This window comes from Diuraphis noxia, unplaced genomic scaffold (genome assembly GCF_037042655.1).
Source record: "Diuraphis noxia isolate RWA-SAM2 unplaced genomic scaffold, SU_Dnox_SAM2 contig0001, whole genome shotgun sequence".
NCBI lineage: Eukaryota > Metazoa > Arthropoda > Insecta > Hemiptera > Aphididae > Diuraphis > Diuraphis noxia.
The window spans coordinates 51,264,258-51,388,892 of record NW_028301711.1 but is presented as its reverse complement, the minus strand read 5'-3'; the positions used below and the strand labels follow the sequence as shown (position 1 = coordinate 51,388,892).

Below are 124,635 nucleotides of genomic sequence, written 5' to 3'. Positions count from 1 at the left end.
TATAACCTAACAGATTTTATTGCCCAAAAAATAACTTTCAAGTTTAATGGAAATCATACAATATTAATTGATTTATCAAATAACACTCATTATTTAAAAAAGTATTGACTTTTTCAAAATAATTTTTTACATAGTTTCCAGTTATTAAAAACCCAGCGTTTTTATTAAAAATCATATTTTTAACTATTTTTTATCCTTATTATTTTTCAAATTTTTTACTTTTTTGAATGACAACATAGAGTTTTAATTTCATATACCAAAGCAGAATATTTTTTTAAGTATTAAGATTCAAAAAAATCGAATTTAGGACAAGTAGTTTATGAGTTATAAGTATTTAAAGTTTAGATTGGTAGAGTGGAGTGGTACGGTGTTACCCCTCAAAATGTTTGTCCACTACTCCACTTGTCTATACTTTAAATACTTATAAGTTAGAGTTATAAGTTATAACTCATAAACTACTCGTCCTAAATTCAATTTTTATGAATCTTAATACTTAAAAAAATATTCTGCTTTGGTATATGAAATTAAAACTCTATGTTGTCATTCAAAAAAGTATAAAACTTGAAAAATAATAAGGATAAAAAATAGTTAAAAATATGATTTTTAATAAAAACGTTGGGTTTTTAATAACTGGAAGCTATGTAAAAAATTATTTTGAAAAAAGTCAATACTTTTTTAAATGATGAGTGTTGTTTGATAAAAGAATCACCCTGTATATTTTCTCAATAAAATCTAGGTAATTATTGTATACAATATTATATGACATCAAAGCTATCTTTTGTATATCTATATATTATAATATAATATATATTAATATTAATATATGTATTTCCCAATATTATTGGGGAATACATTTTAAATAATTTAAAATTTCATGATATTATGTATACTCTAGAGTCTAGACAGAAATTCACATTATTCCTCTTTGAATTATAATTTTTCTTAGGACGTCTATTTCCGACTTCCCTCTTATAATAAAAATTAATAGGACATATTTATCCATCTTTAATTTTTTGCGAAACAATATAACATATTTTGTATTAATGAATAAAATAATAATTTTATAGTGGTATTTTAATGGTTTTTTTTTTTTAAATAATGTACTTAACTACATAAAGTTTGTATGATTTTAATTTAAATAATTAGTAGTACATGACTGATTGATAATATACTTGAGTAGTATGCGAAAAAAAAGTTTGAAAACCGCTTATCTATATTTTTCACGATTAAAATATAATTTTTAATTATTATCTTCTCCCCAAATAGAAATTATTAATTTTCAACAAAATACTTCATAGCAAATGGACAAAACTACAATATCTACTAAAGATTTTTGGACAAAGCATGATTAAGATAGGTAAATGAACTGTAAAACACTGGCCATAAAATTAACTACCATGTTTACCATGGATGTGAAACTATGTTTTAAAAAAATAAACATTGTCCAAGATTAACCGATTATGATCTTGAAAATGCCACTTATCTCATTAAAGCTTTGAGAATAAATTTGTGTTGTTCTAAAGTTTTCAAATAAAAATTTGATGTTAAAAAATAAACATAATGTCAATAACAAAAAACAAGTCTTCAACAAAAGAAACCCTGAGATTGCAAAAATTATTTAAGGATAAATGATAATAGGTATTGTAATAACGCAAAAATAAAATAAAAGAATTTAAAATAATATGAATAAAATTCTAAAATGAATAATAATATAACTAAAATATTTAAGTTAATACGACTATTATATAACTAAGGCTCCTGCCAATAGTTATATATTACTAGTAGAAGATATGAGGATATTAGAAATAAAAATGGTGTTTGGTTGATTTATTGAGTTACACTAAAGGATCTGTATTGTTCTCTACTCTTATAAGAGCTGGATAATAAGCTACCAGATATAAATATTAAAATTGCGCTATTACCTTCCTCCTAATCGTCGGAGGGTTCTCGAGGTCGTGATTCGAGAACGATCAAGTACACCGTAGTAATAAAATATTAATTATTAAATTATAAAAATCTAATAAATATAATATAATATGTAAAATTATATAAATATATGAATATTGATGCGCATGCACCTTACCTTATTCGCAGCTGTCTTTGATATGCAGTTGACGTAATAAAATAAATAAAGGTTTTTTTATTAAACACTCAGATTAAAGAAAAACAACACTGTTAAATTTCGATTTTAAAAAAGAAACGGTCCAGCTCTCGCTCGCAATGTCTGGTGTTGAAAATTTTTTTAGGTGCTCCTGCACTCTTGAAGTTGTTTTGGTTTTGGATTGTGCTTGTGCACTGATGGAAGGAGACGACGTGGTCCAGCCAGCCAGGGTTGTAGGTGGCTCCATCAAAGGCCTCTGCGTTTCCAAAGACTTAGTATTGTCTTTGGCAACGGGGATCCTCATTGGACCATCCCCTGCTCTGGTGGCATACGAAATAGCTCACACGTGTTGTGCCAGATAGTCACAACTACGTATAAGTTCCCATGTGATTAAATAATACAAATCGTTCCTTTCATCGGTGGACAATGGTGTTTTTTTTTTTGTTGGATTTTAACTGTTATCTGCGTGCGATAACTTGACTGTTATTTATTTTATTGAATATTTAAACAACATACAATCATGATGTGTGAGCATATCATTACATCCACCCTTTTTTGTATTGTGCCCTCACAATACCACTCACAGGTGAGTGTCAGCGTGATACATCAAGTTTGACGTTGAGAAAGTTGAAAGCTGAAAGTTCTAAAAGTTTGAATACAATGTAACCGGGTAATTATTTTTTTTTTTTTATACAAAATTGAAGGGTCGACTGTAATATAATTTGAGCTTACATATAATATATGAATAGTATGTGTACACGACTGAAGATTGAGTCTTCTTCCACTCCTATTCCATTGTTGCTCTATTTGTATTAATATTACTATTTTATTTTTAAATTTAAGATTCCTAACTGGTGGATGATAATGATTACTTTACAATTTATTAAGTTTTAACATTTTTGTATGTAATGACATATTGTTTGCTTAGTTTCTAATTTTACATATTATTTCTTATTAACTATTAGCTAGAGTTGGTAATATTTGACTTATAACTACTTAATTGTATTTTGTACTTAATTAATTTTTTTATCTCTATAGGGTTTGTCTTATTTGAACTCCCTTTTTTTTATATATAGTATTTTATTATTTTATTTGTTGTTTATTTGTTTATTTTAGTGTTATTTATTTTTGACTTTTTTTGAATAAATATTTTATTTATTTATTTTTTATACTTATATTAACTTAACTTAGGTTATTTTTTTATGCAATAGTACACAGAGGATTATTATAAATTAAATTATATAAACTTCACTAAGGTTATAACTATATTTATTTTTGTATGTATATTGATTTAACAGCAAACGGGGTGGGGAAACGTACGTAACTTAGTTTATTGTTTTGTATACATTGGAAATTTTCTTATTTAGATTATGTTAGTTTTTCACATTTCTTTTTTTTTTTTTACTTGCTTTAACATTCATATTCTTACATATAGGTTTAGATTGGGTTAATTACTCTAGACATTTTATTACTTATTCTGTGCACTTATTTGCTTTAACATTTGTTGTCTTACGTATATAATTTAGTTATTTTTAACTTAAATTATTTTTACAGTATTTTTTTGTATTGTTGTACAAACAATTATGACTTATCGATTTTACTTAACTTATGTTTTTTTTTTGCATTGATGTACAGACATATTAATATATTAACTTAACTTTAATTATTTTTTTACAGTATATTTTTTTTTTTGTGTACATATACAGGGTGATTTTTTAAGCATGCTCGCCCCATTTTTATGCTTAAATTATGCATATATTCAAATTTTGATTTTTGGAATATTTAAGTGTAGTTAAAGGCGATATTTTTGAGTACTTAGATTTTTCACAACTTTTAAGGAGTATCCTGTAGCGATACCAACTTTGGTTTTTCAAATGAAAACCTATATGTTTTAAAGCAAAATGTGATTCAGATAATTTTTCTGAAAATTTTGACATATTGCAATCAAAATTCGAACGAAAACTTCCAGAGTTATTCTACTTGAAATACTAAGGAATAAGGATAAAAATCTAAGTCATACTTAAATGCCTACGTTGTAAATGGATACACGTACATATTTCGCATTTGTGCTATTATACACTATTGTTCGGTATTTTATTATAAGTAGGTATACCTATGCTATACAAATATTAACGTTGCCTATAAGGTATAGGTAACATGGATAAAGTAAAAAGGATATTATTTTATTCATATTTTCTTTTCTTTTGAAAATTGTCAGATGCAATATTTGGCCATTTAGTAATAAGAAGTGATTATTAACAAATATTTTATTTTTATATTGTATACCGAATTATAATTATCGTATCCATTTACAACATAGGCATTTAAGTATTAGACTTTTATCCTTATTCCTTAGTATTTCAAGTAGAATAACTCTGGAAGTTTTCGTTCGAATTTTGATTGCAATATGTCAAAATTTTCAGAAAAATTATCTGAATCACATTTTGTTTTAAAACATATAGGTTGTCATTTGAAAAACCAAAGTTGGTATCGCTACAGGATACTCCTTAAAAGTTGTGAAAAATCTAAGTACTCAAAAATATCGCCTTTAACTACACTTAAATATTCCAAAAATCAAAATTTGAATATAATATGCATAATTTAAGCATAAAAATGGGGCGAGCATGCTTAAAAAATCACTCTGTATATTAACATATTGACTTAACTTAAATTATTTTTTACAGTATTTTTTTTTTTTTTTGTACAGACATATTAGCACATTAACTTAACTTTCTAACTTAACCTTGGTTATTTATTTAGTTTTTTTTTTTTTTTTTTTTTAAGAGAAGTATAATTATCTGTGTCCTTTTTTTTTATACTGAGAGTCTTCTATTGTAAATAATTATTGGTGCTTTATTATTTTTGTTTTGTTTTTCCGATTCAATTATTTTATGTTCTGAATTTTTAGATTTGTATTGTTTATTATGTTTGTTATGCATCAGGTGGTGTGTAACGTTCGAGAATAACCTAGATTTTCTTTTTATGTTGGTGGGTACTTCTTCATTTTTTAATGCTTTTATTATATTGTTGCAAAATTGGTCATTTTTTTGTTGTATTTTTATGTCGTGTAAATTAGTCAATAAATCGATATTATCGTTAAATATATTTATGCTTTAAATATTGTTAATTGCATTTCGAGAAAGTGAATCAGCGACTTTATTTTCTTTACCCTTTTTATATATTATTTCAAAATCAAAATCTAATAATTTTAATGTTAATCTGGCTATCCTAGCGGAGGGTATTTTTAAACTGTTATAATATTGTAAACTTATATTGTCACAAAATACAGTAAATTTACGTCCCCATAAATATTCTCGAAAATACTGAATACCAAAACAAAATCCAAGTAATTCAAGAGTGGTGGAAGAATAAGTTTTTTCTGAGTCTAGGAGTTTTCTAGATGCATATCCTACGGGGTGTAGTGTATTCGTGTCGTCGGGTTGCTCAATACATGCGCCTAAACCCATTATAGACGCATCTATTGTCAAATATACGTGTTTATTATCATCAAAGTGTATTAGTAACGGTTCTGATATTAAACATTTTTTTAATTTATTAAATGATTCCTCGTGTTGGTCAAGCCATGTTGTTTTATTTGTTCCTGTTTTTATTAATTCACTAAGTGGGTGTGCAATTTTGGCAATGTCTTTGACATGTTTCCTATAGTACAAACACATGCCGATAAATGATCTAACGTCTTTTATTGTTTTAGGTCGTTTAAATTCAATAATTGCTTTAGTGTTTGTGTCTAAAGGTTGTATGCCAGTGGTTGATATTTTATGGCCTAATAGTTCTATTTTATCAAAAAAGAAATTACATTTTTTTGTTTTTAGAGAAAAATTCATTTTATCAATAATTTCAAATGCCTTGCGTAAATTAATTATTGCTTGTTCAAAATTATTGCCATAGGATACTAAATCATCAATGTAAATTATAATTGATTTGTATAATATATTTGAAAATGCCTTATTTAATTCTCTCTGAAATATTGCACTACTATTTTTAAAACCTTGTGGAAGTCTTGTGAAAGTTAATAATCCTAATGCGGAGGTGAACGCTAATTTAAATTGATCTTTTTCTGCAACTGAAATTTGAAAAAATCCACTGTTCAAGTCGAGAGAGCTAAAGTATTTTGATCCTTCTAAAGCTCTGAACAAGTCTGTAGTACGAGGTATTGGGTATTGATCACATTCTACTCTGTCATTAAGTTCTTTGTAAGATACTACTAAGCGATATGAGCCTATTTCTTTTTTCTTTACGAGGAATGCCGGTGCGGCAAATTTTGAACTTACTGGTTTTACTATGTTTGCTTTTATTAGTTTATTAATTTGAGTTTCTAATTCTTGTCTCTGCTGTGGTGATACTCTATGGGGTGCATTAAATTTTGGTTCTTTGTAATTTGGTTTCATTTTAATCTCGCAAGGTTTTACATTGGCAGCTTTTATATTAGAAGTATCCGTTGTGAAAATGTGTATGTATTCAGTTAACAGCTGAATAGTTTTGTTGTGTTCTATTATGCTTAATTTGTGTGAAATTGAGAAGGGTGTGCCTTCAGAATCTGATAGAAATTGTTTTGTGGTCTTGTTTATTAGATCTGTGGCTGTAATATTTTTTGTTTGGAAATGGGTTTCTTTATTATCAGTGATTTCTATTGATTCAGCGTGTGGTGGTACTTTTGTGTATAATAATGTATTGGGATGCGTTTGAATGTCGTTATCGTTACCGGATGCCATGTTTAGATGCTGCAAGGAACTCGTTTTTTTAGTGGTCATTTTTATTTCATTATTCTTTTTCATATAGTTTTCGTTTTGTATTAATTGTATATTATTAATTGTGTCTATGTCACCGTTTCTCGTGTCCTTGATATTTAAATTGTGTGTTTGTAAGTTAATTTTTGGTGTTTCTCGTATGTGAATAATGTAGCTAGGGATTTTATTTTATTTTGTTGTTGTAAGTGTGCCTGGGATCCAATGAGTATTTTTGTTTACATTATATAATACTATAGGCGATCTATTTCCGTCCCCGTATGTTATACCCGTATTATTGTTATCGTTATATATGTAAGTGTCATGGTTGTAATAATGTGCTATTGCGGCTAACTCTTCGTCAGACCACCAATAGTTTGGTAATTCGTTCAACCCTAACAATTCTAATAGCTCTAAAATTGAAGTTATTTTTTTTTTTTATTGTCATTTAATACATTACAAATGGCATAGAGCCCACAATTCCCATCGCTGAGAACGTTTTCTCCCGGTTTGTATTTAGAAAATATATTATAGGCTTGACTTTTGGTTATAATATGCTGTGTTTGTGTGTCAATTATTTTTATTTTGGTTTTATTATCATTATTGTTACAGTATGTATGGATGTTATTAATTATGTCAGTGAATTCTTTTGATTTGTGTGTTACGTTTTTTTTATCTTTATAATATATATGTATTTCAATATTGGTATTTTGAAATTCTGAATATCTTAGTTGTTTTACTAATGACCAGTTAAATTTGTGTGGTTCTGAATCAAAAGTGGGCATAGCAATTTTTAAAATAATTAATTTCATAGCTTGAAGTTTTAGGTTGTGGATAGAGGCTTTTAGATCTTCGTATTTAGGTCTATTATAATGTAATTCTTTTGTTATTAGATGAAATATAGTTTTATTATTATTATTTATGGGTATGGTGTTTCCTACATTTATTTTTTGTAATGAAAGTTGTGGTCTAGTATTACCATACACTTTGTATATTAGGTTTGTTATGCCTTTGTTCATTTTTAGGTCTGAAGATGTATAGTGAGCTATTGCAAAGTTGTCTGGGCAGTTAAATGTGCTACCTTTTATTTCCTTAATATTGTTTGTATTATTTATTTTTAGTTGGACATTTATATTATTGTTTAAGATAATGATGTTGTCTTTAAAATCAATTAGAGCATTGTTTTTTATTAGAAAATCATTCCCGAGTATAATTGTGCTAGATAAATTTTTTACTACATGGGTGTTTATATCGAAGTAATTATTTTCAATTTGGATTTTTATTTTACCTATACCCGTTACGCATAACGGTTTATTGTCTGGTCCTGATAGTTGTACTGTGGCAGGTGTTATATAAGTAGTATAATTATTAGGTAATAGTTATTGTCTAATACAGCATATGTTTGCGCCCGTGTCAATTGTTATTGGTAAGATAGTATTATTGAATTTAGCTTCAATAAAGAGTGCGTCGGGTGTAGAGTTAATTTTATTAACTTTTTGTATAGGTGATGCTGTAATGGAAGGTGAACAATTATCAGCTGTGTTTAACCTTATATTTAGTTTTTTTGGCTTGTTAACGTACAAATTACAATTATTGGCCGTGTGTCCGAATTTATTACAAATTTGACAAGTGGTTAAGCTTGATTTATTTTTGAAAAAGGATTTTTCTTCTGAATGATTAGTTTTAGAGCAAATCGAGCATTTTTTTCTTTGAGTATTAGGGACTTTATTTTTATATGCGGATTGATTTGTTTGTTGCATATTATTATTTATCAGATTTTGTGGAAAATATGGTTGGTTATAATGTGTTGGACCTGTGTTCCATTTGTTATATGGTGAGTTATAATTTTGCGACATTTGTGTCTGCCACTGTTGGTTGTTAAAGTCATTTTGATTTAATTGTTTATTAAGTTTATAGGGATCTTTTTGTTCTATATTATTCTGATGTATATCATTTTTATTATCTTTTAAGAGTTGGCTAAACATATCTTTCATGTCTTTTATTTCATCACGTAATTTGTCAATTTCATTTTCTTTACTATTTTTATTAGTGTTTATTTGTTGAATTTTTGATTTTATTATTTCTGTTTCGAAATCAAATGAAGATTTAGGTGTTTCACCTGCGATCATGAATTCGATCATTTCATATTTACGTACATTGTTTTTTAGTTCTGATAAATTTTGGTTGCCCATTATTCCTATATATCATGCTATGGAGGGGTTTAAGCCTTTCATGATATTACGAACCATCTCTTCCTGAGACATATTATTATCAATACGCCTACATAAAGATTCAGCTTTGTTAATATATGATACTGTAGGTTCATCCGGTAATTGTTTGCGTTTTTCCAACATTAGACGGAGCATGTCCGTTTGAGCTATTGATTCAAACTCTAATCTAAGTTTCTTTTCTAAGTCAGGCCATTTAATATCTTCTTCGCTATCTACAATATTGTCATAAAATGTAAGAGCGGAGCCTTCTAAGAATACAGGGATATATTGAATCTTTTCAGATTCAGACCAACCATTTATGATGGCTGCTCTGTTAAATTTTTTTAAAAACGAATCAATATTTTCTGAAATGGAACCTGAGAAATTTGTTGGTTTGAAATAGGGTTTTTTGTTGTCAGTCATATTGTTTTTTATTGTGTTATCGACGGAATTAGTAATTGGTTCTGAAATAAATTTTATGTAATCTATTTGTTTTTCGAAATCGTCAGGGGTAGATTCTTCTTTTAGATATTTATGGAGCCTACTTTTTAAGTCTGGAACTAGACCAGATGTTAATAATTGTCTTCTTGACAATTCTGTAGTTAATTTTTCTTTGTTAAGTTTGTTAATCCACCCTGTTGAGATGTTATTAAAATCTATGTCTGGGAATTTATTATTATTCTCTAACTAATTTTTTTCTAAATTTTGCATGTGTCAGTTTGTTTGTTTTTTTTTTTTTTTAATTTTATTATTATTATATTTTTTTGAAAATGTAAAAAAAAATTGTTGTGGATATATTGTGTTCTGCAATAATATTTAATCGTGACGAACAATTATTTTTTATATTTATTATGTTTGTTTTTTATCATTATTATTATTGAATATATAAATATATATATATATATATATATATATATATATATATATATATTTTATGTGGTAAAAGCAAAAACAGTAGTAAAGACAAACATGTATTACCTTAGAACTAAAGTAATTGCTGTTACTTTTATAATATATATAAATTATATGTGTATTATCAACGTAATATTCTAAATAATAATAGTATATATATTATCTGATATTCAGTAATTATTTCAATTATTAAATAATTAAAAATGTGTTAGAATATTCAGTATTAATATTATGTATTCTGGTTATAAAGTATATATATATATATACATATATACGCAAGCACATATAAATATCCTTGTTTTGATTTTTAATATTAATTGTGAATCCTCTAAGATTTACAAGAAAAATTTTCTTGTTTTATTTACGGGTTAAAATAAAGGATAAAATAAAATTTCCTTATAATTTAATTTAATTATATCCCGTTTTTAATTAGCAATATATTACTTATATATACTTTTTTTTTTTTTTACTTGTGTAAAGTAATATGATGTATAAAATAATACTGTTTATTTTCTATGAAGTGTACTTGATCAATTCTCAGTTTATTTAGATAAATAAACTGAACTTATGTTGGGCGCCACTTTGTAATAACGCAAAAATAAAAGAAAAGAAATTAATTATAATAAAAATAATACTCTAAAATAAGTAATAATATAACTAAAATATTTAAGTTAATACGACTATTATATAACTAAGGCTCCTGCCAATAGTTCTATATTACTAGTAGAAAATATGAGGATATTAGAAATAAAAATGGTGTTTGGTTGATTTATTGAGTTACACTAAAGGATCTGTGTTGTTCTCTACTCTTATAAGAGCTGGATAATAAGCTACCAGACATAAATATTAAAATTGCGCTATTACCTTCCTCCTAATCGTCGGAGGGTTCTCGAGGTCGTGATTCGAGAACAATCAAGTACACCGTAGTAATAAAATATTAATTATTAAATTATAAAAATCTAATAAATATAATATAATATGTAAAATTATATAAATATATGAATATTGATGCGCATGCACCTTACCTTATTCGCAGCTGTCTTTGATATGTAGTTGACGTAATAAAATAAATAAAGGTTTTTTTATTAAACACTCAGATTAAAGAAAAACAACACTGTTAAATTTCGATTTTAAAAAAGAAACGGTCCAGCTCTCGCTCGCAATGTCTGGTGTTGAAAATTTTTTTAGGTGCTCCTGCACTCTTGAAGTTGTTTTGGTTTTGGATTGTGCTCGTGCACTTGAGAGTGGTGCTCATGCACTGATGGAAGGAGACGACGTGGTCCAGCCAGCCAGGGTTGTAGGTGGCTCCACCAAAGGCCTCTGCGTTTCCAAAGACTTAGTATTGTCTTTGGCAACGGGGATCCTCATTGGACCATCCCCTGCTCTGGTGGCATACGAAATAGCTCACACGTGTTGTGCCAGATAGTCACAACTACGTATAAGTTCCCATGTGATTAAATAATACAAATCGTTCCTTTCATCAGTGGACAATGGTGTTTTTTTTTTTGTTGGATTTTAACTGTTATCTGCGTGCGATAACTTGACTGTTATTTATTTTATTGAATATTTAAACAACATACAATCATGATGTGTGAGCATATCATTACAGTATACTTAATAAAATAAAAACAAAACAATATCATTTAAGAAACATATATACAAAATGTAAGTTATGAAATACAAACATTTATACTTATCAAATAAACTATTGCCTATTAAAAATTCTAATTCTAATCAAAGATAAATATTAATTAACTTCACACAAAAATACTAAATTTAATTTCTGATTAAAAATTATTGAAAAAAAAATATTATTTACTAAACTTAATATTTATGTTTTCAACAAGAGAACTTGTGCGATAATATTTTCAAAATTATCCAAGGATAATACGTGCCCATAATTAAATCAAAACAAAACAATAAGATTACTTAAGAAATAAACTGAGTAATTATAATTTATAAAACACAAAAACGTATATTGACCATAGGCGCACATAGGGTGTGAATTTAGGGGGTGCTGAAATAATTTATAGTACACAGACCCGTGGGGAGCGAAGCCCCCCACTACACCACCCTAATACTATAATAATTGCATTGCAATAATTATAAATTTTATTAAAAATAAAAATAAATATTTTGTAATTATATTACAAGTTATAATAACATGCATGTAATCATTAATTATTAATGTTAGACAAGATTTAATTTTCTGTTTGATATTGCAAATGTTTGCAATATAATTTCTCCCTCTATTTTATTGGTAAGATCACTCTCAATGCTAAGCGTAGATAGCTTGGTAAATCTTTCTATCTTTCTTGGCCCATATTGGTGCGTAACCAGTTTTTCAATCTACGCATAGCTGAGAAGGAGCGTTCACACATTAACGAAGAAATTGGAATTGTTATTCCCAATAGCTTACAGACATTTGGAAACGAACTTTTATAACATTGATTTTTCATGCCTTCATATATAAAGCTGGCTGGTAGACTATTCATTAAAACCATCATTTCTACTGATAAACTAACTGTTGATATTTTCAAAATATCCTGATATACATAAACAGATTTATATAATAATATTTCAAAAGACTATGTAATAAATATTTCAAATAGTTTATGCGGTGCTAATTTTAAACCTGGGAGTGCTAAGCACCCCCAAGCACCCCCCTATGTGCGCCTATGATATTGACCTACTTTTTAAAGTATACTATATACATAATATAATATTGTATTCAAAAGCAAAATATTAATTCACAAACATATACAATCATTATTCATTAATATTTTATGAGTATATCAAAGTTTAAAAATCATAGTTCCAAAAATATTTTATTGCTTTAATACTGCATTCCTTTTTAGCATCCTTTTTTGATGATCCTATAAAATATAAATTAATAGCAATATAAAAAATTATATTAACATATTAAATACTTTTAAAATCAACCAATATTTGGTGTATATAGTTTTTATACATGAATAAACATTATTTTGACAATATTTAAGATAATAGGAAGGTTAGTCATCATACAAATATATTTATCAGTTATTAAGACACCTGATGTTGGCATCTAAGCTGTTAAATGAGATTAAATTAATTTTTGTCTTGTATAACCAAGTAATTTTATAAAAATCATATATCATAATATCTGAGTTACATTAAACAAACTTTAAAAATATATTAACAATTAAAAACTTATTTTAAAAATAAGTTCAACAAGTTAAATTATTAACACAAATTTCTTGCAAAGAGTTCATTCCAAATATTGTGAGGATATCTTCAATTTAAGTATTTTCCAATCAACAAAATGCATTTAACTTGGAACATGTTCTAATTAACTAAATATTTTTTTTTTTAAACCAAATAAATTAAATTGCATTTAATGAAATTCTCTAAAATACATTAATTTTGACATGAGGTTCATTAAACATAATTTTATAGAAGTTTCAATGTATATGTCATACAACTTTCTTAATATACAATTTGAACTAGGTAATAAACTCAATTTAGAATTTTTTTTTTGTGATCTATGAATTTTAATTTTAGGTCTTTTTAGCCTTTATTGATCAATATCAATATTTTTATTATAATATAAGTTTAGTAGCCAAGTATAATATATGTTTTATACTCATTTATTAAACAAATTTTAGTCACATTTTATGAATTTTTTTAAAAACATTTTCTTATAACTTTATGTTAATAGATAAATACAGTTCAAAATATAGTTTTTTTTTTAATACAGCTATATATAATATATATTGATTTGTATAAATTATTATAGTTATGGCTGAAATTAAATGCAGTTAAAATTCTTAAAATTAGATTTTAAAGTAAATTTTTTATATATAAATATATCGTTAAAATAATAAAAATTCAAAATATAAAACATTTAAAATCCTATCCAGCTGTATTAAAATAAAACTATATTTTGAACTGTATTTATCTATTAACAAAAAGTTATAAGAAAATGTTTTTAAAAAAATTCATAAAATGTGACTAAAATTTGTTTAATAAATGAGTATAAAACATATATTATACTTGGCTACTAAACTTATATTATAATAAAAAATATTGATATTGATCAATAAAGGCTAAAAAGGCCTAAAATTAAAATTCATAGATCACAAAAAAAAAAATCTAAATTGAGTTTATTACCTAATTCAAATTGTATATCAAGAAAGTTGTTTTACAATAAGCTAAATTAATGCTTCTTCATACAAATTCATAGCGTTCTACAACATTTATTTAGATCTTTAATTTATCAATAGAGATATCAAATATAATAGATGTTAGAAAAAGTCACTATGTATAAGGATTAAAAAGTTTCTCTCATGGTTTTGATTCTTCTAAAATTTATTGGATTCAATCACTCCTAATGTTTTTGCGTGATTTGTGTTTAAGAGTAAAACTATGATTATTATTACAAAAAGATTACCTTGTGCAATGAATGAAACTCCATCTATTTTACAACTCACATGGTGTACTGGTACTTGATCAATTGTATAACAAATATTTGTAAATTGTACATCAGGCCTCATAATGTTTAATAACTGCACTGGGTTGTAGTTAGCTGGGTTTTTGGGAAAACTTTTTATTCCGTGCTAAAATAAAGGTTATAAAATTATAATTTAGTGTCTTGTGTATTAACTTAAAAATCAAAAACAAATGGTAAAAATAACACATATTATGACCTTGAATTAGTGTTTAAATTGCTACTCTATTGTGTTTTATATTTTAATTTTCATCCTAAAAGTTTTAAAAAATGAATATAGTTACTGTTTCTTTATGATTGAATTATGTAATACATAAAATGGAAATAATGTTAAACATTTTTGTAAATGCATAATTAATTTTTATTCATTTATTGTCAAAATCAGTAATATTAACATTAAATGAAAGTAGCTATGTACACATAAGTAACTATGCGTTTAACAGCTATTGATTTGTAATATATTAGGTACCTATAACTGTTCTGAAGAGTCTATGCCATATTCAATTTACAATGTTTATTTATCTAGCTTATTCCTTTGTAGAAGTAGTAGTGCTAGAGATTTAGAGAAGCATATTATACATTAGTCAAGTCATAAAAATTAATGGAAAGATTATTATTTTTATTTTTTCCCATAAAATAGACAGTTAACATAAATAATAATAATTTAGGATTTGGCAAAAACCAAATTTTTTCACTTCAATGTTATATTATACTTAATGTATAACTGAAAAAGTTGTAAAAACTCTTAAAGTTTATAAAATATAAAAAATTATAAAACTAATGGTATAATTAACTAACTAATTAATTTTTCAGCAAGTTGTCTGAATAAAATTCCTAATTTAACATTCTACATATACATTTATATTCCAAAAAATCAAAAGTAATCAATTTGTAATATATACTATTAAATTATAAAGCATTGTAACTATTTAAGTTAAAAAACAATTTTTCACCCAATAATGATATTCATTTTGTGCATTAAAAAATATTGAAGCATCCGGGATTTTCCATTGATTTAATAATTTATGCATAGCTAATTTAGCATATTGATGCCATGGGAATTCTTGAAGCGATGAAAAGCTAGGTGTGTTATTTTCTTCATTTTTCATCTCTAGTTCTGTGAGAGATTTTTTGTTTTGTTCTAATTAAACATATGATAATAATTATATTCAAGTTATAAACATATATAAGCAGAGCCGGATTAAAGTGGTAGCAAGGGGGATAAGATTTTAAAGGCGCAAAGTTTTGAAATACTTGTAGGGTACCTACAGCCTAGTAACCTTTAGAGTAAAAAAAAACTATAAGCGATTACAATAGGGTTCTCGACGCGCAAACTCACATAAATATGAGTTTTGACAAATTTATCCATATATGAATTACAAATAACAACTACAGTCAGTGTCCACGCAATAATGATATTATTAATTGACTAAATTATTAAAATATAATGTACAGATATCATTTCCAACGACAACTGCAAACAATTATTACCCGATAAACGCGGTATGACTGAACAATTAAATACGTTTGTATCTCAACTGCTTTGAAATGTTTTGTTTGTGGCACACAAATCATAACATTTTTTGATCTACTAAAATGATCAATGTATTGATCAATTTGCTAACAGAAATCAAGAAAAATATTTTAATAAAAATATTATAAATAACAAAAATGTACTTACGTGCAAAACCTCAGTATTTAATATAATTAATTTAATTTTAATCATGTTTATAAAATTTTTATTTTAATAAATGTATTTACATTTTTAATTAACATTTATATATTGTGTATTACTTTATATAGCAATATTAAAGATTTTTAAGATATTATTTCATTATATTTCTTATTTATTTTAATGAAATGCGTGGTAATTAAAATACTATGTACTATACTTAATATTTAAAAAAGTTCTAAATTTTAGGTAGGTTTGTCTCAGGTGCAACATTTTTTAATCCAGCCTTGAATATTAAATGTTAACTAGTTTAACTAATTTTAACTTAATTAAAATTGATTTTAACTTACCAGATAGATGGCTTATTTTTTTAACCAATAGATTGCGCAAGACTTGTTCACACACATTTTCTCTGGCTACTGTCATAGAAATATCATTAGCAGTATATGTCTCGCCATGAATCTACATTTTTTTTAAAGTATAAATGGTTTATTATTAAATAGTTACACAGCAAATAAAATTGTTTTAAAATGTAATTAAATCCCAATATTTATCTTACCATAACTATAGCAGTATAACTCTCACAATTTAAATGATTTCCTGGGTGGTTTTGTATTTTGATTTTGACACCTGGGAAAAACTCATCAAACAACATAAACGCACTTTTGGGAGTTATTAAATGATATAATCGAGCATACATTAGATTTTTCTTTTCTTGTTTTTGGGATTCTAACATAAATGAAATTAATAAATTAAAAATAATCAATTAATAAATATGAAAATAACCTAATTTAAAAATAATTGGCATACTTGGCGTATGGCACTGAACTTCAGACTCATTTGTAATTGATCCTTCTTCTTCAAACTGTATCTGATTATTCTATATTGAAAATGAGATAATTAAATAATTTTTATAAATGTTGCAAAGAAGTATTTTCAATTTGTGCAAGACACATTTACTTTTCAGATAATGCATCAAGACAAGTTAAATAATAATAATAATTTTTTTTCTCTCTATTAACTATTGACTATTGTCAACATCATTATTATAATTTTAGAAGGACGGTGTTCAATTTGCTAAGGTCTATGTAGTTATCAAAAATCTATACACCAACCATCATAAATTTTGACAAAATACCATTTAAGTGGATTGTAGATAAACATAAGACTTGTTTGGATTTATAGAAACAAATGTCACAAGATATGATAAATTTGGCATAAAATTTATAGTAAACTTTATAAGTTGACAATCAAAATTGTGTAATAATTTAACTTAGATAATTGAATTATGAAATATAATTTATTCAACTATTGCTAGCCTAAAGAAACTAAAAATACTCAAATTATTCTTGCTTTCGAATAATCTAATGATATTAAATAATAGTATTAGTGATTTTATATTAATGTTTACATTATAAATATTATTAGCAAGGGCACATCAAACGTGTACCTATATATTAGTATGTGATCATTGTAATCGATAAAATGTTTGATTACTGTAGATGTAGAATATAATATATGTACCTCAAATTCATCTTCTGGAGACGACTGAACAGGTGAAATTGTTGGTTTTTGAGTATCAAATAGTGGTTCAGAAGATGCTGATTGTAATGATACACTATGAAATGGCATTTGTTGTTGTTGATTTTCCATTGAGCTAGTTATATCCTATAAATAAAAGCAAATAATATTAATATCATTATGATTTTTTATGAGGATAGAAAGCTAAAAAGTTATTTGCAATGGGAGAGTCGCTCGTGACATCGACTACACGATGGGAAGGTATATACAATCATATACAATTGATCATCATTAGATTACATCATAGTTGTTCGAAACGTTGACGAAGTGAACGATATACAATGTCGTCCTCAGGGTTAGATGAAGAACTCTGAATGGCAACCGCAGCTATCTGTTGCTTGTTAGTGGTCGAAAACGTGAAATATTGAAATTGTCTGAAATGTGTTTTTGTGATTTGATGAGGGTTTCTTCACGACTCGGCGTCTTTTGAAAGGTAGGGTGACCAACCACATAGCAGGGTGACCGACGGTGCGAATGTATTATAGCGGCTTATCTCAGAATATAATATCATTTTCCAAGCCAGCGTTTCCTAACCGATATCATCCCTTATTGATGCCATTGCACCCATTGCGGCAGTGTCATGATTATTATCAATACGTCGATAATAAGTAGAAATATTTTTAACGCTTCTCTTTTCGGAGTTTAATAGATTTGAATTATCTTTTGAATTCTTGATAAATAATAAATAGATATAGTGTAATAAAAATTATTTTTGTTCACTATTTTTAATTATTTTTTAGTAATTTATTGATATAAAACTAATTATAATGTTGTGTTAATAATTAATAATATTAAGAAAGCCTAATGCTTTAATATTAAAATGCATGTATTTGTATAGCGTGTAAACGATAATTGAGAACATTCAATATCAATGCGCAGTGCCTTGAAATTTGAATTTTGTTCTTAGTTAGTGATTATGACATAACAATACACATTTTTATGGACTTTGAATTTTTTTAACTTAATTAGATATGCGCATGCCACATGCGCAGTATTTACCTATTTTAACCACTAATTATTTTTTGCCTATTTTTTGACTGCATTGAAAATACTTGTAGGTACTATTGTACTAAGATTATTTAGGTTTGATATTTCCACCACTATTTATTTAGGTGACATTTTCACATCGTTATAATTTTAACAACTGTATAATTTTCATTTTAATCACTTTAATTTCTGTATAAATAATAGCAGAAAAAAGTAAATTGGTATGTTGTTTATTTCGTTACATTCAATAGATCTATCGGAATTTATTAAAAATACTTATTTACGTTTTTCTGTCATGATTTATACACAAATTAAAACGTTAATGAAAAAAAACTTTGATAAGTTATTTTCAGTGCAGTCGAAAAATTGAAAATTGCATGCATTTGCAGATTTTTTTTAGTTGTTGTAACTTACAAGACTGGGCAAGTTAATTATTTTTTTTAAAGTTAAGTTAATATAGAAAAATTTAAGTTAAATTTAAAGTTTTAAGTTACCTTTATTTTTTTAAACTTGTAAAAGTTATAAGTTCATTAAAAAATAAAAGTAACTTAACATATAATAATATACAGAAAAAAATCAGTTACTTTTTCATATAAAACTAATAATTATACATTTATACCTACCTATCTTTTTTAAAGCTAACAAATAATATAATAATTCAATAAATATATTACAATTTTTAAATAAATACATGTATTAAAATTAATTACTGCAGGTATTTATATCTTTAATCCAGCGTTTCTTAAACTTTTTTATCCGTGGAACCCTTTTTAATATCCACTTTTATCGTGAAACTCCTACTTCTTTTTAGCTTTTTAGTTTTTTAGTTTTTTTTAGGATTATTTGCAAATAAATTATAATATTAAGTGGACGTATAGATTATTGAATATATTGAGTTAGCTGATAGATTATTCCATATGGCTTATACATTATAATTTAATATACAAGTATTATTTTCCATAATGGATATTTTAAAGTAATTTTCTTGAACATTTAAAAAAAATTACTTAAGCTTCGCGGAACCCTGAAGTGATCTACGAGAAACCCCAAGGTTCCACGGAACACAGTTTAAGAAACGCTGCTTTAATCCAATGAAATCCAAAAAATATTTGAATAATTTTTATGTATTTGTTAAAGTAATGGCTCACAACTATACTAAATATTATAATAATGTAATTAACTATTACTTATTAGAATACAATTAATTAGTAATAACTAATAACTAATTGGTTACACATTAATAATATCAAAAATTATTCAATTAATAGTAAGAATAAAATATTTGATAGCTTATATAACTTGTTCATTTATTTAACTAGTAAAATAGTAAATACCATGAGTCCAGGAATGTCATGAACATTGCTACAACACGTCGCTACTACAAGTTTGCATTATTTACACCAACAGGTGATCGCTTTAATTTCAAGAATGAATACAAATACGATTATAGGTTATAACTTATAAATAATGATTAGGTACTAGAGTAATGACTAATTAGTAACAATTTTACAAACATGTATGGGATACTGAAAATAAATAGTTATATTTTTCTATTATTTATGACACAGTTACTCCTATACAATATCTGTTCATAATATTGGTGTGTATTACACTGTAATTATGTATATTCTGTGAATATGCAATATAATAATAATTATTATAGGTTCTTATTTATTAATTAATATATTTAATATTCTGGATTATTATTTTCATTTTCATATAACTTATTTTTATAAAATTGAAAATATTTTCATGTTTTTTAGGAATAAAATTAACTTAACTTGTGAATAAAATAAATTAAGTCATAAGTTACTGAAAAACATGAAACAACTTTAACTTGTTAAGTTAGAAGTTACTTTTTAAAAAGAGTAACTCGTTAATTGACTTAGTTAAAACTTAAAAGTAACTTAACTTTAACTTTTTAACTCATTAATACCCAGCCTTAGTAACTTGATCAATTTTGGACTTAGAAATATGGTTAAACTACTAAAATTCTATAAAAAAAATTGGAAAAACTAATAAATGATTAAAATATGTGGTTGACATTTAAGAAAAAAATTTGTAGGTTACGCAGATGTGCACATCTAATTAAGGTAAAAAATTCAAAGTCCATAAAAATATGTATTGTCATGTAATAACAACCAATTAAAAAAAAGAATTAAAATTTTAAGGCACTTCACTGCACAGAAGTGTCCTCCAATATTTTTACACATTAAACATTAATGAAACATCTGGTTATAAGTCAGTGCTAAGTGCACCATGTCTAAATATGGGTTAGGACAGTGAGATGTAGTGAGGAGAAAAAGTTGAGAAAACGATAGTCATGCGAATATAAGTTCCTCATGAGACCTAGCTAGTAAAAAAAATGTATATGTTAGTTTCTATTAAAATGTAAAAATGAAATGTATAAGTTCCTACATGAAAAATAAAAAAAGCTCTGTGTATATTTTCTACTCAACAGACAATTAAATTATGTTATTGATTGCTATCTTGAAGAATTAGTTAACACAACACAATTCTTGATGATTCTAATTAATGCTTTATTATTTAAAAACAGTTTAGTTACAAACGATTACATTAACAACAGTATAACACTTTACATTTAGCACAGGTTCCGTGTTCATACACTGTCTTTGGCTACTGACTAACTTAAACACTAATTTATAAACTATTAGAGGGGACAACCAGAATGACCACCTTACACATAAACAATATTAATTATTATATATCTATATTTAAAAAATTAATATTATATGAAAATAAATAGCATTTGTTTTTGTAACCAGTATAAGCCATATAAAAATTTTTTTTTTTTTTCAATAATGAATCATTTTAAAATGTATGAATATAGGAATTGAAGTATTATGATATAATTTGACATATTATTATTTTATTATGTAAAATATGGAAATAAATGAGAATGTATAATTTTATTTTTATTTTTCGTCATATTATAATTTTATATTACATATTATTATATTATAATACTAATAATTGTACTATTCTAGGCCAACAGACTTTGCACAGAATCATTTTCCGCACACAATTATTTTACATCATAAAATTCAAATTTAACAAAGTAACTCACTAGACACTTAATACAGCAGAGCGTTGTCCATTTCATTTTTTTTTTTATGTTTTTGAATAGTTGTAAAGAAAAATGTCTCATCTGATAACAAAAATTTTGTCAGTTCTCTGAAATTACATGATCCTCTCAAGATAAATACTAATGTACCTACATGATCAACCAATTGGCCCATACAATTCTCCTTTTCTAACCCAGAAATACTGTGTTTGCTGGGTTGCTGCAAAAAACTTTTACAAACGTCAATATAATACAAAAAGATAATTGTTAAAAATTTAAATACTGGAAATTATTACCACTTTGGTATTGAATCCGGTTTTCAATACTTTTATGTTTTATTCCAATAATGATAACAGTTATAGTGTAATGCCTGTATTTGGGATTAATGGGCTACCAATTAATTAAAGTTCTGGAAGATGTTTTTGACCCATACTGTGCTTTTTAAGACTTAATAATCATTGTATTTGCATTTGGAATATATTGAGGCCATAACAAACCAATTGATAGAATTTAGTTTTTATTAGACTTTTATGATGAAATGAGAATTAGAAAAAAAAAGCGGGTAAGTGGATGTCACTCTGTGGCACAGTAGAAAGTGGGGCACTTTTATGGATGGTATGAAACATATTTGAATTCACTGATATAATATCATTGTATACTACGAATAACGATTCTGAGCGGAGACAATTTGTCAGTCTCGAATATTTTAACTAATTAATTGTAAATTTTTAATTTAATCAATTTTGTCAAAATTTTAACTTTAAACGATTATAAAAAAACAGGACATTCATTTTTAATACTCCCCTACTGTCATTATATTAATTTTGATTTAGGGGACTGTGGACATACGGTATTTTAAGCTTAAAAAATGGAATCAAATAACTGAAATAACTAACGGAAATTAATATTAATTTCGTAACTATTTGTTGATTTGTTATCACTTTTTTTTTCGCTTATGTGACAATCAGTGATAACAGCATAATACTTATCTACCCCATAGATAATAAAGAAATTGATGGGCCATCCCTATACCTTATGGATTATACACGGAGCGTTCTGTGATCGAAGAGAACTTATGTTAGTCCACAGTGGTTAGATAGTGGTTGCCGGGTAGCAACATTTTAAAGCATGACGTCTCGGCGCTCGAAATTTTAAAATATATCAGCCCATTAATTACCATTCGACTATCAACAATCAGATAGTGCATAGAACCATAGATAATTAATAATTTTTAATGATGACAATAATATTGATATAATAAAATAATAATTGTTCGGTGTAAATACAAATTAAAATAAAATGGGTGATCTGCTATAAGGCACTATGTCAAAAACTTATAATAATATAATGTATAATAATATCACAGAATAGAATCTATTCAATAGATAAATAAATATGATATAACTAATATTAATAATGATAAATAATGATATTTTCAATTTTGTTATTGTCAATCATAGACTTAGATTAAGTCTAGCATGAGGTCTATGTCGTCATTTTGTCAATAGATAGTAATAAAGTACATGACAAATAAGAATTTATTTAATTTATTTTTCATGATTAAGTATAAACATAGGTTAAATAATAGGTTAATGAATAAGTTTAGTTACATTAAAATTAAAATTAAAAATCACATAAAAACATATTAAAGTTATTGGTTTTGAAATAAAACAAGTTTTGTGTATTTAGACCTAATTGTTATGGTATCATTTTCATTTTTTAATTCGTGATACATTCGTATATCTAAATATTTGTAGATAATTAAATTCGTCAATTGGTCCCTGTGAGTATCTAAAATGGATATGTTTTCGCTGCAATCGTTTTTATTAAAATATATGTTTATTTGATGCAAATTAGTACATCATTTTTAGTTGTAATTCACAATATTATAACTTAAGAGTTAAAACTTTAATTATTTGATTTCTCTATTCAAGACAAGATATGAATATAGTAATATAATGATTTATTATTATTTAATATTTATAGTGATAAACTGATAAAGCCTATGATACCAATATTCAGTAACCTGTGCTACATTTTGTAATCATATTGGTAACTTAAGTTCTCTTCCGTCACAGATGAGAACAATAGCATGGCCCATCCATTTCTTTATTATCTACGATCTACCCTAGACTAACTATTATCAGTATTATCCCACAGAGATCAGCTATATTATACTATACTCTATTCGCCGTAAGTTGACCCACTAGCTCGACGAAAACCGGTCGTAGCTGCGCAGGCCACCGCGTCTTCGGAGCGCTAGTGTTGATCGTTGCCACCGCACCTGGCGCATACGTAGTGATTTGATTATCTTCACGACGTATCGACACTATCTCCGCGAACGCGCGCTCTTATAATATTGATGTAATTCGTAACAATTATTTTGTATAACATTCTGTATGCACGGCGGCAACTGACTACTACGACGAACACCGCCGATTGCCGAACACCACTGGCCAATCACAAACCACCTGTCTCCGACGTGGGGGAGTATGAACGTTCTGGGCACTTCCGGCGGCTCAGTATGCATGCGCGCAAGTGGGTCAACTTACGGCGAATAGAGTATATATATTATATAATATAGATATCTGACATCTGTGTATTATCCGCTCATAATTACTGTAAGAACATAATATTAATATATTAAATATTTCAAGACGAAATTCTGTGAATGGAAAGCCAACATAATAAACAAATAAAAGGGCAGACTGTACTAATGTCCAATGATAACTTGAGGGAGGTGGGTTATAGTTTCTTTTATTGAACAGAAATGTTGCTCTTACTGCCTTGTAGAAAAAGGAATAGTAGGTTACCTAAGGGTAACTAAAGTTTTAAAAAGTCGTCCGAAACACCTACTTTCCGATGTATTCGAAAACTCTGCAATTTCGCATTAGGTTTTGTATAAACTAACAGCACCGTATATTGCAGGGATGGGCAACTCACAGTTACTATAGGGCCAATTTTTAGAAATTTAAAGTATAGCGGGCCAGAGCATAGAAAGCAAAAAAAAAAAAAAAGGTCATTCAAAATATACATTTTAAATAGCATTTATTTTGTTTATAATGAAATAGGACATAGGTAATACAAAAAGCGTTATTGAAAATAATTTAATTAAATATTTAAATATAAATAGTTATTTGCAGTTTAGTGAGAGTTTTGAGGATGTGTGGCTTCCAATGACAACGCGGCAAAATCGACCTAATGCAATTTGAAAATGTAGCGTGGGCCAGATAAAAAAGGCTCGCGGGCCGCCAGTTGCCCACCCCTGGTATATTGTATAACGCCGATCATATCAATAAAAATTATGACTACCTATGTTTTCGCCGATGCCAATCCTATGATTACGGCGGTTATCGGCAACGACTCGCGATTTGTATTTAGGACAGGAGCGGGAGGGGTTACCCACACAAGTGCAAAAAATATAAGATTTTGCGTATAAGGATATTACGGCCGGTGACCGTACGGTATATATTAATTATTAAATGATTATAATACAAAGCATAGGACACTTAATTATTATAATATGCGGGCGCCCATGACATTAACATAATGGAACATAAATATAATATAATATTGAGTAAAACGACCTCAATTGCCGTAATGTATAAAAAAATATATAGTAATAACAAAGTTGAATAATTGAACACTAAGGTCCCAATAACAAAATAATAATAATATTGACAGTTGCCAATTAGTTGGCCACTGACCACGAATGGACAATCTATAATATAATATGTATAATATGACCTGACCGCGACAGCAATAATGGACACGTTGACGTATGATGATCCCACGATGTAGAACGACGATGATATTATAGAAAAAAACTCGACTCAACCCGATCACAAGTTGACGTCAATCACACCTCGTCTTCACACGAGGTTCTTTTGCAACACGCAAAGACGGTGAACGAGCACGACGTTGTGCTCAGTTCGACCGTTGTCCGTTGGAAAATGACAAGAATACAAGCGGACGCCGGGCTGGCCATCGGCTGACGAATTGTCACCGGACAGTGGAGAGGAGAGCTTTGCCGGACATCTTATCTCCACCACACCTGTGTTATCCCGAGCAAACATAAATAGGTGGCCAAAAAAAAACCGTTCCGAACAACCTAGCTATTCACAAAAATCTAAATTGGACTTAATTTTTGCAAGGTCTCAAAATACACCTTTAAAATTAATTAGGTATTATTAAATATATTGATGAATTCATTATAATAATATGTATTATGTTTTTATTTATATCTTCAAAATTAATTATACGAATTTGATATTTTTGATAGAAATATTTAATGGTGAAATGGTTTTACGTCAGAATATTGACGGCAAAATTGTGTTAAAGCGATGACTACCAATTTCTCTGTGTTTGTAGATACTTACTAGATAGATTGCTAATGGATAACTGGTTCTCAAAAAGTGATATGTATTAAATTTTGTTGAGTCCTGAATTACTTAATCTACCACCACCGTGGATGATCTAATATTTAAATCAGTACTTACATGCTTGTACATGATTTTTTTTAAATTATTTAAATTAAAATTATCATTCAATTATATTATACAAGTAACTGGATATTATTGAATAGTTTAAATATATCTAATGGTCTACTTCGTTATAGCTAGTAGAGTAATCAATTATGATACATTAATTATATTTTTAATTTATTTTATTTTGTTACTTGTCTTGTCTAATTGTCTGAATACTACTAACTGGGTTTCACTCAATCGGTACAGCGACTTGATTGTTATTTAGTGCCTAAAATGTACCTATACAATTTTAAACAGATCAAATTTAGAGGTCTCCTAAATTGTTTAGACTATCTCTGATTTGAAAAAAATAGTGATTTTATTCTTTAATAGAGTATGTTAGATATCTACTCTTTAATACTAATAATACTTAATTATATTAAGTATTCTAATTCTATGGACTATTGTTTACTATATACAGCTTTAAAAAACAATTTCTTTTAGTAATATAAATAGCAAGTAGTACAATATTATGTTCATTCTAGTAACTGATAAATACTGACACTTGATACCTATGATGTGTCTCCACTCAGAGTGGTTTTTTCGTATTTAATGATTCAAAATTGGGTTCAAAGTTAATCCATCCATTTTCAACGACCATGTATACTTATGAAATCTTCAACCTATCATAAAAATTGTGACTTTGCTAGGTTAAAAAAATATGTATAGATATAGATACATAATATATTCTGTGGCTAGTCACCTAATTAAAAAGTAATGATACCAAGTACCAACTGTACAAATAAAGAGCACCTAATAAATTTAGCAATGCACAAACTATACGTCATACCGCATATTTACCAAATCGATATTTAATTGTTAAATTGAAATGTCGAAACCAATTAATGATATCTGTTAACATATTTTAAAGAACGAGAATGACGAAAACGCCGAGAATCCGAATCTTAAAATTAACACTATAGGTAGTTTATTATTTATAAGCAGTGTTTATGTAAGTTTATGCATTTGTATACCAATTATTTTAAGTCATATTTAATGTTAGATGACATAGAAATCCATTTCAAGGTAAAGGTACTAGGTATGGTTAAATAAATGAAATTTTATTTTTCATGTTTTGAGGTTTTTGCATTTTTGAAATATTTAGGTAGGTATCCGTTTTACCATTTTATTGAGCACGTTTGCACAATAGTGTATATTTGGCAAACATTTGATGAAAAATTCAATAATTTATATTTTTACAGTATATAAAATATCTGGGAAATGTCACAACGTAAAATTAATAAAAATAAAAGCTAATAGCCTGTGTCTTATAATGTAGTTGTGTACGCATTAAGCAATAATTAGGGAAATCATGTTATATATTATACGATTATACTCGTACTATTAATTTTTTTTAAGAGATAAAATAAGTATTATAATTAAACTATTTTATGATTGAAAATTCATAACGCTTTCAATTTTCGTACTCTAGGTTTAAAAATTCAATACAATATACCTCATATTTTCTTATAATTCTTCATAAAATTCGAGATTACGTCATACCATAGTCAAGATATAATAACCGTTTGAAATTAAAATGTCTATTCAATTATTTGTATTTAAACATTATGTATAATTTTAAGTACTTAAATATTGAATATGACCCAATTGTTTTAAAGTGGTTACCACAAACAGCTTTTTTGTTTTATTTTTATAAATATTTCATAATATTCATTGGTAGGTATACTATTAACTCGTTCAGTTGATTTTCACTTTCGGCTGATCTCACTGGTAACAGTTTATCAAAATCCATTAAAAAATCAATGTAGCCAAGTGCTATTAATGATATAAAATACCCAATTTTTAGTTATCAAATTTATATATATTTATGTTTTAAATTAACTTTACACAATAGTGTATCTTTAAAGTTTTTGTCACTCATACGCGACCTTTTTTTAGAACAAAATATGTCACTTGAAACACTAAATAATCGCTCTACAGAAGCACTGGTTATGAATTTTTATATTAAGAGGACGCTACACACATTATTTGTTACCTCCATCTTACAAGTGCGTAACAGACCGAATTTATGCTTAGTGGATCACGTTTAACTCCGTTAGTTTCAAAATTAGAGTAAATTGAGACCTATAAGGAAACTTTATGGAAAGAATATTATCTATATGTTTACATGTGGGTTTTTTACGATAAATTAGTTTTTAAGTGACGAGTTATGAGCATTTTTATTCATGCATAACTTGCAAAAAAATTGAACTATCGTATCCTCATACAAACACAGATAATGTTATTACCATCAAGTTTCATAGTAGGTAAATATTTACTCTAACTTTTAAACTAACGGATCTAAATGTGATCTTCTATAAGCGTAAATTCGGTATGTCACGCACTTATAAGACGGAGACAATAGATGTGTGTGTAGCACCCTCTTTTTCTTGTATTTCAACTTCATAAATTCAATAGGTACCTAGTTACCTACTCGCAACTAACGTTGTCATAATAGTAATCGGAAATGATGAAATCAGTCGTAATCCGTGTTTTCACTGAATTACATTTTTTATAGACGGTGTTTCATAGTATTTTTGTCCGTTATGAAATCGCCGGGCTAACTTGTGTCCGTAATAGAAAGAGTCCGTAGACAGGTTTAAATACATTAGAATGCTTATCTTTTTGCTGGAACCTGGTTATTTTGTTCGTCAAGAGAGTTGTCCGTTATATACAGGTGTCGTTAAGTTAGGGTTCACTGTACATAAAATTAACCAAGTTGATTGCGTTTATAACGCGATTCCGCAAATCGTGTAGATTTATATCGCTATTGATAAACATTCATGATTCTGCATAATTTTAAATGTAACGTAGCCATACAATTGTTTTCTCATATGATTTTTGAAAAATTAAATTTTTTCTTTAATTTTAGGCGTTTGGTTAATAAAAAAATCAAGTATTGGGATAAAATATAAAACATAATAATAATATAACTATATTAAATAGTTATAAGAGTTATTGAGAGTTATAAAAATGTATTAAATAATGAAAATTATTAGCTGATAGTTAATTACACAAATTATATGACATATAAAAATATTAAAATTATCAAAATAGAGAGTATAATTTATTCGCTATTTTGCTTATATTAGATTATGAGTCTGAGACGATAATTTTCACTGAATTTTTATACTGACATTTTCTATAGTTGATAACATTTTTAAAATATTTCAATTCTAAGTTATTTATAACATCTTTTTAGTTTTTTTTCATAAATTAAAATAAAATTTTATTCGTTGGGTAAAAAGCTTCAAAATTTAATAAAGGCGCCTAATACATTGTCACAATGGTAATTAGAAAAAAAATTAAAAATACATAGTCACAATATTTATTTTGAGTTAGAATTTCATAAAAATTTATCTTTTTAAATCTAAGATTTGAAAATTTAATACAAGATTTTACATGAGTTTGTCTACTTTTATCAAATAAAGAATGTCAACTGGAAAGTCAAATTAAATTGTTATGAGCATTTAAATTAAAACAATTGTTGTTATTCAAAAACGAATAACTGTAAGAACTTGAAATTTACACCATATTATGTTCATTTCATCAATTTCTATGTTTAAAACAATTTTCGAACTATTTAAACAATTTATATATTATTTATATGCAGTTTTCAATGTTTTGTTTATTTTTCTATAAATATCAATAAAATTTATTTATTGGGTTAATAAACTTGAAAATTTAATACAAGGTTCCACGTAACTACGTAATTACCTAGTTAATTCTGATGCAATAAAAATCTAAAAACTATACAAACACAGTTTTTTTTTTATAGTTATTTTAAGTAAAATATATAAGAAAATACATAGATATTAAATATCCAAGAATAACAATTTTAGTTAGGTACACTATTGCAATTTAAACATTTATTCAAGGGTACTTGAAATTTAGAGTATTTAATATACGTAGAATAATATACATTATATTGTAACTATAATAATGTATGTCGTTGTTAATGACTAATACTTTATAGGATATTTCATATACTTATTTATGAATGATGGAGTGAGTCGAGTAGGTAGGTACATTATGAATTTGTTTGATTAATTTGGAATTTATTTTATTGGTGCCTACATTTTTTTTTTAATGTACACTAAAATCATGTTTTCCTGAAAGTTTTTTATATTACCTATGTTAAAATAATATAATATATTTTGTTTTCAAAATGGCAATGTTGCGTTTAAAATGACGTAGAATCGTGTTTAATATAAATATATGAAAATTTACGAAATACTTCACTACCGATTCGTAGTGGCACCAAAGTGGGTTATATAAGAGGTCACCATAGTCACTAGTTGCGTCATTCATCGGAAAAACCAGCTATCGTTCACCTATTTAAGTTATAAATTAATTTTAAGTGGTCACAATTCTCAATTAATTGTATTTGTACACTGTGGCAAATACACCAGTCCGAATCGACCACTCCAGTCTCTATAAACTAAATTGTATCATTTTGTTTATTTCTTAATCAATTGATTCGTATTCTTATGCGTAGTTGTGTATTTAAAGTTGCATATCCAGGCTAAATCAACATGTATGTAATTTTGCTTGCCCACAAATTATGAGGCGAAACACTTTTCTCATTCATAAACCTAATCGGTTAATCTATTAATCTATCGGTTCTTTGGGTATTTCCTTCTCTTGCATGCATATACAATCAGTATAATATTATATTGTTCTCGAAGGTACTTCTTACCTCAATCAAAAAATATCAAAAATATGGACGTTTTTTAAAATATAATCTTTTACAAAATTTAAAAAAAAATAACGTAAATTATCTGATTATCTTATATTCGAAAATTCATAATACTATAATGTTCAATGATGCTATTTTTTTAATGAAAAGCTAGAGTGGATTATTATAATCAGAAATAACAAACAATTTACGTCGAACTATGAATATAACATTATGAATAACGATTTTTAATGTTGAAATATTCGTGTATTTAATAGCTGATTTAATATAAATGGCACTTAATAATAAACGTCTATAGAATACTTGATAATAAAAACAATTATTTTTAAATACAAAATTATGAAAACGTCTTAAATGTATTAAGTATGTATAACCAGTGCATTATTTTTTTATGATAAACAAAATTTCACGGGTTTAAGTATATTCAAAAGAAAATAAATAATAAAAAAAAACCATCGATGAATGATGTTTCACTTATTGAAACGAGAACAAATAATATTATAATAATTCAAAATATATAACAATAATAAATGGTTTCAGAAAAGTTATACAATGTCTGTACTTAATAATTATAGCTATTGTCGCTATTGAGATCACAATCTGTCGTGGAAACAATCAAATAAATATGATCCTATTGTTTGATACACGTGATTGCGAACGCTCACTAGACCATGCGATTCATCTGGATAAGTCTGTAAAAAAAAAAAATAATAATAATAATGTATTCATTGTATAACATTGTGTATTTAGTTAAATATTCATCTTCAATACGGGTTAATTATAATTAATTATTCGAAAAGCCTTTTTAAACTAAAAATAGTATAAAAATGTATGTTGAATAACTTGCATAATTTTACCCTAGATATATAACACATTGCTCTGTCCTAGGGTAATGTGCTACAAACTGTTTGGTTTTTTTTTCTGTTTTAAAGAAAATTCCAATTTACAAATATTTATTTTTAGTTATATCGATTATTGCATATTTATTTACTTAAAATTAAAAATCAACTTTTATTTTACTGCAGCAGTTTTGTGTAAAATATAAAAATACCAAAAGTAAAGCCGCTCAACTGTAAATTGTGTTACATTCTTAAATCACAATTATTTGAATAGATCTTACGTTTTTACATTTTTCGGTGTATAAATATATATATATATATTTATAAGTATAGTATAGTATAAGTACTAACGCATAGTAAATAGTCACAAATTTGCATATTAATGAATGAAAAAAATAATAAATTTGAAAATTATAATAGTCGTTTAAAATGGCAAAATTTTAGTGGAGGTCGAAGTTTTGTGGACAGACGCGATGTACCCTTTTTAAACCATATATTCGATAATCGATACAAATCCCATTTTTGTGGGAAGTATCGAGTACCTACTAGCCCGGTCTGGCCTTGGGTTATGGGGCCAGACGGAGCAATTTTGTGTGTGTAATGACTAAGAACTATTCACTCAGGTTTTAATATTGCCATACGGCTTTTACGGACGTATGTCGCACAACAGACCTCCACAAGTGAACTAACCAACAGGTCGTATATATACGAAGAAGTCGATCTACCACTGAATAAGGCAGAGTGGCGACCATCTATTCTGAGTTTAGAAATTGTTGGACTAAGTATATACGCAGAATGCTAGATGGCGCTATCATATCATGTTCGTGAATTTAGCTGAAGCCATCGTGCCTGGCTATGATTTCACAGTTTCGTGTGTGGTATAACACAGAATTATGTACAAAGTCATGGCTGTTAAAAGTAAACCATATATTCTAGGAGTCTCACAATGGTAAAAAATGGATAGATTTACTTTTGTAAATTTAAAAGTTGAAACCTGTGAATTTGGAGTATCAATAGTTATCTCAGTCATAATCTCCAGTAAATATCAAATTTGGTTGGCGTTGGTAATAGATTAGATACATTGTATCGGTGCTTGTCTGGTGTTTTTTGTGCAATTTAAAAAGTGCTAAACGAAATCTGAGATCGAGTATGTCTAGTTATTAGTATTCAGCGTAATACTCGTAATTAGGTTCATGGGAAAATCGATAAATTTTAATAAAACAATCAAAATATATGAGATTTGTATTATAATTGGGTATCATTAAATTATTAGCTAAAATCAATACCTAAAAAGTAATATTCTATAGGTAATAAGATTTAAGACTAGAGTATTTGTAAAACACGTTAATTATGTAACTGAATATTTAATTTTATGATAACGTATCATTTCACTCCAGTGTTGATATTTGTTTTTATCGTAAATTAAGTTTTCGATCACCTAATTCAAAATTAAGGATTTGAGATTTAGAACAGGTATCTTGAAATTGAATGAGTTACAAAATTTAAAATATTTAATGATCATTATAACATGTAAAAGGATGAAATAAGACAAAAAATAAATATTTATGATAGCATGGGTATCTACTCGTATTATCTACGACATTTAAAACGGAATTTTTAACTCTTACAAAAGTAGGATTCTAAACGAAGGTGACCTGTCAGCCTTTTATGTTATATGGTATTCTAATATTTAAATTATCTTTTGATATTGTTGCTATTAATTTGATATTGATTTTTATTGCTAGTAATTTATTTTATTATAAGTAAAACTGTTAGCAAGTTGAATTAATTTTGCTAAAAACATCATATACAGCAAATTATTTTCGATATTATGTGTATAAAGTACAGTAAATAGCAGATTATGGGGACTGATAGATTTCATGACTCTTCGTATAACATTTTTAAATTATAACAAAATAATCATAATTTTGTAATTATCTTTGTTCGAATATCTAATTTCGTCCTTAGTTGAACTTCTAAAAAAATTGTATTTATATATTTTAGATTTTTTAGTTACACTAATGAATTAGAAAGTTATTTAATATTTTCAATCTTCAACAGCAGTACTTACTTGTTGTCTGAAAAGTATAACTCTTCGTTCCAGTTCATAGGAAAGCATCATAGATTGTTGGTAATGAACGTTGTCGTCATACGTGCCGTGTATAACCATATATTTTTTGCCACGAAGTTTCTCAGCGTGTGTTAATAGACTGGCGTTTTTGTACCCACTCGTGTTGTCTTGAAGCAAGCCCATGTAACGTTCCGTGTATATCGAGTCTAAAAATGGACATTTATATTATATTTAATTTATTAATTACACGAATTCAAATATAATTTAAGCAATTGAATACACGTAGAACGTGACACAAAAACAAAATATCTAAATTAAATAATATACGTATTAATATATTATAATATGTTATATAATTATACCGTAGTATATCCAGTCAGTGACAGGAGCGACGGACAATCCGCATTTGAACACGTTTTTGTTATCTTTAGTCAAAGCCATAGCAGCCGTGTAACCACCATAACTCCAACCCCAAATTGCGGTTTTCGATTTGTCAATGAAAGAAAACCGTTCTTGAAGATAACTATCAAAAAATATAATTAAGTTTTTTAGAAATATATTACTCAACCATGCATTGTTTGAAAATTAAAAACAAACGTAACTCTATTATGGCACTGTTTTGTGCATCAGTTCACAACTCACATTTATTGACCGTAAATTAGTCGTACCTATTTGGGAATCAGTTATTATCGAAATTCAAATCAAATACCCTGCCATTGCCACAGCAGCTGTTAATATAACACTATATACTCATGTAATACATTCGGTTCTGTCTTTTAAAAGTTCGGCTGTGTATCGAGGACTAATGAGGTTATTCAATACAATTTGTCGATAGACTGCAAACGAACTCAAGTTGTTCAATAAAATTTCTCGAAAAGACTACGGACGCAATTTGGCTGTTCATTATAATTTGTGAATTAGACTTAACGACTAACGGGTGCACTTCGGCTGCGAAAAAGGTAAAAACTCTAAACAGGACGACCCTAGGATATCCTGAATATTGTATCTGCTGGTTTTTCAAGAAGAGTCACTTATTAAAATGTTATTCATAAATAATAATTATTGTTATTAATTTTATAGTAATTATTATATGAAAATTATTGTGTACCTCGTGACGAATATCTGGTCTTCGATTTCGTAGGTACCCAATTTTAGGTAGTTTGCAAACATGTTTCTATTACCCCTTCTTCCAGACCCACGACCGTCGATTTGAGCGACAATCACATTTTTGCTTGAACTAAAAAACATGTTCCATTCCAACGAAAACTTGTTGATAGCCAAATTTGATCCAGGACCAGCATAACTATGCATAATATATTAAGACAATGTATTTAGTTTTGTGATAACTATAGACAAAAGGTTTAAGATAAACGTGGGTAAATTAATTAAATACAAGTAGTGTAGTTAGAATTTAATAGTTAGTGGATAATGAATTATTAACTGATAGAGTTTAAAGTTAATACTTAATAATAGAAAAATACTAACTTAAAAGGTAACTTATGGGGATATATCATTATTAGACACAGGATATAAAGTATTTACATGATTGCTACTGCAACTAATAATAAACCCATATGCGACAGAGATCATTGGGGAATACCAGTTTAGAAAAAGAAAATCAACAATCGATCATAATATCCATACCATCAGACAAATAGCGGAGAAGCATTACGAATATAATAAGGACCTACACTTTGTATTCATAGACTTTAAGCAAGCCTACGATTCTATTAAGAGAAAAGAGTTATTGAAGGTCCTGAGATATCTAGGTATCCCTCAAAAATATATAAATTTAATCAAGATGTGTAATAGAAAAACTAATTTGAAAGTAAAATACCAACAGAAATTGTTAGAAAAGTTCGAAGTAAAATCCGGTCTTCGTCAAGGAGATGCATTGTCACAGATGCTATTCAACATTGTTCTGGAATGGGTAGTGAAAACAGTTAATGAAACTCGAAAAATGTAAGTATGTGAAATTGAAACCATCCTTGCTTATGCGGACGATATGATCATTCTGAGAAATTCTTGAAACGAAGTTTAGCAAACCAAAATAAAACCTTGGAAGCAGGCAAGATCATGGGGTTAGAAGTCAACCAGAAGAAAACAAAATAAATTGTTTTTAAATCAATTGAAAAAGGCTAAGCTATTTCAACAATAAGGCGTAGGTAAGTTAAACTAGGGTGGTATATTTAACTTTTAAAGTAAACTTATATTTTTTAACTAATTAATGGCCTCCTTTAGATATTATTATTGAGGCAAGATTTGATATCTATAATATTTTTCAATATTGAGCTTATAAGATTAGTGGATCCGTCACTTACGTGTTGACCAACAGAGGATACTTGATGTCCGAGCTTTCGTCGACGGCCGGTGGTAGTATTAGTCGGACGCGAGCCTTGAATTCATTACTGATGGGCACGTCGATGAACGACACTCGGGGAAGAGTGATTGGAGATATTAGTTCTTTGAGTTTTTCGTTCGTTTCCCACTCCAAAACCTTTTCACCAGTCTTAAAAAAACATGCATGGAACCATATTACTAAAGAGACGATCATATATTATTGAAAAAATCCAATTTTTAGTTAATTATTTTTATTAAATTAGTTAAATATGTTTACTATTTTATATAATATTAATAAGAGTAATTACTAGTAGAAAATTGGATAAATTGTCTACTTAATGAGAGAGAGTGGGAGGGGGGGGGGTAAAGAGTTAAACATTTTTAGTACTTTTCAAATTAATCAGGAAAAAAAATATGGAAAATTGCAATTTTTACGTAAAATCAGTTTTTGACAGAATTTATTTACGTTTTTGGTTATAATTAAAAACTATTAATTATAATATAGTGAGTTGAATTTTCATGAAATATTAATATTTTATCGATAAATATTTCAAAATATTCTTGCCTTTTTTTTTGAAACTTTGTCAAAATATTTAAGGTTATTTAATAATCTAATAATACTGAGATACATAACTATATATATATTTTTTGATTGGTTTAACCTTATTTAACGTTTCTTAGTAGTAATTTCTCTAAGTAATCTTAATATCTTCGTTGTTAGCTTTTATATATGTTATAATATTCCTTTATAATTATAATTGTTCATTATTTCATATTAATAGCTAAATCGTCATTATCCATCATGTTTTATAAACCTAGTTATGTCAGGCCCGGGAAAAGGATTTATTAATGGGAAGTGTTTTAAAAGTAAAAATTTATAAAATTGATACATCAATGATTTAACAGTACTTTTATATAGGTATTCATTTTAATTAAACAAATACATGAAATATGTTTATATGCATACTATAAAATACAAAATACAAATCGTTGTTGTAATAAATTTACAAGTGCCCACACAATTTATATTTTTTTTCAGAAATGGACCACCACCCCTCATACTTGAGTAGTTGTTGAGCAATGTCCAATTATAACCGTACTACCTACAGCATATGAAAAAAACACGTACCTAGGTACGTAAATCGTATAATAATAATTAACATGTGATAATATTTTAGTCATTGTTATTGGCATTATGACATATTAGTTATTACTAAGGCTCGGATTTATATTTATTAAAAATTATGAAATATTATGTTCTTAAAAATATACGTTTAATCACCAAATACGCAATAAAACATGCACAAAGAACTATGTTCTAAAAAAGAAAAAAATATGATTTTGATTTTAAATTTATATGAAATGGGTTACAACAATATTTAATTATTCATTGATTATAATTTATATTGCAAGGACGCAAGATAACAATTTAAAAAAATATAATAATACAAACATTGCAATAAACTGGCAGTCTTTGAATAAATTCTTATTCATATTTAGTAGGTACGTTGTTTTCTTTTAAGTTAAAAACAGCACAAAATACCAAATATTACTGTAAAATATGCTCTCTAAACAATTCGTATTTTTTATCACACTTTTATGAAACATATTTTGTGCTTACGTTTTAACAGTCAGTAAAATCAATTATTTAAAATATTCAAATGCATACCTACAAATCCAAGCCGATAATTAATAACAATTGTAATATAGTTATATAACTATAAAATAAAATATGGTAAAATATGTCCTCGAGTTAATATTTTGAATATCAATTATGTTTAATTTAAAAATTCATAGAATGCATAGTTATAGTTATAGGTATAAATATAGTTTTCAATCCTCTTTTGAACGTAAATGAATTATTACGAGAATTACCATTGACTGGAATTCTCAAAACATATTAAATTTTGCATTCAAATCATCATAGTCTTAATTATTACTACCGTGGTATTATAAGATATAAAATGCTACATCTGATTTGATATATTACCACGAAATATTAGTGTATCACTATTGGGTTTATATACCGTTTTGAATATTTTGACTTCTGGTATGTTTGGACCAGAGCATATGAGTGCATAATAATCGTTTTCCGCACTCATCTCCGCTTTGTGATTTTTACATTCCGTCTGGCATAATATACATTCTGGTGAATTTTGTTCTTTAACCAACACCCTATACAGGTACTTTTCTTCGGGATTTTCTTCCGTGTTGGCCAAATAGTAACTATAATAATAGACAAAACCAAAATGTATTATAATTGTTTTTACTGTGGATTGGTGTTACCACTGTTACCGGTGTCTACACTCAGTTTCGTACGCGGTTTGAGTGTACGCACCGGCCAGCGTTGCTAACTACCATCCAGAATTTATAGCAACAAAATACTTGCGCATATATAATACGTATTGTAGACCAATCATTTTCCCTACAAACACGTAATGGCTATATTTACCGGGCTTAATATTAATAATAACAATAATAATAAAAAAAAGGTTATTAATAATTATTACTGATAAACTCTTTGTTGCCTAGGCACCTAATATAGTATTATTATCAAATCTAATATATAAAAACTCAAATTTATGCTAACAAGAATAGAACCATCTACATAAAACATAATTATAGCCGCAAAATCTCCACAAGACTGATTTAAACTGGAGTAGGTACAGTGCTCCAGATATTTTATAGGCCCGTTGAAATTAATTTTTAATTTTTAAATTTCTATAAAAAATACTTATGAAACAATTATTTACGATATATAAGGTATTTCGATATTTTAAGGTATGGGTTAACCACTGTACATTGATTATATAGAAATTATTGTGTATGGCAATGTAATGGGTTGTGTTCAATTGACCATGTGCTGCATATTTATGTTTTTTATTTGAGGAGGAGGTGCAATTACAACTAAATTTATGGCCTAATTTAACTCGACAATATTGCAATTAATTTAATATTTATTTTTCTTGCTAAGCTTAGTTAAATAAAAATATTAATAAAAAAATGGCTACAGTAACAATTATTGTGTGGTTTTTTGTTTTTGAATCAAACATTTCGAAAAGTAGATTTAAAAATCCATCCACTAATTAACACAATAATCTGGAACCATTGCTATAAAATCGAAGTTTATTTACATGTAATTTGACTGGACATCCCATTTGAGCAGTTCGAGAACTTCGAACTTGCCACTTGTTATTGGAGTGAGTTTTCCATCGGGTTCCACCACGACCAAGTGCCTGAAATCATCTCCGTTTAATTGTCTCGTGGGAAAAATTATAGCCAGACGGTGTCCGTCACCAACCAATGGTATTTGTGTGAAGTCCGACCATCCCCCAGGTTGAGCAAAAGTCACTACCTGTAAGGAGAGATAATCACACGTTCGTGTTTAAAAATTATGCCAAGGGGTTAGTAAACATACTATAATTATTTTGAAGTACATAGCAATAAAATATAATAATGCCGCCGAGTCACTGAATTCATTTATTGGAATGGTTCAACACTTAAATTTAATTCGTTTTCATAAACTTAAGACAGTACTAGTTTGAGATAAATACATGTCATATTGTATTAAATGTTTGTTTACCAATACTGCCTTAATTAGTAACTATAATAATAATTGTATTTATTTCATTTTTTAATTTTTTTTTATATATATATATATATATGAGGTCAAGTATTATGGTTATATTAGATTTATTATACCTATGACTATTTTATTTATAACGTTTATAATATCATTAGGTATATATAAGCATATTGTACCAAATTTATTTTCTATAACAATAAAATATTTTCGAACTATTTAGACTAATTTTAAGCTATATTAACCGTGAGCAAAATAATTTTTAAATGTATCAGGAATAAAATACTTAAATGTTTTTAAATAATGACGTGTTATGATAAATAATATTTATATAATATGTAGGTATCTTACGTTATTATTACTACGTCTTTCTGCCATTCAAATATTTTTGTTTATCAGTATATAATAAATATAACATGTACTCGTATAACATAAAAAATATGTTTTCTTATTTTAAAAATGTGTTCAATAATAAAATATAATTTTTGCTTGAGTATTTACCCATACTGCAGTCTGTAGTTGTAGACCTGATTGCGAAATACCCTAGTTAATAAATGATTATAATATAATCAACTATTTATATTCTAATTTAAGGTCTTAACTTAATTAGTCAATACGTATACACTACTATACACATATATTATAATGTTTTACATTTGTATGATAATATAATATAATCTTATAGGTACTCTCTTGTGCACATTATCACAAAAAAAAACGCTATATTCATTAGGTATACTCTTTTGATAAAAACAAAAGTAATGATAATTAAATTGTTTTAGTTTGACAATATTAAGGTTCTGTGACTCTGTGTACATATGTTCATTCACGTATTTATTGATATTTCCCACAGATAAATTGTATATTATTATGTTTAAATAACATTGGATTAATTATTTTTGTGGTATTTTTAATTAGAATACTTTTATGATAATTTCTTTAAAATGTTTATCTTATGTTTTATTTGTATACATTATTATTAGGATAATAAATTACTTATTAAAATTCTATTAACCTTATTTTATTTTATTGTACGAATATTTTCAAAAATACATATTAAGTTAAATACCATTTATATATTATTTTATGAAACTTACGTTAATACTTTCTGCAGAATCGACCACAGAATAGTGAACTAAGTATGACTTGTTCTGTATACGGTTCATCCACATAGCAAATAAGTTTGTATCATCTGACCATACCACCGTATTTAGAATGATATTTCTAGTGACTGATCTGAAATTCAAACATAGAATACAATTTACCAAATGATTTATTTAATAATATAAATTGTTATTTTCTTTCCCTCATAAATTAATTATCTGAACAGTATTTCGAACTTTAAAGATTCGAAAACCAATTATTAAGTAGGAGCTATACATAATAATAATTTGGTAATCCACATAATATTGATATTTATAAAATAAAAAAATTGAAATGTCCAATGACAGACGAGACAGCAGCTGTTCGACTAGCTGCGATAGTATAATATAAGGTGCAGTAAAACATTCTTATTATAACGCTCCTCCTCCCCTTAGTTAGAATTTATTATTGTACCTACATTAATAAATTACTAAGATGGCCATATAGACATATAGTTATAATTACACACGTGTTTTAAATTGAACTGTTTAATGAAATGGCATTTTTTCACATTAAAGTTTTCACAAATACAATTCTCCTGCAGATTATTCATATATTCAACTTGCCAATGACAAGCTCTTATGAAAATAGTATAATTTGGTATTAATTATTTTTTAAATTATTTAAAAAATCAATGTGTAACACACATTTTTTTAGATGATTTTGTATTTTCAATTCAAAAGTTATTATTAATTATATTTTACCTTTAAGTTCATTACTAATATTGATTACAAAAATAATTTAAAAATATTTAATGATATTTATTACTTGAAAAACGAAAATAAAAATAAAATTTGTTTTAAATGATTCGATCTTCAGAGGAAACAAAATATTATATTCTTACTCCTAAGTTGTTGATCTCAATCAAAATGATATAAAAGAATAGTAAATTATCTGCCTTGGTAGTACTGCAGCTGCGTTTTATAAAGTTATAAAAATTTTCAGCTGTTTCACAGTTGATAATAAATTGTATCATGCTAATTATGTAGGTACCTACGATTTTATTTGGGTGTATAACCACTTAAGACGTAGTCGTCGCCGGGAACTGAATCGAGAATAGGAAACGAATTATTCGTACCTTGGTAAAATATGTCAAACAAGATATTATTTTGCACTGACGATTCACCTAAAACACATTTCTTATCAAAGCGATTAATTTATATTTGTGTGCGTTGCAAAATATGTAAATTCACACATCACACGTCCATATAAGAATTAGACGCAATCTAGTTCTGTTTTCATTAGGCGTCTTTTACGTTCATATAGGCACACATATACACAGGGTGATTCACCAAGTGCGCTCACCTCAATGTTTCCTTAAATTAAATATACTTTAAGACAATACTATTTTTAAGATGGTTTTCCCTAGGTACTACTAAGGAGTAATAATATATCCTGTGTAGCTGCTAATTTCTGTTTTTCTACTGTAAATTATTTATTGGATATTTTTTCTGAAAATGTTGACGTAGTTACCTAATTCAAAAATTGAACGAGTAGTTCCTTAGTTACTAAAATATTTATACTATAAATATAAATTTTAGTCTTTAAAATTGTTTTACAAAAATAAATTATGTAATTTTTGGATCTAGCATTATAATTATTATTCTGGCACCTTTTTTAAAATGATAAATGTCGAAACAATAAATAATTGATAGTGTTATTTACTAAAATTTTCAAATCGCTTAAATATTTTTCGCATATATTCGTGCACCCATTATCCTATTAGTACACGAAGTTGAATCATAAACTAAAAAACTGCATATTTAGATTTTTCAATACGTAAACACAAACAGAAATATAATCCACTAAATAATATTTTTAGTATAATGGTGGTAAGGTGATTTATTTGCAAAACACAAGCTTCAATATGCCACTTCATCATAATCATAGTAATTAATACAAAAAAAATTTAAGAATATGATCAACGATCTTTATCTATATTTAAATTTTCCAAAAGTGAGGTGAGCATGTTTGATGAATTACTCTGTATATGAGGTGTAACAGGACCTGATAAATGAAATCAATATCTTTGTTTTGATTTATACTTCAAAAGTTCAAAATAATTGTCTGGTATAATGTATAGAACTATAGAACTTTGCGCTATACTACGTACAATATCGTTTGGAGTACTTCCATAAAATAATTCGAAATGTAATAAAAAATTTTTTTTAAATATTTTTTTTTTGGAAATTTTCAGACACAATAGTAAATCACATTTTATTTACTATCCATTTGAAGATGAATTTCCATATTTTTTCATACTATTAACTAGTAGATTTAATTTTTCATTTCTTAAGTCTTTCTGTTACACCCTTTATATATATACTTTTAAAAAGCTTGTACCTAAAATAATTAGGTTTACGATTGTTTAAATACGCCGTCTGATTAATACTCGTATTAATTTACATATATACCTTTACGAAAGCATATGTATATAAATTATCAAGTCTATACTTTAGGTAACTATATTCGGTTGTGTGCGTGCTCATTTACCACTTTGTATACGCCAATTTATTACAATCATATCATCGCGCGCATGACAGGATAATATATTTAAGTGTAGGTATAATTTCAACTGTTGGAAAGAAAAAAATATCACTTACTGCCAGCGGACTACCATTACGATATTATTATTATATTAATACTTTCAGTGCTAATGTTATTTCATCCTCAAACATACACTCCACTACAAGAATTATAATAATCCAGCCTTTTTGAAGAATCAGAAAATTGTATTATTATTATTTTAATTAACAGAAGGAAAATATTCTACAGCCTGAATAGTAGCTGAATTTTTTTTTTTTTTTTTTTTTTTTTTTTATTAAACAACTATCCGCGGTGTCTATGGCCATTGGATGTAACAGTACATTATATATTAGTATATTTACATATTACATTAATATTTAAAAAGATATACAAAGTGATTTAGTATTTAAAACAAGACAAAGTAGTAGTAATTAGGAGTTAAGTGAATAGTATTATTTACAATTTACAGTTTGTTTATAAGATAGTAGCTGAATTTATTTAACATCAAAATGTATAGTAATAAGCATGTATTTAAAATAAATACGATTTTAAGCTTTTATCTTACGATTAATTTTACACACTGTTATTTGAAAACAAATAAAATCGGAGATCTCAGCGGGCTCCAGAAAGTCTCTTTCAGATGAAAAAAAATACAGTTATCAAAATTTTACGATTCTAAAAGATGAGATTTTTCTGAGAAGTCAATTTTGTTAATATTCAAACATTCCCTCTCCCATTTAAATAGGCGTCGGGCAGTAGAATAGTGGAAAAGTATTTTAAGGTGGAAATTTTAATAATATAAAGTAGGTATATCTAATTTCAACATTTTATAGAAACACAGAAAATTTAAATGCGGAAAATCTGTTTCATTAATATTATTACTCAGTCACCTGTAAAAAACGGAAACAAGAAAACTCTATTAAAAAAAAAAATTGTAGAAATGAGTGTTGTAAACTATTTTTAGCTAGTTACTTGTAAGCCCATTTCTAAAAACTTTAAAGACCTTAATATACAACATAATAATATTATTACTTATATTATATAATTTGCAGACAGAAGGTATATCTACTATAAAGTATACTTTGTAATCCGTGTCTATTTAATTATAATAAGTGGAAAAATATAAATGATTTGAATTTTTTTGTTAAAAGATTTCGATGAAGTTATGAAAAAAATGTTTGAATTCATTTTTTCTTTTAAACATAATTGGTTATATCATATGCTCAATAGTTTTCCAAATTGTATTCATCTTGTAACGTATTATTAATGTTTTTAAAAATGTTTGTTTTACATAATTTTAAATCATTAAAATAATTTACAAAACAAAAAATATTTGGATAAAACTATGTATCTTACTGTTTTTCATTTCATTTTTCTGTTTTTAATGTCAACATACATTTTAAATTTCATATCCTAAAGCAGAATATTATTCGGAGCATTTTGATCTTAAAAATGATATCTTGGATGATTAGGTGGTAGTGCAACACATAATTTTTTTAGTTATTCAATATTTTGTAACCCGTTGAGACAATTTAAAACTATCATTTATCACCGTTTATATGAATATTTTATGTTTAATAATGCTATATCTTATATACTTATAATAATAATAATAATAATAATAATAATAATAATAGTAGTAGTAGTAGTTTTCAATAAAATTTGTAGTATCTTCATAGAATAAAATAATTTAATTTTTTAGTTTATTGTTTAAGTAAATATGAATTTTTATAAATTTCTAATTATATATATATACAAGCTTACAGAAAGTTTTTCTGTGATTCTTATGTATTATAGTGGTATTAAAGACCGTATGTTGAATTGTTGATACCCTAAAAATTCATTAAAAAGTACATTTATGGCATAAAAAAATAAAAATTCCCTAAAAATATTTTAACCTAACCTATATGATAACAATCTAAATTCTTAAAACGCTTATAATACTAGTATTTTAGCTTAAATTGATCAATAATAAATTTACCTAAATCAGTTCTTATAAGTTTTAGTTCGCGAATTTCAAAACTTGTATTCATTAAACCATTTTAAAATGCTTGAATAAATTATGTTAGGCCAAGAATTTAAAATTTTTGTAAATAATGCAATACCGGGTCTACTTGATGGACCTAATAAATGCTCAAATACTTTACCTATAACAATTTCAAAAATATGATGCTGATATGCAAATTTTATTAAATGTCATCCCAATTTTTCCTTTAGTAATACACAAACACCACTTAGAAGTCCAGTATGGCTAGCAGTTGTGTTAAAACACATAAATTCTCTACGATCTGATAAATTTCAGTTATTAATAAGATTATAAACTGTCTCAATTAATTTTTTGCCTGTACCTTTTAATAACGGAGGAACACCTAAAATCTTGAAAATACCATTTACAGAAACTAAAACTGCAAGACAATCTACAAGTTTCATTTTTGTTATTCTGGTAACATTTTCCCATCCCTATGAATAACTAGATGAATGGACAGATCAAGTTTACTTTTTATATGTGATGCAATGTTTTCTCTATGCTGAAGATGAGCTTTTTGTATCAATTCTCTATTTAGAACAATATTATTTAAATCTTGTCCCTTCAATTGAACAACAGCTCCTAATACAAAAGTTGCATTTCTATTACTGACATAAGCTCGGTCTAACGCAGACATTAAGCAATAATTAATTAAATATTATCATGTCCCCGGCACCACCAAGGGTAAATTTCAAATAACCTTATAAGGGATTTACTGCAAAAACGAGCACAAACGAACAACTGTGGTCTGGATTCGATTTCAATGTTTGCAATTATCATGTCCCTGACGCCGCCCAGGGTTAATCTCAAATAACCTTGTAAGGGATTCAGTTCAAACGAAGAAATTTGCTGCATCAACAAGCACAAACGAAGCACAAACGAATGCCCCGGGTTTGAGTTCAAATTTTTAATTGGGCGGTTCTGGAGATATGGACCTAATTTTCTAATCCATCCTGTATTATTTACTAGATACAATTTAATAAAGCACGTTTTGTTACATATTAAATTTGCTGAATCCTAGAGTAAACCAGTTATATTTATGAACATATTAGTTATTCAATAGGTACCTAATGATAATAACAAATATAAAAATATTTTTTTACAAAATTAGTAATTACCTAATCACTTAAAATAGTTTGGGGAAATTTCTCCGTAAAAAGTATGTTTGTGGTATCACTGGACTTATACTTATTATATATTCGTATTATATTTTGACTCAATACTTACGTCAGCTCTTTCGGTGGCTCAATGCGTATGGGTTCAGGTTTATCACCAATTACATCCAGGCGTTGTACGAACAATTCTACTTTTGGGTTGGGAACGCCGACCTTCAAAATTGGTGGTAAAAAAACAGAGCGTGTTTAATAATTGAAAAACGAATATTATGACAAAATTATAAATTCAAAGCTGTGAACTGCGTGCACAAAAAATTTATTAAATAGGCATGTATTTATGCCAGGAAAAATATGCAAATCTATATTTTTTTATTTCTAACAATAATAACGATTCATCTTAGAAAATCACATATAAAATACTAAAAACAAGACCAGTTATTATTTTAATATTTACCAAAACAAAACATTTATTTTTAATAAGATAATTAATCGTATAATTACCATCTTTTATTGAATAAAAAAATACTTTTTTAGTTTCTGACGCATTTTTTGCATCTATTATAGCGGTTGCAATATTTTATTAGTTATTTTTTATGAGTATGAAAATGAGGCATATTTTTTTAAAACAGAACAATTTAAGCCTCTCGAAATTTTTATTAGGCCTAACTGAAATAGGCAATAATAAATACATTTCCAGTATAAATCGGGATTTTTGGCCAATCTAGTTACGTGGGACACAGTAAAATACAATTAAAATAATGAATCGTTCCATTAATTTACAATTTTACCGATCATAAATTTAAAAAAAAATTTTAATATTATTAAAATGAGAAAGATTGTTATATTCTGTATTCACTAAAGATTTAATGATATCATGCATTTATTTTATGTTCTACTTAATCTGTAAAACATTCAGAAACATGCAAATGATTTTGGATTTGATTATTTGAATTATTAATAGCACAAAAAAGATTATTTTGACCGAAACCATTATACGATGGTGCAGAAAAAAATATGCAAGTACATAATTAAAAAATAGACGCTCACCTTTGGGTAGTGAATACTGACAATACTAGGGTACTGATAAGCCAGGTTTCCTGGGAAACCGTACACGGGGATTTGCATCATGGGCACCAACGAGTCGTTAAACGACGCATACGCCACTCTGGTCCCTTTCTTCGAAAACCACGTGGCACTGTTTGAACTAAATATCTCCTCTGTGAACGAAAAATGATAACAAATGTAATTAGTCGCAAACATAATAATCATTAATAATAGTAATAATACGTATTATATTATTATAATATTTTTACAGGATGCATTTTAATAAAACATGTTTTGGTTTGAAAAATGTGTGACTTTGTTAAATTTGTGGGTTATGACCCTTGTGCGATCACTCAGTAAGTATAATAATAGTTTTTAAATAAACTTGCAGGTTGGTCTATAGTTTTTACACCACCGTCAACAATAACTAGCTATTGTAAGAACTGATGAATCGATAAGACCTTAGCGTCAGTTTAGTTACATCTGCATAATATCTACATGACGTTAGCTAGGATTTGGGAATAGTTGAGCTATCATTGTGACCTCATATCTCGATGACAGGCGTGCGATGGGGGCACATCAAACATTTATCAAAAAAAAAAAAAACATGATAACCTACAATTGTGATTGATACCCGCTTCAGTTTCAAAACTGTGATAAATAGGTATGTATGAACAATGTAATTCTTTATTAGATATATTATTTTTAAATCCAAATCTGAGCAAGTTAGTTATATACCTATATAGTAAAGTATATATTTAGCAAGTTAAAAATAAATTATTTTAATATAAAAACTGATGAATTTAAAATTTAAGTTAGTAGGCACCTATCTCAAATTGAAAATTATAACTTAATTAATAATTACTTAATACAGAAAAAACCTAAGTGTTTTTATTGTTTAAAATATAGATATAAAAACCCTTTCAAATATATAGTAGGTTATACCTATGTATAAAATTAAATTAATATAAGTAATTAGGTATGTAAGTAGTTAGGCATACTAACTGTATATTTATGTATACTTACATTCGTGGTTTAAACAGTGCTTTGTAAGAAATTTTAGGGATTCATAAGAAATGTATCTATTTTCACAAGATACTAAATATGTATTATTAATTTCGTACCTACTATAAAAAATACAAGGGAACAATGTACTTACCCTCGTACACCCAGTCAGGAATGCCATTATACAATTCCGAGCCACCTGTGAATGTTAACTGTACGGTGCTCGTCAGGTTATTAACGTCTTTTATGTAATATATGTTGTTATGATCCACGATCGCCAAACTGTGACCGACGGGTGACCACTTGGCCAACTGCAAATCCCACGGACTTGCTGAGTCTCCATTTTGCAACGTGAATTGTTCTCTGGACAAATAAATAATTACTATAATATAATATCACAACTATTATTAGGTATGCAATGGATTGAAAAATGAAAAATATGTAGAATATAGAAAATATATAGAAATCAATCAATAGTTGTTTTCAAAATAACTCTATAATAACTTTTTGTCATGTCTATTATGTAAGGTTAACTTTTTAATCGATTTAAAAATTTTTGAGGAATTGCAAGCTCCTACACGAGAGTAACAAGTAAAAAATATGGCATACGATTATAAAAATGAGATGTGTAAATTCTTACACAACAAAGATGCATATTATGAAAGTTCCTACATGGCAGAAAAAATTTCACAACTTTTAATATTATATAAAATACAATATAAATGTTTGAAAAAAATACTGAATTATAAAATATATATAAAATATGAATTTTTTATGATAATGAAATGTAATATTAAAATGTATGAAAACGAAATATATTGTATATTATGATATTTTTTTAAGTATAATATTATATTGAATTATTATGTTATAATTATATTAAAAAATGAAATATAATTATTTATAATAATATATCTACTTTCCTTCGTGCAGAATTTAGGATAAGTACCATTTTTAGGTGATAGTCGTTTGGGTGAAGTTAATAATTTTGACCAAAAAATGAATAAGTAGGTAGGTAGTCTTTTTGGCCGAATATCGTTTATACCATTTGGGCATGTGAAAATATTTTTACCTGCTAAGATAAAACTGACTTTGATGCGAACGTTTTTAAAACTATGGTTGTTTAGGAACTTACATTGTCCCCAATTTTGTTCTCCCTGTTTGATTGAAACCACTCTCATAATAAATATGATAAAAATATGTGTAGATATAGTGAGTCAGAAATTAGTGAACCAGGCAGTCGGGACCTCTTTTTTTTACATAACTAATAATTAATTAAACCGATAATAGGTACTGATATAATATACTGAGTGTATAACAAGCAATTTTATTGATATATTTTATAAAAAAAAGGCCCTCTTTTTGGAAAGATATTATATAAGACTATTAGTTATTAGGGCAGGCCAATATATTTTTCATTTAAACAAAAACATAACAATTAAAATAAACTACACTTATTGAAAGAGATAAAGTGGGATGAATTTAAACTTCTAAATTATTCATATTTTGAATGAGACTGCAAGGTTACGGTTCAAAATTCAAGTTTCTAGCACCAAGGGAAGTTCACCAAAAAACGTTGTATTATTTTTATTACACAATTTTTTCTATCTCCAGACATTATAAGACATATTAATGTCAATATAATATTATGTAATCAATAGATACTTACCCCGTATTAACGTCGATAATATCGTAGAAAGCTGTAAACGAGTGCCTGTAAACCTGTAGACACATAATAATGTTAAATATTTTACATTAAAACGGTTAAACGGACAAATTTGCCATTTAGTTCTACCTTTTTGTAGCGATAAGCCAAAAGAAGGTATTGCTTGTCGGCAGAGAGATCGTATTGGAAGCAGTTTCCGACATTCTAAAAAAAATAATTAAAAAAAAAAACAATTACAAAGAGTCCTGGTTTTATGGATGATTATTTTAACATGTTACACTATAGTTTTTTTAACTGAAATAATATGTTATAAAATATTTAAAAATATTTAAAAATACTAACCCTTGCAGTAGCATTTGCCAAGACTATCGTGTTCAAATTCTTCACATTGAACAGTACAATATCTCCTTTGTCATCTTTCATTAATATTTCGTCACCTGTAGTCAGTCCAATACAAATTATATTCGTGCGTGTAATTTACGATCGTCTTATAATGTAAAAATTTGTTATCTGTTATTTTTTTCTTATTTAATAAACTTAGGTATGCATGATAATTTATAGTATCCACATAATATACAAACAATTTTTTGCAATTATTGCTTAAGAACAACGAAGAGGTCAGGATTTTTAAATAAAAAACCCACAGGACTTATACCAACGAAACTTCGTTTATATAAGTAAACCAAGCGAAATAAATTAAGTGCAATATATAATAAAATGTTGAACACTGAAGTCTAAAATGTACTTTAAAATTTGATAGCAGGGAGAGAGTGAGCGCAATCATCAGTAGGACTTTATATACACTATATATAATCATATGTATACGTATGTATGGTAATGGTTTATAAGTTTAAAGTTCGAATTTGTATGCATTTTCATATTTGTTACTACAAGTACCTACCTATGCAATCCCATGAGTAAGAAATATTGAAAATTTGTTTGGTAGAGAATGTATTGAAAAAACGTTTAAAAAAATTATAAATTATTATAAATTTATCTTTTAGGAATGACGGTATACATTTTGAATATATTTGTATGTTTATAAGAATATTTCGTAGAAAATATCTGATACCTATTAGTATTTTATTTTGATCAATTAATTTCCCGTTTATTGGATTTCGGTATAGTGATTTCGAACGATAACTACCTAATATTATACAGTTATTACCTATACCTACTTATAATTTTTTCATTACATTTAATCAATATAAGTTAAGTTATAATCTATAGCATATAAATAATTATAAGTATTCACCTTGGACCCATGTCCCGTTGAACAGATTAGGTTCGTAGTCACCGGTGATAAGTCGTTGAAACTCTAATGGTTCGTATTTTATTGCTTGAGGTTTATTGAATATGTCTGTGGTGAAGTACAATAACGCTCCAACTACCGAGACGACCAATAGTAATATTAAAAGAAATACCAAAGGTCTATTCTTTATGTTCCACACACATTTTTCCTGAAACAAAAATTTAATTGTCAGTTCCTTAAATTTGTTATGATACATATTAGCAATTATGGGCTTTAACGAGTTATAATTTTTGAGTTAAATTACTTTTAATTATGTTACATAATGAGTCACTTTTTTTTACAAGTAACTAACATATAGTTGTTTTCCTAATAATATAAAAAAATATTAAACGGATATATTATCAAATACCATTTATCAATAAATTATGTAATTTTTATTATAAATGTTTATATGAAAATTGAGAACTTTTATAATTTATTATTTTTTAATATTATTCATTAATTTTACAAAGAGCAAACATTTTTATTTTCCTCTTTACGTACACCAGGTGGGGAAAAAACAATCCAACCGTGGGGATCTCGTTATTTAAGACACCACAAAACACCACATCCGTATGTGTTATTTCCATCTTACAAGCGTGTTCAACATAGTAAAAACTGTTTTTGATGGAATTAATGTGATTAATGTGATTATTTTTTTTACTTTTTGTAATTCTACAGTATTTGATATGTCAAACATTAATTGTATTTATGTTATCAAAAAAATGACGACGTTACGAACTTACGACACAGTTTTTCCCTATGCGTGTAGAGTTTTGGTAATTGTACTATAAATACAGAGGAGGAAAAGTTGTCCCACGAAAAACAGTTATTGATGTGTTGTACGTAATTTGTATTGAGTAGTATATTGAATAAGTAATTGACAAAGCTTAAAAGAATATTATTTTATTTTATACATTCTTCAGAAAAAGTGTAATAATAACAAATGCAAATAAAAAGTTAAAGAACAAGTATAATTTACTCATAAAAATATAAAAACAATAACAAAATACTGTAAGTAAATACAAATTTAAAATAAAAATAAAAAGTAGGTATACTTTACTAATAATAAAAAAATGTATATTACAAAAAAATTAAGCTGAAGGTATTAAACCAAAGTTGAAATGTTAAAAATGTTAATATTACTACAGGTAACTAAAACAATAAATTGTAATATCTTTTATTATGAGAAGAAACTCACAAAACTTGGAAAGACAACAAATTCAATAGGTATATCACAAATCACGATTTTTACACAAATTATAACAACATTAAAATTGTATCGATAATAATATTTATATAACGTACTTATCGACGTATTATAATTTATAAGTGATTAAAATATAATAAATTAAAAAAAGTTTTTCGAAAAATTAATTCCTCCAGAAACATCGACTTTTCATTAATTGATTAACGTTTAAAACATTAAACGTCCAAAATTGAACAAATTATTTTTGAAAAAAATTACAAGTTCAGGCTACTAGCTATTTATATTTATCCGCATAATATTTAGGTCGTGATAAAATATTTACTGTATGTCACATTAATTTAGGACTTGTTATAAGAGTGTACTAAAAAGACCTATCATGCAAGAAAAACACAAAAAAAATAAATTAAGTATACTTCAATCACGATATTAACTTATAATGTTCAACTGAATCAAAAAAGATAACCCAGATTAACCCAATAGACTTATAAAATGATATTGAGAAAAATTTGACATACAACTTTGGCCTCTTAGCCATCATGAATATACTATATAATGTATATAAGTATACAGCTAATATTGTATTTCATTACAATATTGTAACACAGATGTTTTATTTTAAAATAAAAAATAAAATCTGAGCACTTCATATATAACTTCAGAACTTTGCCTAGAGCAAGTAGATACACTTTTTGTCAATAATATTACCATACTATTATATTATATACTTCTGATTAAAAAAATAAATCAAACTGTTACTAGTTACTACACAATTTTCAAAATAATTATTTAAATTCCATTTAGTAAGTTTTTTAATATTATGATATTTTTTGAGGGTTGCACCTTAGGGATGCTTATGATAATTATACACTTGATAATAATATTGCATTATGTGAATTTTAATTTTTTCACCAGCACACTCCCCGGTTTTATTGCTTCAAACTTGTTCAACCTTATTTTCAAGTACCTAGGTTAAAGTACGTATACGTGACAAATATCAGCGTGATCCGTCAGTTATGAAAAATGAATATGTTTATATTTGCAAAAATAAACTGTCAGCAAAATCAATAACTTTAGCCCACCGAAATGATGACGCGTACCTATCTATCTATAATTAATATACCTATACGAAATATGACAAAAAAGTTTATTAATAAACAATTATTGAATATTCACTATATATTTGGAAATTAATTTTTTAGGAAAAATTGTGACTTACAAGTTTTGAAAACGGATGCTCGTAAATGACCGGTAATTGTTTAAATACATTTTTAGGACAGTAGTAGTTGGTCATAAACGAAGTTGACGACGGCGACGTTGACGTTCCCGTCCATATTTTCAGATTTGTATCGGGAATTCTCATATATTAATAATGATTTCGATTCGATATGCCAATGTGGGTGGGCCAAGGCCAAGTACCAATTTTGTAAGTCCATACGTACCAATATCTGTTTCCTAGCCATTCCTAATGCCCTATATCAATACCAATAATCGTCATCATAACGTAAAAATCGTTTGAAAAAATTTAGATTATAAATGTACAATTTTTAGGACTGCCTGGTAAAAGTAAAAAAAGAAAATGAAACACATCACGATAATCCACTCAATGTGAATAGGTTTTGCGTCAGAACATAAATAGCATAATTTTCAATATACTTGAAGTTGGCTTTTTGAAACGATCAATTTTTTTTTTTTATTATTATGACCATCCAATTCCCCAATAATTTGCAAACATTTGTAAATTTATTTTCAGAATTTTCTAATAATTTCCCAAGCTGATACAAAAATAATAAGATGGAGAGAGACTTCTAAATGGTACCAATATTTTTCAAATTGGTTTTCAAAATTTATAAATCATTGCCCAACCAGGTAAAAAAGAAATTAAGGGTTCAGTGGGATAATTATCATATGCAGCTCCTTTTTTTGAAATACGGACTTCAAAATGGTACGGTGACTATCATATTTTTTTAACCTGGGCTGAGATTCATATAAACTATTTCCAAAATAAATAAATAATTTTCAAACAAATTGGTCTTGGCAGTTTAGAAACATCAGACTCATGAATTTACGTTTAAAATTGAACATGCGCAATTACAGACTGCACAATTATTGTACTTGAAAATGTTTGTACAATTTAAACTTTTGTCAGTTTTTCATTTTTCTTTAATATTTTAGCAATAGGTTTGATTATAGGCAATGGCATACAATTATTCTAATTGTTTATTGAAAATACTATTGTGTCAATTTTTGGCTATTGTTAACCCATCAAACATATAAGTTTATTATAGTAGGTACATAATACATATTATATAAAACATAAAATAATAAATTGTTGTCTAATAACTCTTCTCATAAATTTAATTTCTTCCAAATAATCTATCATTATCTACTATACTCACTATAGCGAAAGCGGGAAACAAAAAATACATGAAGAACATCTGAATACTAAAACGATAATATTTTATATTGTCTTGTTTATACCTATAGTACCTACCTATAGTAAATAATGCAGACATATGCTTAATAATATTTATTATTTACATAATAATTGTCAACTACTATTATATAATATGATATATGAAAAATTGACAGAATTGTATTATTAAATTATTTTAGGCTGAAAATATTTTCTTTCAACTATTAGCTAAGTAAAAAAATATCTTTAAACTGCTCAGTCTTGTATATAAGTAGTATATACATGTATCAATTAAATTGTATAAGTATTTGTAATATGTATAACATGTATTTGCCACGCAAAGAATGAAGGAATTTGATTTAAAGATATTTTTCATATACATAAAAGAAGAATTTAATATCTGCTGTAGGGCTGAGACCAGTGTTCCCGAAATAGTCGAATACGTATTATACATGATATAATACGAGTGCTTAAACTACAACTGACACCATCTCAAGTGTTCCGTGGACAGGTTTATTGTGTTATTTATTCATTTTATGTAAACTCCTCTTTCCTCTCTCACAAACTGAAATTTAGCCACCATACGTCTCCGGCGCCGTAAACGTACATCATACAAAATTATAATACAATATATAACATCGCCGTTTTCCCTCAACGGGTAATCACAGCATTAAACATGATATGTAAGGGGATAAATAACGAATTCCCTGTGCCACTATTAGTATGGGAAGAGCAGAGATGTGTGTTTTTTATTTTTATTTATTGTGTGTGTGTACATGATGAGTGGTCGAAATAGTGCTTTAATTTTCAACTTCAGTAGCTTTCTGGTTGGAAAGTAAAACTAGTTAGTGCATTGGGTAGGTCTAATTTTAAAATTCTCATTAGTTAACAAAAGCACTGAGAATAACAAAAAAAAAAAAAAAAAATTAAGAAAAACGGGAATTTTTAAATAATATTGACTTATATTAATACTTAATAATAAATTATATATACTAAGAATGACTGAGTGAGTCAGGTACATAATGAATCTGATTTGATTAATTTGTAATTTATTTTATAGGTTACATTTTTGTATTTTTGTATTTTTATAATATATATATGTTACTATATATGTTACTGTCAATGACGTAAATTATGATATTTAAGTTAAAGTCCGGCCAATGTCGAAAAAGACCTTTTAAAATAAAAATTTGCGTAAATGGCTAGTAATTAACGTAAGTGACGACACATAATTGTTAATGTATAATGTTGTTAGGTATGTAAACAGAAGTATTATTTTACTATTAATGTCAATTCCCAACTCCTGTAGGACGTTGTTGTAAATTATACATTTATACTTTTATAACATATAGGTCACTGTCAGTTATCTACCCATAGCTGATGGCCAAGTAAAATAATGCCGTGATTATCTAAAAAATTTGAAATTATCAAAGGTAGATAATTTATTTTATTGGATATTTTTCCCATATTGTATTTTAGCTATTTTAGTATCGTTGTGAGCAACATATTGGCTTGACATCGCTTGATTCGCAGTTCAACAGTTGGCCGATTGGAAATTTCGCAGTTCGCCATCTCACGTCAATTTTTAAATATTTACTTTTTATTTACGTAAAATATTTAGAATGGATGTAGATGCTAAAAATGGCACAACAGCATACCTTGCGAAAATAAATAATTAATAAATAATAACTAATAATTAATATTAAATAAAAAAAAAAAAATTATAAGGTAAAATTATGTGTGTTTTCAGTCATTTCGTAATTGAACAATAGTCAATGGTTAATAATGTTAATATTCGGTCATTGAGGTAAAATTGTTTTATTTTGTTTTGTAATTTACAACAATTAATAAACTCTTATCTTGGAAACTGACGTCATCATTGACCAGTAGTTTACGAAAGTAACCTAGCAACTTGGTTTATAACGTTAATGACGTAAATGTTCAATTTTCGTCATTGACCTAACATATATATATATATAATATACATAAACAATATAATTAATATAGAATAACAAACAGGGGCGTAGCTAGGATTTCTTTTGGGGTAGGCCCACTATAAAACTTTTACTCACCGACGGTAATGTGGACTTTTCCTGATTATAGCCTACTATAATTTCAGTTATCAAGTTATCTAAGTTTTCAATGATTATTCTTATAAATAAATGAATAATTAATTACTTAAAAATTAAAACAAATTGAACCAAAAAATAAGCATATAGTTTCAAAAGATGACATTTTTATTTAAGTACCTAAATACTAATATTTTTACAAAATACAATTATAAATATTAATTTATATACTCGTAAAGTTGTAATTTATAATATACTTATTATTTTCAAAGTAAAAATTCTAAATTTCCAACAAAACTTAATCTCGATAATTTTGAAAGTAACGATTTTTTCGATTACCTATTTTTCAATATTATTTTTACGTATCGTCTATCGACTAGTGCGATAGTCCTAATGGCATTTTAATGATGTCGCTGTCTTGATACAGAAAATGAGACAAATTATTATAGTGTTATATTAATATTATACTGTTGTAAAAACGTGTATACGTGTCAGAATATATTATTTTTAATATTATTGGTTTTTTTCTAGAGAAAATCTGGGTAGGCCCGGGCCTACCAGGCCTGCCTACTGGCTACGCCCCTGATAACAAATCCTATAGGTAGGTACTGACAAACCGGCTTCACTCAAAATTGTATTTCATATACCTACAATGATATTATATCATTGAATTCAAATTTAATATCATCCATTAGAATAATCCACTTGTAACCTATTGTATACAGTACAGCGACATCCACTAACCAGCTTTTTTTATTTTGCATTCCATTAATATGCACCCCTATATATAGGACATAATTGGATTATCATAGTTACATAATATAATGTTGCATTTATGCAAGCCACTTTTAAGCAGTATTTTGTATTTTTTTAACAACCATAAATTCTTGCCCAATGAGCAACGATTTCTTAATACTTATTAGTTATTGATATATCCGCGAATTGAGTACGAAAATAATTACAGTTCTTAATCTTGAATTGGAGCATGCAAGTAAATAAAATATTTGTCTAGATTAAGTTTATTGTGTAAAAAAATGTTGTGTTTGTATTACTAAATAAAAACTTTATTCAACGAAGATAAAATACCACAAATGAGAGATCATTATATTTAAAACAAATTCAAAAATAAGTGATTGCATGTAATTGCTAGTAACAGAAAACAATTAAAAACAACATTTTTCATGTTGTGCGTGGCAAGGGAGAAAGAGAAAAAAAATTCACTGATATCTTCTAAATATAATAATATAGACAAATATTTATGGCTAAAATTATATAAATTAAAAAAAAAATCACGGGAGGAAGGTCCGGAGTCATAGACCCCTTGGCCCTAATCCCAGCTATACGTAGCCTTGAGCGTCGCATAAAAAATGGAGTTCACACCTATATATTTATTTATCATGATTCATGAAATTTTGGTAAACCCTACAAATAATCAATGAAACACTGTACAGATGATGGATGTATATGACAAATTGCAGCCAAACATATTATTATCATAATCACGTAAAAATTATTTTCATTTTAAATAAGATTCAAGAGTACCAACTTATAATGACTATATTATTTTTGGCTTTCATTTTTTGTCCTTATACCAGTTATATCACATCTATACTGCTGCGAATGTAATAATACCCACAAGACCACAAAAAATTGGTGCAAGTGTTACCGCCAGAATCTCTATGTTTGTAAACCACAGGGTTTCGCGTATGGACAATATCGACTTTGCGTGACAGATTTTCGATAAAAATCTAATTGTTACACTTTTGAACACGTTTTTAATATATATATATATATATATATATATATATATATATATATATATATATATAAAACCGAATTGCAGAGTACGAGCCTTAATGTTGCACACACTGTTATTATAGCTATAGCTATAGATACGGAGCGATTCATTTAACAGTAAAAAGACACTTGTTTATTCTATAAACACAAGTATTTTAGAAAAAAATATTTAGCTTACATAATTTTAAGCCATCATGCAAAACAACATTTTAGATTCTGAGCGGAGCGATGAATGAATTGATTTTACCATGTATGTGTGTTTTTTTTGTGTGTCTGTCATCACGTTTTGGGACAGTAAATTATAATTGACCTCAGAACCCGTTCGATCAGAAAGTGAATCTAGTTGGTACTTTGAGGAATCAAAAGTAAAAAATTCTCAATATTTTTCTAAATAATCGGAATAAACAAAATTGATTTTGGTTTTTGGTGTAACTTTAAAACAAATAACCATAGACATATTAAATTTTCCCCGAACGTTTATATAAGTATATTCTATCCACCATGTAATTTTCAAAAAATGTCGACATAAGTTGAACTATTTAATGGCATATTAAATTTTCGATCATTATATTAGTATTTTTTTAAATTAATATTGATAAAAATTTATTTGTTAGGTAGAAAAGCTTGAAATTTTAATACAAGGCTCCTAACATATGTTTACAATAGCAGTTGAAAAATAAAAGAAATACATATTCACAATTTTTTATAAGCATTCATATTTTTATTTTAACAACATACGTAAAAATCACGAAAATTCGCAAATTATTTTAAGCTAGAAATTCTAAATTTGAAAATTTTTAATTATCTATGATATATCCTAGACAGATAAACCGTCTCCGCTCAGAATTGTTCTTCGTATACAATGATATAATATCATTGGATTCAAATTTTATTCCATCCATTACAGTAACCTACTGTACAGCAGAGTGACATCCATCGATTTACCCGCTTTTTTTATAAAAATCAAATTTTTGACGAGTTGTTTATTAGTTGTAATTCTGTACTTAGCCACTTAGGGATCGATGAACAACATTTATTAATGCAAAACTCTATGCTTGAGGGCTATTCGACATTTTTAGAAATTGCATTTTTAATTTTTAACCATATGTGCGCGAGTGTGTGTTTATTACAAGTAATCATCTACATATAAACTAAATTAATATTTTCTGATATTATATATCGAAAATCATAAAATGAGTAATTTATAATAAATATTATGCAAAATTTCTAAAAATATAGGTACAAATATATGCACAATAAAATGTTAATATTTGAATCTATATGTATATCGTATATTAGATGACATCTCATATCATAAAACAAATTTCCATCTATAAGGAGAATCTATTCTCAGGTGATATCACCTAATCATTAACCACGCGTAGGTATAACTTATAAGTAAGTACCTAATTAAAGTTAAGATGAGTAGAGTAGTTTATCAACATTTTCAAGCGTATCTCAATCCACGTACCATTCACCTTCAATCATTTAAATTTTAAATACTTATAACTCGTAAACTATAGGTACACGTCAAAAATTCTATTTTTATATCATTTAAAGTAAGTAATCCAAAAAAATACTGCATTGAAATAAGGAATATTTTTATTTATAATAATAATAACTGCTTTGGTGACAAGGCCCATTGGCTATTGGCTACAAGAATCTTTTCTTTATAATTACATTATTAAAAATTACCTTATTATAGGCATTATTAAAAATAGTTAAAGTTGAAATAAAATGTCATTTTTCAACGATGATTCATTGAAATTATGAAAATACAATTTGTTTTTTTTCAATATAGAATTTTGAAATTTATATTATAATTATCGTTTTACGATGAACAGATTACTCAGCATATATTATAATATTTATATGTGATCACAACGATTGAATAAAATAGTGAGAAATAGTATTTATTTTAGATTAGGTATACTGTTGTTTTTAACGACCTTAAATAATGTAAAAAAAGAAACGTTTAAAACCCTTCATTAGTTTTTGAAAAAATATAGCGATCGTTTTATACTAAACGGATCACTCGGTATACACCATACTATTATTATGTGATCACGACAAGTCTTAATGTCTTATATTATATATCTATTATAATAGATACTGCGTGCTAGAGTGTATTTAGGACAACGGAACGAATGAACGATTGTTAGCCACACGCATAACGGGATTCAATAACGGGTACCTACCTATATGGTATTATCTGAATCGATACAAACGGTACAATATTTTAATAATATAATGATGGGAGAAACTAAAAAGGTCGTAATCGGTGGAGTTTACATGCACCCGAAACATCGTCGTTGTGTGCTACGTCGCATCGACTAAGAATGCAAAAACATGTTATCTAAACATTTTTTCGAATTTTTACCAAAAGCCGTCCAAAATAGCACAAACATATTTTTTTAAGCTTATAAAAATTCTAGAAAAATATGCTAATATTTTGGATATTTGGTGAAAAATTCGAGTCTCTACTACAAATGCTCTGTTTTTTATTTGTATTTTATTTTATATTTTTCCCGACTTTATTTGTAATAATACCGAGAATTTTTTAGTTCAGATTTTCTACCATTGCAGAAACCGCAAATAAAAGATCTAAAATAAAAAACACTTGTTGTAAAATCAATAAATTATTCATAATTTAATGTAGTTACGTTCAGAAAATGATTTAAACATATTTTAAAAAAAAATCCATTATTGTAGGTATATTATAATATCATAAAGTTTTGTCGATACCGATACCACCGTATATAAATGAAAATACGTAATAATATATTAACTTGTTAAATATATATTTTAAACAAGTATGTAACCATTATAGTATACTGCAGGGTGTCCTGCGAGGATTTACCAATTGCGATATCTCACGAAATAATGGAAATATTAAAATTCTGGTTTTATAATAAGATTCAGAGGGGTAAGAACTTCAATTATTTCATTTTTTAATTTATTTTAATGTTTTTGTAAAAAATGTAAAAAACATACTTTTTTATTTAATTATTTCCAAAAATATTAAAGATAGCCATTTTGCAGGGTTTATTTTTCTGAAAATATTGACGTTTCAAAATTTTATTTTCATTAATTTCAATATTTTTTCTAGTTTTGAAGAAATAAAATATGATTATATTTTATAACTATTCAAGGAATACAACTCGCGTAAACTGAAAAAAAATCAGAAGGGCACAGTTTAGTATTTGGGACACAACTTGTTTGCAGCTGTTCAATTTTAATTTAATAATTGTTAATAAATAATTGCTCATAAAAAAAAAAAAAAACTGAAAAGAGACGGCTGTCAGCCTATATATTTCTAAGAATATTTTATAACATATACTTATATTACAAATAATTTAATTTATTTTGATATTAATAATACGGTATAGGTTGAATTAATTTTTGCAAGAAATATTTCATTTTTTGTTAGAGGTACCTATTATTATTATACTACTTATATCTATTTATATCATAATATATTACTATTGTTACTAACTTTTGTTTCTACCCAAATTACAATCTTTTTTTATAAACAGTTCTATAAGTGTACATCATTATTGCAGTATCACGTCGTAATAAACCTTTTTATGGCCTATTAAAGTAGTTAAGTGAAGACATTACAAGTACAACCAATGCGTTACTATCAACGATGTCATCATAGGTGATATCTAATGTTATAAATTTTAAAGTTTTGAAGGTATCATATTATTATGTCTTCGGTTTAAAAATGTTAATAATATTATGTAGGTATCGCATAATAAGACGCAGGCACCTAAACAAAATATCGTGTGTAAAACATCAGTGAAGGACAAAAATAATAATCGTATACCAGCTATTACATACTTGCAAATTAACGAAAAAAAAAATGGCAATGTGGAATGATTTAAATACTCTGTCAACATAAATTATACAATAATATTACGATCATGTCACATATTTTTCAATTTTGATCGAAAAAATTGAATTTAATCCATTGTTATCATTGCAGTTCGCAAACATAAAAACATAATTAATAAACTCATCAAGTATGAGCGATGAAATCCGATAACTATTTTATTCGTATCATTATGTTTGCAGATGATTTTGAGATAGGCCCGCCTCATATTACATACCATAACTCAACGTACTTTCCTTTAATTCGAATGTTCTTAAAATATATATCAGATAACCTTAAACACACATGGCGTACACTGAACTTATGGAATATTCGCAAGAGATTATAATAATTCATTGTTAGGTAACCAAAAACAAACTTCGTTTATTGTGTTATATTATGTAATACAATTTGCTGAAACGTTTCGACTGTATATCTATCATGCAACCTACAGCAGCAACGCATATTCAATAATTGAATGCATTAAATATATTATGTGTTATTATTTATTAATAAAATACCTGTCCATATTACGAGTAAACAGTGGCGCGGTAAATTTGACTTAATTTTTGATGGCGTGCCAAGGTATGTTTACATAATTTTATTTTATTATAATGCAAACAATACACCTAAAGCCCAATTTTCTAGAATGATATAACAATATAATATAATATTTTACTAAGAAACTTTATTTTAATAATGTAGGTATTACCTAGTCATCTTATGTTGCGTATTGTTTAAACTTTAATTATAATTATACTTCTTGAACAAAAAAAAAAAGGTAAACTAATAATAATGTGCCACGATGGTGAAAAATTTGGAAACCACTAGTCTGCACACAAATAATTATTCGTCAATCACTTAGGTGTTAGGTCACATAGGTCTGTTACTTTTTTGAAAGTTTCCAGTAATATTGCAATATAATATAACGTCTTAAAAATTCTTAAAATGGCCATAATTTATTAACAGGGCAGCGTAAACAAATATCGTCTTCATGTGATCAACACTACTGTACCTATGATATTTTAGGCCACTCCTTAACTTCATTGCGGGTAGAACATATTATTATTTTAGATTATTTGGTGGTGCACAACAATAATTTTACAGTTTTACCACTAGGCACTGGTTGTTATATTCTAATGTGTTGGTACATGTGACACGTTAAATTTTGAACAGGCCCCGCGATTTATGCGGCCGTGCATAAAGATAATATAGTTTTAATATTAACATAAATTCACTAACGCTACATGCTTATTGCGTAGTAGGGTTATGCAAATAGAAGAGCGAAAACTAGCTGACGCTTGGCAATTACTGACTGTGAATAGTATAAGCACATTTGTTATAACTGTCGGGTAAAAAAAAAAGATACGTAAACCTAAGCACGTAAATTGTATATATTATAGAAAATACATACAGACATGCTACATAGTAAAACTTCCGTATAAACCTTAAACTTCATATAAGAAGAAAATCTCCTTAAAACGGAAACTCCTTTTCAATAGAAAAATCAGTGAGTACCGAATGATTCAGTTATAAGGAGGTTTCACTATATGCATATTGCGAGGATAATGTGTCAATTTGGTCCTGACCGGACAATTTGAGCCTCGGTCAAACGGTATATTTGTTAACATACAAATTATTTTTGGTGAAGTATTTTTTTTTTATTATTAATATTTTTTATAGAATATTATATAAATTAATGGAAAAAAAATTATTTATTTTAGTATCTACTATAACTACAATATTATCACCTACTGAGACAGTTTTCCTACAATTGCATTTGTAAAGTTTTTTACAATTGGATGATGTTTGATGCAATTGTTTTGTAGAAGCTGCGTAAAAGTGTATAGTTAAATATGCATACGTATAATTATGATTTTATCAATAATTGATTTAATGTAATCATAATATAATTCAGCAATTTAATAAAATTAATTACTATTTTTTAAATAATATTCAGAACATAACAAATTGGTAATAATACAATTAATATCAATACTAAAATAGTATTATGTAATATTTTATTGTTTTTCCATCAATATTATAGTAATAATAGATGGAACAAAAAAACAATTTTGTTTGTAATCGTAGTTCAAATTGTCAGGGTATGACCAAATCTACTGGGCTGTGTGCGAGGGCGCCCATAGTAAAATTCTCAAGGGGGGGGGACAATATTTTAATTTTTCAATCTATTTATAAAATGGAATGACCACGAGGCAGGTAAGGTATTTGTGGCAATATACAATATTTTAAGAATTAATAACTATCCATAGAATAGAAAGGAAAAACCGTGTTGTTATTTATAGCTGATAACCTGATTTGTAAACTAAATAAACCGATTTTTCATAAACAAATTACAGATTTTCATACTATATTAAATTACATTTTTGAATTCTATTTAAATAAATAGATTCTCATCACAGTTAACATTTTTTCAAGATTTTCGACGTTTTCCAGGGGGGGGGCATGTCCCTCCCTTGCCTCCCCCCATATGGGCGTCCTTGGTTGTGTGTAAATTTCTCAAAATTTCACATTACACGTAACATAATATTATTATGTAAGAAAATCACACGATATACAATACAGCGCGTGTTTCGTTTCAAACAAAATATTTTTGTCGAGAGATATTGGATTGCAATGGGGTTTTGTCTTTTCGAAACGAACTAGAGAATACGGAATTACGCATTTTAACACGAATTTTCAACAACAGATTTGAAGAAACTTTTCCAGTCATTTTGACACAGCTTTGTAATATCCAAAATTGATCGATTGCGACATTTGAACTGGTCAATGAACGGCACCGCGTGCGTAAAAATAAGTTTTAATGTTAACATGAAATCACTGACGCTTAGGGTTTAAAAGTTTATTGAAATATATTTTCTTGAAATGTTTTAAGTATCCAAAAGTTTATAATAAACAACTTGCAAGCTTATATTTTTGAAAGTTGATTTATTGTATGAAACAAAGAAAATATGTAACATATGTACGTATAATTTAGAAATTGATTAACAAATATTGAAATCTAAAGTATAACAACTTTATAGTTTATACATAGCCTTTAACTCTTAAATTAAAATCTCGTAGACCTGCATGCATTAAAATCATAACATATTTTAGAACTAATATGAAAATGTTTGATGTTTTTTTATTTAATACTTATTAATTTCAGTAGGTATACTTAATATACTGTCAATTTTTTAGTAGTTACTTAAAAAACTATATTAGGTATATTTATACAGTTACATTAGGTAGTAATTAATAAATTATAATATTGCAAAGTGTTATAAGTTCATAATTTTACAAATAAGTAATAGATAAGTGCATAACAATACAAGTTATACTACTGCAATACTGTATTACTTTATTTTACAAGCTTGTTGATTTTAATCACCTAATATTATAGTTTTTCTAATATTATTTATAAATAATAATACAATTATTACTAATATACCATATTTTAAACATATATGCAGTTATACGCAGTTATAAATTGAATTTTTAACCATTAACATAGTCATCTAGTTACAATTATTCGTAATCTTTGGTTAATAACTGATAATAGTTATTTACTATCAATGTTTTCTGTGTGTAATTAATATACATTATTTTTAATCATTCATATTATGAAATAAATACATATACCATTATAGATATTTAGGTGCCTATATGAGGCATATTTCTCAGTATGACATTTGAGTTTAGGGCGACCTTCTCAAAACACTATTAAACTTGCAGTACAACCTCAACAAAATTAAACTATTAGCGTTTCATATCTTAAAAAAAAATAACCATAGTTTGAATTTGAAAGCAACTATGTCACAAAACTATTAAGTATTTTCAACAATACGCATCAGTTTATCAGTTTATAAATAAAATAATATGCAATTGAGTGGGCGGCACAGAACAATATTATGGTAAGCTGGTATAGTGTGACGACCCTGAATAAATAAAAGATAGTATGGTATATGATATTAAAATTAATTACACTAACACCTTTTTTTATTTATTAAAGATTTGTGGATGAATTTGGCCCGAAATTTATGATTCCATAAATCTTGATTTGAAAAAAGTGATGATTCAAAAACTAAAGAATATTGTAACAAACTGGTTATTGCTAAATATTAAATAAGTTTTTATATTATAGTACGTTAGTTTTATCATCGTCATATAGTTAACTATTAGGTACTAAAGAAATATTCTAAGTATGCTTTTGGTTTTTAATTTTTATATTATTCATAGCCCGTGTGCGTCGGTATATATACATATATTATATAATATAATCTTATTGAAAAATTATATTGAATTTCTCGAGGGAAGTGACGATTCACTGTAACAATTGTAATTAGTATATAATGTACAAATGTCCAGTTATTATAATATAAGTGATTAATATTGCCAAGATTTCTAAAAGAGGAACGTGGCAATGTATAAAATTCACTGCTGATCATCTGATAAAACAATTGGAAACATTGAAACGTGTTAGTAAATGGTTATACTACGTCGTATCACTACACTCACGTTTGTAATCACAGCTATACATAATAAATAATATTTATACTTTTTTTATACTCTATGGATGTACTGATGTAAAAACAATAATTTAAAAAAAAAAACACAGCTGATTAGGGGGGGGGGGTGGATTATGGCCCCTTTGGATCCTCTGACTATGCCACTGAGTGATTATATTACAACGACAAATGTTAGTTGAAATTTTTGTGAAGCATTTTATTTTTTATTTATTTCGATAATGACTAAATACGACTACGACTTATTTTCGATCACACTATAAGAGCGACGTGCGTCATGGGTGTTGGCTATAACCCATGCATGAAGTATAGAGAAATCCTGAAAATATAGTGATATTAATATATTAATATGGGCTCATAGTAACATGTGTTTTTAAATTTCAAAATGTTTGATAAATTTATAATCCAACAAAAGATATTAATAAATACTATAAAATGTAGTATCTGCATACTGACCTCTAAACTTAAAATATTATTTTAAAATCTGTGTATCTAATTAAAAATAATAACCTAATATTTTTGGGATGTAAATCAGTTAACTTCCTTATAGTGCATTCGAGGTTACTTAAATGGACTGGGATGCAATCAACCCACGTCAAAAATTTGAGTTCTTTTTTGGGACTCACTCAGTGATCTTGGAAAAACAATAAACTATAGCACTCGTACACTAACATACTGTACTAATACAGATTAGATGATGATCATAAAATGCATTCGTTAATGATAAAAAGACGCCCATCAAAATTAGCAGATAATAAAAGTATAAAATTGAAACAAAATAATAGGTACGAAATGATTAATGACCTATTGTTGGCGACGTGTCAGCGCGTTCGTGTACCTATATATATATAGTTGGTCTGTTTTAAATGTTTATTTAATCAATATTTAATTTTGAAATTATATAACGATCGAAAACACATGAAAATTTTATATCATAAGAATATTGCCCATTTTTATCAAAAACAAATATCTCAAAAAGTCTTGAAATAGTAACAAAATTTAAAAACTTCAGAATATGAAATATACACTAAATTTTTATTTCAGTTATTTGAATAGTGAAACAAATTTTAAGCTTATACTCTACTATTTTTGAGTACTTTTTGAGTATTTTATAAGAAATATGCTGTCGTATATTGTTATTGGCCGTTGTAATCACGACATCATTTACTTATGTCATACAGAATACATTGTAGACAGTCATCGATATAATATCAATTTAGTCATGTATGTATTATAGTTAGGAATTGTTTTAGCAACTAAGATATAAGTATAGGTCATGCCTGTGAAGCGGTATGTGCTGAGGTGACATTAACTGAACTATATAACACCACCACACGCACAGGCAAGAGACATAGATACAACGATTCTATACCTACGTCAAGAGCGACAATCAGAGTACGGGCAAAGTGTATTTTTCTTTTGACTGTTATAAATATATTAATAAAAGTGTTTCCGACCAATAAAATTATATGTTTTGTTTGAGTAGTCACACAATTCTACCGTACCCCTTGAATCTGATCTGTGACCAGTTAATTTATGGTCGTTGACGATTTAAGGTTTAAACGGTGAAGGTAGCGATATCGTCTTTCCTGAGAGCCAAATTGTAACCGGTTAATTTATGGTCTTTGGTAACTCAAGTGTCGGTAGAGGTATATCATCGAAAGGTGCATATACGACAATGCAAATGCTATAAAATCTGAACCTTGAATCGATCATCGATAATATTAAAATAATATATATATCGTATAAAAATCATTAAGCCAACACAACTGATACCATAACAAAATTAACCATAACCTCATTATATCTCTTTTCTCTATAACTATGTTGTTAACAACATAATCGTCTAAGCAAATGAAAACCATCATCTATGTGAGAGAGTTCTAATACATTGGCCTAAAAGTGTGTACTTAACGAAGACAAAATTCTATTAATTAATTAACTACTAATCATATAATATTATATCAATATGATTATAAAATGTTTATATTGAACACGTATTAAATTTTTATTATTTAATTACGTATTAGCTGTAACCTAACCATCTCTATTATATATTTTGGGTGGCGCCGTTTTCGGCCAAAATGAACAGTTCCTTTTTCGACCATTCTGAAATGACCGTTTACGGCCAGCACACTATTTCGGTCACCAATTAAATATTCTTTTCGCGTTTTATTTTTGATAAACTACCAAAAAACTACCTTTTTAATGGACTATAAAATAATAATATATATATATATAAAAAAATATATATTAATAATATATAAATTAAGATTTAATCTTGGTTTCGTCAAGTTCAAAGCTTAGGATTGGTTAGTGAATATCAAACGATTTTTCAGAAATAAGAAATTTTATAAAATATACGTTGGACTGTTATCTTTGAATCCAGGAGATGTAGAAGACTGATTTGTCGAAGATTTAATGGCAATATGTCCTGATGATGATAAATTAAAATCATACTGTGATTATTTAGTAGACACTTATATTAGTGAAGAAAGCATTATATCCTCCTACTATTTCATATTTGGCATCAGGCTCTTCTGACTAGAACGACAAATGCATGCGAATCTCTCCATTATTATTTTAACCAGTGTTTTTACGAAGACTCCCTTACCATTATATATTGGTTAAGTATAATACACGAAGTTCAAATAGAAATATGTGTAAAAATACGAAGTGTGGATAATCCAAAATTCCCAAAGGATGGAAAACTTCGGAGTCGTCAAGATAAAAACCAAATTAATATTACGAACTATGAGAGAGGAAAAATAACACGAATATAATTTACGAGATAATTTATTAAACGTATATGTTATAACTATAAAAAAAATTAAAATCCACATAATTTTATATTTATTGTGTACCTAAATGAATAATATAATATAACTTTTATTTTGTATACTTTTAAACTTAATTCAATATATTATAAATTAAAAATTGACAATTGTTGACGAGTACTTGTATATAATAATTTTTGATATCATTATTATTATTATTATTATTATTATTACTTTTATCTTTATAATATTGTATTATCTTATTCTTGTCGATATTTTTTTACATAAAACTACATTATAATGTTTATACAAAAAGAAAATAATGATTTATTTATAATAGTGTTTATACCTACTGTGATTTCATATAAGAACAGCACACTTATGATTTTGACCTAAGGTAGACAAAAACCATACACTTTATCAGTTCATTGTAATTCATTATATGATACCACACACTATTTAAATTTGTAGTGTCAAATAACACAATAGATAAGCTAATAAGATACTGTAGTTATATCAATCATTCAAACACGTTTTGTGTCGCCACTCGCCATTAGTCGATCTTGTGTACTTAGCTTTATGATGATCTTTATTATAGTGGTTAAAATGTATGTAATTATTGTCAACGGATATAGGTAGTTATTTTAGTTGTGAGGGGAAATATATATCGTAATGTTGTTTAATATCGTTTTTATTTAATGAATTTGTACTACAAATATTGTGAATTCATGGGCCTCCATACGAAAATGTTCAGTATAATATACTCGATATAGGTAGAACCTATTAAATTCTTGAACAATAAAAAATATGCCTTTTTAATTATTTTCATCGTTTGAATGGTATATTATTACTATTATTTACCACCTTTTAAAATGTATAATTATGATTTTATTTTAATGGTTTGTTTTAATAAAATTAAATAGGTATTTATTATGAGTAGGTATATGTATACATGTGTATATAAACCTGCTTACAAAAAATATTTCAAAAATATTTAAAAATTGATTTCGCAATAATATAATTTATTGCATAGATATAATGATAATTGATTATCACAGGGGTGTAATTAAGGGGGGATAAGTGGTATATATCCCCTAAAACTTTTATTTTACTGCTAACATTTTATATTTGGTGGGGTATAGGTTATTGTATGAGGCTTACAGATTTTTCTAAAAACATATAATTCCCCTCCCCCAAACCAAATTCCTAAGTAAGCTACTCTATTATCATATAAGAATGAGAACGAATGTAGGTATATAATATTATTCATTCGTACAAATCGTTATGAGATAATTTTATCTAGTCGATTGAACGGATGTATGTGCACTGTCAATATGTCATTTTGACACACGTAATATTATAATAGCCGTTCCGAGGCATAATACTATTATTTGGAGTATACTTTGATATGTAAAAATTAAATTTTGAATTAGTAGTTATAATTAATTACCTATCTGCGTATAGAAGTACTTAAAGTTTAGTAAGCGGAGTAGTGGACCAACTTTTACAGGATACCTATACCCCTATATGCCACATTCCCACTCCATTATAGAGTCACTCGAGACTAAACTTTAAATACGTAGGTATACTCGTTAACTTCAAAATTTGATTTTTATACGTGACGAAATATTTCGACAAATATTCCGCTCTGGAGTAATAGGAATATTAAAAAATCGTATATTGTAATATTATTAAAAACATTAAAACAAACTTGACACAGATACAAAACAATCAACAACTAAAACAGCTATTAAAATGATTTAAGCAAAATATTTTCAAAAACTTTTGATAGTTATTAAAATAATAAATGTTTTTCGATAAAATAATAACCTGGCATAACTTGAAGTATAATATTAAACAAACAAAGCGTGTATCAATTTATTCTTGGTACTATTATATAAGTCTTGCCCCGTAGGTACGTTTATTCATTTATTAAACTGTACACTGCAGTAGGTACCTACTAAATTATTTATTCTTCAACTAAGTAAGTATATCTAGCTATTATAATATATGTACACCTACTTACAATATATAATTTAAGTTTATCTGAAAATATCACGCCTCTCGGTTTTCATAATTACTTCGTAAAACGATAAACTAATTAATTCATTGCCATCACTCTTTTATTTTAACACATTGTCTTCGAAATTAACACTTAAATAACTATAATATATATACCTAGTTTATATATACGTTTCGAATACTACTTATATACTAAGTATACTAACTTGATCACAGTTTACTTAGTATAGCAAATGCAATAATACTACACAGCGTGATTCAATGCTGAAAAATTATTACAAATATATTTTTTTTATACGCATAATATACCTAAATGCTAAAATTGATCAATGAATATTAGTTACACATAGCCAACATAATATTATTGACCGTAAATTTATCGACGCTACCAGCTACCAGCTAAATGTATTTTTGTTTTTGATTTTTATCCTCGTTTTATTTCTGTAGTTATATTTTAATATCCCACTATACGTTATAGTGCTGAAATTACCAGTCACAATTAGTGAAATTTTAGTAATTAATATTAGATGCTGGCTGATAAATTAATAACATGTTGTCGGTGTATTAGTATCAATGTTAGTCTTGGAACTTTTAGAAAGGAAAAATTATCTGTCGTAAATATACATATTGTGTATTGTTATAGCCCGTTTATATGTCATTGTAACATGAGACATTTTTTTTAGTTAAAACAAAAACAAAAAATACCAGGAATTACGCTATTATAGCCATAAAATGAGTATAAATTGAATACCTAATTAAGATTTTGTGTTGTTAACTAGATTTAATATTAGAGTAAATTATCAAACTTAAAGGTAAGAACAATCATTATGTTATCTTTCAACGGGGTTTTACGGTATTTTAATTGTAAGCGAGTTTTAAGCATTTGTATACCTACCTGCCTCATAATAATTGGTGTTAAACGCCAGATCAAAAGCAAACATAAACACCTCCTCACTCAAAGACGCACTCGGACCAGGACAAGAAAAAAACATAGTAAACTTCATCAAGATGGCCGACCTCACAACCAACATATATAAGACAAGAACCAAAGACAGCACATCACAACTATCAAATCTCCATTATATTTATAAATTAAACATGTAAACCACTGTTGGCTATTAGACTAATAAACCTTTGTATTTGAAGCCTTTAATTAATAAAAAAATAAAAAATAAAAAATAATTGGTGCTTAAAAATGAAAATATCGTAAAAAACCTAAGATAGGTTACAGATAATGTTAATTCTTTAATAATAAAATTAACCACATGCAATCGGTTCTATCTAAGGCAATGTTTCTATGCTGTATTACATTCGTATAAGACGGAAACAACACATGAAAGTATAACGTCCTCTTATGAGTTACAAAATATACAAAATAATAAATAATAATATTTAATATTTATACATAATTGTTCATATAACAATAATTTATACTTTAAAATTGTATCACACTTTAAGTAAATAACTATAGATGTTAAATGATTTTTTTTTATACCAATATAATCGATTAGACCCACTAGCACATTCTAAGACACGATATTTATGATTATTTATTTAACTATTTTATAATATATTACTTGTCATAATATCTTTGAAAAATACTTGTAAAACAATAATAATAATTTTCGTGTAAAAGGTTTATCCTCGTCAGTTTCTCTCTTGTACGAGTTAAAATGTAGCAAAAGTTAGTAACAAAAGTAACAAAACGTGCTGAAATAGTGACATTTACGTTTCGTCACAATTCACAATATTACGATTAAAATATATTTTATTATTTCTGCAAAATGATTGTCACTATAACAAATATGATTATTAAAACGTTAGTATTTATTAATAACTATTTAAATTACAATGTTGGCTTATCGTACTTTTATATTTATGAAAACAACTAAATCATATTTATCATTAATGATTGTTGTTTGTAACATAAATATTTCTGGGGTTACGTTATTTTCTTTTTAAGTCATCAAACTGCTGTTGTTAATATTATATACCTATAATTTATCATTTTGATGCCAAAAGTATAAAATAATAATTATTTTTATCATAAATACTTTATAAAAACAATATTGAAAAATGTCAATAAAAATGAAAGAAAATTATTCGTATAATATAGTGCGTGTGTATTCTCCATTATTTAATCAATAATCATATCTGTCCCCTTTTAATAATCGATATTCATATGATTAAGTTATTGAAAATATATTTTTGTTTTGCAACGGCCGTCCTAGATTATTTATAATTTCAAACATCGTTTTCAAAAATAATTTGGAGTTTATAAACTATTTGAAATAGTCCAAAATATCGGCAATTGTAAATCAATACAATACATATTCCTATTACAATATAAATCAATTTTAAGCAATGAATGTTTGTTTTACAAATTCATAATATTAAGTTTTAATCGTCTAATTAATTATAAACCTACCTAAATATTTAAAATTACGTTACATAATATTAAGTACATTCTACCTAGGTCAAAAAATATTTAAACTTCATATTTGAATAAAACTTATTGAAAAAACTAATTATTTTCAACTATTGTAGAAAAGCAAATACTAAAAAAAATTTTATTAAATGCTTTTAAATACTTTGATAACTTTTACCTTATAACTTAACTAAACCAATTTTTCAGAATTTTGAGTATTTATAGATTAATTTTATAAATTATTAATTGTACATTGAATTATCATTTAATGAAATTATAAATTAGCCATCTAATTTCTTCGTATACAAATTCTTTTAATTGTAAGTTGTGTATTAAAACTACAAAAAATTATATAATTAAATACGACTATTAGGTATATAATATTAAATTCAAAAAACTTTAATTTATTAAGTTATTTCAAGTATTAAATTGAAAATATAAAATATAAAATTATAAAAGCTAAAATGAAAAATGATTTATGAGAATTAATATTTTATTTTAAATACCTATCAACTGATAGGTACTTTGAGAAAGCATTGGTAATTTTCAGACTTTCCGACATTGCCTAAAGGCTAAAAGTGTATGTTTAGTGAAAATATAAATGACGTATCTACTATATTATTATATAACTCTGTATAAGATTATATTATTTTTATTTATTATAATAATATATTAATTTAATTATATTTAACGAATTATAAATATATTATTAAATACTAAATAATGTTTAAATCTCATTAAATTTTAGGTATATTTTAAATATAATTTGCCATGACCTCTGAATTGTTTATATATATTTTTATAGTGTATTTTAAATTTGTATTTGTATAATGTGCAAAGTGTCCGCGTTTTGCAGTGCACATCTTTACCCGACAGTAGTATAAAGTGTCCACGTTCTGCAATGTAAATTTTTACCCTACCGTACACATAAGAAAGTTACAGTATTTTGCATTTTAAATAATGGATCGTAGAAAGTGCCTGTTTACCATATTATTATTGTGTTTAATATAAAAAAGTTTAATGGCTGCTTCAGTTAGTGTCACAATGTTAAGGAACTATATTCGTGTTGAAGTATATTTGAAGAATATAATTTTGATTTTACAATGATGTGTGTGTGTTTTTTTTTTTTTATGTTTGTTTTTGTGTCTGTGTATTTTTTGTTTTGATGATTTGGAATTTAGTTATATTGTAGAAGTGTAACAATAGTTATGTACTATGCAGTAAATTAAGTTCCAAATAATATATAAATGTTAAGAAAGCAACGAACTTAGTGCTGTAAATCTGGCTTGTCTGGAATTGAGACAGGAGGATTTCTATTAGTCATGGAATGTTGTTTTTTCGATGAATTGGTATTCAACTTTAATTTGTCGAATATTTTAGTAATGTACTTAGATAATGCGGGTAATGGGTCTAAATCATGGAATGTTGACAAGATTAATCTAATTTCATATTTGGCCTGAGTGATGGAAAATTCTTTGATTCCTAATATTTTATGTATTGTTATACATAAAATGAGTTATGAGGGTATTTCTAAATGATGTTTATTTTGTACATAAATAGGTGGGATTTTTTCGACTAACCTCTGTCGGCTTTTGATCTTCTCCATCGTATGTAGTCGCTGAGCTCATATAATTATTCAAATCGTCATCTTTAAAGAGGGACAAAGTTGTAATACGATTTATGTTTATATCACTGGGTGGCGAGTTCAAATTTCCACTTGGTCGCATATTATGTTTATCGGAAGTCGTGAAAGAAAAATGTTGTGTTACAGAGAACTCAACCCCTTGTTCGGGGGACATCCGGTTTGTTATATTGTAATGGTGTATAATATAATATGATATACTGGCACTGCAGAGCAAAGACAGCGGGTAATAACGACTAACGACTGTACGTGACGGCTTCTGATATCCAACTGTGTACATTTAATCTGTTTAAATATTTTGTAAATACGTGTTTGTACTTTTCTGAACGAGATTATATAATATACAGGATGATCCAAATTTATGGTTAAAGTAGATTTCAGCATGAAACTTTTTTCGAATCATGTAGATAATAATCAAGATTCTATGTTTAAGTTTTTTTTTAGGTTCTTTTATACTGTAGTATGAGACTAAACTATTTATCAGAAGTATATTTTTTAAATGTTCAATCCTTATCTATAAAATTTGAATATTTTAAAAATGGATTTTTGAAATTTTATCAAAATTAATATTAATATTTTTATTCAAATGCTTATAAAAAAAATCGTACTTACCCATATCTTTAATGATTTTAAACTTCTATCGATAATAACAGTTTATTAGGAATCTTGTTTTAAATTTTCAAGCTTTTTTACGAAGAAGTTTTTATCGATGTTTTTCAAATGAAACTAAATAAAAAATTGAAAATAAAAATGGCTCAAAATATAATTAAATATTTTTTTAAAATACAAAGCTATCATATGGCATTATATGTCAGTTAAAATCTTACAAAACATTTATACAATACTGGAAAAATATACGAGTATTACATATTATTGTATTGGCAATTTAATTTTTAAAATATAGGTATTCAAATGAACTTTTTTTTACAGAATAGTTAAAGAAAAAGCATCATAAAGCTAAATAATGAATTTATTATAGAAGATAACATATGCTCATATTACGTTATCGATAATACTTCTAACTGTAGCAATGTTATTACAATTTAAATTCAAATGTTGATAGCTCCTTTAATTAATGACACATCAACGTGAACGACCCATAAAAATTCATAAAATTAAACTGTTCATGAATATTTCAAAAAAATAGATTTTCATTTGAAATTTAAAAGTTACCCCTTTTAATCTAAAAATACTTAATATATATATATATATAGTATATATTTTTTGTATAATTTGATTTAAAATCGGTTTTGCATGGTTAAGTTTGCCTAATTTTAATTGTTATGGTGATTTCTGCTGTCACATAAAATTTGAAACATCTCGTTCTACACAAAGTCACATACTCTTATAGAGTGTGACATATATAGTAAAATAACAATTCGTTAACATATACAGAGTGATTTGACAAGCATGCTCATTGCTCACTGTTTTTTTTTTTTTTTTCAAAAATTCAGTTATTTAAAATCTGATTTTTGGGATTTTTAAATATCCTTAAAGACTGTGCTTTTAAATCCTTGAGATTTTCTGTACTATTTATGGAATGTTCTAAAACTTCTGTTTTTAAAACGAAAACCCCCTTTGCGACTGTAAATTATTCAGTGGATAATAATTCTGAAAAAATTGAGAAGTTTTTATAGTTATTCAAATTTGTGTTCTAAAGATTAGAGGTTTATATTATAAGAATATATTGGAACTGAAATGATTTTAAATTTTATAATCCTTAATTTTAATCTTTATCAATAATTTACAGTAAAAGAGGGGGCTTCTCATGAAAAACAGTAGTTTGTATCGCCACTCAGGACACTCCTTAAGTGGTACAAAACATGTCAAGAATTTTAAAATATGATCTTTGAGTATATACTTAAAGATTCCAAAAATCAGGTTTTGAATAACTTCATTATTAAAGAAAAAGGGGGATGAGCATGCTTGGTAAATCACCCTGTATAAATAAATTCTAATATTTCATAAATCAGAATATTATATTCATTATGATGTTAAAAATGGATGGTGAGTATGCTTAGTGAGTTACCCTGTATATCATAGTTGTTAGAATTTAGAATGCCATACCTGATGCAAAGCGAGTACACTTATGATATTTGCGTTCGTCGGAATCTAACTAAAATGAAAATATTTTGAATAATAAATCATGTTGTTGTACATAACTTATTAAATTAGGCATATACTCGTACAGTAAAATCTATCATCTGAATATAAAATACGTATAGTACAGGTAATAGTTCAAGATCGTGACATTTTTCTGAAAATAGTATTATTTACATATGTATATCTATATATATCTATGTATAATGTATATCTAGCCACCTAGGTATATTTTTAAATGGATTTGTCTCTCATGCCTGTCTGTAATTAATGGTTTTATAAACTATTGGATAGTTTTCAATAAAAGTGTTATCAATAGATTTCGTGAGACTTGGAGAGTGTTAATACTTGATGCCATATTTGTTCGATCCCTATTGGTAGGTATGTAACAAGTAACGGGTAGCTCATGCGTGAATAAGTTTTCAGCTCACTAATATTAGTATGCCATTGGTTACATATTATTGCATTCCTTTATAATCGATAGAAATATTTTTTATACATTTTTTTACAATGAATTTATTTATGAAAAATATAAAATCTTTAGCATAGGCAACGTCGGGTGGGACAAAAGTATGTATATACTCGTAAATAATATATTTTTAACACAAAACGTGAGTGGAATAAATAAATTGTACTACAAAATTCGGAAAGTTGTGAAGTACAACGCGTGACCCGATCGCTTCGCGTCATGTCTCAACAAAGAATATGAAAAAGCAGCTAATGAGAACTGCGAGAAACGAAATACGAAAATATTCGAGCTCAAACGAGGGATAGGCTGACTGAATGGAGTCGACGTCCAAACATAAGAGCTTATATAACATATTATGTATAATATGATTCATAACAAATACCGATACGTGCACATTAGGACCTCTAAAATTTGCCTTCGTGAACATTTTTTCATGTCCACCATTGGTGAACATATGGGGGTGCCACTGTGCCAGTGGGTGCTTAGCACACCTAAGTCTTGAATTAGCATCCTCAAATTATTTTATGCTAAAAATATTGTTAAGAGTGTAATTTTTCGTGTATAAGACTCAGTGGCGGCGCGTTAGGGTAGACAATGTGTCTACCCAAAAATATCAAACAATTTAATTTTAAAAATTAGTTGTTTATTATAATATGATACATACTATATATGTATTTTATTTCTTCATAATTTTATAAATAAAATGTAATTAACACTGATTCGTCTCTAAAGTGTCTGTGTGAGTAACGAGTATGATTAAATATATATAGTATAATTTTATTTATATCTTTTCTATGCCGTAATCGCTCCGTTGTCGCCGTCAAATCGGACGAGACATTAAATTGTGTCTCACTATTGATGACGGGCGTATGACAAGGTAAACGGGGGACGTAGTGGGGTATTATCAAAATTATATGTATGGAAGAGACATGTCTCAACGTAATATTTTAATAATTTAATTGCATTCCGACTGTGGTTAATAGCACATGTTTAATGTTTATAATTTTTTCTTAATGGAGTGATATACATTTAAAACTTAATATGTCAGATATTATTGATATTATTTTAAATAAAGGTCTTGGTTCTTTTTCGTATGAAGAAAAATGCTTAAGCTATCGAAAAAAAAATGTTAGGTGAATTATCAAAAGATCCAACATTTATAAACAATGTAATAGATGTGTTCGCAACAAAACAAAATCGGCGAATTGATTTAAATTATATCCAAATATAATTATTTTATGTAATTTACTTTTTTATGATGATCTAATTTTTAAATAAATTTTATATAACACCATATCTTTAGTTGTCTTGTTGTCTACCCTATAAAATTGTTCACGCGCTGCCACTGATAAGACTAAATTATTCCATTTTATATTGGTAAAGCAGTAAGCACTCAACTTTATTTTTAGTATTTATTGAAATACTGAAAAAGATTTTGTTTTCGTATACTACCTATACCTACATTATGGTTTATGGATATAAAAATAATGATATTAACTAAAATGATCATAGAAATTTTCAACCATCTATTCTTAGTAGTAGTATAATACTATATGAATTAAAGATAGTCGATTTATTAGTTTTCAATTTTGTGTTCTTGAGTTAATGACAATAGCACTGATATTGAATTATTTTATTATCTTTCCATATTTTTTTATAAAAGTAGTAAAAATGCATTATTTTGGTGTAAAATAGTTTATATAATGTTTTATATTGAATTTTTGTACCCACATAATATTACCCGTTTACAACCTCCCCCCATCATATTTTGGCTCTGGTACGGAACTAAATTCGTGCCCTAAATATTTTTCTAATATATATTAAAGTAATTTTAAGTAATTATTTACATGAACGCCAAGCCCCCTTGAAAGTCCAGGCCCCAGTACCATAGGTCCAACTAACCCTCCCCCTTGTGGGGGCTCTGCCTGTTTATATATGCCCGCAGTACATTTAATTTAAGTAAAACAAATACAAATAACAAAAATTATGAAGGTATTGAAAATCTTAACTACCCGAATTACGACCCTTGTCCATCGAAGAATACAATAGTAATTTTAATAATCGGTTAAAGTATATTGGACAAACATATTTTTTATTGAAAATCAAATTCGATATTTTAAATGTAGTAATTTATAATTTTGTTTGAAATTATATGCATAACCGCGTACATGTAGTGTGGAAAGAGTAAATCCCCCACGGGTCACATTGAGGTAAAACATTTTAGCACTTCCAAGTTTAAAACTGAATGTGCGGCTATGATGTCCACATGTGCCATTGGCTATAGGTTTTGACTGAAATATGAACAATGAAATGTAATAAAAGTTGTAATTATTTAGTCATAAGACTTTTGTTGAAATAAATCGCCCATTGATGACACTTTCTGTTAGTTTGTTAATTATTTAATTCAATACATCAAGATACCACTTACACTTCAAACGTCTCGGAAGGTTGTCAGGTATTGTGAGAGTGCCTACACTTTTTATTAATAAATTATTGGATGATTATTTAAACGGGTTTTGGAATTTGATTTTTATCAGTGATTAATTTAAGTTTTAAGTCGGTATGTATAGTATATAACATTTGGGAAGCATTTGTTAGTTCCCTAAGTGCGATATTTGTAAAAGTTTAGACATTCACGATACTTGTGTTTTTTGAATTGCCCCACTTAAGTCCATAGGTTCATAATGGTTTCAATAGTGATTTGTACATAGGCGGTTGTCTAATGCAGGTGTATTTTTATTGCATAATAAGATTTTGAGAATGTGAACAGCATTTTAGTTCTAATTTGATGAGTCCACGTTAATATTTTATCCAAATTAAGGCCCACGTATTTAATTTTTGTTGAGCAGGGGAAAGAATATCGTATGGAAAAACTTTAGGACCAGGATTGTGTCTGAGAGTGAAGGTTTTGTGAACGGATTTACTTCAATTAACCGTTTTTAAATTTCATTATATCATATAAATCAAATTTCGAACTAGTTGATGTTAGGTATAAGCAATAACTTTATAAATCGAGTTTAAGTACAAAGTTTACATTTTTGGAGTTGAGAGTGGCATCTCCAGTTATCCACAACTTATTAATTTAATTTATACTATAAACATTAACTAATTGTTTGATATTCAAATTGTATAATATAATGAAATTAATGATGAAACTATAAAAATTTCAATTTTGTTTCAAAAATATATAATGAATTTAAATTATGTTTAGTTCACTTAGTAGGTAATGTAAAAATTGGCATGTATTTAATTACTTCCACATTATGGAGTTCGCATTCAGTGCAGGACCGGTCCGACAAGTTTTCGAATATTATGAATTATAAATAATGAATCAACAATTTTTGCATTATTTACTATGGATTACAGTGGTTGGCCAAACATACTTTGTTTGAGTACAAAATTACTTTCATTATCATAAACTGGTCGAAAATAGTATCATTCAATAAAATAATATATTATTTTTAATGTACTGCTGTTGCAGTCGTAGCGCTTCAAAAATAAAAAAAACACTTTTGCATTTAGTTTTTGAATAAAATAATCGCAACTAGTGGACTTAATATACTTAGTTTCGCTTTGATCTATGTGGTGTTAAACCTACCTACCTATAGGCATTAATTTATATATATAATAATAAATATTAATATATATTAACTATTTTTATTCTATACTATAGTATAGTGTAATGTTAATGTTTATTTAGTAATTTGAACTAAATCACGAATGTTTGCAAAAAATGTTTGAAAGTTAAACACTTAGTAAATGATAAACTTTATTATTAAGGATAGAAAATTGAATCAGATTGAACCTAAAAGTCTAAAATATATAAATGCACATTTTTTTTTCGATTACTTTAAATTAAAATGTTTAAGAAATTGGATATTAGTTAATATATATTTATTTTATTTTATATATAAACGCGGACGCAAGTCCTTTACAATATTTTATGCGCATACCTATACGTTACTTATTAATAGTAATACAATGTTGTGATGGGAATGTATGTATTATGCTTTAAAGTTTTAACAGAAAATAATAATTTTAGTTGTTTTGTAGGGGTTAATTCAAATATATTTTTTGAGACTTGAAATATCATTATATATTTAATTATGTTTTACCGTGAGAGTCGCATTTTTAGAGTATTTAGATTCATTTTAAGCTATTGCCGAATTTGTAACATAATCCCTATAACTAACAGGAATATTAAATACAATAATAGCAATATAAAATTATCATACAAGATTTACTGAATTTATAATTGTATTAAAATTTAACCCTTACACAACAATGATAAACCTACTCAATGACGAGACGTACAGTGCCGCTTAATTTTTCTCTCTGCAATTTCTTTAAATATATATTTTCAATTTATAAGAGTTTATACATTTACAATGAATAATACATAAATAAACATCTTATATTAATTTTTATACTTTGATTTTCATAAACTAGTACTCATAGTTTATTCCACCGATATGACTGATATGAGGTTTTCCTATCAGAGCTAGACTGTGCTCGACACATGCTTCGTAGAACCATAAGGAATACTTAGTTTTTTAATATGATAGGTAGATATAATGATATAACTTTACTATAATTTAAGTATGACAGAATTTACATTTATTGAAGGATACTTTACCATGATATATTGAAATATAAATTTATTATTTTAAAAATTGAAATAATAATGGAAGAAATGTGTAGGCAGTAGGTATACCTAGTATATTACAAATATTTTTTGCATTTTTAATTTATCTAGTCCATCGTAGATCAAATCTGAAAGAAAATAACACTTAAAAAGCAATAAAGGTTTATCATAGGTTCCTAACAACAAAATATTGCGAATCCAATTTATCGCAATTATATCATATCACCTGTAAAATAATATCGCAGGGACAAAATTTCGTGAGCATGAAATATATCAGCAATATTATAATATTATAACTTGAATATAATTAATATTTAAAAGTTAGAATACAGCATATTATTACAATATATTTATAAACTATATTAATAGTATGAAAATATTGTATAATTATTAATAGTAATATTTGTAAAATTAAAAGTGTAAAAATATTATTTATTTAATAAATAAACGCAAAACAAACATATCTTTTCATTGTAAAATTAATAGTCATCACTCAGCTTAAAATCTAAAGTAAATTTGAGATATGTGAAATAGTTATTAAATATTAATTATACTTGAACTCGAGTTTTTAGATTATAATATTATAATTCAGTTGTTGCCATATTTTACTTCAACACATTTTTATACTAATTACATACTATTGATGGTTAATTATTATTAGTTATTATATTGTAATATCATTTATTAACTATTAAAATTAATTTAATTTAACTCTATCTTTATAATATAATATATTATATTGTAATTTAAAATTAAATTGCTGCTGTATTCTATGCTGAAAACATTTTTCTGGGGATAAACAGATTTCATGATATTTTATAGATGATATTTTTGTGATCATTCAAAAACAAATTTATCTTGAATAAATAATTATTATTGGTATAAAAATGCTTTATACCTAATGTAAGGTTTTTTAAAACTATTTTGTGTAATATTTTAATTTTATAATTTATTAATCAATATTTTGTTTTTATACAAACTAAGTGTAAACACGTGGTTATATAATAGCCAACAATTTAGCAATTTATTTGCATAGTGCAATCACACAATTGACTATTCTCTCATACGTTTTACAATTATTAGTTATTAATTTATAAACAATATACACAACTAACGTATTAACGTATGGGTGTGCAAGCCGCAAAGTAGATAAATTTAAACAAACATTTAATATAAAAAATGTATTTTAAACAATATTATTATATTACTGCAATACTATTTAGAATACATAAATTTATACCTACCTACAATAAACTAAAATATAAAGTAATAAATATTTCAACAAGAAAAAAACAGGTTCTATAATATTTTATTCTGTCATAAACAATGTTTGATAACATAAGTACCTTATTCCTACCAATCACTTGTAGATATTTAATGATCAATAGTTTTGGATAATTTAAATTTACCGTCGTGTTAGTTTATCTTAATTGCCCGAGAGTAATAACAATTTATGGATAATTCAATTTATAACTAGGTAATTATAAATGTAGAAATATTTTGTTCATTTACCTAGTTGTCAACATTATTTACATATACCTGCAGCTTAGGTAGGTAAAAATCATTATTTTTAAAAATTTCAAAATGTGGGGCCCTCATCACCAACGATTTTAATACCAAATAACGAGGTAAAAAATAAATAAGTTTTAAGTCAATAAATAGATCTCACTACAACATTTTAATACATATATAATGCCATAATGGATATAATAGGTAAAAAGTTATAGTGATATTCGATTACCTAAATTATTAATTAATAATAATGTCATCAGTGATGACACATCACGGTTTAAAAAAAAAAATAAAGACATTTAAACCGGAGTACCTTTCCGATAATATTACCTAGTATCCTGCACTATGATCAATTAATAATTATAAGATAATTTTTATGCTAGAATATTATTTATTTAAAAACTTAGCTGCACAATATTAATATACCTATCATTGATTATTATGAAATTATTACATATTTTTAGTGGCTATTATACAGGAATAAGTCTCATCAGTTCATAATTAATACTAATAACTAATGAGTCATGCATTTCAATAAAAACTAGTTAGAAAAGTGTAAGAAAAAAACTTCAATGTTTAATAATTTATATTATTGGCATGCAATAGAGTATCACTGATGTCAAACATCACGTTTATATCTTAAAAATCGTTGTCGAGCGTATTTAATAAATAATAATAATTACCGTTTAAAAAAAAAAAACTTAAGTACTCGTATAAAATACAGTTACTCTATAAAATGTTTAAATAAAATATGTTAATAAGAGTTAACGGTATATTCAGCTCCACGTGTCCCGCGTGGTGACACATTTTTGGGAATGCTTAATAATATTGATGTGTTTTTTTTGTTATATTTTCTTATGCTTTACTGATGTATATGGAAAAATCTTTAAAAAAATATATTATAAAATCACTTAACATTATTATTTTTATACTACTATATTTCACCGCTATTTTGTTACCTAAGATTCCAGTTTTGAACTTGGCTTTATAAATAAATACATTCGTGATCATCATAATCATCATCATCTTTCCTAAGCGCATGATCGGTGGGTATAAGAGATGATATTATTTCTTATTAGTTATTACAAATAGGTATGTGTAATATTATACGACATTTCTGGGTAAGCCCTGGTGTACACCAATTTTAGAAATTGGCTAGCCACCGTCAGCTCAAAAGCACAATGTTTGATGACTAAATCATCCAACTCACATAATATTGTGAACTTAATATTGCAGTTATTGCACCGTGGCCTAAATCGCAAGTTTCCGTGATGGAAATATCTGATAAATAATAATTGCAAATGATCATTAAAAATGGCTTGTAGGATGGCGCGACCATTCGCCAAATTACGTCATAGGTACCTAACACGCGCCGTCTAAAACTGATTGAAAAGTTAAACGTAGTGACGATGCTATTCATAAAATGAGTTGATATATTATATCATGTTATTATTTTTTATTAACAAAAAAAATTATTATTAAAATAGATTATTGAAAGTTATAACTGCGGGTCTTTGTCTTACCCAAAAACTTTTATCGTTTTCGTGGAATTCGTTCGTGTCCATGCTGTTAGTGTTGTACTGGCCAGAAGAGGAAAATATTGTTTCCATAGTGATTAGAAATATAGTAATGTTCCTTCAATCGGCCGAAAGACAGAATAATTCGTTTGATCGCGGTGTCAATGATGAATGATGAAATTGTATACTCGTATAATATAATAAATATTATGATATTATTTAACACTCGCCGCATGCGCACATTTTTCCTCATCCGGTCAAACGTTCATTTCGGTGTCGACCCGGAGAGTACAAAACTGTAATATTATATTATTTATACTTATAATATAATAAAATTTGGGTATATGGTGGAATTAAAGTACCGAATACCGCACGTAATATCAAATTGTAATAAACATTTTTTTTTCGGTACAACGATTAATAATCAAAATCGTTACGCGCACCACAATCGGACTTATGACTATTATTTTACGATGTAATATTATTATCGATTTCTTACGATCGCAATTTGATTGATGATAAATGATAATAGTATGAATAGGTATTATAATATAGTCGTAGAGCTGTAGCGACTGGCAGTTAAACTCACACGCCACATACACGTCGGACGCCGGCTGAGACTGAGTGTCAACTGAGGAGCACGTTGTCGCCTTGTCAGTCCGATTTCGAACGGGATACGCCTCGGCCGCCGCTGCATAATACGGATGAACATAGCGATGTGCGTGTGTGTGTGTGTGCGTGCGTGCGTTGAAGGACGAAAAAAAATGTTTATATGAACCACCACAAAGACGCAAACTATTCGGGGAAACGGTTCCCGGGTCATCGACCATGGCACCAGTTTCCGGGGGTTGCGAGTTGCGAGATATAATATGTAGGTATACTTAATATCTAGCGTTCCGTTTCCACTTTTCCGCTGACTGCCAGCTCTTTTATTTTGTTCGTTTTCCTAAAATACATTAACAATATGTTACAGTATGCACGCGAATGGCTATCGCCGCCATATACGATCTAGTATCTACTAATATATATAATTTATTAGACACTCAACTCGCACCGATAATGAAAATCATGTCAGACAATTTATTTAAAAAAAACATATTTTCATAGCAAGCAGTCAAAAATTTGCTGTACACCATATTGTCAATATTTCTAAGCGCAATATTTTGTCGTTGCCATACTCTTTCCACGTATCTATTAGTTATATTATGAATATGATAACTCCGCATAGGTACCTAGGTGAGACAGAATCGTCCAACACGTGTTAGTACTGAAAATTAAACCATCACGTAATAATATTAGAAATTATATGATTTTTTCATAATTACCAAGGCTGTAAAAATAAGTAAATGATATATTTTAAATTGAGTTAAGTTAAGTTGGTAGAAAAATTAAAAATAGATAAAAGTTAATATTTTAGTAAAGGTAATCAATTTTTATTGAACGCTACTCCAGACTAATGGCAATAACAATAAAAAGTACATTTAATAATTTAGTATTTAATTTCCAATAAGATTATTTTATTTTATTTATTATTCAATTATCTATAAATAAATAGAAAACTCGAATTTAGTTGAAAGTAATTATTTATTAGGTCATTTTCAATAAAAATCAATTAGGTTAAAAATTAAATATTTAAGTTAAAAAGTTACAATTAACTTTAACTTATTATTTATTAACAAGTTTACATCCAGAACTTATAAGTAGCATATAAGTACTAAATTTACAACTGTAGGTTTATATTAATTTTATTCTACTTCAATTCCTTCGTTATAAGTTTATGTACTGTTTAATATTAAACTAACGTCACTGATGTCCCTTTAGGCTACAATCAACATATAAAATGTGGAAACAAATATTATCTCAATTTGGGTTTTTAACCAAAGCAACATATTAAAAGAAAACGAAAAATTGGACCAATAAACTAAAAAGCATAGCGAATTATTAATTTAATAATATAATCCTTTTATTTTATTAAATTTAATCCTTTAGTGACCCCGTGAGGGTCCAGTTGACACCCACACAAAATAAAACCTCTTATGTACCTACTACAAATTATATTACATAGAAGTTGTACATAATGGATTCTATTTAGAATCTTAGAATATGATTTGTAGAAATATTAATATTAAATCAATATTTATAAAAATTATTACCTATTAAATATTAATATATATACTGTTCGAAATTGCCGCCGTTTTTATCGCGACTTTGGCAACCGGTCCGCGAGACGGCGCATCGCGCGACCCGTGGACACCGGACTCCAGCCGTCGCCGCCGGCGACCTAGACCCTCTCTCTTTGCCGTACGCTCCACGCGAGCAGACCGTGTGTCCGTCACGTCGGCCGTTTTTTTTTGGTGCCGCTTAGCCACAATCTCGTGGTGCGGGTGTTGCCGTCGCCTTTCTCGCACGAGTCGCTCGCCTCGTCGAATTCGCTGTCGCGTTACGTAGCGCATTTTGTGTACTCGACGCCGTTGTTACCGTTTTCGACGTCGAGAAGTATAGCCGTGCGTTGTTTACCCGTCGCGCGACCATTGTTTGTGTCGCGTGCTCGTCGCCAGTGTCCGCGCATATTATTATTATTGTTTCAATCGCGCGAGCCGGCCGTAAGTGCATACGCGCACATTATATTAGCATTTAGCTCGTGTATTATTTGCCGCGAGTGGCCGCCGGTTTCGTGCATCAGTGTCGCGTATGTTAATATATCCGTAATTATTACGCAACATCGCCGTTGTCGCCGGTGCGTACAAGTTACGTAATCCGGTCTTGCGATTCGGCATTACCTCGTCATTGGTTGACGCCGCCCGGCTGTTGTTGCTGATCATCGCGGCCGTCACCCCCCGTTCACCTGCGTGCCATCGACGTCGTTCCAGCCGCAGCTGATAGCAGCCACCGTCGCCGCCGATACCGTTGCCCTGCCGCGGCGTATGTGCCGTCCGGTAATCAGGATTATTATCATTGTTGCTATTATTATTGTTTTGTATATTATTATTATTGTCTTGAGTCGCGCTCGGGAAGAGACGTCTTCACCGGCCGACGTATGCACTCTAGTCGTGCCGTTTAATATACTGTTACCTTATTATTCTTTATATATACACGTATTGTCATTTACACATTATTGGTCACCTATCCCGTCCAAATTTGAACACCATATTTTTTTTAAGTAGTCGTCCGGCCAAATGCTAGTAAATAGCCGGCGGCCCAAACATTTGGTAGCAGAGCGTGGTTTGTATATATATATATATTACTAATTGTGGTGTTCACGTTTGGATTGGGTTCGTGACAGTTTGGGTAGGACCATTGTCCCGGTTAGGTATTGTAAGTTAGTGCTGCTAAATCGAGTGTTCGCCCCGTGGGTTACGCGCGCGCACCTTTAGCTTGCGTCCGTCCGAGCTCGTAACTAGCCGTGCCATGGCTGCTCCGGAGGACATGGAGCGTGATAAGCGCGCGAGAGATAGGGCATTGGCCAAACGAGAATCGTACGTCGCTCGTATTAAGGCTATTCACGAGACGGCTCGATTGGCTTGTGATGATGCAACTATAGCGCCGCAGCTGCTTGCGGCTTCCGCCAGGCTGAATAATTTGGTAGACGGGTTCGAAATTGAGGAAGATGCGGTGTTCGACGCGTATTGTGCTCTCGGTATGTTGCACGAGTATACGAGTGACCGTGTCGTCGAAGTAAACATTTGGATAGATTATATCCGGTCTATCGTGTCTAAATATCAGGTTCAACCTGCGCCGCCGTTAGGATCCGCCGACGCAAGTGAACATCACGTTACACAAACCCGCGTTTTCCGCAGATTGCCTGAAATTCCGTTACCTCAATTCGACGGTGATATACACAAGTGGCCTGCATTCCGTGATCAGTTTCTCGCGATCGTGTCGCAATTTCCGGACATACCTGATATCGAGCGTTTTTATCATTTGCGCAGCTGCATTCACGGGAGCGCTGCCGACGTTATCCGTGGCATACTGGTTTCGGGTGCCACATTCGCCGTTGCCTGGGCCGCATTAGTATCGCGCTACGACAAGCCGCGTTTAGTCGCGGGATCGTTCGTCGACAAATTACTACAAGTGCCTGTGTCGTCCGTGGATAGTCTGTCGGACTTGAATAAATTTATGTCAGTGTTCGGTGAAGGTATCTCAGTTCTCACCGCGTTACAAGTCCCAGACTTAGGCGATTTTATTTTATTTTCATTGGCCTCACGGTGCCTATCGTCGTCGTGTCGCACGTTGTTCGAGTCGGAAACGACACGTGATTTCCCTACGGTGGACGACTTGTTTACGTTTATTAAAAACCGTATCGCTATTCTCGAACGCGTACAGGGCGTCGCCGGTAAACAGGCCGCACTCGCGCCTCGTCCTAAGGACCGACCGTCTGCGTCGTCAAAATGGTCGCGCAAAGTTGATCGACCATCGCCGACATCATTGGTCTCGGCTGTACAAGCACCGGCGCCGTCGCCGCACATATTGCTATGTCAATACTGTAATAATCCACACGCGCTCGACGTGTGCCGTAAATTTCGTTCCCTGTCCGCGGATGAACGCGCGAAGTGGGCGCGTGGTAAACGTATATGTTTTTCGTGTCTCAGTCCCGGTCATTGGGCACCTAGTTGTAAGACGCCCGCCAAATGTACAATTTGTCCACGTCATCATCACAGTTTGTTACCCTGTTTGTCACATTCAACGACTAAGGACGTCACGCCGGCTACGGAGGTGGAATCGCCTGCCGCTCCTACATCGTTATTATCCGGGCTTGGATCTCCATCCGTCGTGCTTGGCACGGCGTTGGTACATATACGCGATCGTTCTGGTAGCTTCCAAGTGGCCCGTGCGTTGATTGATTCGGCGTCACAAATAAATGCAATTTCACTGCCGTGCGCGAAGCGGCTAGGTCTCCGTTGGTCGACGTGGTCGGCTCCGGTGTCGGGTTTAGCCGGTGTGCCGGTAGTTACGGTGCAAGGTCGAGTTGACTGCCATGTTGTGCCACGCTACTCGTCCGATCCAATTTTAGCGTTCGAGTCATGGGTTCTACCGTCTATAACCGGTGACCTCCCGCGGCAGTCGTTGGAACCGTCCGTACGCGATAAGTTTTCGCACTTAGCGTTGGCAGACCCGAATTTCCATATCGCTGCGCCGGTTGACCTATTATTAGGCGCAGACCTGTTTTCATCCATTATCGACGGGCGTCAGGTTGTTGCAAATAAGTCGTTGCCGGTCGCGTTCAGTTCATGCTTCGGGTGGATCCTTATTGGTTCAGTGTCGCCGTCGGATGTATCGACCCCGCAAACAACCGCCGTGTCATTACTCACGTCCGTGGAACAATTAATCGACCGTTTTTGGCATGTCGAAGAGCCCGACTCATCCCCGTTGAAGTTTACTGACGCCGGCAAATGCGAAGTCGTATTCCGTGATAATTTTGTCCGTGACGAGTCCGGCCGTTTTTCGGTTCCGTTGCCGTTTCGTGTGCCATTCAATGATAAGTTATTTCCCGGGTCCCGGGCGGTCGCAATCAAACGGTTCGAGCATCTCGAGCGTAAGTTAAGCTCGAACGATCGACTGCGCACGAAGTATAACGATTTTATGTCGGAATATCTGTCACTAGGACACATGTCAGTGGCGTCCACTCATGGCCGTTATTTTATTCCACATCATGCCGTGTGTGGCGCCGATGAAAAATTCCGCGTAGTGTTCGACGCGTCCGCTTCGGTTGCTGATGGATCGTCACTAAATACATCGTTATTCCCGGGTCCGAAGTTACAACGGGACATCGTGGATGTGCTAACGTGTTTTCGTTTGTTCCGTCACGCGTTTACGACCGATATTTGTAAAATGTACAGACAGATTATGGTCCTTCCGCAATATCGTGCGTATCAACATATTCTGTGGCGACCGTCCCCGCATATGGAGCTCGTCGAGTACGAGTTGAATACCGTAACGTACGGCGTAAATTGTGCGCCGTTTCTCGCTCTACGCGTACTGCAAGAGGTCGCTGAAGTCGATTGTCGAAATTCTACCAGATCATGCGACGCGTTGCGTCATCAAACGTACGTCGACGACATTTGTTACGGTGCCGATACCGCGGTCGAGGCGCTTAGCGTTCAGGCGGAATTGATATCCGTCCTCGCTGGTGCGGGGTTCGAGTTGCGCAAGTGGTCCAGCAACACCGCCGCCGTCCTACACGCTGTTCCGGACGAGTTCCGGGTGGTAAAATCGACAACGTTTGCCGGTGATGAGGGCGCTGATACCAAGGTTCTCGGTTTGTCGTGGTATACAGACGGCGATTATTTCGGTTGTGAACCTCGCATAGATGACGCAATTGTATTTACCAAGCGCGGCATTTTGTCATTAACAGCACGTTTTTTCGACCCGTTAGGTTTGTTTGCGCCGTCCATCTTCCTTGCCAAGCATATTATGCAACGCACATGGCAGTCCGAGTGTACGTGGGACCAGCGTTTGCCTACCGATATCCGCGCAGATTGGTCGCAGTTCGTCGACGAACTACCCGCGTTAGCCAACGTGCGTGTTCCGCGCTATTTAAATACAACCGCCGGAGCTCAGTGTTCGTTGTATGGATTCTGCGACGCGTCGCAACGCGGCTATGCCGCGGTAGTGTTTTTGCGCACCCATGATGCCCCACGCGCATCGTCGGTCATGTTGGTCGGTTCCAAGACCAAATTGGCGCCGCTTAAACCGTTATCGATTCCGAGGCTCGAGCTGAATGCCGCCGTATTATTATCGCGCTGGATGAGCCGAATATTTTTATTATTAAATACGCGCATCGACATCATTGACATGTGTGCCTGGACGGATTCGTCGATTGTATTGTCATGGTTAACAGTGCCCCACGACACGTTCAAGCAATATGTGTCGAACCGTGTTCACCAGGTACAAACGTTGTTACCAAGTTGTCAATGGCGTCACGTCAGCTCGGAGATGAACCCAGCTGATTGTGCGTCCCGTGGGTTGATGCCGTCTGAGTTGCCGCACCACAAGTTATATTGGCAAGGGCCCGACTTTCTCCGAGACCCTCCACATGAATGGGGGAGCGACATCGCGCGTTTGTCCGTTGCGGAATTGCCTGAAGTAAAATCCATGGCCCCCGCAGTTTGTCTTGCCGCACCTACAGTCGAATGGTTCACGCGTTTCTCGTCGTACGACGAACTTATACGTGTGGTCGCGCGTGTGCGCCGTTTTATCGATATTTGTCGCCGACGTCCCGTCGAGAGATCGACTGCGCTTACTCGAGTGGAGCTCAACGGTGCAACTCGTGCGGTAATCGCTGCGTCTCAACGTGTCACATTTCCGACATTAGTCAGCGATTTGCAGAAATTACGTCGCTTAGCTTCCAAGCCGTTGGCACGGCTGTGTCCGTTCGTCGACTCCGAAGGTATAATCCGCGTCGGTGGACGCCTACGTCATTCAGAGTTGCCGTACGATTGTCGACATCCAATTTTGTTAGCTAAAGGCTCGTACCTCGCGCTGTTAGTGTGTCGCCACTGGCACAAAGTCACTGGTCATTCGGGACCACGTGTAATGACTTCATTGATACACCGGCAATTTTGGATTGTGTCGCTGCGTTCCGTTATCCATTCCGTCGTTAGTCAATGCACACGTTGCGTGCGCCTCCGTGCGTCTATCCCCACGCCGGTCATGGCGGATTTACCAGAAGCACGGGTGTCGCAATGTCGTCCGTTTTCCAGTGTCGGCGTTGATTATGCCGGGCCTATAGCTATGCGCGAAAATAAACTACGAAAATCTAGGACGTACAAGGCATATATAGCAGTATTCGTATGTATGAGCGTCAAAGCCGTCCACTTAGAACTCGTATCGGATTTGTCCACTTCGGCCTTTCTCGCCGCCTTTGACCGTTTCGTCGCTCGACGCGGCCTGCCTACGACGGTCTATTCCGACTGTGGGACAAATTTTGTTGGTGCCGACAGACAATTGCGTCAGCTGATTAATGGCCCCGCCGCACAATCAATAATCACGTCGGGGAAGTCCTATTGCGATTGGAAGTTTAATCCCCCCAGTGCACCGCACTTTGGAGGGTTGTGGGAGGCCGCAGTACGCTCAGCTAAACGTCTGCTCGTTCGGATTATGGGTGTCCATACGTTCACTTATGAAGAATTCACCACAGTATTATGTCGAGTTGAAGCTGTGCTGAACTCACGTCCCATCACTCCAGTGTCGACCGACCCCCACGACCTCGACTGCCTAACGCCGGGCCATTTTTTGATAGGCCAGCCGCTGTTAGCGCTCCCGCCGCGTACTACTGAGTGTCCGGACCGCCCGCTCACGGACCGTTGGAAGCTGCTGGACCATTGCCACCAACACTTCTGGCGCCGTTGGTCTACCGAGTACCTGCACACGCTGCAAGAGCGAAGCAAATGGGCTCACGGTCAACCCAATATTGAAGCCGGCCAGATGGTCACCATCCGGGATAACCTAGCCCCTCCCTTGGAATGGCGACTTGGACGAATACTCGAGGTATTGCCGGGTAAGGATGGCGTGGTAAGGGTCGCGCGCGTTTTAACCTCGCGCGGTGTTGTCATTCGTCCTGCAGCTAAGCTCGTTTTATTACCTGGTAATGGTACAGGTCCCCGTGATTGATTAGGCTTATTTGCAATATTGCCTACTATTAAATTATTTTATATTCGTTTATTTGCAATTATTATTTTTTATTATGTTAAATTCTTATTCGCTTTACCTATTGGTTTGCGGTATTCCTTTTATTATACTATGTTATGTTGCAATTTGTGCAATTATTATTATTATTATGTACCTTGTATAATTATTATCATGTTACTGTGTCCCTTTTCACATTTTGGTACAATTACTATTTGTTATAATATATTTAATTTGTTTATGTTTTATTTACATTTATATTTTTTTGTTATTTTTCGGCCTTTCAATTTATATAAAATAGGTATTAGTGTCGGCGGCTTTCAAAGCAGATGTGATGCTGCGCCTCCCATGGGGGAGTATGTTCGAAATTGCCGCCGTTTTTATCGCGACTTTGGCAACCGGTCCGCGAGACGGCGCATCGCGCGACCCGTGGACACCGGACTCCAGCCGTCGCCGCCGGCGACCTAGACCCTCTCTCTTTGCCGTACGCTCCACGCGAGCAGACCGTGTGTCCGTCACGTCGGCCGTTTTTTTTTGGTGCCGCTTAGCCACAATCTCGTGGTGCGGGTGTTGCCGTCGCCTTTCTCGCACGAGTCGCTCGCCTCGTCGAATTCGCTGTCGCGTTACGTAGCGCATTTTGTGTACTCGACGCCGTTGTTACCGTTTTCGACGTCGAGAAGTATAGCCGTGCGTTGTTTACCCGTCGCGCGACCATTGTTTGTGTCGCGTGCTCGTCGCCAGTGTCCGCGCATATTATTATTATTGTTTCAATCGCGCGAGCCGGCCGTAAGTGCATACGCGCACATTATATTAGCATTTAGCTCGTGTATTATTTGCCGCGAGTGGCCGCCGGTTTCGTGCATCAGTGTCGCGTATGTTAATATATCCGTAATTATTACGCAACATCGCCGTTGTCGCCGGTGCGTACAAGTTACGTAATCCGGTCTTGCGATTCGGCATTACCTCGTCATTGGTTGACGCCGCCCGGCTGTTGTTGCTGATCATCGCGGCCGTCACCCCCCGTTCACCTGCGTGCCATCGACGTCGTTCCAGCCGCAGCTGATAGCAGCCACCGTCGCCGCCGATACCGTTGCCCTGCCGCGGCGTATGTGCCGTCCGGTAATCAGGATTATTATCATTGTTGCTATTATTATTGTTTTGTATATTATTATTATTGTCTTGAGTCGCGCTCGGGAAGAGACGTCTTCACCGGCCGACGTATGCACTCTAGTCGTGCCGTTTAATATACTGTTACCTTATTATTCTTTATATATACACGTATTGTCATTTACACATTATTGGTCACCTATCCCGTCCAAATTTGAACACCATATTTTTTTTAAGTAGTCGTCCGGCCAAATGCTAGTAAATAGCCGGCGGCCCAAACATATACATTTGTAGGTAGAAATATCCATCGAAATTAGAGCGGTCATATTATTAATTAGTAATTACTACCGCGGAAATTGAAGTAAATGAAAAGAAAATGGAAAATATTCTCTAATAGCAAAAACTTTTGTAAAGGTACTGTATTCAAAATTAAATATTGTAAATAATTAAAATACTTTTTTTTGCAATCAAATATACAATCTATTAAAAAGTTTTTGCAACAACAATAAATACAATTATACACGATCCACTTATTATTTTTCTAAAAAATATTCATTTGCGTTCCTTTAAATTACAGCTAGAAACTTAGTACGAAACGATCCAATATCGTATTGACGTATTATATTACAAAACATACACCTATACCTAATTTTTAATTAAAATGAGCGTGATTCAAAAACGACTGCATACTACTTGCGTCCTCCAAAAAGGTATATTTTTCAAGTAGTAAATGCAAAAAGTAACTTAAGACCCATTATGGGGACGCAACTCAACCATTTTATTTTTCTTACTTGCTATAATAGTCATGACGGAGATGCGTCCATAAATATTATGTGTAACAATAATCAATAATCATGAATGTGTAAATCGTGTATATGGTATAATATCTGCGGCCATCGATAAATTAATATTATCAGCTATTATACAGTTTAAGTGTGATAAAATTAATTACGCATCATGACTACGGTTGTCACCAAATAATTTCCGAACCGTGTAAATAAAACTGAATGCTTTGAAAAACCAACACCAGAGATCTCATTTGATAGATAGGTATATCGTAAAAAATTTAAAGAAAAAACAAATTCTATTTTATATATTTAAAAAACATTTCACTCAAATTTCAGCCAACATTATTTTAATTATAAGTAATTAATAGTTTTATAATTCATCTAATTTTTTGTTATTTTTTTTGACAGTTGATAATTTAATCAGTTTTTATTAATAATAATAAATATGTTTTTACATTATCTGTGATTAATTTTATTTACTAAAATGTGATTAATTACTAATTGTAATACTTATTTTATGCTATACTAAGGTATGACTTATTTATGCTGGGACGCAACTTGGCTGTCTCAAAAGGTACTGTTGGGCGCAAATAGGCTATGATCTTTTTTGGTGGGACGCAAATTACCTACTGATAAATCAGACACAAGGAGTATTATGCACCATCAAGAATAAAATTCTACTCAATTTCGACTACCACCTGTAAAATGTTTTAACAAATAATAATGGTGATCAAATATTTTACGTACCATGGATCCATCCGTTCTTCTTTCAGTACAAACCATGTCTTGGTAAAAATGGAAACGATCACGGTAAAAAGAAAATAATTTATTACGCACCTACGCCCAGTATTTACGATATTGTTGAACGGTACGTAAATTGGCCACTAGAGAAATATATTTTTTACAATACGATACGGTTATGACAATGTACGTATACGTACTTATATAACATACAAGGTGATTCTTTTAAGTGGGTACATTAATTATCTCGAAAAGTATTTAGTTTTTTAAAAAAATTTTTTTACATGGTTTCAAGTTGTTAAAAAAACCAATGTTTTTATTAAACAATTATATTTTTAAATATTTTTTATTCTTATCATTATTTAAGTTTTTACTTTTTTGAATGATAACATAGAATTTTTATTTTATTTTCCAAAGCAGAATATTACATTTTGCGGGGTAACCCCGTACCACTTCACACTGCCAATCTAAACTTTAAATACTTATAACTCAAAAACTACTAGCCCTAAATTCGATTTTTATGAATCAAAATACTTAGAAAAATATTCTGCTTTGGAATATGAAATTTAAACTCTATGTTGTCATTCAAAAAAGTAAAAAACTTAAAAAATGATAAGGATAAAAATATTTAAAAATATAATTTTTTAATAAAAACGTTGGTTTTTTAACAACTTGAAACCATGTAAAAAAATATTTTGAAAAAAGTAAATACTTTTCGAGATAATTAGTGTACCCACTTAAAAGAATCACCCTGTATAATAATTATTCTAAATGATAAGATATTACTTATGTATTTCGATATTTTTTTCGAAGTTTTTTCGTGCAATAATCGTTTTTAATTTTTGTTATTACCAAACTATGTCAAGTGTCTGTTCAACGAGAGCATTGATAATAATAAAATTATTATATTTATCCAGTTGGTAACAATACAATTTTATAAACATACATAATATATTAGGTAGGTATATACCTGTACATTTTATACCTATAGATAGTCTATGTAGGAAAATCACCTACCTATGATGATAAAGTCGAAATATTTAATAATAATATACCTTTAATATATTTTGATCCAAAATTTTTATTTTTATTATTATTAATTTACGTTTACCGTTGAATCATTATTAAAAAACCATATTATTTCACTATATGTACCTACATTTTTGTTTGATTAGGTATCTACATTATGTGTAATACACAAATAAGTTTTTAAAAAAGTAAACAGATATACCATAAATATGTTGAAAAATTGTAATTGATAAGTACATAAAAGGTCTTTACATTTGACAAATTTGTCAATATATATATATGTATATGTATAGGTTTGCAAAAGCCTAGAAGATCATAGGCATACAATAATAATAATAAAAATGAGAAAATGTTAATATGATTATTATTTATTATAATACATGTAGGGATACTATTATTAACTTGTAAATTATAATATATATTTTTAGTTTTATTCGGATGTAGCTGATAACAATAATATAACAAGTTTTCTGTTATTAAATATACAACTTAAGATTTAATTTTTATCTGTTTTCATAATTGTAAAATTTCCCAACTAAGGTAAATATTTAAGTTCTTATATATAAATATATACATAGTCATGTACTTAAAGTTAATTAAACATGCAGTTATACCTAGAATAATGTGAGGCACATAATTGATAATTGCAACATTTATACTAGTAGTTACTGGATACTATAGTTAATAGAAGATATAAATGTATAGTTTATAATTGTTACTACCAACGAATTTATTTGAGTAGAAAACATAATTATACGAAATGAAATTAATAAGACTTCATTAATTCCACAATTTGGTCATACGTACCTACAACTCATTATTAAAATAATTATATTATAATACACTGTACACATACAAATATAGTATCATAATTGGTATGTATGTTATATTGATATCGTATTACGAATATACATTATAAATTTATAAATAATAATTATAGTGTTATTAGTTTGAAAAAAATACGAAAACCAATAAAGTTTAGTTATTACTACTACTTATTGATCAAAATCGTTATCATGTATATAATTATGATACCTACTAGCATTATATCGTTATTTATTTCAATGTTTCAATATCTATATAACTATCGGCAGTTATATATGGGTAATTCTATTGTAATACTTAATATGTTATGAATAGTTTTTGTTTAACTTTCCTCCAAAGCCAATGACGGTTTGAAATAATCAATTATATTTATAATAACTTTATATTATTATATTCTCACAAGACTTTTGAAAACGGAAGATTTTATAGTAATACTTATATAATAGGTACCTACTAAATTATCAAAATTAGTATTGAAACAAAATTAAAGAATAATAATATTATGGAAGGAATCATAATATTGTTATAAATAGTTCAAAAATGCTTTAAAGTTTTAATAGCCGTGGCATTATACCAAGGTCGCTCACGTGATTTCCGTTAGCGTATCTAAGTGCGCATGAACAATGAATACAAGAAGACAGAAGTGTTGATGTGATTCATGCAGTAATTCAATTTTAAGGTACAACCTGTGTAGCTTTTATTTATTTAATAATTAATATATTGTTAAAATTCACAATTTTAGAGAGGAATATATGAGCTCTAGTAAGTTTAAAGCACAGTCCTCGGCTCTTATTTGAATCATCACACGTACGTTCGTACTACCTGGACCTACACGAACAAAATTGGAAACTCAAAGCACGAAACACATAAAAATAATATTGGACGTGATGACCACTATGAAAACATAGTATAATATGAAACCATAGTAAGCTATAGTAGACTTTTTAAAATGGCAGACGGCAATTCACCAAGTGTGATCTCTACCTGTTTCCCATTAATTATGCGTTCATCCGAATTCTCAATTTTGGAAAACAAAATATATATAGGATAATAATCCTAATTACATAATTAATTGAAAATTTTATCAAATATATAAAATGCTATCTAATCTATGGTCATTTGTTTTAAAGTTACATCAAAAACCAAAATCGATGTTGTCGAAAAATGAGTGTGCGTAAAAATTCCCGTTTTTTCCTTAATTTTTAGTTTGTTTATCCCGATTATTTAGAAAAGTATTAACCATTTTTCACTTTTGAATCATGGTAAAATCAATACATTCATCGCCCCGCTCAGAATCTAAAAGAACTAAGGACGATAAGTAAATAAGTTTACAGTGGCGTATGCAGGATTTCTCAAGGGTGTGTCATAATATATATGAATTTATAATCTTTTTTTAATCATAGTTTCATAATTTGAAAAGATACTTTAAACTATTTAAGGGAGGCGTCATATCTCCCTGACACTCCCCCCTGCGTACACGTTAGATATAGTTTCACGATAACAGGTTTAAAAAATATAGAAGCGCGCTCTGATAGTTTGAATATTATGTTATTATTAATGAAAATATGTATAATAGCTGATTATACATAATATAACGGATAAAATAAAAAAAAAATAAAAAGATCAGAATTTTAATACAACGTTATTAGAGGGCGAAAAGAGCCTATAGAACCTATGATCATACTCGGTGTATCACGCTGTACCTATAGATGAAGATTTGCAGGGAGTTTAATAAAATATGAGGTGATAATCTAATTTTTTTCTATTCAAAAAAATTAAAATTTAAAATTTGTAAATATAACTCATAAATAAAAAATATAAATATAAATATAACTTTTATTCAAATTGAATTTAATCCAAAATGTTAGGGACGATTTTTTTAAAGCATGCGTGTGAGTCAGGTTATAAATGTGTGCATAATAAATATTATCATTATTATAGTGCGTGTGACTCTGTAAAATAAATAATTTTTCTCCCTCGTGCATTTTTTTATAACGCGCACTGCAATATGATGCATTATTATGACTATTAACTATTTTGGTTTAAACTGAATGTTGATACCTTTAATCATTTTTTTGATAGATGCCGATTGTATTACTAATTACAATTTTAAAATCTAATTTAGAAAGATTTAGGGTTTAGAGTTCCATTTCAAAAATGTGGAAGAGTCATTCTAAAGAAATTTGCATGACGATTTCAAATATATTTTCAGAAGTTGTGTCCAGTGAGGAAATGAATATATGATTATTGGTACAAATATAATAAAATATGTCTATTAAGGTAGAAAACATAGACATGATTTAATCTTCTTAATATCAAAAACTTGGGAATATTTTTTATTTAGAAAGAGATGGATAGAAAATTATTTCATCGTAACATAAAAGTATAAACACAATATATTACATATTTATTTGTTCGTATAATATATTCATAACTATAATACTTCATAAGTATAGGTATGTGCTATAGGTACGTACTTTATTATAAAACAAAACTGAAAACAGTGTACAAGTAAAAGACTCATTCAAAACGTAATTTAAAGGCTAGTAACCTGATTGCAATTTTGGGTTTTCTGTATACTTTTTAATTTTCTTTTCAAACAGTATATCAAACAAATTTATAATAAAAACATAACGACGGGATAGATATTTTTGACACAGTGCAAGAAACTCTATTGTTACGATTCGTATGATATGATTAAATAATGAGTACCTATGTATATATTAAAGATAACTGTATAGATTATACAGTACGACTAAACATAAATATTGTAATATTGTTGATTTGCGATATTTTTTTCGCAGGTAATTCATTTTGTATTTTATACATATTTATTTTAACATTTAAGTCTTTGCTAAAGGGCTGTAAATTTTATTGAAAATCCACTTTTCTTTTTTTAGTTCTTATAGGCATATACATAATTAATTATGTAGATACTACAACTCAAAAAAATAAATTCACTAATCATTTAAAATAATAATATATAATTGTTTAATTTAAGCTTTTAATAAGTCGGAAAAAAATACTAAACGCGATGAGTATATTACAATATAATTAGGTAGGTACTATTAATTTAATACTACACTATATAATACTTATTCAACGTAGGTATACATACCTATTACTAGTGGATAAACTTGAAGGCGAAAAAGACATAATACAATAAAACGTTAAATTACCAAATGAACATAATATAATATTGACCTCAACAATTTTTGTAGGCTAGTATGATCGTTAAATTTAAACGTTTAAAAGGAAGAAAAGGGACTATTAACATTAACATTGAACTTCATCCTACACGGCAGTAGTGCAGTACGCAATATTATAATTGTAATGTTATTCACTGATTATTTGGTATTTTTTTTAGACTTTACATTTATTCACCCTTCTAAGGAGCCAAGAAGGTCATAAACGATTTCATTTGAAACTCCATAACTCGATTTAAACCATACATAAGGACATTTATTTTGTTGAAAGCAATATTTGTATTTGATTGTTTGTATAATATACATTATATTTATAAATTATTTTAATTTCTTAAATAATATAGATTAATTTATGGTATGGTTATTATATATTTTATATATTTTACAATTTACCTGTTTGAATTCATCCAGTTTCAAAAAATATACCTATATAAAAAGTGACATTCGTTTTCGTGTCATTAAGGATTGTATAAATGGGTTTTTCATTATGAATATTTTTGGGTTGTATAAAATATAAAAGTATTTCAAATATTTCTTTATAGGTATACTATTTAATGAAATATATAAATCAAAGTCATTAGAAAGGTATTCAGAAAATTACTATTATTAATTATCCATTAGTAAAATGCGTGATCAAAGCCGTTTGGTGATTTATGTTTTACGATAATTAATGAGTTATATTTTTGGGCCAGACGTTTTTTTCAATTATTTTTCTTAATGGTATTTAGAATAGCTACTCCGAAGATTCTCAGTGAACGTTTTTCGCGGTTTGAATGAGTTCTTAAAGAGATTCAATAATAATAGTAGAACATGTATAAACAAGTAGGCACTTTAAAAATAGTAAATATAATGCAAATAGTACTTTAAAAAGGTCTTTTAAGTTCAATAAAATCCATCGAAGCCATTGGAAAAACTAACAATGATGATTCTCGATAAATTTCAATCAATTCGTAAGTTATTTTTAATAATACGTCATCAAAATTATTCACAATGTACAAATATTTTAAGCCAAAATGAAACTCGTACCTATAGAATTTTTTTTAGCCATTGAGATTTTAAACGTTTGACCAAAATACCATTTCTAAACAGAGCCACTTGTTAAAATTTGGTATTTTTGATGGGTACTTGGTTAATTTTGGAATCTTATATTAGTCATCAAATTTTAGATGTATTGTAGGCAAAAAACGTTAAAACCGGACATTAAAAAAAAAATGAAAACAATTCCATACAATATGAATATCGACAATATTGTTAGCACATAGTGTTTAATTATTTAGTATTTCAATTACTCAATTGTGTATTTTACTTAACCATTACGTTTAAACAATTTAATTAGTTTAGAAGTAGATTAGGTATCTATGTATATACATGTATATAATAACTATGAAAATAGATTTAATCTTCTTTTAATAAATAATTATTGGTTTTAATATAATGCACCTTCGTGAAAATTAAAAACATAGTATACAAGTTATAAGTATCTACTAGTTGTCGAGTTAAGTAATGACAATATAACTGTGTAAGTATAAAAATGTGAATAGGCAATAATAAAAAATTGTAAAAAGTATAGGTATATACTATTATAATAAATTAATGTTAGGCATGCATTTACAAGTACTTAACTCGTGACGTTGCACATTCATGATGTATTAAAATAATAATTTTAAATTAAAACAATAAAAATAACTGACAACATATAAATTTCGTTTTTTTTGGTATTTGAAAAAAATAATGTTGAAATAAAAGTGTATTAAATGTATGAATCATATTAGAACTATTATATTAGGTAACTATTTACTATGGTGATTAAACTCGTTCCTATCTACAATATAATTTATTCAAATATTCGTATGTGATATTGAAAGTATAATTTTGGATGAGATTTTGTTTGAATATTTAAAAAAAAATCTATTTGTTTATTAAAAGTAAAATATTATAAAGAAAAGAAGTAAACTGCTGTGAATATTATCGAATAAGAATAGAAAGTTGAAAAATCAAAATAAAATAATCTACACAACCGCCGTCTATAGTATCAAACGATCAATTAACAGCAGAGAAAACAAAAATATTCTCGTGTAAGGTGTAAAAATTCACAAATGTGTTTTACATTCACATAATAATAATAAATACAAATGTATTATTCCCAACATGACATAGTTAATATTATCAAAATAGGTAACAAAACCATTAGATATAAATTAAGTATACCTATTATTCAAGGTATGGTGCCTATAATAATAACTAATAAGTATCAGTTGGAGTGAATAATGAAATAATAATTATATTGTAAAACCATTGTTAAAACTAAAAATCGTCTTACCATTGTCGTGGGCGAATGGAAAACGTCTGTCGAGGAGCGCATGTCGAACGCGTTGAGTGCGGCCGACTGACGAGGCATGAGACCTGCTGCTGCTGCTTCTCGTGTAGCAGTGACGGCGGTGTAATCCGCGCGAAATCTGTCGGGGAGGCCGCTGACCGTCTGTCTCGAACCACAACAATGTTAAGATTGTTAAATTATTATTATTATTATTATTACGAGCTATATAAGAAGCAAGGTACTATAATACCTATAATAATATTGGGCCGCGACGACGGTGGCCGAGAGCGAGAGACCGCGACGACGTTACGATAGTAAATAATATTATTATAATTGTCGTGTAATTGAATTATGTTTTATACCGATGACAAGCGAACCGGTGACCGTGCGCTTATACCGAGGTATTAGGATCAGGTAGGTACCACAAACGTACACGCGGTAGCTATGCGAACAGAAATCGCGGTCGACTAACGTTACTGCTGCAGGTGCTGCGGTCGTCGAGCAAAATGTACGAAGTATATTAATTTTATTTACCCTACTGACGAGGGCTGTTATATTTGCGCGGGTGATGGATAATAGAGATGATAACTGTTCAAGAGGGGTTGCGAGATGAACAACAGTAATAATATTATTATTAACACGTATTTTTGACGACACGGAACGATCTGAAATGGTGCGCGCGACGGCATTCGCACAGCGTACTGCAGCTGCAAGTGAAAGTAGGTAGGTAATAGGTACCTCGAACACACGCAGGACTGACCCTCCGCTGCTGCTGCCACCGCCACCGACAGGTATTGTGCGTACAATAATAATAATATTATTAAATAATATGTTGTTGTACCTACTCGCCGCGTAAAATAATAATAATAATTTGTGAAACTGTGAAAGTACCCGATGCCCACCCGTGTACAAACATCGTTATACCTATAATCTTATATATTGTATATTTTATTACCCATGTTTAGTGTCTCCGTGGTGCATTAGTGACCAGAGTACCTGTGGCAATAATTATTATAATATTATTAAATTATTATACACAAACAACGACTCAAAGACTACATAAAAAATCATATAAGTGTCAACAGCTTCAATGCACTATCATCTTGAGACATAGGACTGTCTGAAACGTAATTTTTATCTATACAACCTAAATAGGTAGTTTTAAGCTATACCAATTACTTGCCCATTATTTCTTCTTTTTTAATAAACCGCAAACTAGGAATGTCGTTGTTTTTACATTAAAAAATAAAGTTGTATGTATATAGTTTTTCAAAACAAATGTATTATGTTTGTTATTGTAGTCTGTCAGCTGGATAAATTTAAGGAAGGTGGGGTTCGAATTGTTAACTTAAATAACCTCAAAATTATCTAGCTATGAATCCTTTACCTACCTATTCTAGCAGTCTACGATTTTCAAACCATTAACTTTTAAATATTACTATCAATATTACTTCCCAAATGTTGTATTCGTGTAAGCCCAAGTATAAAATAAATAAGATCAACAATATAAATACTCCATTGATGGATAATTTATTATTTATCTGTCACAGAAATAAATTAAAACTTATTACACTAGCTAATTATAAAAACTCAAGTATTATACTATACTATTAATTTAACATAATTGTATACAAAGTTGTGTTATTTAAAAGAGCTATTGTTGTTTTAAATGAAAATTTTTAAAAATAGCATTTATGAATACTTACTTTTTTTAGAGTATTTTAAATAGCTTGTTAAAAATGTTCTAATATTTCTATTAAAAATTTAAAATGCTTTACAAATTACAAAAATGTAGATTAAAACTTTTTAGCTCAAAAGCGTTTATAAAACTTATTAAAAACTGCAATTTGATTCTACACTTAATTATTATGTTAAATTGCGTTTAAAGCGTCAGAATCTAAAAAAACTTTTTTCAAATTATTTTATTTAGTGTTGTATAACCGAAGGTATTGGATATCATCATCTTTCATCACCATCATTACTTAAGGATGTTAAGCCTTTTGATAACGATAATAATATTATTTAAAAATAAAAAGGTTTTTATTTTTACATTTATTAAAAACAGGGAAAGTAGTTAAATGCTCAACTGTATAGTTATAATAGGTTTCGTGGCTCGTGGGTACCTCTTCATTGAGCTAGCCACTGTAATGTATGTGTTCAATTTTAATCCAACGATAATAATTATTACATATCAAGCGAAGAAGGTGATAGGCTATATTAGTACAGTATATTAATAAATAATAATTTATTTTATTATTAGTAGTAGTCTGATATACAACAAGTTGTTGGTGAATTAATTTTTGCCGAAAATATTGAATTTATTATTTTACGAATATTGAATTGTTATAATAACATATAATATGTATTTTCATATAATTATATTATGTTAGACATTGTATCGTTATTGTATTGTATTGTTATTAACTTTTGAGTCAATACTACCTTATTACCATAGAATGGTGGGAATAAATTCGTAATACAAATAGGAAACAGCGCAAACATTTTCTAAATATTTTGAAAATTTCATTGTTGTAAAAAAAAAATGTAATCTTCGTATAAATATTTGTATAAAATATAAAGGTATAAATGCGATAAACGATAAAAAAATTAGTTATTCTTTGTTTAAATATATTGTAATTTCATCGAAATTTCAACTAAAAGTGTCTGTGAAAAGAATATGTATTTATTCATATTTGGTTCTATAATTAATTATTGAGGAACCTTGTTATACATTTACGATCCTTAGTTATAAACATTTAAAATTGAATGCATTTTTAACTATAAATAATAATAATAATAATAATAATAATAATAAAATAATTTACCAATAAGTTTCATAATATAGATGAATTTTGTCAAAATTTTAACTAAAAAACTTATGAAAACCAACTTCTATGTTATATTTAATTCATATAAACAGCTATAATGATATTGACGATACCTATTGTACAAGTTCATGACAATAATAATTATTGTTACAAGTATTAACTTTTGATAAAAATTAAATCATGCTGTATACAATGGTTTTAAATGTTAATAATCAAATATGTACAATGCGCATTATATACTTTTATTTTATAAATCGATGTCAGTAATACAACTAGGTAGTGTGTAATTAGACGAATGGGCCGAATGGCAGAAGATGTATTTTTAACAAAATATTAATTAATTTGAGAGTTCCACAATCACTCTAATATATTGGTCATACCTGAAGGCTGAGTTAATGATATCATTTTAAAGAAATAATCAACTCATTTTGAACTGAGTTAAATAAATTGGTTTTTTGATTTTTCCCTTGATCGACTTTAAACATTTAGTGTTACTGTTATAACTTGTAGACGTTCTTAACGCTGACTTAACTAATCTAGTTCAAGTTATTTTTCATTAAATTACTAACCTTTAAGTACTTATATGACGTATGCGCTTACGTATAAGTTTTCTTGTCTAGTTTCCGGTTGACATTCGACACTATAATATACGAACAACAAAATTGTTTAGTATTCGTGATAATTTTTTTATATAGCTGAGAAATTAAAAAATATTTGCAAAACACTTTTTTATGTGTACCTACCTATGGCTACGATGAGAATTATTCAATCGAATTTTTTAGTAATTTTTGTCACACTAACTTTGTAAATGTTAACTTATAATACATTTTTTAGTTAGGAGATGAACTGAGGTTTTATATGATTTTGTGAGGGGGAGAGGTGTTAAAAAAATTAGAAAATATTCGTAATTTTGACAAATTTTGTACAATGTTAACTTTAGAATGAAGGCTTATAAAAATATCGTGTGGCATAGTAGTTGTACCTATTTACTATTCAGTCCCGAAAGTTCTGATGCAATCATCGGGGATGTCACTAATTGTTAGATGTTTGACTATATCCGGGTTTTTAGTGACAAATTCTCGTCACACATACACGTGTTCTAACCAACTACTGTGCCCTCCCCCGCTGTAACAAAACTATTAAATATACAAACAATTAATGACTAGACGTGATTGTAAAAAAAAATCGTACTTAAGTTATCTTTAGAAGTTTATACCATTTACTAAAATAACTATAATTCAATTATTTAGATTTTAAATTCTGAACGTATAATAGTGAATTGTATGAACAATGATATACATTTTATTCTGTCTATCATCATTTATCAATATTTGAATCAGTAAAAATGGTCTGATTTTTGAGATCAGTATCTTTTAGGATGAAAATAATTAATCTAATTGGTGCATTCGAGAGGTAGGAATTGAAAATTTCAGTAGTTTTCGTAAACGTCGGGATAGACAGAACAAAATTTAAAAATTCGTGAACATAGATACATTTTCATTCAATAGTTATACAACCTTTTCCCATACATAATAATATAGTCAAAACATTTTGTCTCTTTTTAAGCTATTTATAGCCCTGGGTAATTATGTATAATAATATACGAATTTTATTAATATTTTTTAAATTATTATCGATAGAAACTTTTTGATTTCGTAAAAAAGCTTGAAAATTTAATGATCCTCATAAGTTTCATTAATGGAAGTTCAAATATACTAAACATACATACGTACAACTTTTTAAAAATATATTTAAATTTGAAAAAAATGTTGATCACATGTTGCAAATTATTTTCCACTTAGAAATTCTTAAAAGTTTTTCTTTTTATAGTTAACATTAAACATTTTTATAGAATATTCTTCTTTTAATATAAAAACAAAAGTTTAATGTAATGCTTTATTATTTATATAAGTATGATAGGAAGACATAACGTCACAGCTCAACATCGTTATTCATATGCAATAACATATTACTTTATTCAAATATAATATTTCCATTACAATGGTGTGTCTGCCTACTGTACAGCAGATTGGTACCTACTTGTTCAATTTTTTTTATCAGAGATTTTCAAATTATATAGAGAATAGATACCCCCAAGAGCATAAATTATAATTGTGAATTTGTAGTGATCAAATAGTGCATGTTTAAAAATCAGCCAAACACCATCTCCCTTGATAAAATCAAATAACCACCACTGGTTTTAATCATAATTATTGGGAAATTGTTTAATTGTTTTATATCATTCTTTTTGAAGTAATAATTACTTAAATTTTGTCATAAACCAGTTTTACGTAAAAAACAAAAGTTTTCCTTATTTTATTATGTAATGATTATGAAAAATACTGGTATATTTTTAAATAAGATTTCCCTTTCTTCCAATGTTTTAACTAAATTAAAATTGCAACCAGCAATCAAATACAATGTTGAAACTTCAAAAATAATTTTACAAAAAAAAATAAAAATATATTTACACATCATTGTAAAATTAGTATACACCACACCACCCATAATCTAAAATGGTTAATAATAAGTATTGTAAAAATTTAAAAATATTATAACAAGAATAAACATTAGTGCTTATATGCTTGGACAACATACATTTAAAATTAAAATATACCGTCTATATTATGAAAAAATATTAATAGCGAGGATACTTAAAATATATCCAGTAATTTATTTATTATTAAAAAAGCGGGAAAGTGGATGTCGCTCTGCTGTACAGTAAGTTACTGTAATGGATGGGATTAAATTTGAATCCAATGATATTATATCATTGTATACGAACAACGATTCTGAGCGAAAACGGTTTATCTGTCTAGGATATGTTATAGAATATAGATTATTAAAAATTTTCAAATCTTAGATTTAAAATAAATTTTTTTTATGAGTTTCTAGCTTAAAATAATTTGCGAATTTTCGTGATTTTTACGTGTGTTGTCAAAATTAAAATTTGATTGCTTTTAAAAAAAATTGTGACTATGAATTTATTTTATTTTTCAACTGCTATTATAACAATATGTTAAGAGACTTGTACTAAATTTTCAAGCTTTTTTGTCTAACAAATACATTTTTATTAATATTAATTTAAAAAAAAACTAATAATGATCGAAAATTGCAAATACCTATGAATAGTTCAACTTAAGTCGAAAATTTTTGAAAATTGCATGGTGGATAGAATATACTTATATAAACGTTCGGTGAAAATTTAATTTATCTATGGTCATTTGTTTTAACGTCACATCATAACCAAAATTTTATCGAAAACTGATTGTGTGTAAAATTTCCCGTTTTCCCCTTAATTTTTAGTTTGTTTATCCCTATTATTTAGAAATTTAATATTAATTTTTTTTTACTTTTGACCCCCCAAAGTAGCAACTAGATTCACTTTCTGATCGAACGAGGTACTGAAGTCAAAAATCGAAGCACTTTTACTGCCCCAAAACGTGTGACAGACACACACAAAAAAAACACACACACACACATCATGGAAAATCAATACATTCATCGCTCTGCTCAGAATCTAAAATAGAATCATTTTATCAATCAATAGTAATTATTATTAAATTGTCTCCATTAATTAGCATAATTTGTTTTAGTACAATAATTGAGTATATATTGTCAATGGTATAATCATCATATTCCTAACAATACCTTTTGTAGTTGGTACCAGGTACTATATAGTGTTTTGGATAGGAAGTGCAGGTCACTTACATTGGATTATTTTAGCCTCCCCCCCCCTAAAAATATAGCCAAATGTCCACCTATGTAATGGACAGACTTCGGAAGGTGCATGATGAAAAAAAAATTGATTTCATATTTTTTCATATTGTGGTTAGTACTAAATTCACCCCGTATTCGGAGTTTTACCAAAACCACAGTGTAGGTGCCCACTCTGAACTATACGCGTAATAAATAATGAATTATTTATAAAAAATTGTTTGTAGTGCAGCAGTGGGATTAAGAATAGAATGTCGCAACCATATAGCATTTTATATTTTGAAATTCTGTGTACCTTACAATATCAATCGTATGGAAAAAAAATTTTCCCATCATTATAAAACGAAAATTGACTCAGAAAACTAGTCACGTTATAAAAAATTATCCTTATGATATTTATATATTTATAATAATATATTTGCGATGTAAGCAAACGGCGGCGACCGGTCTTGGCATGTGTGAAAATTTTAACTGTATGTTTTCAAGCACGAACATCCTTGTTATTTTATATGCGATAGAAATAATAAACAGGAAATTTTACTCTGATCGAAAGGTGTTTTTTTTTCACCTCGCTATTATACACTGTTTACCGCTTTGCCATAACCTGTATAGATAATGATATTAGTATCTTCGCTGCAGTATTATACAACATTTATACAATTCGTATTACATATTATATGTAGGTAAATGTCAAGGTAAATGTTTTAATTGAGTAGTCGATTTTTATATTAAAAATCAAAAAATTGATGGGGATTTTTACTTATGAAAATTATGATCACACGAGAGTTAGATACATTTTTTTTCCATGTAAAGTTCTTCTTAAGTAAATGTGCAGTTACCTACTTTAATATCTATAATATAACAAATAGATTCCGCATCAATTCATCGCAAGAAAGATCGGCGCCGACGTTTCATCGCGCATGCTTCTTAATCACGAAATTTTTTAACGTGACTACCTATCATTATCGTGGACCATGGTCAAATTTTTATCGTGATTATTACCATGTCGTTCATTAAAATAAATATCACTGTGCTTCATACTATTGAGAGATTATTCACCGTTGTAGACAAAGGTGCGTTAACTATTAACTGTGATATTACGTTTATAATATACATATAATTTTTAACAATAAAATTATAAAAGACGGTTTCAAAAATTAAATACTGTCTATAATATTTCACGACATATTATATTATTAGTTATAATAACCGTTGATAGTGCAATTGTATGATATAATAGCAAATTACCTATAGATTACCTATCCATCGTTAATTCATCGCAGTATAAATGCATTAAATAGTTACCTTAAAAACCCGTTATTTTTTTTACTCATCCTCGTCGTTAAATCATAGCTGTACCACAGATTATATAAAATAATAATAAAATATATAACAATATATTATTATTGTTTTGTATAATTTTTGATTGTACCTACGATTAATCAAATATATTCTAAATAAGTATATAATATAATTATTGATTTATGAATATTTTTCAACCATCTTCGTTGATATAATTGTATAACCCGTCTATTTCATCTTGGCACTCAACCGTTGTGGTATAAAAAATAAAATAGTACCTATAGGTCCAATAAGTATATATTTTTATATATATTTTCAATTTTGGCTGCCAAGTGACAAGCCAAGATGTATAGGTAAACTTTTATTTGATTTTTTTTGATTTAAATTTAATAATAATACATTGATTTCATGATTTTTATATTTTGCATGGTACCCACCTATAATTGTTCTATGATTTACATTAAGATTTTTAATTTTTTGTTTTAGTTTCAGTTTTAAGATATCATCTTAATATTTTACTATTTTTTAATTGCTTTATTATTTTCAATATCGATTAATTTTTAATTTTTAAATGAACTCTAGATTCGCATTGTATTTTACATTCCAATTAGCATTTGCAGAAGTTCAAATTCACTGTTGTTCTTACCATTTTTATCAATTCTTATGAAGAGGAATTCAGCAAGTACCATGTATTAAAACTATAGTTTTGTGTAGTGCTTTTAACAATTAATCTTAACATTCTTTACACTAATATTGGACATTTTAACAGTCATTATCACAAAAGCCGGAAAACGATACCAATTAAATAATTTTTTCTTTATATAATTTGATCTAACATTTTTGAAAGATTTTAAAGTATTTTAGATTTTAAGCAATGTAAAATTCGGATTTTTTACGTTATAGTGGAATGCAATAAATATTTATCAGTCCTTCCATCTTATGACCATCTCATAGGACATAGATTAAGAAATGCCAGCAATTGCAGACTGTTTATCAATCATTGTTGACTACTATTAGTTAGTCATCTACAAATTAATCTACGAGATATGTACAATGTGGTATGTTACACACTTTTAAGACGAAGATGACAAATGTCAATGTAACGTCACCTTAAAACAATGATAGATTTTTATTTTATTTAATAAGAGACATATCCAATTTATAGCTTTTAATCGATTTGTAGTTGTCCTTGTCTACTTTTATTTGATGTTGCATAGAAATTTCAACATGAACTTATGAACTATAAAGTCACTGTGTTATGACTTATAAAGTCAAGTACCAACCTATTAATGTGTATTGGTATAGGTAACTACTGATGATAAAATTATTATTGCTCGTGACTTTAACGATTATAGTAGGTATTTTAAAAATGTATACAGGTGTACAACAGCATTCAAATGTGTGAAATTATAAATTTATAAATGCAGATTGGTACAAATCTACAATATCATAATTTAGGTAACTATACTAAATGTGTTTTTTGTTTGCACATCATTATTCATTAGTCATTAGTTTATGATGGCATATTAAATTATTAATGATATGACGTTATGTAGCCAATAAATTAGTTGCAATAATAATAATATGTAATACTAATAATTAATATACCTACTTATCAGGCCCGTATACAAGGAGGTGGTAGGGGTTCACCCCCTCCGAAATTTATAAAGTCGGTATATATTTATAATATAACAAAAACTAACTACTATTATTACCTCAAGTTCGTTTGTAATTTCCTTGTACATTACAGAAAAATCATTTGCTATAACACTGCCTCTATGTAAATCTTTACAACAAATAAATGTAGATTTATCCGAGTGTTATGAATATATCAATACCTAACTGTTTGCAAGTTATTAATTCGATTCATGAAAATAGTAAGGAAGAAAAACACACAAATTATTTTTAGATGTCGAAAATGTATTAAGCTTAGTAGATGAAACGGTTAAAACGCCACGATTAATCAGGCAATCTATCTATTGTAACAATATTCCAGCAAATTAACCAGAACAGTGCTATATAGGAGATCAATTTTTTTTGCCATTTTTAAACTTTTTCAAAAGTCAATTTATTGAAAGATTTATAGGTAAAAAACAATTACATTATTTCTGGTTTGCAAGATTTGATTCTATGTTTTTTAGTTAAATTAAATCCAAGTATCAATGAGTTTAAAAAATGGATTGATTTTTACAAAAGCTTTATACCGACTTATGAAACTTTTGAATCAGAATTGAAGATGTAGGTGGAAAAATGGAAATCGGTACCCGATAATGTACTTCCTTAATCTGCAATCTGTACTTTAGACGTCATGGCGAAGGACCTTTATCCAAAAATTTGGTGTTTAATATCCATACTTGCAACACTTCCGGCGTTGAGTTCATCTGCAGAACGTTCTTTTTAATGCATATTAACGTTATATAAATAAATATTAAAGAAATAATCAATACATTTTCAAAAATTCCTCGTAAAGATGACTTTGTTTTATGAATTAAAATTGTAGGTATTAAATCATTTTTTTTAGATTATTTATAATATACCTATACCTACATAATACATTATATTATTATTTATCTCACTTGGGATACCTATGTACCTACTTACTTACAGCTAGTAAAAAATATGTAGATAATAATATTATTTAGTTACCTAGTCCTGTTTTCAAATTATTCATGCATGACATCAAGACTGGGTGTTATTCACAAAACGTACAACAGAATGAAATACTTACGGAAATCATATTAATTGACATTGGTATAATCTGTGATAGTATAACAGTATTAATTGTTAATACTGCGCAGGTTGCAGACACTTGTCACTCATCGTCACGCATCGCTTAACTTGACGCAAGGTTGTGTCATTTCTGTGTAAATGAATTATTTTAATTTCGAAAGCGAATAATAAATCATAGGTATTTGCATTGGGGAAAAAACTGCTCTCTCACTGTGAATCTTTTGGTATTGAATTAGTATATTGCAGAATAATTTTTATGACGTTTTCAGTGATTTTTCATAGCTGTTCTGGCCCTAAAAAAATACTACGATACGGCAATTTTTAATACTACGGATTTAGTTGAAAAAAAAACAAAATTCGTAGATATTTTACATGCTGATTACTTTATAAAATGAATTCAAATTATTATTATTTATCATTATGTAGGAATTATGGAGGTAAATTTAGGTTGGCGCAATGTTGATTTGCCTAATTATTTTCAATTAGATTTTAGTATTTTACAAATGATTATTCTTTTTTTTTTCAATTTAAATTATCTTTTTTAGATAATTACAGTGTTGTTGAATATTGTGGTTTCTTCCACTTCATTACGACTATATGAGGCGGGTCCAAGAAAAATTTTGTTTTAGTTCTTAATAATTAGCTATGGGCTATAATTTAAGTACTGATGAACAATAGTATAAACCTTTTTGCTATAATATTACATTTTAAATGTTGATTGAAAACCAATTTGTGTATACAAATTATAAAACAATTACACTTTTGGTATAAACTTTTAACGATTGCAGGATAAATGTTGAATATAATAATTGTTAAATGTATATTATCAAAACCATACAACCAACTAAAGAATAACTGCACTACAGTTTTACCACACGATTTGGAGAATGTCTTCCCTTATTTTAAATTTTTATTTTTTACCTTAATATATAATCACCAATTTCAACCAACCTTCTTCAATGGAGGAAGCACTTGGACAACACATGCAACAACTACCTGATCCATATCTTCTTCAAATCCATTGGTATCGACACAAAAATTTAAATATTAAGCTAAATCTATGGATAGAAAATATAATATAAACATATAATACTTCATCACTTAATTTTTAACCATGTAACGTACAATCATAACTAATAAAGTATCTATTAATAATAGTGTATCTACAATCGTAGGCTAATGACCTATAGCTGTAGCTGTTGAAATCTTATTCTCAATAAAAAAAAAAAGTAATCACCAACCTCTCACACTGCAGCAAAGTACTCGATAGGTACCTACTTAAAAGTAACACTCGACTGATAACTGTCACGTCAAGACTACACGTAAAAAACTAAAAGGAAACTATTAAACGACAAAAGCAGGGGATTACATTAACTCCTATAGTAACATCCAAACGTGTCAATTTAAATTATAAACTACTTATCTTTAAAAGCTCTTCCGAAACCCATTATTGTGAACCTATTACCTATAAGGCTATAACCCTATATGGGTTTCGGGCTTGGTGAAACAATCGAATATTATAATATGTTACAACCTTACAAACTCCAGAAATTAAAATCCATTACACTTCAGCAAATCTCAAAAGATTCTTCCTGCGTAACTTTAATACACATCAAAGGCACCTTGTATTCCTTTTGTTTCAATGTATAAGATAATCACCTATATAATTGCCGTTTATCAAAACGTATTAATGTATTATATCCAACCAAATTAGTTAGGTAGCTTTAAGCAACGCTAGTATCATGGTCTAAATAAAATAACTCAGAAAATATGATGCATTGATGCCATTTAATATAATAGAGTGTGTAAGTTCCACTCTGGGGAAGTAAAACTTCTTTAATTAAATAAATATATTTATTATATATAATTAATATATTATTATATATAATAATATTAATATATTATATATATTAATTAATATATTTATTATATTCATACACCGTTTCATTTTTCGTGACGATTTTTTCTCCATCCATACCTCAAGAAAGAAGTTTTACTTCAATAATAATAAATTAAATTAGCTTAAGATAGTTGTGCACGGAGAGAGGAATTAACAATGGCCATACAAATTGGTGATTCGCTCAACCACCCACTATCTGGTACTCTACTGCAAAAACGCCTAAAGAAAAAATGTTCCGAACTCATGAATGATGTCCGTGGTAAAATTTTGTAAAATTAAGTGTCCGTCGTAAAATACAAAATAATTTTTAGTTTCCAAAAAATGACAGATTCTAAATGAAATACAACAGGAATATAAATTAGTTTAGCTAAATCAAAAAGAAATTGGACAGCATCCACCAAAAAAATTTAGACATTTTGATTAAAATCTGATTGTTTAGATTATAAAAATTATGAAAGAAAGTAGTACCTATCTATGCCGTATGGACAATAATTTTAAGTGTTTACAATTAGTGCAAATTATGTGTTTATGTATTAATAGTACGATTTTTAGATTCTGAGCGGAGCGAGGAATGTATTGATTTTACCATGATATGTGTTTTTTTTTGTTTGTCTGTCATCACGTTTTGGGACAGTAAAAGCACTTCGATTTTCGACTTCAGTACCTCGTTCGATTAGAAAGTGAATCTAGTTTGAGGGATCAAAAGTAAAAAATTCTTAATATTTTTCTAAATAAAAGGGATAAACAAACTAAAAATTAAAGGAAAAACGGGAAATTTTACACACAATCAGTTTTCGACAAAATTTTGGTTTTTGATGTAACTTTAAAACAAATGACCATATATAAATAAAATTTTCACCGAACGTTTATATAAGTATATGTTATCCTTATCCATCATGTAATTTTCAAAAAAATGTCGACTTAAGTTGAACTATTTTTATAGGCATATGCAATTTTCGATCATTATTAGTTTCTTTTAAATTAATATTGATAAAAATGTATTTGTTGAGTAGAAAAGCTTTAAAATGTAATACAAGATTCCTAACATATTGTTACAATAGCAGTTGAAAAGTAAAATAAATTTATAGTCACAATTTTTTTTTTTTATAGGTAAGCATTCAAAGTCTGAATTTTGACAAAATCTCGTACGTGAAAATCCTGAAAATTTGCAAATTATTTTAAGCTAGAAATTCATAAAAAATGTTCTTTTTAAATCTAAGACTTGAAAATTTTTAATTATCTATAATATTTCCTAGACCAGGGGTCGGGAACCTTTTCGTAGGAAAGAGCCATTTTTTCAAAAAAATACAAAACTATGATATCCAGGAGCCACACTGCAGGTTTGAACAACCTTTTTTTAGTAGGCAATAAAAACATAATAATACGTCTTAAATTTAGAAAATATGGAAAACTTTATTTCATTAATTCATTATTATTTATATTTATATTATTATTATTATTATTATTGTTTATACAAATATAATATTATTTAGTATAATATAATTTATATTTTACGGATATCGATATATTGATAATCATCCAAAGAGCCGCAGGTTGCTAATTAAAGAGCCACATGCGGCTCCGGAGCCGCAGGTTCCCGACCCCTATCCTAGACAGATAAACCGTCTCCGCTCAGAATCATTTTTCGTATACAATGATATCATATCATTTTATTCAAATTTAATTCCATCCATTACAGTAACTCACTTGTAACCTACTGTACAGCAGATCGACATCCACGACTTACCCGCTTTTTTTCTTCTGAAAACCAAGAATTATATTATAAATGTTTTAATAAAAACATAGTAGGTAAAAATAATTTTTATTAATATTAATTATCTGAACTTTTAAGAAATAACTTTACTTAATGTTTATTTTTCAAAATAGAATTCAACGTTGAAGTACATTTTTTATGTAAAATATGTGACATGTGTATGGTAATCTTAGATTACTAATCTATAATTTCGAAATTAAGTGATCACCTACACATTTATTATATTCTTGATTTTAAATGACTTAAAAAAAAAATAAAAATTATTCACCACCGATTTTTACTTATAGGTTCATATCTGAATACTAATACGTGACGGTTTGTTGTATTTATTGCAAGCTATATATTATTTAAGTACAGATAGACGTGTAGACAGCATTATTTTTAGAGAGGTGTTTTAAATTTAAATTTAACTTGTATATATAAATTGTATACACTCCCCATTGTAGGCGCATAAATTTTATATAATATATAAATATATAATATCATTAAATATAAAATAGATGTACCAGGTACCTATATGATAATATTGATTATGTAATTTTTTATGTATACTTGAAGCAGTTGGTATTTTGGTAAGTATATTTTTTGATAAGAGTTTTGGTATTACAACACTAAAACATACCCCTGTCACTGAGTATAGACTAAAAACAATGAGGAAAATAATAATAATTTTGTAACATTCAACAGCAACGCAAAAGAATTGTTGACAAAATATTTCTTGGTAAAAAAATTGAGACGCTCAATATTTTGTGTAGGTATAACTTATAATATTATATATTATATATTATGTTCTATAAATATACTTATTAGCTGATTTGTGAATTTTAAATAATATGTGAATAGTAAACAATTGGTTCCAGGGTTATAATATATAGTGTACCTACCCGAACTATTATTATTTATGTATGAAAATTATTATTTCATGTTTTTGAAACTATTACGAACAGCACAAATAAAATATTTATTATATCTTGTATTAGGCTATTCGATTTTATTAAATCTTGTCTGACTTGAATGTTTTAACTTTTGTTACAAGAGAATGAACAATTAAAATGAACAACAATGTAATTTGTTTTTCATTTAAAAAAGACAAATACCTACCTCAACTATATTAGATTTAAAATTATTGTGTATTAATTGATTCAATCAGTAATAAGCAGGGCTGTGAATTCAATGTACTAAAGATCCTAAAAAAATACGTTAAAAATGTCAAAAAAATAAATAATGCAATAATATACACTTAAAATGGAAAAAATGCAATATAAAATACCAATAGTATAAAATTATACTCATATAATCATGAAATAACAACAATAATAATTATAAGTGTTGTTAAATAGAAACGAGTTGCTTTGAAGGACAACCCTAGCGTAACTAAACATTTATTTTTCTGCAAAAGGACATAGATCTATCACGTCGCACGATCATCGGTATACCTGCGCCGTATAATTACTATAATGTATATAAATATATGTATGCCGACCACTGCGTTAAATAAGGCTGAGTACCGTACACGAATGAATTTTGAACGGTTTTGTGTTTATCGATCCGAGGACTTCAAACCAAATTTATTATATCAACTTCAAAATTTACAAATAGACGGATTTCCACTCTTAATGAATTGTTGATCCCTTATAAATATAAAACACCAACAAAATAATCGTTTAATTAAGTCAACGAATTTCAGAAAATAAAAATAATATTCCTTTTCATTTTTGAAGCTATTTTGTAAATTGACCAAAACTTAATATTTATTACACTATTCTCTTGGAGCTATCTGTTTTTCATCAGAAAATAAAAACCAGCCAATTTTAACTTTTAACTTTTTAAGAAGGTTTTATCCTGTTTTATCTGTCTCGTTCTTGCAAAGATACCAACCAGTTATAGGCTGGATATAACCAGGGCCGTAGCTAGGCACTGGTAAGAGGGCATTTGCCAGGGGCGCAATTATACGAAAGGCGCAATTTCATCGAGTGTCAATCTCAACTGAAATATGATAATTTACAAAAAAAAAAAATCCACCGTTTATTTTTAACGTTATCGCAATACGTTTCTCGTCGCGAATTCGCATAATATTGGAAACTACGCTAGGGTATTTATTTATTTATTTTATTTATTTATTTATTTATCACTATACACTTCAAAATTTCTATCCTAATCTTGAAGTGGCATTAAGAATATTTTTAACTATTCCAGTCACCACAGCCACGTGTGAAAGAAGCTTCAGTAAGCTGAAGATAATAAAAAACTATTTAAGATCTACGATGAACCAAAATCGCCTAACAAGTATGGCAATTTTGTCTATTGAAAAAAGTTTGGTTGACCAAATATCATTTGATGATGTTATAGATGACTTTGCAGCAATAAAGGCAAGAAAAGTTAAATTTTAAAAAGTTATTGTTAAATAAATATGATAATCAATGTTTAATCATAAGGTAAACATTTTTATATTTGATAAAATAATAGGATTTTTGTTTTAGTCTGTTATTATTATTTAATTATAATACATAATAGAGCAATATTTTTATAATAATAAAAATATTTATATAATAAAATAAATATAATGTACTTGTGCTAGTGTGCTACAATCGACAGAACGTTTTTTTTTTTTTTTTTTTTTAATTATGATCATGGAACTTGAAAAAAAATTGAATGTGGGGGTGGCGCAAATTTGGTTTTCTGCCAGGGGCGCTACTGGTTCTTGCTACGGCCCTGGATATAACCTACTCGTAATTTTTTTTCTATCAAGTATTATATCATTGGTAGTATTAGTACTAAAATTTTAAACCACGGATAATAATAATAACTGTTCAATCTTTGTATACATTTGTTATTACCAGGGTTGGGATTCTATAGCACTTAAAATTACATAAATATGCGCTATAGTCTATAATATTATAAATTTATAACCTTAAATATCGCTAAATATGCGCTAAAAAAAATAAAAAATAAATGAATTTATTAATCACTATCAATTGACTATACGACGCATTCAACGCTCGTTCGTAGAAAATCGGCGATTGATAATCAGAGTAGAAATTGACAAAAACCCAACAAAATCATCAGATATTTATTTAACTTCATAAATATGATCGATTTTGATTCAAAACAGTTAAAATTCCAAAAAACTCAAAAAAACCATAAAAGCACTAAAAATTTGCGAATAACTTAATACTATGAATTACAGGATTAGTATTATTTGTGGTTCGGACGCGTTTTCAATATTACTTTAAAAATTCTTCAAATAACCAGAGAATGCTCGCCTAACCTTACCTATCATTTGTATAACTGTATGTGTAAAAACATTTTAAATCCAAACCATCAAAGCTGTATGGGGAGATACTATGCCAAAATGAATACCTTTTATATTTTTAAATTGTTTATTTATATACATTACACGTATATAAAATAACTACTCATTTTTTAGATTCTGAACGAAGTGATGAAAGTATTGATTTTACAATCATTTTTCAAACTTTGGGGGTGGTTTCCGATGTAAAAGTGAATATCCTTGGTGCATTATAGAGATCAAAAGTAAACATTTTCCAACAGTTTTCAAAACAATTGAGAAAAACAAAAAAAAATGACAGAAAAACGGGAATTTTTACGCAAAATCAGTTTTCGACCAAATCGATTTTTTTATATGGTTGTAATTCAAAAACTAATCACTGTAAATACTTGAAATTTTCACCAAATGTTTATGTTAGTGTTATCTATATACAGTTTAATTTTCACAAATTTTTGACTATTTTGAGTTATTTATAGACCACTGAAATTTTCAATTTTTTTTTGAAGTGCCGGTAAAAAAATGTTGGACGACCAAAAAAACTTGAAAATTTAATACAAAGTTCCTCATAAGTTATTCTTATAGTAAATAAAAAATTATAATAATACATAGGCACAATTTTTTTTTATTAGCATTGGAAGTTCAAATATTGACTTAATACGTAAAAATTACAGCAATTTTCAAATTATCTTAGATAGAAATTCATAAAAGTTTTTCTTCTTATATCTAAGATTTGAAAATTTAATACAAGTTGCCTAACATATTTTTACAATAGCAGTTGAAAAATCAAATAAATACGTTGTCACAAATTTTTTTTATAACCATTTAAAGTTCAAATTTTGACTAAATACGTAAAAATTACGGCAATGTCTAAATTATCTTAGATAGAAATTCATAAAAAATTTTCTTTTTAATTCTAAGATTTGAGAATTTAAAACAAGGCTCATAATATATTTTTACACTAGCAGCTGAAAAATAAAAGAAATGCATAGTCACATTTTTTTTTACAAGCATTTAAATTTTAATTTTGACAACATAGGTAAAAATCACGAAAATTTGCAAATTATTTTAAGCTAGAAATTCATTTCCTTTTTAAATATAAGATTTGAAAATTTTTAATAATTCTATAATATATCCTAGACAGATAAACCGTCTCCGTTCAGAATCGTTTTTCGTATACAATGATACCTATCATTGCATTCAAATTTAACCTACCTTAGTCAGAGGCCCACCCCACCCCCAATGTACAGCAGAGCGATACCCACTTACCCGCTTTTTTATTATTATTTTTTTCCCCCTCAAATCCAATATCCAAACCATAGTAATTTATACAGATGACTGAGTTGGAAAAACGTACACATTTTGTAAGACATTGATAAAAATAAATCCTAGTAAATACATTTTTGGCAAATAAAATGACTGTTGGGAAGGGCTTAAAAACATTCAGGGGGGATAAATCCTTCCTTAATATCTATCTTGTAGCCTGTAGTTATATTACGCAAAGAACTTGGCTGTCTTGTACCGTCTATTATGTAATAAAGTGTGTGTAGGTATATTGGTATGTATAATGGTTTATTATTTATTTTTATTTACCAATAATTTACCTTTTTATTACTACTGAGGTTTCACTAAAATTATTTATCTAGTGTTATGAAAACATTAAAAATCAAACTCGGAAATGAGGCTGGGGCCATATTGTCACCGTTAAGATTATTTATTCGAATTCAATAATTATTTATCGTTGAATTTAAAAGTATCGTTTAACAACTCAATTATTACCTATACCTTATGATCTACTGTATA

General features: G+C 28.4%; 2 protein-coding genes across 9 annotated transcripts; both read right to left on the bottom strand.

Annotated features, from left to right (window-relative positions):
• Positions 1–11,832: 11,832 nt before the first annotated feature.
• Positions 11,833–17,782, bottom strand: LOC149060877 (uncharacterized). Its single transcript, XM_089230765.1, has 7 exons — positions 17,654–17,782; positions 16,940–17,009; positions 16,689–16,858; positions 16,480–16,591; positions 15,411–15,598; positions 14,401–14,566; positions 11,833–12,844 (listed from the first exon to the last, which is right to left on the bottom strand). The coding sequence occupies exons 1-7, from the start codon at positions 17,780–17,782 to the stop codon at positions 12,771–12,773; spliced, it is 909 nt and encodes a 302-aa protein (XP_089086891.1). The 3' UTR covers positions 11,833–12,770.
• Positions 17,783–31,411: 13,629 nt separating this feature from the next.
• On the bottom strand, positions 31,412–106,005 carry LOC107169558 (venom dipeptidyl peptidase 4-like). 8 transcript variants are annotated; one of them, XM_089216000.1, is made up of 17 exons: positions 105,546–106,005; positions 105,299–105,461; positions 51,621–51,825; positions 50,708–50,802; positions 50,495–50,569; positions 50,369–50,421; positions 48,854–49,062; positions 47,698–47,867; positions 46,763–46,863; positions 40,938–41,076; positions 39,392–39,612; positions 38,248–38,483; positions 36,239–36,455; positions 35,026–35,220; positions 34,280–34,440; positions 33,918–34,123; positions 31,412–31,699 (listed from the first exon to the last, which is right to left on the bottom strand). In XM_089216000.1, exons 2-17 carry the CDS (start codon positions 105,374–105,376, stop codon positions 31,601–31,603), a joined length of 2,460 nt encoding a protein of 819 aa, XP_089072126.1. In that variant the 5' UTR covers positions 105,377–105,461; positions 105,546–106,005; the 3' UTR covers positions 31,412–31,600. The 8 variants fall into 8 exon arrangements, with proteins under 8 accessions (XP_089072126.1, XP_089072125.1, XP_089072127.1 ...); XM_089215999.1 differs by having other exon boundaries at positions 105,299–105,457; XM_089216001.1 differs by lacking the exon at positions 105,546–106,005 and having other exon boundaries at positions 105,299–105,509.
• Between the last annotated feature and the right edge of the window lie 18,630 nt (positions 106,006–124,635).

Excerpts from the sequence above, each read along its gene's own strand:
- LOC107169558 (XM_089215995.1), bottom strand. The coding sequence starts at position 76,571 with ATGTCCCCCGAACAAGGGGTTGAGTTCTCTGTAACACAACATTTTTCT. Across the intron at positions 35,221-36,238 it reads TATCCTCTGTTGGTCAACAC|TTATGCTGGTCCTGGATCAA; the intron begins GTAAGTGACGGA and ends TATTATGCATAG. Across the intron at positions 34,441-35,025 it reads GACCAGATATTCGTCACGAG|TTATCTTCAAGAACGGTTTT; the intron begins GTACACAATAAT and ends ATTTTTTGATAG.
- LOC149060877 (XM_089230765.1), bottom strand. The coding sequence starts at position 17,782 with ATGGAAAATCAACAACAACAAATGCCATTTCATAGTGTATCATTACAA. Across the intron at positions 16,592-16,688 it reads GTTATACTGCTATAGTTATG|ATTCATGGCGAGACATATAC; the intron begins GTAAGATAAATA and ends AAAAAAATGTAG. Across the intron at positions 14,567-15,410 it reads AAAATGAATATCATTATTGG|CACGGAATAAAAAGTTTTCC; the intron begins GTGAAAAATTGT and ends CCTTTATTTTAG.